General features: G+C 62.1%; 3 protein-coding genes across 7 annotated transcripts; 1 reads left to right on the top strand and 2 right to left on the bottom strand.

The window, feature by feature from the left end:
• Positions 1 to 3700: 3700 nt before the first annotated feature.
• Positions 3701 to 68003, bottom strand: EBF4 (EBF family member 4). 5 transcript variants are annotated; one of them, XM_067533488.1, is made up of 18 exons: positions 67750 to 67986; positions 67097 to 67215; positions 51345 to 51501; positions 50409 to 50472; positions 49960 to 50015; positions 49175 to 49248; positions 47910 to 47978; positions 22390 to 22471; positions 20254 to 20371; positions 19377 to 19510; positions 18798 to 18924; positions 17742 to 17830; positions 7946 to 8011; positions 6635 to 6812; positions 5959 to 6144; positions 5249 to 5452; positions 4471 to 4541; positions 3701 to 3926 (listed from the first exon to the last, which is right to left on the bottom strand). In XM_067533488.1, exons 1-18 carry the CDS (start codon positions 67750 to 67752, stop codon positions 3831 to 3833), a joined length of 1893 nt encoding a protein of 630 aa, XP_067389589.1. In that variant the 5' UTR covers positions 67753 to 67986; the 3' UTR covers positions 3701 to 3830. The 5 variants fall into 5 exon arrangements, with proteins under 5 accessions (XP_067389589.1, XP_067389586.1, XP_067389588.1 ...); XM_067533490.1 differs by having other exon boundaries at positions 3797 to 3926; positions 4471 to 4546; positions 67750 to 68003; XM_067533485.1 differs by lacking the exon at positions 67750 to 67986 and having other exon boundaries at positions 67097 to 67230.
• Positions 68004 to 81139: 13136 nt separating this feature from the next.
• Positions 81140 to 95679, bottom strand: LOC137143649 (RING finger protein 145-like). The gene is made up of 10 exons (XM_067533551.1): positions 95008 to 95679; positions 92632 to 92740; positions 92095 to 92186; positions 90682 to 90917; positions 89479 to 89654; positions 89093 to 89233; positions 88484 to 88666; positions 87661 to 87808; positions 86379 to 86735; positions 81140 to 84996 (listed from the first exon to the last, which is right to left on the bottom strand). The coding sequence occupies exons 1-10, from the start codon at positions 95171 to 95173 to the stop codon at positions 84538 to 84540; spliced, it is 2067 nt and encodes a 688-aa protein (XP_067389652.1). The 5' UTR covers positions 95174 to 95679; the 3' UTR covers positions 81140 to 84537.
• A 417-nt stretch (positions 95680 to 96096) lies between these two features.
• Positions 96097 to 98209, top strand: CENPB (centromere protein B). Its single transcript, XM_067533552.1, has one exon. The coding sequence runs from the start codon at positions 96221 to 96223 to the stop codon at positions 97787 to 97789; it is 1569 nt and encodes a 522-aa protein (XP_067389653.1). The 5' UTR covers positions 96097 to 96220; the 3' UTR covers positions 97790 to 98209.
• The last annotated feature ends 23687 nt before the right edge of the window (positions 98210 to 121896 follow it).

Here is a 121896-nt window from a genome sequence, read left to right as displayed (position 1 = left end):
AGTCAGTCAGTTGGGGTGCACTGCACTGCACTGCGCCCTGGGGGGGTGCCCGTCTCCCCCCGGGGTGCAGTCGAGCTTGACGTGCTGCCAGGGCTCAGGACGCAGGGGTGGAGAGGCACCGTGGGGCAGGCCCAGCAGGCTGACGCACTGAATGGGCCCCCCAGGACTGGTCCAGAGCCGCACGAGAGCCGGACCTCGGGTTCCATGACAGGTGGGGGGAGATTGTGGCGGGGGGCTGGTGTGGATGCCATGTAGAACCAGGGGCCCCAGCCCTGCCCTGTGGTGGGCCAAGCACGTCCAGTGGCCTCTGCCCAGCCCGTGGGAATTACCTGCCCCTGGTCCCCCCTTCCTGTCCCCCAAGCCGGGCTCCAACTCCGACCACCCCCCCCCACGCTGCTCCGACTCCCTGGAGCCTGGCCTGGCCTGGCGCCCCACAGCGGCTGTGGTGGGGGGGCATGAGACCAGCCCGGGCTGCCTGAGCCCCCGCCACTGGGCCGGGCGCCAGGGCTGAGGTGGGAAGGGGGGGGGGGGCGCTGCACCCAGACTCTCCTGCCGGCTCCGCCTGTCTCCTGTGCTGCCGGGGGGGGGGGGGGGGTCTCCGGCCGGGAGGCGTCACAGGCGGCCCCCCTGGGGTCCCTGCTCACGGCTGCGCCAGCTGCTGACCACAGGGCGAGGCTGTGCGCCAGGTGTGGATGGGGGAACAGGGCGTTAATTGACACAGTGTGAACCGGGGGCACGGCCCTGGCCTGGCCGGGGGGGGGGGGGGGGGGGTCCCTCACTCCACCTGCTCTCATGGCACCGCTTGGGGGTCAGCCCCTATAAACCAACCCAGGGCAGCCACTGCTGTTCCGCTGGCACCGCCCCCGGCACGTGCTGAGCCTGGCTTGCGAGCCAAGGCGGCTGGGTGACCAGATGGCCCCGGGGCACAGGGGCTGTCATAGACGGGTGCCTGTCACCCGCAGCCCCCCTCCCGGTCCCTCACACTGGCTAAACCCTGCCCCAGCCCGAGACAGGGAGCCCACCCCCCTGGGTGCACAGCCGGGCGGGGAAGCACCTTTCTGGCTCTCCGCCTCCCTCCTGCTTGTCCCGAGCTGGGCCCAGGGGTTCCTCGCAGCCAGGCGTCGGCCGGGCCAGGCTGCGCAGCCCGGGGGGGAGGCTCCTGCTCTGCCAGCTGCTGCCTGCCAGCCTGTGCCAACCCCTCCTGGGCTGGGTGAGACTCACCTTCCCGGGCCAGGCAACTCAGCCACGCCTGGCACCAGAGACGCCCAGGACCGTGGTCTCCTCAGCGTGGGCAGCTCCCTGCCGCCCGAACGATGCCTGCGGCCGGGGTCCTGCGGGGGGGGCCGGGCCCAGCCCTGTCCCGTGGCCTGATCTCCACGGCCAGGAGGACACGGGGTCCCTGCCAGTGGGGCAGGAGGCCGGAGAGGGGTGGGGCGGGCCACAGGCTGCGTGCTGGGAAATGGGGCCCGACCAGCAGCTGGGCCTGGGCGCGGCCGAGTCTCCGAGGGCAGGGATGGGAGCCCATCGCGTGGGGCTGCTGGGACTGGCCTGGGGGGGGGCCCATTCTGCATTGGCCAGGGGAGAAATTACCAAAGGGGCTTCCCCCCGCGCTCGGCTCTTCCCCGCTGACCCGCGGCTGCCGTGCTCCGGCCTCTCAGCGGCGTAACCAGGAGCAGAGGCGGGCCGGAGGTTTGGGGAAGGCAGCGGGGCAGTGGCACGGCGTGGGGCAGAAACGGACACAGGGCCGCCCTCGGCAGGCAGGGTCAGGCAGTATATTCTAGGCCCCCGCGCTCCGGGGAGGGCCCGAGGCTAACAGCTGCTTTACAGGTGCTTACATTGACAGGGTGCGTGCCGGGCACGCCATGGCTACTGTACAGTCTCCACAGAACACACGACAGACAGGAGGGAAAGGAGGCGCCTGCCCGGCCAGGAGATAAATACCCGGAGCCGGGCTGGGGACCGCGCCCCGCCGCAGACGGGTCTCTTTCTCCGGCCGTTTGCGGCGCCCTCGCGGCCGTCGGGGAAGAACAAGTGGAAAAAATAAAGGCCCGAGGGGAGGAAGCGAGACGGCTCTAACAGCGGCCCTGCCCCGTTTATTCTGTCGCTAAAAAGCAGGGGGTGGGGGGGGCTGGTGTAGTTATTAACTCGCAAAAGCAGGCGGCTCCGACTGGAGTCTGCATGCCCCGGGGCCGCGGCTCGGGCCGGCGACGGGTGTGGCCCCCCAGGCTTACGCCGGAGTCGAAGGCAAAGGGCGGCGTTGGGGGTTATAAATAACGGGCCACGCAGCGGCCTCGGCGCTTCGCTGGGGCCGGCCCGAGCCTCGAGGGGCTTTCTCACGTCCTGCCCCGGGCGGGGGGGGGGGGAAGGGCAGCAGCCCCCCCCAGCTCACTGGCGAAAAGGGGACGATGCCCAGTGGCCACCAGCTGTCCTGGGCTCCGGTGCCTCCTTTGCTCGCTGGGCTGGGCCCCGCGGCCTGGCCACCCACGCGCCCCCCGCCCGGCGCAGAGGACGGGGCTCCCGAGGCAATTCCACACTGGGACCCTGTGTCCGGTGCCAGCTGGCGTGGTCCCAGCAAGCGGCACGAGGGGAAGCGGCCTGGGGGGGATCTGCGGGGGGGCAGCTCCACAGCTGGCTGGGAACATCTGGGAACAGCCCCGTGCTAAGCGTCCAGCCCCCAAGCGCCAGGGGCTGGGAGGTCAGCTGCCAACGCCAGCAGCTGCGTTTCCAGGGCCGGGCTCTGACCCCCGGCCCCACTGGCTCCGCGATGCTGCAGGCTCTGGGCTGTGGAGGGGCGGGGGGGGGAGGGGGGCGGGTTCTCCATGGCGGGGGCCCCTGCGCCCCGGCAGGCCGCCTGGCTCTGTGCCCCTCGCTCAGGGTGACCCTTCCGCAGACACGTGGCCGGGACATGCCGGGAGCGACTCTCGCCAGGGTTTGCCCGTCACCCGGGGAGCTGAGCGCACAGGAGCCAGGTCACAGCCAGGGAGGGTGGGGGGTGGAAAAGGCACGAATTGCCCTGAGCCTCTGCCCCCAAACTCCAGCCCGGCCCCTAAGCTGGGGTTTGGGATTTTCATCGTTCTACTAACGCAGTTTGGTTCATGTGGGAAGGGGCAGGCCCCGGCCCCAGCCTGCGCGGCTGGCCCAGACACTGGGCAGCCAGAGCTGACGCTGTGGGGCGCGGGACACGTCACCGGTGGGATGCTGTGGCCAGCCCCGGGGGGCCTGTGGGTCTCACACTGAGCTGGGCCAGGCTCCGGTCAGCCTCTGCAACAGCCCCAGGTGGTGCCAGAATCCAGCCCAGCCACGAAGTCGTCCTCACCCTTTCCCGAGGGGCCCAGAGCGGGGCAGCGGGCACCAAGGCTATGGGGCAGTCAGTGGCAGAGTCGGGATTAGAGCCCAAGCATCCTGGCCCCCAGAAGCTGTGCTTCGGCTGCTGTCTTCTTTCCGCTGCAGGGGCCCCTTCCCCCCACGGCACTGCCCCCCGTCAGCCCCACTGGGTGGGGGTTACCCAGAGCTCTCCCCCTGGGGCGGCTGGGTCTGGCATCCCTGCGCTGGGCTGGGGCAGCCGAGGGGAGCCCCCCCGAAGGAAGGACGGCAGGGGTGCAGAGTGAGAGACCCCCTACCCGCCCCCCAGGGCCCAGCCAGGCCCCACCCCTTTGCACCACCCCGTGGCAGGACCCAGCCTGCGGGCCGTGCAGCCGGACCCTGGGAGGCGCTTGGCCGGAGAACTGCCCCGCAGCCTGGCGTCCCGCCGAGGAGATACACGCAACAGCGTCCTTCGGAGCGAGGGGCTCTGTGGGCATGAGCCCCCCGCAGCCCCGGGGGGGCCAGAGTCAGTGGTGAGGGTCGGTCTCAGTGCGTGGCTGGCTCTCGCTGGGGTCCTCGTCCAGTCCCAGCTCACACGGGCGGCACGACGAGATCCGCCACGGCTGCAAGAGAAGGAGACGGCGCTGGACAGCGGCCTGGCGGGGGGGCCGCCGGCGGGGAGCCCTTGGGCACCGCGGGCAGCCGAGGAGGGAGGGGTGGGCCAGCGGGGCATCGTGCCGGGGGGAGCAGAATGGAGCGAGGAGGGGCTGGGGGCGCTGCCTGGGGACGTCCCGCCACCTTCCCCGTCCCCACAGCAAAGTCACAGGTCTGGCCTGCCCTGATTTACAGAGCTCCCAGGATCTGGGGAAGCCGTGACGTCCACAGGGGCTGACCCCGGTTACAGGCAGGGCCACGGCGCCCCAGAGCCAGCCCATGGCAGGGTCTCCCCGGGCCATGCCTTGCTCACCGGGCCGTGCCTGCTCCTGACCGGGAAGGCGAGAGGCCGGTGGGCGATCCTGGGTCCCACCCAGCCTGGCTTGCAAGGTGAAAGCTTCCCATCCCCCCCATCGGGCAGGGGCCCTGTGTGGGGCTCTGGGGGGTCGGCCCCCCTCGTCACAGGGGGGCAGGGGAGCCAGAGCGAGCGGGCCGGAGGGGAGACAGACCTACCGTGTCTAGGAATAGGCCAGTCCCTGGAGCGACCGAGCAGGGGGGTGAAACTTGTCGGAGTCCTCGAAAGACTGGTCTGGGCAGCCCACGACGCGCAGCGGGGACAGGAGGAACGAGGCAAGCGTGAGCGCCGGAGGGCGGGAGAACCAAGGGGAGAGATGGCGCCTGCGCGGCCACTTTACCCCCCATCCCACCGTCCATTCCCAGTCCCGGGGCCCCCCAGGAATTACACAGATCCCCTCCCAACCCTGGCAGGATCCGCTCTGCCCAGTCTCTGACAGGGATCCGCTCCCAGCCCCGGCGGGAGCCGCGCACTGTTCACCTGTGGAACTGGCTGCCGCAGGGCAGGAGGACGGGGGAATGGCTTAGACCCCTGCTGCCCAAACGTCTCGCTGAGGTTCAGGTGCACTCATGGGTATTTTCAGCAAAAGCCACGGGCAGGTCAGGGGCAATAAACAAAAATTCACGGACGCTGCGACCTGCTGCTGACTGTGACTGAGAACAGCCTGGGGGGCTGACGGGCAGGGGGCCGAGAGCAGAGCGGGGAGGCTGGCAGGGGCTGGCAGGGGCAGGCCAAGGCCAGGCGAGGGTCTGAGGCTGCTGTGGAGAAGGGGCTGTGCCCTCGAGCAGCAGCCGGCTGAATCCCCAGCTGCGCCCATCCCGCTCTGGCTGCGCATTAACATCCCAGCCCCCTGTGGGAACCGGCTGCCCACGGACCCAGAGGGGCACGCGGCGGCTCCCGGGGGGCCCTGGCGTCCCCTGGGCCCGGCTGACTCACCCTGCAGGCTGTTCCCGCTGGTGCTGGTGCAGGTGGGGGTGGGGGAGGTGGGCGGCCGCACCACGGGGGCGAAGGCGCTCTTCTGCTTGACGGCGGAGATCATGTGGACCGGGGAGAAGGAGAAGATGCCGGCGGGGGCGGAGGAGCTGGCGCCGGACGGGAGGGTGATGGAGGACGCGCCGAGCGGGGGGCTGGAGGGCATGACTGCGGCAGGCGGAGAGAGAGAGGGACAGTCAGACGGGCTGGCAGAACGAGGCAGCAATTGGGTTCAGATTGTGGTTGGGGGGCGGGCGGGGCTGGGCAGGGGCTGGCAGGGACTCTGGAGGGCACACCCTGCCCTGCCCAGCATGGGGGGCTCCGGGAACTGCACCCCGCCCCGCCCCGCCCCAGGCAGCCGTCAGAGATTGGTTGTGAGGAGGTGGCATGGAAGGAAGAACCGGAGCAGTGCAGCGGGGCACGGCTGAGCAGGGGGGCCGGGCCGTTGTGGGGCAGGGCTGTGGCAGGCAACGGGGCACTGGAGCGGGCTGTCCCGCTTAGCAGGCTGTGGGGTCCCAGCCCCCCAGAAGAGAGCCTGTCCAATGGGGGTACGGGGCAACCCGCGGGCAGCCCCAGGTGTGGTGCCCATCTGCACTCTCGAGGCGCAGCGGGGGGCAGGGGTCATTCTACAGCCGCCCGGCAGGGGGCAGGGCCCCTCCCCCCCCCCGACTCACTGGCGTAGGGGGAGTTGGCGGTGGAGCCGTTGAGGAAGCTGGGGGAGCCGGGCACCCCGAGGCCGGCCGTGGCCGCGGCGCCGTAGCTGTTCAGGCTGGAGGTGATGCTGCTGTAGCTGCTCTGCTGCGGGGTGGAGCAGGGCACGTAGCTCCGCGGGGAGACGCTGCTCGTGCTGCGGGCGTAGCCTGCAGGTGAGGGGGGGCCAGTGTTAGCGGGATTGGGGGGGGTCTCCTCCTGGGATCATTCCCCCCCCCCCAGCCAGGTGGCTCAAGGGAGTGGGCTCCCTGGGCAGGACTTGGCAAGGACACCCCGGCCCATCCAAAGCCAGCCCCAGCCCTCTCCCCGCCCCGCAGTGCCCAGGCCGGGCGGCTCGGCGCAGGACCCCCGGGAGCAGCTGGCGGGGCCGAGGGCTGGGCTCACCCGAATGGGCTCCGAGCCACAGCAGAACCAGCCCTTCCGTGCCCGAAGAGGCGCGTGGTCCTCTGCCAACCCACCCGCAGCCCCTGCCCCTTCACAGCCCGGTCTGCCAGACCCAGGCCGTGATCCTCAGGGCCCCCCAGGAAACTGACTCGCCCACGCCGCGTCTCCATTGGAGGGCCCTGGCCCCTGGCGCTCTGGGCAGCCCGGCGCCAGCGGTGCGGGGCTCTGTTGCGGGGCGAGCGCGCCATCACCCACCTTGCTCGGAGCCCGGGGCCGCGTCGCTGATGTTGACGGCCAGCTGGCTGCCGAAGGAGGAGACGCCCATCATGCCGGCGTGGGCATGGCTGCCGGCCAGGGACGCCAGCTGGCCGGGGTTGCGGGGCACACTGTACAAGGCCTCGGCGATGTCGGCCGCTCGCTTCAGGATGACGTCCTGCAGAGACAGGAGCTGCCCGCTACCCCCGGCACGCGCCTGACAAGGGGACCCCGCCCTGCCGGAGGGGTGCCGGGGAGGCCCAGTTCCCACACCCCATTCAGGCCCCTCCCGGCTGCCGAGGGCGATGGGGGACCCTGACTGCCTGGTCAAGGGGGACCCTGTGCGCTGGGAGGGGGGCTAAGACCACCCCAACTCGTGTCACTCAGGCTGGGAGCCAGGAAGGCATTGGAACCAAAAGGGGCTTAACAGAGCCAGAGCCCCGGGCCCAGGGAGCTGAGAGGGGCTGGGCCTGACCTGGGGGGCTCTGATCGGCTGGGGGGAGCAACATCCGCTTGGGGGACTGGGGGCAGGGGGGAGGCTGGCAGCAGAGGCCATGCTGGTGGCTTCTGGGGGCGTGGGGCAGGGGGACGTGGCAGCCCCTGGAATTCCTGATGCGAAGCAGATGTGGGGCTGGGCCTAGCAACTCCACCCGCCCTCGGCCTGCCTAAGCCACAGGCCGCCCAGCAGTGGGGCTCCAGGGGAATGGGGGGCAGGAGGGCTGGGGGGCAGCGGAGATGGGGGGCCGGGAGTGGAGGGAGGATGAACGGGGCAGTGAAGGGGTGGGGAAGAGAGGAAGGGGCAGGGGGGACCGGGGTAGGGAGTGAAGGGGGCTGGATGGGGCCATGAAGGGGGCTGGATGGGGCCGTGAAGGCATGGGGGGGGGTTGAAGGACATGCAGGGGGGTGGGGCTGTGTGTGGGGTGTTATCTGACCCAGCCACGCCCAGCCCCACTCCTGGGCTCTCGGAGGCCAGCGCTGATGCCAGATGGGCCCTCGGGGGTCCCGGCTCCCGCGGCAGGAGCCAGTCACAGAGTGAGGGGCACTGGGGGGGACACATTCTGCTGGGCAGGAGACGCTGCCCACAGCCTCCCCGGGCGCTGGGCTCTGGCTGGGCGGTGGCAGGACCCATGTCCCGTCCCCTGCGCGGGTGCCAGCCTCCGTGACAGGCTTTGGCCACGAATCTGCAACAGGCAGCACCGGCTGGGCCAGTGCCCAGGAAGGGGGGTCAGATGCCACGGTGACGGGCGGGCAGACGGGCCGTTCTCCCACCCCCATCGTCCCAGCCGGAGCCGGGCGCCGGTTCTGCTGTACCTGGTTGTTGTGCGGCATCCCGTACAGGGCCTCCACCAGGTCTGCCGCCCTCTTCAGCAGGACTTCCTGGGGGGAAGAGAGGGGCCTCAGCGGGGGCCGGTGGGGGCTCCGGACTGGCCTCCCCAGCCTGGTACTGCGCAGTGGAAGGCTGGCCCCACGGAGAGCTCCTGGCTGCCTCTCATGGGCTCTGCCCCCCGCCTGGCGCGGTACTCCATGGCCCCGGCACGATGCCGCTCCCGAAGCCAGACGCTTGGCAGGCCCTCGGCCCCCGCCCTCCTGCCCCCGCCTCTGCAGGGCTGCATGTGGCCCATCACCACTGGGATGCGATGGCCCGGCCATGCCCTGCCTCGGCCCAGATCCACGCTCCTGCCCATGCCCACCTAGACAGCTCCACTTGTCTCCGGGCATCACCCCATGGTGACGCTGGCAGAGCAGGCGCCAGCACACGCCAAGGTTCCCACGCCTGGCTGGGAACAGCCTGGCTCCCCTGGGCGTCAAAGAAGTGTCGGGTGTGTAAAAATGCGTTTGGTGTTTAGACTTAACTGAACCCTGGTGAGCTGCTGCCGGCACGAATCTCCCTAGCAGCTTCTGTATCCCACATTGTACGGTCACGTCGGAGCGGCTGTTCTCAGAGCCCCTGCGCCCGTGTAACTCACCAGCCAGGAGAGAGGCAGTCACTGGCGTGACGTGCTGCTCTCCAGCAGAAGGGACTACACTCTGGTCAACACATCGACTCCAGACGGACTATTGTGGGATGTGAAAGTGGCCAAAGGACTTTGTTGCTCTGCTGTTGCCCTGACAAGAAGGAACTGGATCTCTGTGCAGCTTGGCCTGGAGGGGCCAGGTTTTCTAAGGGATAAGCAGAGTTCCCCAGGGCTTAGCCTGGGTTAGCACATTCAGTGCTTGCTGATTATAGAAGCTTCTCTTACCTTTTGAAACTTAAGACAGTAACTCGTGTGTCTCTATGGATACCTGCTTTCTCCTTGTAAATAACACTCTGGTTCCTTTCCCTAGAAATAAATCTGTAGACGGTTTATTGGAAGATGGGCTACAAGCGCCCTCTTTGGTGCGCAAGCGACCTGGGGTAAGTGACGGGCCTTTGGGGCTGGGCGTGACCTGACTGTTGCCGTGATTCTGGCTGTGGGGGACCGTCTGTCACTCAGCGGGGTGACAAGACAGATCGGCGTACCCCAGGGGTGTCTGGGACTCCACGTTCAGGCTGTCCTGGCGCCTGAGGAGTTCACACTTGATGATTGGTTGGTGAAACCGAAGCTCAGAACTCACCGCCGCTGTGGGGTTTGTGCCCTGCTCCCTAGCAGTGCCAGGGGCTGGTTCTCACACTCTTGGGCCCCGGCAGGGCAGCCTGACACTGCCCCCGACACAAAACCGGCGTAGGATGCGGTCGCCAACCCTCCTGAACACGCCTCCGGGTTCCCCTATTCTCGATAAAGCACCTGCCACGACATCAACTTCCCCCTTGTTCTGAGCTATTTCCACGCCCTCCTCCCGCCGGTCCAGGCTCCAGTGTGACGGTCTCCAGTGGGTCCTGTGGCCCGGTGCCCCGTATTAGCAGCAGGGGTCATTCGAACCTTACATCTTCCATTATACAGATCAGGCTTCAGCTGCCTTCCGGCCCCAGCGATGGCCCCGCAGTCCCGCTCCTAGTTCTGCTCAGCGGGGTGCAGTTGGCTGGTCCCCTGCAGCCTGCGTCAGTCCTGCGCCAAGCCCCGTGTTAGAAGCACCAGGGCCCGGCACAAAGGGTTTGCTGAAATCGGGACTGGCTAACACCGGCTCTTCGGACAAAGCCTCTTCTCTGTCCTTGGAACCTGTCTTCCTGGCCTGGCTCCAGACTGCCCGCTCCGGCTCGCCTTGTAGGGTCTGTTCGGGGCCCACATGGCCCCTGAGTCCCTTTACAAGCCTCTGGTAACAGCTGGCCAGACCGATAAAGCGTTGGACCTGCAGCTTGGTTTGTGGGGCAGGCCAGCTCCAAATGGCTTCTACCTTTAAAGGGTCGAAGCCACCCAACCCGTGCCCCTCTCTTCCCTCCCCCCCGGCATCCTAGGCCACCTCTGCGGCCCCCAGCTTGCATTTGGACTCCTTGACGGTGAGGTTGGCTTCTCTGCACTCTGCCATACAATTCCCACAGGGCTCAGGTGGTCTGGGCAGGATTTGGTACAGACAGCCAAGCCGCCTGCACTGGCCCGGAGACAACCTGTAACCCCGGCAGCACCTCTGAGGGGCAACCCCTGCATCCATTAACCCAAAAAGCACCACCTTCAACTCCCAGCCGCCATATCCCACCATGAAACCTGATCTTTCCTGGGCACCAGCATTTACGGCAATTTGCCAATGGCCACGAGTCCAATCCAGACTACTCAGGATCTTCACCCGCCCTCTCTCCGGGGCACGGGGTAAGGGGCAGGTTGGGTGATGGTGTTTACCCTTCTAAAATCCATCTCATGGGTTTATCCCACGACAGGAGACGCCCGGGGGCTTTTCAGTTAGCGACACCACCAATCCAGCATGCTGTCCTCTCCCTGAATCTGGCTTTGCATCTCTGCTCCGGCACGGTTTGCTCCGCCACGCAGGCCAGGCCCTGGCGTTCCACTGGCCGTTCTGTTAGTTAAACCTGGCCGGTTGGAAAATACCCGCCTGTATTTCATGAGAGCCAGCCTCTCCTGGTTTGGGTTGGGCTCAAACCTGTCCAAATCTCAGTGCTCCCCACGGGAGTCTCTTCCTGACTCGCCCTGACCAAGTCAATTCAAGGGGCCGTAAATGTTCCCTCAGCAGCACAACAAACCATCTTCCCCCGGCTCCCTTCCGTGGTAAGCTTTCAATCTGCGGACGCGCCCTGTGGGCACAGCTCCCCAGCCCCCGGGCGCCCCTACATCACGTGCCCTCAGTCACGCTCTCCTGCACCTCCAAAGGTCCCTCCCAACCATCTCGCAGCTATCTGATTCTTCCGCCCTGCAATCAGCGTTGACCCAAGTCACCTCCGTCAGAAGACCTCTCTCCAGCCCACGCTGCCGAGACACCTGGCGCCTTCCCAGGCTCTGACGCACTGAGGCCATCACAGCCTTTACATTCTCTGTCATACTCCCCGACTGGCTGCCCCATCTCCCCATCCCCAGAGCCCCAGATTAAATCTAGGGGTCCCCTCATCTGTCTCCCCGAAAGGAGATCAAAGGGAGCAAAGCCTGTCGACTCTTGGGGTACCCAAAGAAGGGAGCAGCGCACCCCAGCCATCCTCTCATCAGATAACCTGCACCCTCAGCACAGACGTCATTGTCCCCCTGGATCTTCCCACCAGGTCTCTTCCCACTGGTCTCTGGCTGAGGGCACGGCCTCTTTGTGCTTCACTCCACACAACGAGCCCAGCTCTGTGAGAACTATAGATGGGACATCTGCGCCCCGCTCGGACCTGATTTCCCTGGGGAACCCACTCGGCTAGAAGTGCTGAACAGGGCACCAGCCGCAGCTTTGTAGCGTCTGCATTAGACAGAGCCGTGGCTGCAGGGTACAAGGCGGCAGAACCCACCACAACCAGTAGCTGTGCCTTCCCCTTCCTGGACGGTTGGGGTGCGGGCCCCACAATACTCACAGACGCAAACCAACCCTCAATGATGGGCAACGGCTGCCAAGGTGCCTTGCAGGGTCCCGTTAGCCCCGGACGCCTCTGACCCAAGACACAACCCTGCAGCCGTTCTAACGTGGGAGAACAACAGAGAATCGGTCTCAGCCTCTCACGGGTTTCCTCCACTCCTAACTGTGCAGCAAAAGGACTTCTCAGGCACAAGCCGCTGCGTGCAAACCTCACCAGGGCGCCTCTTTTTCCCTCTGGGAGCCTCCCTGTGCGACAAACCTCCCGCTAGGGAAACCTCCCCGTCCCGTCCCTTCCCCTCCCCACCCGGGTCTCACTGCAGAGCAGGCTCTGGCACAGCGCTGGACTCTCCACCGCCTCCTCTGGGGACAACCTGTTACTCTCCGCTAACAAAGGACTGAGAGCGGCTCCCTGCCCCTGGCAATGCCCCCCCTGCCCTCCCTCCACAGACAAGCTGCGGTTCTTCTGGCTGCGGGTTACGGTATTAACCATGGCTCCAATATCCTTACCCACTAGCACATCAGCAGGAAGCAGATTGCTAATGCCCACCCCAATGTCTCCTGTCAAACCCTCGTGCTCGCAGTGACCCTTGGCCAGTGGCCCAGTTACAGGCAATTCAGGCAATATAAACTCCTGCCCAGAAGTCTGTCTTCCTCCCGCCCCAAGCTTCCCTTGACCAGCATGACGTGGGACGCGGTGTCCCTCCAGCCCTTGCAATCCAGGCCATTTCCCTTAGTACCCGTAATAAATTCTTCACTGGCCGCCAGGATTTTCTCCTGCTCTATCTCTGCCTCTGGAGCAGTGGGCATGGCATTCGCTGGGGCGGGCGGGGGTGTTGGTCATGGTTTGAGTTGGCCGGGAGCCCCACAGTGATGACAGATTACCTGCCTTCCCTTTTGCAGGGCTTTACACGCTGGGCTCCCTTGTCAAAGGTGGGGTTAGGATTTTTTCCAATCCCCTCTTGACCTGGGTGAGATGGTGATTTCCATTCCCCGGGGATTCATCAGCAACTTCTGCAGCCTCTGAAACTGGGGATGGTTTTTAGTCCCAGACGGCTGCCTTCACCTCCCCTGTAACCGCCCATAACAACTGGTCCTGGGAGTTTTCCTGACCACCCATCGTCTGGTCAAATGACACGTTTCACGCAGGCATTCAGCAGGCGTGCCACTGCCAAACACTCGGAGGTTTCCATGTGTCCGTTGATAGGGCTCAGGGCTGCTCTTCAATCTTTCCAACACCTTGTCTTTAAATGTCTTGTCCACCCCAGCATCGCCCTCCTCCGTATCATTACAAACTTGTCTGGCTTTCCCAGCTGATCTGGGACCCGGTGCCCCCCACACCGTCTCTCCAAGGCGGACCGGCGCTCTTCTGTACGTCAGTTTATGGACCGGGCAGATCTTCTCCCACTCTCTGGTGCTGGCGGGTGGGAGGGGGGAGGAGTGCTCATTAGCTGGAGAAATGCCGTTAGCTGCTCCAGTACGTTGGGCTGCATTGCTCGAGCTCTCATCAGCCTCTGGTTGGCTCTCTTCCCCTGCCTGAGCTGCTTCAGTCTCGGACCTGCAGTCCCCCCATCAGTCTCTGGTCTTCGTCTTGGGCGTTCAGGGCTTCAGTCAGGCCGGTTCCCCTGCAGGACAGTTCCCACTGTTTCCTCTGTGGCATCGTCAGGGACAGGAGAGTCCTCGGGCTCTGCCACCTCTTCTTCACTGGTCAAAGCTTACGAGCAAAGCTCTCAGCTCCTGATCTGGGGTTTGCCTTTTACGGGATATTCCCCTCTGCAAACGTAACCGTTCAAGGTCTTTCCTCCCACGACTATCACAGGCCCCGGGTCACTCACTCATTGTGTCTATTCTTTAACTTGCAAAGTTCTCAGTGCCAGGTTTACATTTTTAACAGTGCAGGGATTCTGATCGCTAAACATCGCCGACCCATGGGATGTGACTCCTGACACAGCTACGCCGGTGCCAAGCTGCCCTGCCGGGGTCCAAGAGTGTGAGAGCCAACCTCCGGCACTGCCAGGGAGCAGGGCACAAACCCCACAGGGGCGGTGAGTTCTGGGCTTAGGTTTCACCGAACCCATTATCAAGTGTAAACTCCTCAAGCACCACAACAGCATGAACACGGAGTCCCAGGCAGTTCCCCCAGGTACCCGATCGGTCCCACCGCCTAGGCAAGTCTGCCTTTGTGACAGATGGTCTCTTACACCAAGAATCACAGCAATATTCAGGTTACTCCCAGTCACTTACCCCAGGTCCGGGGCACCTCAGATCTCACACCAAAGACAGCGCTTGTAGCCAGTCCTATAATAAACTATCGCCAGATTTATGAGCTGGGAAAAGGAAAAGCGAGTTATTGGTATGGTTAAAGCCGGTAAACACACACACACACACACACACACACGAGTTCTGATCTTAAGCTTCCAAAGGGAAGAGAAGCTGCTATACTAAGCAAGCTGTGTGTGACTTTCAGCGCTAAACCAGTCTGAGCAGCTGGGGATCCCTTGCTTATGCCTAGAAACTTTGCCCCCAGAGTCCAAGCAGCACAGAGATCCCAGTTCCTTCTTGTTAGGGGATTTTATTCCCTTCCCCGCAGGTGCTCGGAGTTGCAAACTCATCTGATGGAGGAATCCACTTGCATGACTCATCTTCAAGGGGGCAGGGCAGAACCACGTCTTTTGTCCTTTTCAATGTCCCACAATAGCCTGTCTGGCGTCGATGGCCCTTCCCTGTCGGCCAGAGTGTAACACCTTCTGGTGGAGACCAGTGACCGCCTCTCGCCTGGCTGGCGAGTTACATGGTCACAGGGGCTCGGAGAACAGCCACTCAGACATGACCGTACAACATGGGAGACAAAGGCCGTAGGGAGATTCACGCTGGCGGCAGCTCACCAGGGTTCAGTAAAGTCTAAACACCAAACGCATTCTTAGAACCCGAATACCTATTTTAACAACCCTAACAGGGGAGCCAGGCTGATCCCAGCTACACACTTGTCTGTGTTCAACTGAGGATAAACTGGCGCCTGGTCCGCCAGTGTCACGCCCACCCCATGCACCTCCCGGACCGGAGCGTCAGCGCATTCTCCTGCAGGGACAGATCAACAACCCTGCCCCAACAACCTACACTAGCTTCGTGTCACCCCCCCTACCTCCCTCTGGCTGGGGAAACCCTCCTTGGATCCAAAACGTCCTGTTTGCCTCAGTCGCTGGCTTGTGGGTGGGCTCAGAGATGGGGGTGTGGGCTGGACGTGGGGGGTAGTGGCTGGTTGTTGCTCTTGGAGGGGAGTCTCGCTCCCTGAGGCTGCGTTAGTCTGGCGAAGTTGAAGAAGGGGCTGTTGCCCCATGTTCTCCCAGCTAGGGAGAGTCTGGGGGTGCGAGGTTGGTGAAGCTGCTGGGAGCCGCTGGCGTACCCCGGATTGCAGCTGGCACTGCGCAGGGGGGGCCTGTGACCCAGGGATCCATAGGTTCATGGATCCCGGGGTCAGAAGGGACCACTGTGATCGCCTGGTCTGACCCCCCTGCATAACACAGGCCAGAGACCTGCCCCACAACAATTCCTTTGGTCCTAGGGCAGATCTTCTAGGAAACCACCCAAAACTGTTCTTGGTCCTGGGGCAAGATGGGCAGCCCCCTGCCTGGGATGTTTAAAGCACTGAGGAAATAAGGAGTGATCCCGCCTGAGGAGCGTGGCCTGGCTACCCCCCGCAGTTAAACCGGTTTAATTTAAACCAGGTTCAAACCAGTTTAGTGAGAGCAGTGCAGAGCCAGTGTGGATGCTCTGACTGCGGGGTCGATTCCTTCCCTGCGTAGGGAAATTGCTACAGGTCACACCCCCTCTGGAGTCCGACTGTCCACACAGCAGTTGGGGCCCTGCACCACGTCCAGATCAGCCCCGTCTGCACTTAGCAGGCGTGCGGCGTGCGGCCAGGGTGAGCTGACAGCGCCGCAGCTCCCGGCGCGGACACTTGTAACAAGCCCCGTGTCGGGTGCAGCACAGACTGTGGGTCCCGCCGGCCCCGAGCGGCAGCCAGACGCAGCAGGGCTGCCCCCTGCCGGGGCAACAGAGGGGCAGGAGGGGTGAAGCGAGGGATGGGGGGCGGGGAGCTGGGGGGCGCTCTCTGGAGCCGGGGGGTGGGGGTGGCGCTCAGGAGGGGCCACATCCAGCGAGATTTAACCCCCCGAGGTCAACCGCCAAGACACAGGCGGCGGAACGGGGGGGGGGGGCCTTTTCCCCCTTTCCAGTCCCCGCACACCCCCGCCCCAGCACCCCTCGCCCCTGCCCAGCCCCACAGGCCTCTGCCAACAGACACAGACACAACCCGACGCTGGGGGGCAGGCGGGGCCATGTCCTAACTGGGGTCAGCCACTAGGGGGTGACATACGCAAGCCTGTGCACCCTCCCTTGGATACACAACACACACACAACCCGTGCACACCTGATACACAACACGCCCCCACTCCCATATGCACCCCAGTACACAACACACACACAGATACACACCACGTGCACGCCCTGATACACAACACACGCCCCCACTCCCATAACACCCCAGTACACAACACACAACACATACACAACAGGCTCACACCCTGATACACAACACCCCTGATACACAACACACATCTCACACTCCCATACACACCCCAGTACACAACACTCCCCCACAGATACACAACACACACACCCTGATACACAACACACACCCCCACACACTCTGATACACAACACCCCCCCACTCCCATACACACCCCAGTACACAACAAATGCACACCCACAGATACACAAGCTCACACCTTGATACACAACACCCCCCCAAATGCGCAGCACCCCCAATACAACACACACTCACCCACACTGACACACGCCTGGCCCCTCCGTGGGAAGGTGGTCTGCGGGGGGATGGGCACGGAGAGGGTGGCTGCCAGGCCCTGCCCCCCGCCTGGTTCCCGGCCGCGCTGGGGGTGGGAGGGGCAGAGCCCCCCGTCTATCCAGCCTCTGTCCCCAGACCCGGCTCCGGGGCATTGACCTGCTGCCGCGCTCGCCTGGCGCCTGCAACCCCTCCCCGCCCACGCCCGCCCACGCCCGCCGGCCCAGCTCGATCTCCAGCGCCCACGGCACCGGCCCCTGGGATCACTGGGCGTGGGAAGGCGACAGCAGCTACGGACGTGGGCCGGGGACACGAAGCCGCCTAGCCATGTGGGGGGGGGGGGGGCATGGCAGTGGGGGCCCCTCCTCCGGGCCGCAGGACGGACACAGCACCCCTCTCATCCCAGGAACCGGACGGCAGCCCAGCCCGTGCCGAGCGGGGAACCCCGCAGGGTGGGTGGGCCTGGCACACTCATGGACGCCCGGGTGCCCATCAGCGCCTCCCCCACGCCTCGCGCACCCCCGCCCGTCACAGCCGGTGGGGGACGGGGTGCAGTGCGGGCTGGGGGGGAAGTCCTGGCTCTCAGCTCCCACTGCTCTAACCCGCTAGCCCCCACTCCACTCCCAGAGCCAGGAATGGGACCCAGGAGTCCTGACGCCACCTCCCCCCTCCGCTCTACCCACTAGGCCCCCCTGTCTGACAGGGCAATGCAGATGTGCTGTTCCCCCCACCCCGGGCAGAGGGGCAGGGGTGCGGTGCCACGTATGGCCGGAGCCCAGGACTCGGGTTCGAATCCAGCGACTGACTCCCACGGCCTCTGGGCCTGGTCGCCCCCCCTCACAGCCCCCATGTGTACGCCGGGGGGGCCATGCCCGTCTCCTCCCCCCCAGGGCCAGCAGCGAGGGCGGCTGGTCTGTCACCACATGATGAATGGCACCAATGTGTCAGGCGCGTCGCCCCGAACACGCAGCCCTGGCCCAGCCGGGAGCCGGCGCTGTCACCGCACGGGCGGGTGGGCAGGGCTGGGAGCCGGTCCCAGCCCCCCTCCCTGCGGCACCTGGCTGCATGGACGTCCGCCGGCCCCCAGCCCAGCACTGGCTGTGCCCCCCCCCGGCTGCCTGGCATGGAGCCAGCTGCACAGGGCACCCGGTGCCCTGGGGCGGATGGGAGGGGTCTGAGGTCCACGCTGCGTTTAGCTTTGCGTTTGCCCGCGCCCAGGGGCGCGTTGCCGTGGGGCCGTTCTCCAGTGGTGCTGTGGTGCCCGTCATGGCGGCATGCCACCCGCTCGGAACCGGACCCCCAACCCCGCGCCGCCTCTGCGCCCCGCGGCCCTACCTTGGGCAAGCGCTCGGGGTCTCCGGGGTGCCGGGGGATCACCTTCTGCAGCCGCTGGAAGCCGTAGTCGATGGTCGGCTCGTTCAGCGCTGGGGAGGGAGGGAGGGTCAGGCTCCATGGGCCGGGCGGGGGCTGTCTCTAAAACCCACCCGCCGGAGGGGAGGGGCTGGCACTGTCCCGGTGGGGGAAACCAAGGGCGCAGGGGGCTGACTTGCCCGTGGGCACACAGCCAGGCCGCAGAACCCAGGCGTCCCGGGGTGACAAGGGGGGAAGCTTTTGTTACGAGTCCACGACACCTGCGCCTCAGTTTCCCTCCAGACCTTGCGCCTGGCTCCACCCCCGCGAGGGGCGGTCAGGACGCTGTGTGCTCTCAGGGCAGGCCGGGAAACGCGGGCGGGCGTCTCACCGACCCGTCGGTGCGAAAGAGCGGCCGAGTCCAACCAAAGCCATGGAGAACCCGAGACGAGGAGGGACAGAGCGCCCACCCGCCGGCCCCGGGAGCAGCCTGCCTGGCTGGGAGTGGACCAAGGGGGGGAAGGGGACCAAGGCTGGCTGCCCTCTCCGGGGGCCGATGAAGGCCAGAGAGAGACAGAGCCGGCGGTGAACCGGCTGCGCCCGGCTGGTGCTTTGCCGGGGGCCGGCCAGACGGACGGGGCTTTAACCCCAGGCCTGCGCCCAGGTGCCCGACACGCCCGGCTCTGTCTGGAAACGCAGCCGGGCGTCACTGCAGACCTGGCCAGTGCGCTGCTCCGGCAGGGGCACAAGGCTGGGCCGAGCTCCCGGGGCGAAGCTGGGGGGCTGGAGCCCAGAGGCTCCATCTAGGAAGCAGGGCCCAGTGGAGGAAGGGTGGGGCCCAGGGGGGTCCTCCCAGGGACCCTTTAAAAGCTGGGGCGTGGCCCCGATCCCACGGACCCAGGACACCTGGACCCAGCCACGTGCTCTGCCCCGCTAGGGATGGACGTTGGGGAACTGGAGTGAATCCCGGGGCGGGCGGCTGTGACGTCCTTGCCCCCCGCAGGCGAGGGCAGATCCGCCCGGCCCGGCCGCGCCCCTCACCTGTGTAGACGAAGCGGCCGGGCGCGCCCTTGCAGAACTGCTTCGATTTGTAGGAGAGCGTCACCTCCACCACGCCGGGGATGTGGCGGGGCGGCGTCTGCACGCGGATGGCGTGAGGGGTGATCAGCTGGAAGGGGCGGAGAGAGGGGGGCTGAACCCATGCGCGGTGGGGAGGGGGAGATGCCCCCCCAGTCATCCCCAGGGCCAGGCGGGGCTGGGCCCCCCAGGGGAAGGGTCTGACGGGCGGAGCCGCAGCGGGACCCAGGAGTGTCCTGGTGCTGGAGACGGGCCGGGGGGAGGGACCCGCCGGGGGGAGGCGAGGCTGGATCTGGTGGGGCCGGAGCTCTGAAGGGAGCGGCTGCAACCCATGGCAAGGCAGGGGTGGGGCAGGGTGGGGGGCAGCGGCCCCCGGTTCCACGGGAAGGGGGTAGGGGCCCCCTCCTCCCTTCCCAGCTGGAGGGCAGGTGCCAGGGAGGAGGGGTGCAGGGGGTATGTGTGGGGGGGTGCAGGGGGCGTGGGGGGATGCAGGGGGTGTGTGTGTGTGTGGGGGGGGGGGGTTCCAGGGACACACTCGCCCACCTCGCTCCACACCAGCATGGTGCCGAAGACGACCTGCAGCCCGTCGAAGAAGTTGTCCCCGATGACGATGACGGTGGCTCCCCCGGTCGTCCACCCCTCGCTGGGGCTGATGGCCTTGATGCAGGGGGTGGCTGCTGCGGGCGGGGGGCAGGAGACGGAAGCAGGGTCAGCGCCCGCCCGCGGGGGGCACAGAGCGGGGGGGGGGCGGGGGGCAGAGGAGGGGAGAAAGACGCACACAGACACGGCAGGGCTGGGACGGTGGGATGTCAGACAGACAGACAGAGAGGAGGGGTGTGGACGGACGGATGGAAGGAGGGGTGTGGATGGACAGACGGCTGGATGGGGATGGAAGGACGGAGGGAGGGCAAGAACCTCTGGCCGGCCCAGCCCCTCTGGCCAGCCCAGCCCCGGGTGGGGGGCGGGAGGGATGGGGAGCCGCCCGGGGGGGGGGGGGGGGCTGGCATCGGTTTCTGGCTCAGGCCTCGAGAGCGGAGCTGGTGGGTCGGGGCCGGGGCAGTCACCAGGGGATGGTGATCCCGGCTGTGCAATGCTGGTCTCTGCTGGGGGGCGCGGGGGAGGGCATGGGGCTGCGGGTGGGGGGGTTGTGTCTCTCTCTTCCACGGGCCCTGCAGAGTTCCAGCAGCTGGGGCCCCCCTGCCCCTCGGGGAACGCGCTGGCCAGGGCGGGACCCACCTGCTCTGGCCCGGCTGCTCCATTGCTCAGTGCGGCTCTCGGAGGCCGTTTCTCAGGCCCCGGCACCCCGTGCCTGGAGACCCCCCCCATGTAGCTGGGGCCTGCCCACTGCTGGCTCTGAGCCCCCCCGCCCGCCCGCCCCCGACCCCGGGCTGGGTGCTGCGGCAGAGCCGGGGACGCTCACCTTCGGAGGGGTCCAGGCGTCGCGCCCGGCGCCCGTGCTTGGAGTTGTTGTGCACGAACATGTTGTCGGAGACGGCCAGGACGTGGCCATCCACGTTCACCGTCGTCGACACCACCACCTGGCCAAGAGCGAGCCGGCGTTACGCCCACCGCGCCGCAGGGGAGCCAGGCCAGCAGGGGCCCAGCATCCCGCTGCCCCGGGCCGGCTCTCAGGGACGCATCCCCCGTGGGGTACAGTGCCCCGAGCTCTCCCCGGGCGTGCGAGCCACCGGGCACAGGCGGCTCAGGTCCCGGGTACAGTCCGTAGCATCCTGCCCCGCAGTCGGGGCAGCCCATCGCACCGCAGAGTCCTTGGACCCCCCCAACGGGGCAGCCCATCGCACCACAAAGCCCCTAAGCGCCAGCGGTGGCCCAGCCCCCTCGGAGCCGGTCCAGGGGGCTGAGCACCAGGGTCTGAGGGCACGTAGGCACGGACCCGTGCAGGCACCAGCGCACTGTGGGAAAGCTGGGGCGGGCAGGCTCTGGAGCACGGGAGCAGCTCGGTCCCGATCCCTGGGCCGCGACAATCCCCTGCTGCCCTGTGGAGCCAGGGCCGGTTCCAGGGGGACAACGGGGCCAGGTCAGGCCCAGCCTCCGGCCCGGCTGCCAGGTCTCCTCCCTGCCCCCACCCGCCGGCAGGCTCCTCGGGGTGGCGGCTTGGCTGGTCTCCCAGGAGCCGCGGCGCTATGCAAATTGGATGGGTTGTTAATCATGTAAAAATGTCACAATTATCATATCTTTCTGAGAGAGCCTAATGAAGGCGCCTGCCGTGGGTGTGAGCCGGGGAGACGGGCCAGAGCCGTCTGCCGAGCGGCCCCCGGCCCAATGGGGGTGCTGGGCATGGCAGGGCAAGAGGGGGCCGGCGGGGCAGGGCCAGCCCTGCTGGGGGTGGCCGGTTTGCTGTGAGCCCTCGCCGTGGGATACAACGGGGGGCGCTGTGCCCGGGGCAGGTTCTCCTCCGGCTGTGAGAGCCAGTGGGAGCGGGGACGCTAGACGCAGTGCGCCCTGGGTCCGCCAGGTGAGTGTGACCGACTGTGCCTCGGTTTCCCCATCTGTAAAAGGACGAGACTCTGCTCTTGTTGTAAAACTCTGCGGGGGCTGCCTGAGAGCTGCGGACGACCGAGATCAGACCGCCCCTTGGGGTTACTGACCCCTGGCCGCCTGACGTGGTGGGGGCGGGACGGTGGGAACCGATGCCCCCGGGGGTCTGATACCAGCCCACCTCCGCCCTGCCGAACGAACCACGTCACGCCTTGGCCAAAGCCCTGGTCCCTGATGATCCCAGCTTCCCGGCCTGGCTGGAAGGAAAAGCCCCAGTTCCCGTGGGCTGGGCTGCAGTCCCCCAGCGCTGGTGAGTCTGGGAGCGCAGACGGGGTCTCGGACACATGGCTCCCCACTCCCACGGACGCAGCGGTGGCCGGCAGTCGGACAGGCCCGCCTATGCCCCGGGAACTGGCCGTGGTGCCAGGCTGGGTCTTCACCTGGGTCTTCCCCAGCACGAGGCCAGCACTCAGACAGGACAGACCGACAGACACACCCTCCTCTGGCCCCCGCCCAGGTGCTATTGAAAGGGAGAAGGCGCCACTTTTCAGCGGCCTTCCTCTCTGACTGGGCAGACAAGCGGCTCTGAGAGGAGCCACGGTGCCAGAATCCAGTGAGATTGGGGGGCATCGCTCCTAACTCCCTTAGGTCCCTTGGAAAATCCTACCGCTTTCAGGCGCCACGGACAGCAACACCCCCCACCCCGAGAGTGGGGAGAGCTGAATCCCTGGCCTGAGCCGCCCGGTGGGGCTCTTGTCCTGGCAGCACGTTCCCCCGCCAGCAGTGGGGCGTCTGCCCCGTTCCATGGGGAGCCCCATCGTTCGGTCCCTCCTCGGCGACGGGGAATTAACGAGCCTGGTTCGAGTCAGAGCTTCCCGCCCGAGTCCCCACGAATCCCCCCTTGGCCCGGCTCCAACAATCCCCGCCGGGGTAACGGGGCCTGAACTCAGCTGCTCCCTGCCCCAGCCGGACACCGGGGCCTGGCTGGAGGGCTGACCCGACCCCACACACTGAGCCGGGGCCCCTGTCCTGGGGGGAGGCTGGGTGGGGGGTTCACCTGGAAGCGGCGCATGTCCCGGGGGTTCCCCGCGTTCTTCAGGCAGTTCTGGTTGCACTTGAGGAAAAACTTGAGGAAAAACCTGAGAGAAAAGGGGGAGAAATCCAGATATTTAATTGGGGGGGCATGGCTGTCCATCCTACTGGGCCTCCATCCTATGGCTCCACTGCCCCACCCTACATGTCCCGGGGAGAGTCCTCCCCCCCCCCGGTGAATGACCGGGGCCGGGCCAGCACCCTCGGGGTGTCGTGGGAACCAGCAACGTTCCCAGGCCCTGGCTGCCTGGTGGGGGCCGTGCCGGCCGGTGGGCACGGAGCCATGCCCTGGGACGGGGGTTGACTCCCAGGCCTCGCCTCCGTGCCCGTGGGGGGTGGGGGTGCAGGGTCGGTGGGTGGGCGGGTGGCGAGGGCTGGCAGATCCGGGGCCAGCGGCACCCACGGCCCGCACGTGCACAGGGACACCCCACCACGCGTGGCTGCCCCATCCTCGCAGCACACGGGCAGGGGCCCCCCGCCCCGGCGAGCCGACGCCCCGCCCGCCCCTCCCCACGAACACGCTGCCGGCCCCCGCCGCCGAGCGAGCGCCAGGCTGGCCCTTTAAGCAGCTTCTCCCCAGCCTCTCTCGGGTATCGATCGCCCCCCCCCCCCCCCCCCCCCCCCCCCGGCGGCAGGCAGCTAATGGGTTTCATTGCCCTGCAGCCCGATCAATCAGGGAATCTGAGCCTGGGGATCCGGGCCCCCGGGGAGGGGGAGGAACAGCTGGGATCGATGCGGAGGAGACCAGACCTGCCTCTCCGGGCCCACGGCCCTTGGCTGCAGACAGCACACGGGGGCCCAGCCATTCCCCCCGGGCTGCTCTGGGGCGCCCCCCTGAAGTGCAGCATGGAGGGAAGAGGGAGGAGCCCAGGGGAGAGAGGGCCTGGGGGGCATGCAGAGCCCCATTCGTGTGTGGGGGGTGCATGAGCCAGGCAGGAGAAGGGGAGGAGTCTGGACCGGGGGCAGCCAGCCTGGGAGGAGTGGAGCGACGGATGGGGAGCGAGCCCAGGCCGTTCCCAGCAGCGTCTCCGCCTGATGAAATATTCAGGATGCTCCTACAGGCCCTGTAATGGCCATCGCGCCCTCCATAATTAATGGGCCGCGGCAGCGCGCACGGGGGCTGGCCCAGGAGGAGAACACCCGGGGACGTAGCAACGCGCACACCCTGATAGCCAACACCCGGACACCCGGGGACTTAGCAACGCACACACCCAGATACCCAACACCCGGACACCCGGGGACTTAGCAACGCGCACATCCTGATAGCCAACACCCGGACACCCGGGGACTTAGCAACGCACACACCCAGATACCCAACACCCGGACACCCGGGGACCTAGCGACGCGCACACCCTGATAGCCAACACCCGGACACCCCGGGACCTAGCGACACGCACACCCTGATAGCCAACACCCGGACACCCGGGGACTTAGCAACTCACACACCCTGATACCCAACACCCGGACACCCAGCGACGCGCACATCCTGATACCCAACACCCGGACACCCGGGGACCTAGGAACGCGCACACCCTGATACCCAACACCCGGACACCCGGGGACTTAGCAACGCGCACACCCAGATACCCAACACCCGGACACCCGGGGACCTAGCAACGCGCACACCCTGATACCCAACACCCGGACACCCGGGGACCTAGCAACGCGCACACCCTGATACCCAACACCCGGACACCCGGGGACCTAGCGACACGCACACCCTGATAGCCAACACCCGGACACCCAGCGACACGCACACCCTGATACCCAACACCCAGACACTCGGGGACCTAGCGACGCACACACCCTGATACCCAACACCCGGACACCCCGGGACCTAGCGACACGCACACCCTGATAGCCAACACCCGGACACCCGGGGACTTAGCAACTCACACACCCAGATACCCAACACCCGGACACCCAGCGACGCGCACATCCTGATACCCAACACCCGGACACCCGGGGACCTAGCGACGCGCACACCCTGATACCCCCGAACCTAGCAACACCCAGACACCTAGCAACGCACACCCTGATAGCCAACACCCGGACATCCGGGGACCTAGCAACGCACACCCTGATACCCCAGGACCTAGCGACGCCCAGACACCCAGACACCCCAACAAAGACAGGGATCTAGTGACACACCTACACACACACAGACACCTAAACACACATGCACACCCAGCCACACGGGGATCTACAGACCCCCATACGTCTGGACAGACACCCTTGGGCACACCCAGGGACGCAGCAGCACACACCTACATACGCAGCTCTACCAACGCAGACGACACCTCTACACAGCCAGCCACCCAGGACTGCACAAACCCACACACACCCGGACAGACTAACACAGTGTGTCCAGCCTCGTTGGGCCCCCCACCCCAGCACCGAGCTCCCCCTCCGCCCCCATGGCGAGATCCTCCCGTCTCCGGCTAACGTGCCCGTCCAGAGCTACAGGGGCCAGTGCCAGGCCCGGGACATGGCCCATGCCGGGACAAAGCTGGCAGCTGCTGCTCCTCAGTCCCTAGACGGGAAAAGGCCCCCGGCCCGAACATCACCCAGCCCACGCGGCGAGAGCAGGGTCCTGGGGGAGGAGCAGCCACCGTCCGGGGCAGATTCCCTGAAGCTCGTAGCGACTGGCCTGGCCCGCTGCCGCCCACTGGGCACTGTGGGCACGCCTGGGGCCCCGCCACGGCGCTGAGCGCTTGCAAAGCCAGTTCTCTGCAGGACCAGCTGGCGCCCTTTGGGAGCAGGCAGAGCCCAGCGCAGCCTCGTCACACGTGCCAGGCGAGACCCCCCTCCGGACCAGGCAGGCCTGCTCGGCCCCAGAGCCAGCCGCAAGAGGCAGCCCCACGTGCAACGCATCGCGGGAGCCCTCGCTGGGAGGGGGCCAATACGTGGACCACGGTTCATTGAGACGCTGGCTGCCTCGGGGCCGGGGACTCGGTGCGGAGGCCCCAGGAAAAGGGCTGCCTGAGAGAGCTGGGGCAGGTCACCCTGGCCAAGTCCTAGGGCTGGGCCCAAGGTCCCAACTCCTGGAGTCACGTGAAGAAGTCAGAACCTCAGAGGTCACGTAACGAGATGCCTGAGTGTGCAGAGAGCCTGAAACAGCTGCCGGGAAAAGGCAGAACTGCCCCATGGGGCATTATCTCCCAGACCCACCGCTCCAGGGGCGCTGCCTACACCAGCCCAGCAGAGGATTGTGCGTGTGGCAGGAGGGGAACTCAGCACCCTCCGTAAAGGCGATGCACCAGGCCGCTAGCCGGGGTCAGTCTTTGGGAGCCTCCTGCTGCCCCGGGTCTCCTGGGACACTCGCTTTGGATGAACCCAGTTTATTCTGCCTCCATCTCGGGCTTTCTTCACCCTGGATGATAAAGTCTCAGGGGACAAATCAGGCCAAGGACTAAATTCACCCTCCAGCCCTGCACGGGAGCAGCCCCCACCGTGGATGTGGTGGCTGGAGAAGGGCTGCCCCGCGCTGCCCCCATTCGTGACACGCGCCCGGGTCGGCCCGGCCCACGGGGAGCTCAGGCCAGGGACCGACCCCCAGGCGCCCTCCTCACGCGCAGGGCAGGCGAGCAGAGGCGAGCGCTGCGGAAGCCCTGCCACGGTCGTGGGGCCCAGGGCGGGAGGCAGCAGGGGCTGCAGGCCAGAGAGAACCACCGGGCCCAGGCCGCGTCCAGCAGAGACCCCCGGCCCGGCCTGTCTCCACGCCGCCCCGAGGGGCTCTGACACCTCTCCCCACTCACATCATGGCCCCGGGCCTGCGCCCTCCTCTCCGCCCCCCACTCCTGCCCCGGCCAGGGCAGGATCCCCTGCGGCCCCACAGCCTGATCCCGATGGGGGCAGGGGACGCGGGGCTATTCTTAGCGCCTCTTCGTTAGCGGCTGGGCTAGGGGTGGCCAGGTGTCTAAGTGACAGGTCATCCCTGCTCCCTGCTCTCAGAGCTGGCACCCTCCAGCCCCCCACCCGACCCCGCAGGGCAGGGGCAGGCCTGGGGGGGGGGCGGGGGGGACCTGCCTGGCTGGCTGCAGGCATTGGGAGGGAGGCGGAAGGGTCCTGCAGGAGGAACACACCCTACGTGGGGGCCCCCTACGGCACCCCTTGGAGTGTCACAGCCACAGCGGGGCTAGAACTCAAGCCCCCTGACCCACAGCCCCCCCATCCCAGTCCTGGGCCCCCCAGCTCTGCCCATTCCCCTCATCCCGACCCACAGCCCCCCCCATCCCAGCCCTGGGCCCCCCATCTCCGCTGATCGCCCGCATCTTGACCCACAGCCCCTCCGCCCCAGCTCTGGGCCCCCCCATCCCAGCCCTGGGCTCCCCAGCTCTGCCCATTCCCCCCCATCCCAGCCCTTCTGCTCCTGCCCCACTGCTGGAAGGGGCAGAGCCGGGAAGGGGAGGGGAGCAGAGCAGGCGACTGGGCACTGTGGGGGCAGGAGGCGAGGAGGGGCAGGGATGGGGCATAGCGGGCAGGGGGGCGAGGGGAAGCAGCTGACGGGGGGGCTGGCTCTGCGGAGAGAAGCCCAGCGGGGAGGCGCCCACTTAGCGGCTGATTGAGCGGCAGTGAGTGTGGTGTGCAGGGAGGGGCTGAGAGGCGCGGGGGGGGGGGGAGCCCGGGGGAGGGAGAATCGGGGCCTCGCCATGTGCTCAGCTACACCTGGGGGAGCCAAGCAGCGGCAGTGGGGCAGGGGGACCCCGGATCACAGCCACGCCCTGTGCCCCAGCCCCCCGGCTCCCTCAGGTGCAGGGACCCCAGCCCTCGCACGCGCCCCGGGCATGGGTCAGCAGGGGCTGTGGGGGGGGTCGCTGTCCGGGCAGCCCAGCACACGTCCCCAGGGCTGGGCAGAGGGAAAAGCTCTAAGGAAAGTCACGGCGTCTCCCCCCGCAGGTAACTGCCCCCCGTGCGCTGACTCCCCCTATCCCGCGTCCTGCCCACACTCCTCAGCGGCCCCCGCGACCTCCTCCACGCGGCTCAGCCCTTCCTGGCGGGCCTGGGCACGCGGCAAGTAGCCGGGAGCCATGCCATCAGCTCCATGCGGGCTCAAGCGGACCGACTGCACGCCCGGGGCCCAGCCGGCGCGGAGCAGGGGGGTCTGTGAGGGGAGGGGAGGCCGAGGGATCAGCCGGGGGGAGGGAGAATGAACAAAGGAAAGCGGAGGCCGGAGAGCAGGGGCGGATCTCTCGGCTTGCCAAGGAGACGCGGCCCGGGCGGATGAACAGACCTGCAGCGGGTCCAGGCGCCGAAGGAGATGGGGCCACATAGGCCTTTCCCGTCACGCTACCAGCTCCTGCCCCGTGATTTCACCCGCTCCCACCTGGCCCCGAAGCACACGCAGGCGGTTCCCCAGGGCCTCGCCACCCCCATTCTTCTCCTCTCCCCAGGCCTGTGCCACAGCCCCGCACCCCCTGGGGCTGCCACACTGCCGAAGGATCGCAGGGCGGGGCGGGTGCGAGGGACACTCCCAGGTATGCCCAGCCCCGCCTCCGTCTTTCCCCACTCTTCACTGGTGGGGCCAAGGACTCAGCCAGATCCAAAGAGGGGCTGGACTGTTCTGCGGGTAACAAGAATATTCGGAGCAATCCTAACTAACCACCCACGTGCTGGCAGGGATGTTAAACCTCCGGCTTCGGAGCCCAGCCGATCTCTGAACCACACGAGCTCTCTCAGCCGGAGATGGCGTGTGCTCATCTCAGATGTCTGCCGGTCGGCCGGGACTGACGAAATTCATTCGAGGTGCTGCAGGAACGGTCTGCAGCAATGGCGGCAGCCCAGCAATTGTCTTCAAGAACTCAGGGGGGACAAGAGAGGTCCCAGAGAACTGGAGGAGGGGCTGGGGAATTACAGCCTAGCTTAGATACTTGGAAAGAGACGGGGACACGTCGTTCAACGCCCGGTCTGTGAGCACCCGCAGGACAATGGGGTTAGAGGGAGCAGCCAGCATGGATTAGTCACCAACAAATCATGCCAAACCACGCTACTTTCCTTCCCGGGCGGGTCACTGGATCGGGGAGCAGTAGACAGGCGGGGCTGGATTTGAGTCCTTTTGACACAGCCCCACAGGACATTCTCATGAGCAAATGAGGGAACCGGGGCTTCAATTAAATTACTCCGAAGTGTGCGCACAGCGGGAGGGAAGAGAAGCTCTCGATGGCTCACTGTCAATCCGGGAGGGTGCATCTAGTGGGGTCTGGCAGGGGTCAGCCTGGGGTCTGGCACTATTCAGTATCCTCATTAACGACGTGGGTCCTGCAGCGGCGAGGACGCTAACAGTATCTGCAGGTGCCCCCAGGCGGGGCGGGGCTGCAGCACATTGGAGGGCAGGAGCAGAATTAGACAAATGGGAGAGTTGGTCTGAAATCAACCAGATGACATTTGATAAAGGCAAGTGCAAAGTCCTGCAGTTAGGAAGGGAAAATCAAACGCACCCCAACAAATCGGGGCCTCGCTGGCTAGGCGACAGCCCTGCGGGAAAGGGTCTGGGGGCGCAGTGGATCACACACGGACTGTGAGGCAGCAATAGGATGCGGGCCCAAAAAGGCTGGCGAGCTGCCGGGCGTGTAACAGGAGTATGGTGGGTGATCGCTGCACCCACTCCGCACTGATGGATAAGGCCCAGCTGGGGGGCTGGGTCCAATTCTGTGTCGCCCACGTAGGGAAGATGAGGAGGAACTGGAGAGTCCAGAGGCGAGAAACAAGGGAAGCAGACGGGAGAGGACAGGAAACAGAAGGCCGCCCGGAGCAGAACTTGGCTAACAACACTTGATTACTGTCCCCATCTCTGCACCCTGCGCCCCCACGGACACCTCTCCCCACCAGCACAGCACACCGGGCCCCCATGGCGCGCACATTGTCCCGGCCACACCCACGGCTGGGCTGTGTGCACGGCCCTGACCACGGCCTTGCCTCTTTCCCCTGGCTGGCTCAACGCTAGGCCCTAAGACCGGCCGGGCTGGGTCAGCCCAATGGTCCATCCAGCCCCGCAGCCTGTCGTCCCCCAGCGGCAGTGGCAGGAGCCTGAGAGGCCAGGAGCAGAGCAGGGGGTGACGCCGCTGACGCCGTCACTTTCCGGCAGCCGCAGCTGTGAATGTTATTTGTGGAGCGTGCTCAGCGCTGGACAAGAGAGACAATCTCTGCCCTGAGCAGCGTCCCACCAATGGCCAGAGGCGCCCACCCACGGGAAGGCTCAGGAGCGGCTGTTCTCTGTGGGGCCACCACACCAGAGATGCTCCTGTCCCATACCTGGGGTACCTGGTGCCCCTGGACACCGGGGTTCGGGTCTGTAGAAGGTAACAGGCAGCCCCGCTTCGCCCCCGCCCCCATTCCACATGCTTCAGTCCATCTTGAGGGCCCACGGCTCTGACCCTCTCGCTTCCCTCTCCTCTTCCGCACCTCTCCCGAAGGCCGGGCCGGGTCTCCCTTTCCCACGCTGTGGCCCCTTTCTCAACACCGGGGTGACCCCTCCCGGCTAACCAGGATCTAAGCCGCCCCCCATTTAGCCAGACGGGAAGGGCTGGGTGGCCAGGGCCTCTGACAGCAGCTCTCAACCTCCCTCCGCGTCGGGTCCCTGGGCTAAGACCCACGACTGCTGAGATTCCTAAGGCCAGCCAGCAGCTGACCACGGCGGGCGGAGTAGCTGTGGGGATCCTGGCACTCGGGGGCTGCTGGGCTCTGTCTGGCTCTTTAAAACCCCCACATCCCCACTCTGAGATGCTCTGGAGCCACCACGCTGGGCCCGTGACTGCAGCCCACGCTGACCGGCACGGTCTCCTTGCATTGCCCCGTCGAGCCGAATCCCCCTCTTGGTTCCTGGTGAGCTCTGTGGGCAGGGACGCGCTCTGCGTGCTGCTCGTCCAGCGCCTAGCGCAGCAGGGTCCTGCCACAGGACTAGCCATAATGAATCAGCAGCGGCTAGACCCGTGCGCTCATCCCCCGTCTGCCCACACCCCTTTATGGTTTGTGACACGCAGCCACGGGGCCGACCGGGAACCCTCTCCTCAGACAGGGCAGACGACTGGTCATCGCTCAGCCGAGCGAGCCCTAACATCCCCGTGCCGCTCAGCCCCTCCAGCCCCTGAGCCGGTTCACGGCTCTTCCCCCAACGCCCCAGCAGTCATTGGTGTCTTTACAGGGCCCAGACGGGGCCATGGCAGAGCTGTGCAGAGAGGGAATGCCCAGCCCCGGCCCCAGCCTAGGACCCTGTGCCAACAACACCCCATTGCAGGCTGGGCCGGATGAAGCTGGTGAAAGGGCGTGCATCCTGCACCGCAGAGAACCCCAGAGAGCAGAAATCCGCCTCCTGGAGAGAATGGGGGGAGTGCTCTAGAACCCTACACGCCGCTGCTCTAGAACCCCTCGGGCCCTCTCCAGAGCCTGTAGGACCCACAGAAACACACGTGCTGGCCCCTCTCCGTGCCCACACCAGAACCCCTTTTGCAGCTGCTGGCTCTGCTCTGCCCCGCTCCCGGGCAGCATCAGCCTTACACACACGGCATCTCCCAGAGCTGCAACCACCCTCCCATGTTGGGTTAGGACCATCTCGCCCTGCGTGTGCTGCTCTCCCCCGCCTCAGCGCGAGGCAGGGCCCGGGCCAGCCGGCAATTCCTCCCCGGGAAAAGTCCATCAGGCCAACGCACCGCATGAAAAATCCAAACCCGGCTCGGGGAATGCAAAGGAGGAAAGAAAAATCCCCCTCTGCCAGTGAAGTGAAACCCACCCTGGGAGGATAACCCTGCGCAGGAATAACCTGAGTGAGCGAGCAGGGGAGAGCCAGAGAAGGGACACGGGCACTAGGTAAGGGCCCTGGCCCAGCCATCGCACCAGGTGGTAATCACAGAAAGGAAGGAATGTGGAGGGGGGGGGGGGGGAGGACCAGGATTCCTCCTCCCTGTCCCGGGAAGGATCCAAGATTGACAGCAAGCAAGTGAGCTCAGATCCTCCAGTGACCCCCCACCCGGCTGCTCCCACCCCCCTCCGGCACCGCCGACTTTGACTGAGAGCAGAGGGGGGGAAAATAATAATAAAAACACGTCGGACTTCTTCACCCCCTCAAGCGGCAGCCGCGCATATGGGCCCGGGAGTTAAAAATAAAGACAATGTGCATACATTAGCATCTATAATGCACCACGCTCCCCATTTAATATGCAAATTCCCCGCAACGCTGCCGAACACCTTCTGTTCCGAGTGCATAAATTTGAATTTGCAATTAGAATAATCTTGTATAATTAATGAAAAGCGTCAATTTTAGCTCCTAAGTAATTTGATTAACATGTTGATAGGGCACTTATCGGGCTCTCTAAAGCAGTGGGGCTGGGCGTCAGGGAGCGCAGGAGCCTGGCGGTGAGGGGAGGGGGTCGGGGAGGGAGACGGCTGTCCCCCAGCTGACCTGAGCAAGGCCGGGGTTGCTCGTGATGGATGCAGCGGGGCAGAGAGAGCGATGGGGTGAGAGGAGGACGGAGCGAAGGGAAAAGCATGTGGAAAATCAGGGGCGACGCTTTATTTTAAGGGGCCTTTTAGGAAAACACCCTTTCCCTCGGCACCCTCAAGGTGCGTTTCCGCTGCCCGTCATCTATGGGGCAAGGACCGCCCGCTGCAGGCTCATTTTAAATGCTCCCTCTCAGCAGGTGTCACACACTTCAGGACATCGCCAAACGAGGGGCGGGCGGTCCGCCCAGCGGCGATGTCGGCAGGGAGACGGCTGGGGAGATCCCTGCCCCACAGGGCCCGGTGGGGGGCGAGGGCCGAGAGGGGGAATGAGAGAGGAAGGAGGGTGGGCGGTGGAGAGATTCCCCAGCCTCCCAGGGGCAGCGAGTTGGAAACCCTGAAGGGTCCAGTGGCCATAGCCCTGGAGAACTGCCCTGCAGGGGATGTGGCAGCATCCTGGGGAAGCCCTGGTGCAATGCTGAGGGCTGCAACCATGGCTGGGGCTGTGCTGGCCCCATAGCCACGGAGGGTCCTGCACTCCGGGCCAGATGGGCTGGAGCCAGGCAGAGAGGGGAGGTGGGCACAGGCAGAACCACGAGAGCTTCTTCCAGCCTGGATATTTCCCCCCTGGTTCTCCTGGGAACCACCGCAGATCTGGGCCCCTCGCTCGATGGGGGAACCATTGCTGAGCTGGGCCCCTCGCTCGACGGGGGAACCACTGCTGAGCTGGGCCTCATGGCTGACGGGGGAACCGCCACTGGGCCGGGGCCCTCGCCTACGGGTCCCTCTGCGCACAGACTTGGAAACCCAGAGCAGAAATGAACCTGGCCATCGTGCTGGAAGCTGCCCGTCAAACCAGCCCTCGCCCCTTCTGGCCTCCACAGCTGCCCCCAGCTCTGCCGCCCACGAGCAGGGCGCTAGGCAGAGCGGCTGGGGGGCAGCGAATGGCCCTGGTGAGGGCGGAGGAAAGGCCCCGCAGGAGACGTTCCCGGGTGCGCAGCAGGCGTAGAAGAGGGACCGGCTGGGCACAGATGGCTTTGCTGTTGGGACTTTCTAGAGGTCAGAGGAAAACCTGAGCCCCGAGAGACCTGCCAGCGGCTCCCACCTCCCCAGGAAACCCTGCTCCAATCCAGCAGCTCAGGCCCATCTCTGCCGGGAGCGGGGAGGATAAAGAGCATGGTGCAGCGCTGAGGGGAGGCGAGCGCCAGAGCCGCATGCTGCCCTCCCATCGGGAGAGAGACACCAGAAGCGGGGGACGCCGCGGGAGCGTGGCTAGGGGGAAGGATTGTACCCCACAGGAGATCACGTGCCCCAGGTCACCCAGGGTCCCCAAGTGCTGCATAGACTCGGGGGGTGACCCCCACCACATCAGGGTGGGGCCGTCCCCATCCACGAATCACGTCACCCTCCCCTCCCCCAAATGCAGCCAGCTCTGGGGTGGCACATGGCTGCTGTTTTAAGACCACCCAACTGGAAGGCAGAGTCCGCCCGGGGGGGGTTTATTGCAGCGCTCTCCGGCTGGCCCCAAGCGCACGTGGCCAGGCCACTGGGGTGAATAGCCCCGTTCGTCTAAGCCGGGCCCTAGAGGGATCTGTCGGGCCCCACGGGAGCAGAACCGCAGCCGTCCGGCTCATCTGCACCCCCGCGGCTCGGCATCCCAACGCTGTGGTGGGGTGCCGGCTGGCTGGAACCGAATCAAAGGAAGAGCCCCCGTGCCTCAACCGCCGAAAGCCCGGCATGCAGCACGGGGGACTTTCTGGGGAGGTGCCCCCGTCCCAGCATCGCCCTGCTCAGCTGACGAGAGAACTGCCAGCCCACGACCGCAGAAACGTGCTGGGCAGGAGAAAGAGCCGAGGCTAGCCCAGAGAGCGACAAGCGGGCGGGGAAGGGGGAGACGCCGAAGAGCTGGACGGCGACGGCGGGGGAGGAACTAGCCTGAGATGCTGGAAGGATGCCGGGAAATTGCAGCTGATTCTGCAACCTGGTAGAGGAAGTTCTGAGAGAGGCTGGTGCAAAACAGGAGATGGGCCAGGTGGCCCCCCCTGCCCCCCTGCCCCACCCCCTTGGGAGACAGAGGACGACACGAAGCCTCGTCTGGCAGAAGAAACCAAAATGTCCACGGTGAGCAGCGGCTTGGGAGCCGTGTCACCGGGAGAGAGGATGTGGTGACAGGGCGAGATGGCGGAAGAAGGCGGGGGGGAGCTTGGTGTTTTCCAGGGAGAGTGAAGGGTTTTGTCTCTTCTCCAGTGGAAAGGAGAAAGGCCAACAGAAGAAGTCAGGGATCCCAGAGTCCAGCCCCTGGGCCCACCAGTGGGACCCAGCCGCAGAGATTTCCAGGAAGGCTGGCAGGGTTTGGTGTCTGTGGATGTTGAGCTGGAAATATGCCCCCGGAGTGTCTGTGTGTCATTCCAAGAGCAGGATATCAGCCCATGTCTGGGCCAAAATCCACCTCCTGTCTCCTTGGGATCCTTCACTTCCTGTTCGAGGCCGTTTCCTAGCGCGTTCCAGCCCAGAGGTGGCTGCATTTCACTGCTGGCTGTGAGGCGTGCTGCCTGGGGATCCTGTGGTCCTGTCACACTGACAGGCAGGCTGCAATTCCCTCTCCTTTAGTCCTCATCAGTCACATCTTCTTGACATTTTTTATCCGCTCCAAGGACTCACGTGGGCGCTTCGTTTTCAAGACTGGCTGGAGTCGCATCGGCTCTTTGTGGCCGGTCAGACAAAGCACCTGGTCTGGTCTCTGCTCTCCGGTGGGTTGTAGCGTCCAAGCCCTTCCGGTGTGATCAGGCATGCCGGCAGCGTTGCCGTCTTTGCCCAGGAACGCTGGAGCGGTTCCAGTGCCACCCCTGCAGGTCCGTGGGCAGAGAACGCAGCCAGCGGGCATCGCGTGGCCGTCTGCGGGATACTCACAGCCACCCCCAACCTCCTCCGGGACGCAGGTGCTGCCCTGTCTGTCTCCAAAACTCGTCACAGACATTCAAGCTTTTATCCCCACGCGCCCCTGGGCGACAGGGCGGCTTTCGCCCTGGCCGCTGGGAGCTGACGCACCGAGATTAAGCGACTCGTTCAAGGTCATGCCATTCCTCCGGTGCCACGCCGGTCCTCCACCGCCACGCCGGTCCTCCGATGCCACGCCGGTCCTCCCTCTGCCACCGCTCCAGAGCGTCCGCCGCGGCGCCCTTCCCACAGCACCAGCACCGTGCCCCGACCCTGGGCATCAGGCGTACGTCAGATCTTCAGCGACTCTCCTCCCTGGTGCCAGCCCGCCGGGGGCTCGGCGGTCTCGCTGCTCCCTGGGGTCTGGCCCCCACCGCCTGGCCCTGTCACTGATGGGGCTGATGAGCCAGGGCAGGAGGAAACACCAGCCAGAGGCTGGCCAGATCACTCCACAGGGATGTCCCGCTGCCTCCCACGGGCCCAACCCAGCCACACAGCGGGGGCAAGCCGGGCTCCACTGACGTCACTGGCAGAACTCCCGGTGCCCCTGCGAGCCCGTCCTCTGGCCTCAGTCCCAGCCAACTCACTGCACCCAACACGCTGCTGTCACGGCCATTACCCACGGGCTGCGCGAGGATCCTGGGCAAGCTAACGACAGGCTGGCTATTAATGTCACGGTACCGTGCTGGTGTAACGGTGTGTGGGACATCGTGAAGGCCCCGTGTGCTGTCACAGAACAGCTGTAAGGCCAGACAGCCCAGCCTAGGTACAGGTGATAACGCGGCTGTACCCCAGCCTCCATACGAGCTGTAAACAAAGCCATCAGCTAACCCGGGGCGGGTCGCCTAAGCCTGAACTCAGGAGACAGAGAATTGCCAGGACACCTGCCCCCAGGGAGACGCAGGAGATGGGGGGCCCAGGAGGCCTCCCTGACTGTGGGACAGAGACACGAGCAGACAAAGGAACCAAGCGACTTGTTCTCCGTGATGGGGGAGGAAGGGAGGGTGAGAGAAACGGTCTGGGACAAAGGCTGGATCTTGCTAGATGGAGTTTTTGATGCATGTTTCCCCTTGGATTTGCTGGTAGCCATCTCTGCCTTTCTCGTTACCTGGCCTCATTTTGTCGCTGCTCTTCCGTTAATAAGCGTCTCAGGCCTTCGTTAGAGCACTTCGGTGCCGGGTAACGCAGGGGAGGCTGGGCTGAGGCGGTTTTCCTGTCGCTGTGCAGGTGGCTAACGTCACACGTCCTCTGGGGGATCCAGCGAGAGGGCCTGGTCCCTGCAGGGGGGCGATTTGGGGCGAATGCGGGGCTGGCGGGTACTGAGGTCGGCCCGCCAGGAGTAACCTGGCTGGGCAGAGCCGGGGTAAAGCTGGGGGGCTGCTGGGGTCAGTGCTGTGGATGAAAGCTACAGAGCCACCCCGGGCCCTTACAGGCCTGGCTGAGCCCCAGACATCCCTCCCCCTCTGACTTCCCGGGGCCAGCCCTGGACTCCAGCTTCCTGCTGATCCATGCAAGATCTGCAGCCAATGCATTCTTCCTCGCCCCCGCTCGGACGCAGTGCGGACAGCTTGCCTGCCCTGGGCTGCCTCACAGCCAGACTGACGGACCCCCAGACCCACTGCCAGCCCCCGACCCCCATCCAGCACACTCCGGTCCCCCCAGACCCGGGGAGGTGCTGTCCCCATTCTAGCCCCCAAGGGCGTCTGGCGAGTCCAGGGCGCAGAGACAAGACTAACCCGGCTTCGTGCTGCGTCCCAGGCCCCAGGTGACAACGGCTCCCACAACAGCTGATGGAGACGCCACCATCCACACGCAACCCCTCCGACACGGCAGCCGGGAGCGCCTCCTTTAACTCTCCCCCTAGGGCTCTCACACTCCCCCCCACCTCCCTCCCCACACACACACACAGGCGCCTGCCCTTCGAACCAATAGAAGAACAAGAGGGACGTCTACACTGGGGCTGGCAGGGCCGTGAGCGTGGCGGGGCTAGCTCTGATCAAAGCCGAAGAGCGGGCGCGGCGGTGCAGGCGGGGAGACGGATGAGCTGGCCGAGCGTGTGCCGCGGGTCCCGGGTGAGATCGTGCCCCAGGTGGCCAGCCCCAGAGACCCAGGAATCCCCCTGTGGGACTGGCCCCAGCGCCCCCCTTCCACGACCTGCACTGCCCACGGCAGACACGGGAATGGAGCCATATTGGATGCCAAGGCCAGAGGGACCCTCAGATCATCTGCTCTGACCCCCCGCAGAGCCGGGCCCTGCAGTTCAGCCAGCTGCCCTGCCTCGAGCCCGACCGCGCGCCTTCGGCTAACGCCTCGCCCAGGAGAGCCGCCGGTCTGAAAAGCTGCTTTTCAAGGATGTCCGGAGACGGCGAATCTCCCGGTTCCCTCGGCAGCTCGTTCCGATCGGCCGCGCCATGGGAAACGTCTGCCTCGTTCTAACTGGAGTGTGTCTGCGCCGGCTGCCAGCCCCCGGGCCTCGGCCTGCCTCGCACCGCAGAGCACAGAGCCCGCCCGAGCAACGCAGGGGGACGCGCAGGGGCCAGCCCTGGACTGCGGCCTGCACGGCCACTGGAGAGCCGGGCCACGACCTCCCCATGTAAGGACCCAGGCAGCTCATTCATTTCTCCAGTAAGTTCTTCACACATACACACACCCCTACACCCCCCCCCCCCCCTAGTCCCCCTCCCACACACAAACGAACCCCAAAAGCCCCTAGGAACTAAGCACGCGGTTTCATTTCCACACTGGGGAGGGAGGGTGGGGCAGCGGGACTGTTCTACGAGGTGATTTCCAACCCCTGCCCTCGCCAGCTCCCGGTCCAAACAAGGGGCCTCAGTCTCCGACACAGCCGGCCATGGCCAGCCGATCAGCGACGGCCCTTCAGCCCCCAGCACGAGTGGCAGCGAGCGGCGGCTGGGCTCACCCTCAGCTGGGCCCGGCTCATCCCAGGGGCAGGTGGCTGGTGCCTCGGGTCGTTTCTTTTGCTTGAACGACACGCCACAAACCTGCGAAGGCGCCGGGACGGTGCCGGGGCCAAGGCAAACCTGGGGCTGAGCCCCAATCTCTGATACCCCAGCCGCTTCCATGGAGCAGCACTGCATATACACGAGGGCAAGGGAGAGCAGGGATTGGACGGCTGGCTGGAGGCAATTAGGGAGACAGACAGACCGCTGGACATGTGCACAGGGACGGGCAGACAGAGCGCCCTCCCCTGGTCACTGCAATCTCCCCATGCAAACCAGCCTCCCCACTGCTCTGTGGGGTCTGCGTGTGCGCCCCGCACCGGCGCTCAAGGGGTTAAGGTGTCCATGTGTGTGTCCGTGTGGGTGGGGGGGACAGGGGGAATGCATGAAAGGCCTGCGTGCACAATGGGTGTGTGACTGGCTGTAATGGGTTTGATTCTTCTCCTTCTAATCTCCTCTGCTGCCCTGTCAGCCCCTTTTCTCTCGCCCCCTCCCTGAGTGACAGGCAGTGTCCCGCTGCTCCGGCCTCCCCAGGACACAGCAGATCCTATCGCAGCAGACAAAACCCAGAGAAATGTCAGCGCGCTATCAGCCCTGCCCATCAGCGCCGGCAAGCGCCTTTCTTCCCAGCCCTGCCTCCAGCCCTCAGCGGGGAGAAAACAGCACCGGCATTGCTATTGCACACACGGACACACACGGACACACAGAGACGCATACGCTAGCGCGCACCCACTGACACGGATGCACACAATGACCCGGCTGCACAACACACAGACACACACTCACAGCAGGTGAACTGGTCTGAAATCAACAGGGTGAAACTCACTGACGCCAAGCGCCAAGCACTGCCCGTGGGAAGGAAAGACTCAAATGCACCACTGGCAGATGGGGGCTAGCCGGCAAGGCGGCGGTACCGCTGGAAAAGGTCTGGGCTCGCTGGTACATCACACACTGAACAGGAGCCAGCAGTGAGGCAGCTCCAAAAACGGCCAGTGTCATTCTGGGGTGTGTTAACAGGCGTGTCCGATGTAGGACCTGGGAGGTCACTGTCCCGCTCTGGTCCGGGGCTGGTGAGACCCCAGCTGGAGAACTGTGTCCAGTCCTGGGCCCCCCGCTTTGGGAAAGAGGTGGATAAATTGGATAGAGTCCAGAGGAGAGCAACAGAAAGGATCAAGGTTTAGAAAACCCGACCTCTGCCTGCCAGGAGCTGGGAGTGGGCTCGGGCATTGCCCTGTTCTGTTCTGTTCTGATCGTGAAGCAGCTGGCACAAAGCAGCGCCGGAGGACAGGACGCGGGGCTAGCCGGGCCATTGCTCTGACCCAGCCTGGCTGTTGGAAAACTGGGCAGGATTAGTCTTGAGAAAAGACTGAGGGGGACTTGGCACCAGTCTGCAAATCTGCGCAGGGCTGTTACACAGAGCCAGGATCCATTGTTCTCCGCGCCCAGCGAGGGCAGGACGAGACGTAGCAGCTCCCCCTGCAGCAAGGAAGGTTGCGGGGAGACGTGAGGAACAACGACCCGAGCTCTGGACCCGGCCTCCAGGGAGCTTGAGGAGCCGCAGCGCTGGGGGGTTTTAAGAAGCGGTCTGTTGGACGGACGGACGCCTGTCAGGGAGGGGCTGGCTGCCTCGGTCCTGCCCCAGCACCTTGTGACTTCTCGGGGTCCCTTCCAGCCCTACACGTCTATGATCCTAGGGGTGCACTCAACACACGCTAACACACGCACTCGCTAACATGTGTACATGCACACATTCACACGCTAACACACGCTAACACACGCACTCGCTAACACGTGTACATGCACACATTCACACACTAACACGTGTGTACATGCACACATTCACACACTAACACTCGCTAACACGTGTACATGCACACATTCACACGCTAACACACGCACTTGCTAACACATATACACACACATTAACACGCTACCACACGCTAACACACACACTTGCTAACATGTATACACGCACACATTAACATGCTAACACACACACTCGCTAACACGTGTACATGCACACATTCACACGCTAACACACGCACTTGCTAACACGTGTACATGCACACATTCACACGCTAACACACGCTAACACGCGCACTCGCTAACACGTGTACACGCACACATTCACACACAAACACACGCTAACTCATCCACCCGCACACACACACTGATCTCACCTACACACTGACACCGGCAGACACACAGTGACACAGCCACACCGATTCTCACATGCCCCGACAATGGACCCCCGCTGACCCAGCAACGTCCCAGGCTCCCAGGAACACGCGAGACCCTTCCTCAAACTGGGACAAATCATCCAAGGGGCCCGACCCTGAGGGAGGGGCAGAGGCAGCCCCATGCTGCAGAGTAACCCGCTGCCCCGACCGGACCCTGCCCAGCCTGGCCACGTCACCTCTGCCTCTGGCAGAGACGCCGGAGGCTGGCGCACCGCCTGAGTCTGGCTCCTCCTGCTGACAGAACCTCCTTGAACCCCAGCGCCCCCCTGCCCTCTGCAGTGGAGACAGCGTGGGCTGCTGGGGGGCAAGGGGGCGGTGAGCCACCGTCCACACGGAGGTCCACATCTGCATGGGGGGGGGGGTCTATTGCACCCAGTCGGTGGGCGAGGGCTGGCATCTGAACACTGACACCATCCCCAGCCCGCCCGGTAACCGTGCTGGGGGCACTGACACACAGCGGTGCCCACCCGGCGCCCGGACCGCCGTGGGCAGCAGGGGATTTCTGCACCCACCGTCCCCAGCTCCTGGCGGGAGGGTTCCTCGGAAATTCCCACTGCTGGCCGGGCCGGGGAGGGGGTTACCAGACCACACGGGCCCCTGGTCTGTCCGCGGGAGACGGGCCAATGGCCTGGCCCAGCCTGGCCCTGCCGCGTTCCTGAAGTGCTAGGGACCGGAAGCGAAGGCAGATTCTCCCTCGCATCCAGGGCAGGAAAGGCAGCGGCGTGTCCCAGTGGCTCTGGGGTGCCCCCCAGAGAAGGGGCTCAGCGTCTGACCCAACGAGCGGCCAGGACGGCTCAGAGCAAGGGCAGCTGGCCGCAATGGGTCCCCCCCTGCCCCACAGGAGAGGGAACTGACACACCTGGGAGCAGGACATGCAAAGCACGGCCCAGGCAGGCCTCGGTGGGGGGCGCACTCTCCCCCTTCCCCTCCCCTGGCTGCCACGCTCCCAGCTGGGACAGGGAGCAGAGATTTGCATGTGCAATTAGCTAACGAGCTCCCTTCCCCTCGTCAGCACATCTGGCTCCCCGCATCACACCTCATTTCTCAAACTGACAGCTGGGCGCCTAGCGCTGTCCCACAATGCACTCGGGCGCCGCAGTGAATCATCAGCCTGCCCTTTTCTGCTCCCCCCCGCAAACCCTCCTCACCTTGAGATCCTCCCTGCGCGGAGCCAAAGGGGGCCATTGGGGGGCCCCTGGAATGTTCCTTCCAGAGCTGGGGCGTCAGCCCCGGTTCCCGGCCACATCCCGGCTCCGGCACTCACAGCCTGCCCCCCTCAGACGGCCCCTGCGTCTCCATTGGACACGGGTCCTAAACTGCTGCACAGCACGGCTGGCCGGTGGCTGCGTGCCACCCCAGAGGCGGTCGCACTGCCGCGGCTGGTGCAGATGCCTGTGTCTCGCTCTGGCTCCCAGGTCAGCTCGCTGGGTCCTGCGGGGTGGCAGGCGCTGTGCTCACAGAACAGGATGGTTTTAGGAAACCACAGGCTACAGGGTCCAGCCCAGTGGCCCAGCCATGGCTCTGGTCCCACCGCCTGTTCCCTGGCTACCGCGGAGGGGCGGGACCAGAGAGGCAGGGGGAGCAGGGGGTCACAAAGGGAGCCCCGGCCCTCTGCCCATCCCAAAGCGCGTTCCCTAGCTCACAGTGACGGAACTGCGGGAGCCGAAGCACACAGCTGCATTGCCTGCAGAGCGCACCACCTCCTCACCCCCGCGGAGACGCAATAGCACCCCTGTCTGGGGCAGCCGTGGGGAGCGAATGCACGAGGGCGGCTTTCCCACCCACATGGCGGGACCAGGGGCGGGACCCGCAGCCGGGTCAGAGACCTCTTCCGGGGCCCAGCGCATCTCACGCGCACCCGGGCTGGGAAAGCTCTGCTGGAGCCTCAGTTTCCCCTACGGCCCAGCCCATGTAACGACGGGACGGCCAAATGGTCTGTGGGGATCTGCGAGCACGCGGCTTTCCCACCTGCGCTTCAGGGCCAGCCTCTCTGCACACGCCCCCCCCGAGGGGGACGGAGACCCCCAGGTTGTTAGCCTGGGCCGCCGGTGCACAGGAACCGCCCAGACCCGGGTCAGACCAGAGGCCAGACCCGTGAGTCAGAGCAAGGCAGAAGAAATGCCACCGGTGACAGTTATGGAAGCACCTGCCCAGAGAACATAAGAACGGCCAGACGGGGTCACACCACGGCTCCCGCTAGCCCGGCGTCCTGTCTTCTGATGGCAGGAAGCGCCAGGGCTGCCGAGGGAATGAACAGACCAGGACAATCGGCAAGTGACCCGTCCCCGGTCGCCCAGTCCCAGTGTCTGGCTGTCAGAGTCCAGGGACACTCAGGGCGCGGGGCTGCCTCCCTGCCCAGCTTGGGTAAATCCCTGCTCAGCGGGGAGACGCTCTCTGCTTGCGGCTGGGGCTGGTGACGCATGCGCCAGAGGAGGGAGATTTCTAGCCCTTATCAAATAGGCACCTAGCACCGGGGATGTTCTCACACTCCAGGTCACGCTTCGTCTCTCCATAAAGCCGCCTGAGCTCTCAGCCTCAACGCCCTCGCCTGGCAGGGTCCTGCCAGCAAAGGATTGCCGGGGAGACGAGCATTTCCCGGGCACTAGTTTAGAGTTACCGCCTCACAGCTGGATTGAACGGGCTCACGTGCTGAGCGAGGGTGAAGAGGGGCTGCCCGGTTCCTGCCCCGGCCCGCATTCTGCACAGCACTCTCGCATTCGGGTTTCTTCATAGCACAGCCTGCCCCCCCAAAGAGCTCCCATTGCGCTAGGCGCTGCACGCACAGGGGAGAGACAGTCTCTGCCCTGAGCAGCGTCCAATGTACATCGACAGGACAGAGAAGGAACGGGAGGGGAAAGGGGCCCAGCGTCACACAGCAGAGCCAGGAACAGACCCCAGCGCTTCTGAGTGCTAGCCTCCCGCTCTACCCACTGGGCAGTGCTGCCTATCACGTCCCCTCTTCGTCTTCTCCTTCCTAAACTCCACAGGCAAAACGTGCTGGTGCTTGAAAAGAAAGGGCATCGTACCAGGGGCTGAGCAAACAACCCAGGTGTGAACCATGCAGATACTGTGCCCCCTGGAAAATGCAAATCGAAAAGCAGGTCAGACCACGGCAAGAGAAGGAGAAAAGGACGGGGGAAAACCACTGCATGTGATTAGGTGCAGCTCCCCCGGCAGCGTCTTGTGTGAGCGGGTGCCTGCAGACAGCTCTGTTCTGCTCACACCCACCGGTGCAGAGCGAAGAGGAAAGGAAGCAAGTTTAACCTGGCACCCATCCTCATGCTCCACGAGCAGCCTCCCGTTCCAGTGGGCGACGCTCAGAGCACAGGGTTATTGTAGCCACGTGAGAACCCAGCCCAGCACTTCGGCTTTTCCTGACTTCTGAGTGCTGAACCGGAAAATTCCCTTAACGAAGTGTTTGTTTGGGTGGAATTTCCTAGGATTTTTAAAGGGAACAATCTGTCCTGTGGAGCTGTTGGCTAGGCACTCTCAGAACCCCCCTGCAGCTTAGAAAGTCAGCAGGGACAATCCCTTTCCCATGGCTCTCTTCGGAGCCAGTCACATTTTATCTTCCAAGATAGACAGTCAATGCCGCGGTCCCAGTCCCGACACACCACACTGCGTCAGCTGAACTGGCCACACGCACCGGAACCACACAACCGCGTGGAGCACGGTGCACGTCACCAGCTTGGCCAAAAAAACAGTCAGCGCAAGAGGTCACTGCAGGGATCATAACGGCACCAAATCAAACCCTGTTTTCACCAAGACGTTCACAGAGACGCCCCCCCACCACCGCCCGGAGCCAATTTTTAACTTTCACCCTTTGGTTTTAAAGGTGGCCAAAAAAAAAAAAAAAAATGCTGCAGGAGTGTTTGGACCATGGGGAAGTGTGTGCGTGTTTTGGTTCTGTTCGTTGGGGGGGGGGTTGGTCATTTTACTCTTACTCAAAACCAGCTAAACGGCTTTTACCCAACTTCCCCCAAAATATTCACCCGTGGGCAGAACCCAACCCCGGGGAATTGCAGCCTGAAAGGGCAACTCCTGACAAGGCTGCGTGTGACTGAAGACAGGCGAGCCGGCCGGCAGCGGCCAGGCAGCCTCAGTAATTCCTGGTGGGCTCGGATCAGGGCAGCTGGGGCAGCGGTGCCTCCTTGGGGGCATCCGTATTCGAGTCTCTCTGATCCCTTGAAGTCATTTCATCTGGGTCACCTGGGAGTTCCAAGGACCCTCCTTACATGCAGCTGGGAGAGTCCAGGTCCAGGGAGCATCTGTCTCTAAAACGCCGGAGTCAGAGAGCTGGGTGGCTCTGCGGCTTGCTACCCGGTGTCAATCCTTCCCACAGGGGCAGGGGCTGAAAGTCACAGAATCCTAGCAGATGAGGGTTGGACGGGACCTCAGGAGGTATCTAGTCCAACCCCCGGCTCAAAGCAGGGCCAACCTCAGCTATATCATCCCAGCCAGGGCTTTGTCAAGCCGCAGCTTAAAAACCTCTAAGGATGGAGATTCCACCACCTCCCTAGGTAACCCATTCCAGTGCTTCACCACCCGCCCAGTGACAAAGTTCTTCCTAATACCCTCTCCTTGCCGTCTCACACGCAGTGTGGCAGTTCATGTGCAATGAGTCCAGCCAGTCTCGGCTTCCTCCTGGACAAGTCTCTGCACTGCAAAACCCGCCATGACAACTGGCGTCTTGGCAGGAAAGCAAGGACTGGGCTGGGCGTCTCAGCACGTCTGTGTGTTCAAGGCATGTGCCCTGAGTGGGTACTGGTGCCTGGCCCGGCTGGACTTGCACGGGGTGTACGACTGGCACGCTGCATGAGCAGGGCGTGTGTGTGCGGGGGGGTGTCACCTGCATGGCATGAACAAACGGGTGTCTGTGTGGCCGACTGCGGTGCACGCCTGGTCTATCTGCACACCTCCGGGTTGTGCACACGTCCTGTGCATCCGTCTGAGGCATGTCTGCATCTGGGTGGGGTGTGTGCATGGCATGTGTGTGTGACGGTTGCGTGGGCACCGCCTGGCTGTGTCAGCGGGGTTTGCACGTTTGTAATGCACGGATGCCGGGTCTGTGTCCGCGCAGATCCCGCGTGTGGCGTGTCTGGGTCTGTGCGGGGCGCGTCTCCCGCACACGTGGCATGTGCACGGTGAGTCTGTGGGCGTGGCGTGAGCGTCTCACCAGTCCCCGGGCAGCGTGAACCGCGCAGACACACATTCCCCGTGCGGCTAATTGAAGCGTTTCCGTGCTGTTTGTGTTATTTATCTGTTTTATTTGCAGTGAAAGTGGTGTGCTGACGGCAAATGTCACTTCCACCATCTGCCGCGTCTGGCTGCCTGCACAGCGAGCAGGAGGCTGGGTGGAAGCAGGAGGGAGGCGGGAGGGGAGCAGAATGGCTGGTAAATCTGCTTTCGAGTACGCGGTTCACGACAGCGCAGAAGGGGCTCAGAGCAGCAGCCAGACCTTCCCCCGGGAATCCCCCCTGGGGAGAAGGAAGGACGCAAACAGACGAGGGACCCACCACCAATGCAGGTACGGAGTGACCTCGCTGCCCTCGACCAGGATCTGACCCAATGCAGGTGCTGAGCACCCGCCCCCGACCCAGTCAGCCAGCACCAGGATCCAGTCCGGCAGAGAGACTGAGTGACTCCAGCCCAGGTCCGTTGTGACCCCAGCGGTGCCCACCGGAGAGCTGTTCACTGGCCCCCGTGTGCAGCGAGTTGGTTAGGTCTCAGTCTGGCCACCCCATCACAGCTGCACTGGTCGGTCCCCTTTGCTGGCTGTCTCAGCGAGGGGCTGTAGACCTCAGCTGGCCTCTGAGCGGGGAAAGGTGGGCGGGAGCCGGTCCCACCCCTGCAGCCATGTGGGGACGTGGCTGGACCGGCTTGGGCATCCTGCAGCTCCCTCCAGCAAAACACCCCAGCCACCCCCAGCCGGTCAGTTTCACTCCTTGCCCTGGTCAGTTTCACGCACCCTGGGCCCAGGCACAGCCTGTGGCTGCCTCTGGGGGCAACCCTGGGGGGCTGGGGCAGAGCCGGACCAGGGCAGCGGGGAATAAAGGAAATAATTCATGACCTGACAGCCGGAAAAGAGAGATTTGCTTTAAAAGCCAACCCTATTGGCGTCTAATACGATTCTATACCCCCTCCCCCCGCCAGCTCTCCCCAGCTCTCTGCACCGGCCGTCCTGCAACGTCCTCCCCACACGTCCCACACGCTGGAACCCAGTCCGCAGCACACAGCAATAACCGGGACACGACGCCAAGGGCACCTAGGACTCAGCCCCGGAGCTGGCAAAAGCAGGGACACAACTCAGCTTCTCCTGCCTCGGCAACTCCAGGAGAATCGCCGCTCTGGGCAGTACAGAGCCTATGACACAGAGCGGAACAGTTCTGATTCCATCCAACAGAGGGCAGTCCCACACACAGAGTCCAGCTAGTCCAATCCAGTGCCCTGTCTGACAGCAGCCAGCACCCGACGCCACAAGCAATCGCACAATGACCAATGACGGAAGAACCGGCCCTGGAGGTCTCATCCCAGGGAGTGCAGCTCATGCGCTGCGGCCGCAGGAGTTACACAGGGGGGACGCGGGGGGGAGAACGGGACAAGGGGAGGGGAGGTAGCGGCGTGCTCTCCTTATCAGTGTCCATGCCCCATCCGCCGGAGCCCTGCAAAGCGCCTGGCCTCGGTGCTCTCCAGTGGCGGTGAGTTCCGCAGGCCGGCCGCCAGCTGGGTGGCAACGGAGGCGCTCTCCTCACAGCTTCTCCTGCCCCAGGGCCATTGCCCAGCTTTACGGCGTTTCACTGCGCAGCCCCCGCGCAACAGGGCTGTGCCTACACCCCCAAAATTACAGCTGGGGAGACCCCGGCACGGAGTGGGGCGGTGACGCCAAGGCCCCGGAGGGCAAAGCTGGAACCCAGGACCCCGATTCCCCCAGCCTGGGGTCACCCTTCCTGCACCCTGTCAGCCACGAGGCCGGCAGGGGCAGGGGCCGAGGGGGGCTGAACGGAGCCGGGCAACGTGGTGCCCGGCCCGGGGACCAGGGAGAGGAGAGGGCAGAAGAGGGGTACAGAGGTAGCCGGGGAGGGGGAGGACAGGACGCAGGCCAGGCACCCTCCCCACCAGCTCATCCGAGCCAGGTGCCCACCAGCCTCTCGGGGCCTGCGCCCGCGCTCAGCTCCCCCGGCAGTCCTGGGGGTGGGGGGGTCCTCAGCCTCTGGGCTGGGCCCAGGACACCGAGTGGGGCAGTTCTGGCCCCACCCAGCAGAGGGCAGCGACACGCAGGGGCAAAAGGCTGCCTCCTTCGGCTGGCTGTTGCTCAGCTTTTGGTCTCAACGTTCCCCTGCGGCAGCAAGTTCCACAGGTTAACCGCCAGCCGCAAACCCCTTGGTTTGGCTTCTCGGGGGTGACCCCTGAGGGTGCCCCTGCTACTGCAGCTGATGGTTCCCACAGCAACGAACGGGTCAGACGTCACAGCGCGGGGCTGGCGCACGGGGCATGGGGCCTGTGTCGGGGGGGAAGGGCCCGCCCCGGACACCGGCGGGATGGCCCCGCAGGTCCTGTCGGAAAACCCCCACCTCAGAGCGCCTGCCCACCCCATCACTGGTGGGGTCCGGACCTCCAGCCCCAGAGCACAGGCCCCTAGCGCTCCAGATACAGGAACGGCTCCATCAGTGGGCGGCAGCAGTAGACTGTTATCCTCCCGCCTGCAGCAGGTGACGTCTCTCCCTGCAGACGCGCACGCCCTGACTGGGGGACGCACCCCGAAGTGGAAACTCTTTGGCAGCGGAGGTTTCCCTCAGCCCGTCCCAGTGTCCCTGGACCCCCCCCCCCCCGAGAGCCCCAGAGCCCGGGAAATGGGGGGCGTGGGGGGACAAACGTGGGGGGGGACAGGCGTGGAGGGGGGCGGGGGCCCCGCTCACCTGTCGATGATGACGGGGTCGGAGGGCGTCTCGTTGCGGTTCCCGCAGCTCTTCTTGTCGCAGCAGCGGCTGGGCCGGGGCGAGGGGGGAGAGGAGAATTGGGGTGAGCGGTGGGGGAGGATCCAGAGCCCTCCCCCCCCCCCCACTGCCACGCACCCCAAGGGGGCCGGCGTGAACACTGCGGATCCCCTCCCCCAGCCAGGCCACTGCCTGTGGGGGGCTGGTGGGGGCAGTGGGGGAGACCTGCCCAGGCCAGGGGCAGAGAGAGATGGGGACAGTCCCTCTTGCCCCCCCACCCCCCTCCATTCTCCCCTCCTCCCCCTCCCCCACGTTGTCCCCTCCTGAGCCCTGGGGGTTGGGAGCGGCTGCCATGGCCCCCACACACAGGTCTGGGGTGCTCTGGGGGGGGTTGATGGCACGGGGGGAGCCAGGCCCGGCTCTCCGCCATCATGTTCCACGGGCCATGCGGCAGGTGAGTCCGGTGCCCTGCGCCCCATCCCGGCTGGGGGCAGAGCCCCTCGCTCGGGGCTGGCCCGGCCCGAGGCCCCCGGCTCCGAAGGCAGGGCTGGGGCCGGAGCCGATAAACAACCGGGCCCCTGGGGCAGCCGGCAGAGCCCCCGGGCGGCTCCGAGTGACACAAACAAAGCCTGGCTGGGTAAGCAGAGCCCCCCCCGGGACCCCCGTCCCCGAGCTCGTTAGTGAGGTTCCTGGAGATGAATTCGCTGGGGAAGCCGGCGCTGGCCCAGCCGCTCATTGCCCCCCCCACGCCGAGCAGGACTGTCACAAACAAGGCAGCGCTAATGGGGCACCAGGGACCCAGCAGAGACGCTCCCGCCCCCCCGGGCTCCCCCCAGCTCCGGGCTGGCCACTCCGGCTCTGCCAGCGCCCCCCAACCACCCCCTTCCTCCTGCCACCGCGCCCAGCAACCCAGCCACGGCTCGGCCTCGGCCCCAGCCAAGGGCCCCTCCTCCCTGCTGGCCTTGCCGCAGAGAGCACGGGGGGGCCCCCCGAGACCAGCGGGGGCCCCGAGCCGCAGAGAGGAGGGCGGCTGCGCCAGCAGAAATGCAGCCGCCGGAGCAGAGGGCAGGGCCCTGATGCCAGGGTGATGGGCGCGGCGTGGGAGCAGGGCAGAATGGACTGCAGACGCAGCAGCTGGTCCGAGAGCCAGGAGGGTGGGTGGGGGGCCAGGAGCCAGCCGGGGCAGGGACATGCCCCCGGTGCCCCACGCCCCCCCGGGGGCAGCGCCCGGCTGAGCGCGCACCTACCTGCACATGATCTCGTGGGTCAGCAGCACGCGGCACATCTCGGGGTTCTTGTCCTGCCCCTCGTAGATGATGGCCTGGCGGGAGAGGGCGCCGGTTGAGGTGGGCCGCGGGCCCTGGTCTCAGCCACCGGGCCTGGACCAGGCACCCCCGAGAGCCCCCCGCCCGCGCGGGAAGGGAGCAAAACCAGGAGCTGCCCAGCCCGGGGCCCGCGCCCCCTTCCTACCCTGAGCCAGCCCCACTGCCCGGCACGGCCTTCGCGTCCCCGCCCCCACCCCTGGTCCTTGCTGCCCTCCCCACCCCTGGGGCGGCACCGGGCCGGCCTGGCCCAGGGCAGCGCTGGCTCCGGCCCCAGAGGGGAGTCCAGCCGGTCCCCCCCTCGGCCCGTTTTTGCTCGCTCGCCACAGCCCGCCAGCACCCAGACTCCCCTGAGCGGCCGCGCTCGGTGCTGTACGAGGCACAGACAGGCCCAGCCCAGGGAGGGGGACGGGCTGACGGCCGGGGCAGGCCCAGGCTCTGGGATGGATCTGCTCTGGGGGTGCGAGGGTAGGGGTCCCCTTTGGGAGGTCTGGGCAGGGGCAGGGCCAAGGGCTGGGGTCACAAGGCTACTCACGCTGGGGGGAGGGGAAGGGGCAGGAGGAGGCTGGAGACACTGGCCAGGCCAGGCCTGGGGGCACCCGGGAGGCAAAGGACTTACTGGGGGTGGCGGAGGGGCAACCAGGTCTGAGCCCCCATCCCCCAGCTCGGGCCAACCACCCCCCCGCGCTGGCCCCAGCTGGCAGCGTTACCTGCTTGGACATGGAGTCGATGAGCCGCACGTAGACGTCCTGCTCCGTGCGCAGGCCTGCCAAGGGCGAGAGGAGACGTTCCCACGCGGCCCGGACAACTCCGCCTGTGCCCCTCACCCTCGGCCCGCAGCCCCCTGCCACCCCTCCCCCACCCTGGGCTCCCCCCACATCCAGCCCCACCCGTCCCCCTCACCCCCGGCCCGCAGGACCCGCCCTGGCGATGCTGTGTCCCCGCTAATTCCAGGCTGAGAACGTGCTGCTCGGCCCGTGGATGGGGAGGCAGGAGACCCGTCCAGACCGTGCCGGACGCACGACATGCGTGAAAGGGTCACGGGGGCGCGGAGCGGGGGCACTGAGTCAGCCCTGGGGGCCATACCTGGCACTGAGGCTCCGGCCCCCCTGCCCCTGCCCCCCGGCCCCTGCCCCCAGCCCCTGCCCCCCGGCCCTACCGTTGCTGTACAGCAGCTGCAGCCGGTAGTGGATCCCGTTGTTGGTTTTCTCGCCGTTCTGCTCCTGGGGAAGGGACCGGAGGTCGGACGTCAGCGAGTCGCTGGGAGCCGAGCACCCCCACCCCCCGGGTACCCCCCCTCCGGATACCTTCCCCCCGCTGGGGCGGCCTCTTTGGGCGCTTGGTGCCGCCAGATTGAGTGTCCGCTGGCTGCTCAGGGACCCCCACCCGTGAGGTGAGTTTGTGAGATCTCAGCCCTGCTCTGATGGGGGGCAGCCCCCCGGGGGGGGGGAGGGTCAGTCTCAGCAGGAGGCTGGGGTGCAGTCCCCGCTCGGCCCTAGGCCGGGCTGAGACACCCTGGCCAGCTGGTGCCTCCCCACCCTGGGATCTGCCCGCGCCCCTCAGTCCCGACCCATAGCCCCCCTCCCCCATTGCTGCCCCGAGGTGCCACGTCTGGGGCCACGGGAAAGGGGAGGGGCCACGTGGGTCATCTGATCATGGGGTGGGGGGAGGGCCACAGAAAGGGCATGAGTGAGGGGGTGGGGCATATGGGGGTGGGGCATCCAGAGGGGTGGGGCCAGGCTGCAGGGGTGGGGCAGGGAGGTAGGGAGGGGATGGGGTGGCAGGTCACAGGGAACAGGTGGGGAAGGGGAGGGGTGGGCCATAGGGAGGGGCAGGGCACGGGGGGAGGGGCTGTGGAACAGGGAGTGGGCAGGGCCGGTCCATGGGGCAGGGCATGGAGAGTGGGCGGGGCCAGGCCATGGGGTGGGGCCTGTGGAGGGGGCAGGGCCAGGCCACAGACTGGGCACAGGTAGTGGGCTGGGGCTGGTCCATGGGGCGGGGCCCAGGGAGTGGGCGGGGCCGGGCGATGGGGCGGGGCGATGGAGTGGGCGGGGCCAGGCCATGGGGCGGGGCTCGGGGCGGGGCGGGCTCTCACCCTGTCCTTCTCCACGAAGTCGACGAAGGCGGTGCGCTCGATCTCCACGGGCTGGCCCTGCCGGTCGTACATGGCCAGCACGAAGTGGAAGAAGTTGGATTTGCGCAGGTTGGAGGGCGGCTGCTTCTCAAAGTGGGCGCGGGCCAGGCCCACCCCGCTGCAAGGCAGAACGGAGGGTGCTGAGTGCCGGGCAGGGCCTGCCCCTTGCGCCCGCACCGCCGGCTCCCCCCCGGGACCCCTGGGCTCCCCCTCGCTGCCCCCGGCTCCAGGCACCACCTGGAACACGCCCGCCCAACACCAGCTGCAGAGACGCCCCGGCTTGCCTTTCTCGGGGGGCCCGTGACAGCCGGTGCGGCCCGATTGCCGGACGGGGCCAGGGAGGGTCAGACTCGCCCACGGCCCCACCGAGCGGGGCTCCAGCCCTCCTCTCCCGAGCACAGCACAGGCTCCCTCGTCAGCCTCGGCCCCTGCCCACCTGTGGGGGCCAGGCGGAGACCGGCTGGCAAGGAGGAGGTGCAGGGGCCAGCTCTGTACAGCACCTAGCGCGGCCAAGGCCCGACCAGCCCTGCCCGGGTGGTGAGTGCAACGCGGCGGGGGGCTGAGACCCTGGTGGCGACAGAAGGGGCCTCGCTCAGAGACAACCCAGCCCCCGCCCCAGGCCTGTGTCCGCAGCCAGGGTGAGCCACCAGCCATGAGGCTGGACTGGGCCCGGCTGATGCTTCCCCGTCCCCATTTCCACCCAGCTTTGCACTCCAGGGACCCCCAGGGTGGAAACACGGCAAGAGACGCTTGTCTGAGATCTGCAGCAGCCGGCGCCAGGGGACTAGGGACAGGAACAGCTCCGTGCACTAGGGGATTCACCCACACGCCCCCGTGCACAGCAGGGCAGGGCTGGGAGCCCCTTCAACAGACAGGAAACTGAGGCACGGGGCAGTGCAGGGACTTGCCCAAGGTCCCCCAGGGGAATCAGTGGCAGAGCCAGGATGTGACCTGGGGCCTGAACCTGGCCCAGCCCTGGAGGTTTGCGAGCGGGCGCAAAGCGTCGCGTTGCCCCAGCTGGGCAGGGCTGCCCCACATGGGCACAGATGCCGCCGCGCCAGCCCTGCCTCTCGGCTCTCAGCCGTCCAGGCCAAAGGACCGTCCTGAGCATCTCTCGTGCCCTCCCCGGAGATTTCTGTGCTGCACCCCGGCCTTCACGGCCCAGCCACCCCCATCCCCAGCCCCCCGCCAGGCTCCTGATGTGTGGGTCGCCCAGCCTCCTGCTCTCCAGCCCTGCCTCCCAGCTCTCCGGGTCCCCAGGGGCCTTGGTTCTGCCAGGCCGGCTTGCTTTCTCTGAAGGGCAATCGGGGCCCCCCACCCCTGCCCCTCACTCCCGACCCACAACCCCCTCCTATCCCAGCCCTGGGCCCCGCCCCCAGCCCTGCCAGTGCCCCTCACTCCCCACCTGCAGCCTCTCGCCCCCCATCTGCGGCACGGCTGGAGCAGACCGTCGATCAGACGAAGCGGTTTGCTGTTGCAGGGCTACGGCCGGTGGGGACCCCGTGTTCCTTTGCTCCTGGAAGCGAGGGAAGGGCTTGGGGCTGGGCCCCTTGGCGTGAGCTGCAGACCTGGCATTTCACACAAACCAGCCCTTGGTCACTGGGAGCCACTGAAACCACCGGTGACGAGTACCGAGGGATTGGTTCATGCCTAAATGGAGACCCACAGCGACTGGGAACGACGAACTGATTTCACGCCAGGTTCCAAGCTCCTGCCGGCACCGCACCGCTTTCAGACCCTGCTTAGCCAGAACCAGGTAACGCCTTTCACACCCTGACAGATCCCAAAATGCTTTGCAGGCTTTGCACACACAAGAATCACTTCACCTATCACCACCAGGCAGCCACCTCTGAAACAGCCTGGGGCAGCTGTTTAAAAGCACACTGCAACGCTCTGCCCCAGCTTAGCGCAGGAAGGGGAGAAGATTCGTCCAGCCAGCAGATTGCAGACGGGCTGTTCTCTGGCTTCCCGCTGGCGTGCGCAGGGTAGGAGCAGCACACGGGCACTCCTGGGGGGACACGCAGCACTGCCAAGCCCAAGCGTTCAAAACTCCTGAGTTGACCACCAAAAAACCAGGCCATTTTATTCACTTTCCGGTTTCTGGGGCTTCAGTTCACGCCGGGGCCACACGCGGGACAGCCAGAGACTCGCTTCTCGAAACCTAGCGCTCAGGGTCTCTCCTGACCCCGCCTCCAGGAGCAAAACCCCAAACGGTGCAAGATCCGCGACAAAAGCCCGAAGGCTGCACCCGCCCCCTGCCCTCGTACCCACGGGGCTGCCCCTGACCCGGCCGAGCCAGCCCTGCCAAGCCTCCAGAATCCTCCTGGAGAGATGAACCCTGAACGAAAGACGACGTCATGTGATGAAACCTCCGGGGACGCGTCCACCCGCCTCCCGCCGCCCCACGGTGACCCCACGTGGACACTTTGCACCACTGGGACAGACTCTGCTCTCCGGTGCCCGGCATGACACACAGCAGGCTCTGGCCCCGATCCAGGCCAGCCGCACCGCACCCAGCGGGTGACGGGGTTGACGCCGTAGCAAATAAACACTTATCAGAAATAATTCCTCCTGGCAAGTGACCAACGAGCAGCCGCCCACGGGGCTGCGGGACAGGCGCTGGCTGGGACGGGGCCCGGCCGGGGGGGGGCTGTCTGGGGAGAGGGTGAAACAGCTGGAGTTACTCGGTTTGTTTCTCTGGCCCCATCTCCCACTGGGGGCTGGGCTGGCCGGGGCCGGAGCAGAGCCAAACGATGGAGCTTTGCCCCACGCGGCAGCGACTCCCCTGCCCCACACTGCCGGGGCTAGCCCCGTGTGTGCAGAACCGAGATGCCCACGCCAGCCCGGGGAACCTGTGGGGACACGCCCCCAGCCCCAGCTGAGCCCCTCTGCCGACATCAGGGAGTCCCCGGGGCCCGGCGGGTGGCTCCCGGGCCAGCGGCGTCTGCTTTCCTCCTTGTGGGACCAACATCTGCCTCGCTGGCACCAGCCGGGCCCCGCCCTTAACGCCCCTGCCCACGCAGTGAGGTCTCCTGCAGGGGGGGGCCGTGGGGACTGCCGTTGCCCAGGCTGGCAGGGAACAAAGAAGGGGTGCAAGGCTCCGGGGACATCTGCCCAGCCGCCGGTGCCAGCCGGGGCACTCAGCTGGCCCCATGCGGCGCCGGGCCCAGCCGATAAACATCACCAGCTGTGGGCCCCGGGGGACGTGCACCAGGAATTTGCTCCTGCCCGGGTCCCAGCTGGCCCAGGCCAGGCGAGCGGCTGCAGCCTCCCCCCACCCTGGCATGCACTGGCCCCTGGGCAACCCCCCAGGCAGAGGGGCCAGGATGAGGCTATTCCGGGTAGGGGCATCGGGCAGACCCACTGTCCATGGAGCCTCGATGCTGCGGTAACAGGACAGACGGACGGACAGGGTGTGAGACCCCCTCAGGGCCCTGGGTGCGAGGGAGCCCAGCTCCCTGCAGGGTGGGGCCGCGACCCCTCTCTCCATCTCTGGGGCTCTGAGCTCGTCCCTGAGAAGCCAGTGAGGGTTTCACCACGGACGTCAACGGGGCAGCCCCAGCCAGGGTCTCCCTCTGCCGTCAGACCCTGCCCTGCCCAAGGAGAAGGCGCCCGCCCCGCTCCAGGTCACCGCGTGGACACAATCAATCAGCTGCCTTAGACCGATCAGCAAATCACTGCACACGTCGTAGAAATCCAGGGGGGCTGCAGGTCGGGAGTGAGGGGCACCGGCAGGGCTGGGGGGACTCAGGGCTGGGATAGCAGGGGGCTGTGGGTCAGGAGTGAGGGGCACCGGCCAGACGGCTTGTGCGAAGCTTGCCCCACTCACGCTGGACTTGTGACAGCGAGGGGCTGGGTAACGCTGGCTAAACGTTACCTTCCCGACCGATTCCCAGCCCAGGTCTCCCCGTCCTCCCACGATTCCTGGCCCTGCCTCCACATGCACAGGGCAGGGTAGAAACCAGCTCTGGCCCTTCGCAGCGGGGCGGTGGCTGTCCTGGCCCATGTGGAGGGGAGAAGGGGGACCCCAGGAGACTGGACCAGATGCAGGAACCCCTAAATGTCCATGTTGGGGATCTCTCCCCAGGCGGCACAGCCATTCCAGTCAGAACCCCAGTGTGGGGAACTACGAGGCAAAGGGATCCATCAACCCCCTGTTTATCTGGGAGAGCCCCGTCTCCACACAGTCAGTCAGGCCCCAGCTCCCCCTGCCGCACCTCGGCTCGGCCCCTGACCAGGGTCCGGGCGCTTCCTGGCCCACCCGCAGCGCTGCCAGGGCGTAAGATAGCAGCAGACACTGCAACGATGCACGCGCCGCTATTCGTGAGCTGGCTGGCGTGTGCCCGCCCCCTGACCTCCGCCAGACAGGATCAGAACTGCTGGTTATGTGTCATGGGCCCTATACTGCTGAGGGAGATTATCCTTCAGCTCAGGAGGAGCCCAGCCCTAATCCAGCAGGTCCCAGGCAGCCTCGGCAAGCAGCGAAGTCAGAGCCGCGGAGAGCTGCACGGCCACAGGCTGTCACGAGGGCAGAGCCCCCCACCTCAGCCTGGCCGCCTGTACCTAGGTTACCCCGAGCCGAGACAGGGCGCCGCTGCGGCCTGGCAACCGTCTCCCTGCGCACCAGATGTGCATACGAAAGTTGGGTGTGAGATACTGTGTGTGATTTTAAACACCACACGCCCCCTTTCATGCCGGAAACAGCTGTTTGGGGTTTGCTCCTGGGGGTGGTGGGATGGGGGGGGCCAATCCTAGTCTTCAAAAATCATGAGATCGGCTTAAAACTCAGCAGGCTTCACAAATGCCACACGTGGGGCCTCCCCCTCTGCCGGCCTGGGGTCGCGTTTCCAAGTGTCCCACCACCAGGCGGGCCAGAAACGGACTTTGCATGTGAATCTGAGCTTGTCTCTGCACCGCTCCCTTGACTCCAGGAGCTGGGGCTTTCAGAGCAACACCACATGCCATGAGACGCACGAGCCGGCTCTCCCCCTAATTACACACACACACACACACACACACACACACACACACACACAGAGCTACACAACCTGACCTGCGCGCCGTGCACACCTCCACCCCCCAGCTCTCCCGGCCAGCCTACTCCGGCGATGCCCAGGCTCTCCTGCCCGTCCAGGTGCCACCAGACTGTGACCCTGTCATGTCTGTCTGTCCAGCCCTGTCGGTCAGTCCTAGGATCTCTCAGGAGCTCTGCACTCCAGTCCCAGGCCAAGGGCCGGGCCAGGCAGGACCCATGGGTGCCGTCCTCTCCCCCCCAACCCTGCTCCCTTCCCACTACACAGCGCTGCCCTGCAGCTGGGTGGGCTATGGAGCCAAGATAGCCACAGGCCAGGGAGGGGACAGATGCTGTGAGCACCTTCCCCACACTGTCCCTCCAGTGCCGTGCCTCGCCCCTCAACCGGGGGGCCGGGGGATACTCTCCAAGGGCCAGCTCCCGCCCCCCCCCTCCCCGCTGTGGCTCTGCTGACAAAGCAGCCTGCTGTGCTGGTGGCACTAGGAACTGGACAGAGACCCCCCAAACTCAGCTCACCCGGGGCCACCGAGCAGCAGTGCCAGGCGGTGCCAACCGGGGCGTCCCCACTGCCTTCCTGCAGCTCCCAGAGGATGCTGGGCCCCTGGAGGGGCACAACGCCCCCTGCCAGTCTCTGGGGCCCCACTGCCCTGCCTCAGGCACACGCGGGCAGCGCGTCTCCGCCTTTGCCCTCAGGCCGCTCGGCTGCTTTTTCACCCCCCGATGGACCCGCTCTTGTCCAAGGCAGCAGTTTAGGCCCAGTTCCCCACTAGGGGCGCCCCAGAAACCTGGCGGTTGCCACCGGGCTCAGACAGAGACCTAGAGGTCCCCTCTGTGTGACCCCCCCCGCCCCCACCAGGTGATGCCGGCAGAGCCGTCCCAAGGCCCTTCCTGGCCACGCTCCGGCAGTGCCGGCCCAGCCGAGGACCCCGAGCCCGTTTCTCAGCGCAAGCAGGAGTGGGTCAGAAATCAAGGGGGCCTGGCAGGGAGAGCAGCCGGGCAGAGAAACGGCCCCGCTGCCCCCTGGGTGGGTCCGGTTCCCGCCTGCAGCTCACGCTGGGGCGGAGAGGAGAACCCACGGCAGCTGGCCCTGCTCGCGTTCAAGTCAACAGCAAAACTCCCACTGATTTCAGCGGCGCCGGTTTGTCCCGGATCCCGGGCCGGATCCCCGGCCGGTGCCTCTGGGCCGACTTCCGTTGACTTGAACGGAGCCGCGCCAGCTGTGACTCTGGGCTGGCGTCGGCAGAACCAGCTCGACCCGCCTTTCGTTGCTGCTCATCCTCTGGCTCTGCCTTCCAGAGCCAGGGCTGGGCGACCCGCTTCCCACGACCGCCCCCCTCCGCCCCGGGCCGTGCAGGGAACACGCGGGTCTCCCTGGCTCTTGCCAGGCCCCTGCCGGCAGCTTCTCCACAGGCCGCCTGTCGGCCAACAATCTCCCACATGCCCAGCGCTAGCCCCGTGGGCCACGTGACAGCCTCCATCTCCCCCCATTGGCTGAGAACACGGCGACGTGCAAACGCTCCCGCGCGAATGCTCCTGGCGCACGTCTGCACGCAGCGTCAGCGTTGTCACAAGGGCTGGCTTGAGTGGGGAGGGCATTTAGTAATTGTGTGAGATCAGCATGGCAGAGTCATGATAATGCGTGTGAGGTACGTCATGCCAGGTACTGTTAGGCGGGATGTATCGTGCTGAGTAAGATGCTAAAGCTCATGTTCATGTGTTATATGTGAAATGGAAGTTATGGAGGTCTTTGATATTGTTGTATGTCAGTTTTGTCTATATTCCTGTCCAGCTGCAGACACACACCGACCTCTGGATCAATTCATGCTGCAGCTGAACCGAAGGACTTAAACCCATCCAGGTACTGGATGTACCAGGAGAACTGAACAAGCTGCAACTCCACATCTCTTCTAGAAACCTGATGTATCTGGACTTTCAATCATTTGTATGTATCGGATTTGGTTTGACCTTTTAACATTTCTCTCATGGTTTCTTTCTTTCTTTTTACAATAAACTTTTAGTGTTAGCTACTAAAGGATTGGCTGGCAGCGTGGGATTTTAGGTAAGATCCAGACTTATATTGACCTGGTGCTGTGGCTGACCCCTTGGGGTCAGAGGGAACCTTTTTAGCAAAGAGCAGAGAGTTCTAGTAACTGGTCTCTTTACTGGACCTAGTGCTGATTTAGGAGCCAGGAACTGCAATGCAGTGAAGGGGGCTGTGGGCATTTGTGTACTGGTTTCTGTGGGGATTCAGAAGCGCAGTTTGTGGCTGGTTGGGAAGTCTGACTTCAGTGTCACACACCAGTGCTGGGAGAATCTGCTCTCCATTTACAGCCTGCCCTGCCCTTGGCATTTTCAGTCGACTATGCCACTGTGACCCGTCCGTGCCTAGGGTAGCCAAACTGGAGTCCAGAGTCACATGGGCCAATCCTGATGTCTCTTCAGGTGTGCTTGGGCCCCTCCCATCTGTGAGTGTCTTGATGGGCCATTAAGCAGGCTATTGTCTTGCCGCCTCTCTGTCTGAGGTATGTCCCAGCCAGCCCAAATTGACATACAGAAATAGCAATACATCCATAACTTCCACTTCACATATACTACATGAAGACAAGTATTATTATCTTACTCAGCACGATACATCCCCCCTAACAGTACCTGACATGACGTACCTCACACGCATTATCATGATTCTGCCATGCTGATCTCACACAATACACTAAATGCTCCCCCACTCAAGCCAGCCCGCGTGACACAAGACTGGTGTAGAAAGGAGCAATCGGAGCTCCTGAATACACCTCAGGGGCCCCCCCATCCAGACAGCGTGACAAGCGTCTCCTGTGTGCATGCCTCAGGAAGGGGGAGGAGGGCGCCCACGAGGAGAGGGCTGTGGATGGGGACTCAGGAGACCTACGTTCAATTCCCTGCTCTGCCACAGATGCCTTGTGTGACCTTGGGCCTGTCGCTCCGTGCCTCAGTTTCCCCTCTGTATGATGGGGACAATAGCGCTGCCCTGCCTCCTAGGGGTGCCTGAGGATAAACCCAGGAAAGCGTGTGATACTGTGACGAGGGGCCAGCCAGCCCCTTAGCTAGAGCACCTCAGGGCTCCAACATCCACAGAGAGGGAACACAAGAGGATCGGTCGGAAATTCAGCAAACCTTCCCGGGAGAAGCCATTCTGCTATTCGCTCAGTCCCGATGTTGGACAGACGAGGAGCTGCCCAGACACCCACTGTCAAACCTCCACCAGCCAAACCCTGCTGAGAAAAATCTCACGGTCTGAGCCACAGGAGGATCCTTTCACCTCCAGTGCCCCGGGCCAGGGTGTGGCCGGACTCCACCATCATAGCAGGATGGGGGCATCCGGCCCAGCTCTCCTAACTCGGAGCTCGGCTGGGGGAGCCCTGGGTGCGGAGGTCCATGTCTTCTGGCCAGCCCCCTGGTTAGCCAGATCTTCACATGGGGACCCCTGGAACCATCCGGCTTGTCAGAGCCTTGCTGGAGTTTCTTGGTTTATAAGCTGGGCACGGGGTGGGGGAAGGTGTAGGCTTAAAAAGATCCACGTTGGAAGAAGAAAATAAACGAACGATCCCCTTGGTTGGCAGAAAGCGAGCGAGCGAGCGAGCTGACCTCTGTTCATTTGTGGCACCCTACCTGCCCGATCTCCTCGAAGGAGAACCTGCCAGCGCTCCAAGGCGGCTGGGGCCGGTCCAGGCTGAGGTTCGAGGACATTTGCGCGAGGGATGGAAAATTGTTGCCAGACATCTCTGGGAAACTGCAGCCGCCCGCAGGGGTCAGAGGGGCTGAAGCGAGGTGGGTGCAAGAGGAAAGTGCCGCAGGTCTCCAGCCCCAACAGCGCACCGGCTTCAGCCTCCTGTCCTGCCCCCGACGCCTGCACCGTCTGCGGCAAGCGTGGTCGCTCAAGGATTGGACTCGGACGCTCGCACTGCTGCGGCATGACGCCCGGTAACTGAACCGCACCGGCCCTTCCACCAGCGCCTGCCCCGGCGCGCGGCAGCCTCCCCTTTGCTTTCTGGTCCCTTGCAGAGTCCCCGCCGGAAAGGCAGCGGGCCCGTCTCTCACAGTTCAGCGGCTGAGGGGAACGGGGCCCAGCTCCATCGCTCCCTCTGTGATCTTCGCAGCAGGTAAAAGGCCTGTTTAGCCGCCGTGTTTCTCATGAATAAATAAGACGGAAAACAGGTAGGCTGCTCGTCAAAAGCCCTCGCCGCCCTCCCTCTGCCGGGCGCCGCGTTCCCAGCCGCTTGCAGGGATTCGTCTCTGGCCATTGCACTCAGATGCTCCTGGGCGGGTTTGGAAGTTTCAGGCAAAACAACAAGGCTGCTAGTTGTGGGGGGTGATTTGACTCCAACCTCGCCTCTCGTTTTCCACCGGAAATAAAGCAGCCATGACGGGAGGGGCCGGGGGAACTGGAGAAAAGGGGCCAGCCTAGCCCCGCACTCGGTGCTCTGTTCTGCCCTGCCCTGGGGTTGATGGTCATTTATACAGAGCCCCTTCCCACAGGCTGACGGGCGCTAAGGTGGGTGTGAGCCGGTAATCTCCTGCCCAGAGCACTGCAAAGGGGCCAGGCGCCCAGGGCCTCGACGTCTGAGCAGAGCCAGGACTGCAGGCTTTGCTCCTCGGACGGGGCCGTCAGCCTGGCCGCGCCTCGCTCCAGGCCTGCAAACGCACGCCCACGTGTGACACAACCGTGGGAGCAGCCCTGCTCTCCCCGTGCCCCACGACTCGTGTGAGTCAGCCTGGCAGCCCGGGCCCTTTGCCGTCAGCTCTGGGGCTGGCCTCGCATGGCCGCGTAGCCCGAAACCGGCGTCGGGAATAATCCAGCCCGGGCCCTTTTCAAAATCCAGCCCCAACCACTGGGTGCGACCACGTGCTAGTCGATGACCACGGGCGCGCGTCCTGCAGCTCCCAGCCACGTCCCAGCTGCTCCCGCCGCAGTCTTGCCGCCCCTCTCCCCCGGCTAACCCAGCAGAGACTGAAGTTAAACCAGGAGCTGAACCGCACACATGGGGACTTTACTAGGGAAGAGGCGTCTGGACGCGCACATCCACACACTGCACGGGGATGGCCCCAGACGATCACCCTGTGTTTTACAGCCGGAGCTTATTCTGCCCCACCCTGCTTGGTGCTGATCTGGTTCCTTGCAGGCGCTTCCCTGCTGCTCTGCCCTGTCTAATGTGAAGCGCTGCAATCCCCCGGCAGAAGCGCCCGTGTCTCCCAGCTCCCGGGAGCTGGCATCCAGGCACGCAACCTTTCCTGCCGGCCTTGAATCCCATGCCATCCCCCCAGCCTCGGCAGCTCGAGCAGAGAGGGAAGGAGGGAAAACAAACAAACAAACAAACTCCAAGCGACTGGGCCGCTGTCACGCGGCTAATCGCTGCCTCCCTGTTCTCAGCATCACCAGGCCCGGTGCTCTGAGTGCTGAGCCTGCCTGCCATTAATTATTAAAGGAAATCAGAGCATTTCCTAGCAGACGAGACCAGCGAATGTCTGTTACAGGAAAGCACCAGCCTCCATTCACGGATCCTCCAGGATGCAATTACGCTGCCGAGCGTCTTCCTTCATTAATTCCAGAGCGGGGAGGGTGGGGGGAGGGGACAGATCCCCAGCTAGCGTAAGCCAGCAGCAACTGATGGAGCCACTGATTTACACCAGCTGGGACCCGGCCCTTCGGATCTTCACAGGCCACCCGGACGCGACACTGGTTTTATTTACCGAGCGCCCACTGGAGAGCAGGGATGCTGCATTCGCCAGGGGTGGATGGGAGCTGACAGGTCGTCGTAGCTGGCGACTCGCGTGATTTCACTCCTGCCAACTGGTCCCCGAGCAGAGCCGAGCCGAGCCGCCCCAGGAGCATGTAACAAAGAGCCTGACAGTCAGACAGAGAAAATCCCAGACGCAAGCCCCAACTGCTGCTGATTTCAGAGTGCGAACGTGGGCGTGCGGTCCATGTCCACACGCGGGTCCGCCTGCGTGCCACGCCTGTCACACGCATGTCATGTGCGCTGGCTGGACCTGTTCATGAAAGACATTGTGAGACGTGCCGGTGCAAATGGGCAAAGCCGGCCAACTTCAGGAACCTCCCGCGGCATCTCCACCATCAGCCACGGCTCCCACAGCGGCCACCCAGCTGGGCCTGGGCTGGAAACCCCTGGCTCTTGTGTGGTGGGGCTAGAAACGGTGGGGCTGGGATATTCGCTGCCGAGCCAGAGATGCACACGCTGCCAGGCTGTCATTCGGGTTTCCGGCCTGACTCTTTCCTCGGCTGGTCCAGGTCTAACCCCCCCGGAAATGGGGCGCTGGGATTCTCTTCTCTCAGGGGAGCCCGGCTTTCACCATGCACAGCACCTTGCGTGCACACACGGCCTCCTGGGGTGCCCGGCGCCGTTTCACTGTCGTGGCTCCACGAAGGGGGATCGGACAAAGCGAGCATGGGAGGGGAACTCCGGCGACACCAGGGCAGGGCATGTTCTCCAGCACTCACTCAGTGGACTGGCTGCGGGAAGCGTGTGACCCCTCTCCAAGGGCCGATCCGGGGTCCCACTCGAGCGGAAGGGAACTCGAGGCATGCCAGGAAGGCAGGGGCAGGCCTCTGGCGTGTGGTTCCGAGGCAGAGCAGAACGGAGGCAGTTGGGGGGGGGGTGAGAGCCACCCCCCAGCTCTCCGACGATTTGCTCAGCAGAGCTGCCCCCTGCTGCCTGTGCACGCGCGGGGCCAGGTCCTCGGCGGGCGTAAATCAGCAGCGGGTCTGGCGCCATCAGTTTGAACATGGGAGTCATGCTGCTCTTTTCCGTCGCAACAGATTCTGGTTTCTCGTCCTCCCCTCCACGGCCCCGTGCTGCTCTGCTACCGGCTGGTCTCACAGCACGCTCCCGGCCAGGGGTGCCAGCCTCTGCTTGTCCACTTCGCCCCCGCCCCACAGTGCCCCTGTGACACAGAACGTCCCCTCTGCCGTTCTCTGCAACACCCCCGGCCGTGGTCCCCCCGGCCCCCCCGACCCTGCACGAGAACCCCACCCAGCTAGAGAACGCGCCATGGAGGACAATCCAGCCTGCCGGATCCTGACCCACGCTGATGTACACTAGCAGAGGGCTTGGCCCAGCGCATTCATCTCCCCCCCGCAACCCTTCCTGTGCGGCTTATTGTCTTTGCCTGTGATCCCCTCGGTGTGTTTGGAAATGCCTGGCCGGCTGGCAATGCTGCTGTCCTCCAAGTACTAAATAAGGGTTCAGTGGCCCCTCTTGCCAAAACCTGGGCTGGAAACCCGGCTCCGGGGAACTGTGATTTTGCCTGGTAAAAATTCTCTGAAGTCAGGGAGAGGGACTCGCCCAGCACTGGGAGTTAAGGGGGGAAAACAAACTTGGGGAAGGATGCTGAAAGATTTAAAGGGGGGAAAAACCTCCCAGGCAGGTGCAATGAGCCAGAAGCGCCAATGGTTCCTGTGTTTGATCTGTTCCCGCAGCTGAGGTTGACAAAGGGGAGATATGGGCCAGAACGCCCACCCGGGATTAGGATGAGGAAGCACAGTTAAGGACGGCCTCACACCTGCAGGAAGGGGCTCGGTGCCTTTCTAACAACGGCAGTTCGAAGAACTCCCGCGTGTTTCTGCACCCGTCGTCCCAGCCCCCCAAACACGGCCAGCCACCAGTATTAGCCACGGGCACTAATTTGCACACCAGAGTTAATCCGTGGAACAAAAGCCAACACACATTCTGCACTGCAGGAAATCTGTCTAAGTGCAAACCTTCTCCCCCCGCTGACCTCAGAAGTCAACCCAGCCCCTTGCGGAGCAGCGGGAGGATTCGGTTACAAGGGAGGGCTGGAAATCTTTTATTAAGAGTAATTTTTGTTGGGCGAGGTAATATGGGGGGGAGGTTGGAATTCATCAGGTTCCCTGTGAACAGCTGTCTGGTTGTGCCTGTTATTGCAACCAGCGGGAGGCGGGGGGGAGATCTACTACTCCCCCCTTCCATCCTACACCATTCTGCCCTGCTTCACGCATTCATTTTTAAATCCGAGTTTTCCAGAACTAGGTCCCTGCCCTCCCTCCCCGGGGACTGATGGGGAGGATTAATTGCTCCGTCTCTGCAAAGTGCTAAAAGGGTCAGAACCCACCCTCGGACACGGACATACGCACACGCACCTCCCTGCTGATCCGGCCTGGCCCCCCGGGCATGCGAACCCAAGAGCAGCCCTTGGCTAAACCTGGCTATGATGTCTGAGGTTCCGCCGGCCACCCAGGGTGCCTGGCGTGAATGATGCTGCTGGGGATAGGCCCTACCAAGGCCAGGAGTGGAATAAGGGGACGCCGATCATCACGGGGATTAGCCCTGAGGAAAGGCAGGGCAGGTCTCTAAGTACAGAAACCTAGCACAGGTCAGCTCCTCCTGTGGGCTACCATCTCCCACACAGCCATAGAGTGACCTGATTTTATAAGGACAGTCCCTATATTCAGGCCTTTTCCTTACATAGGCGCCTATCACCTCCCATCCCAGCCTGATTTTTCACACTTGCTATCCAGTCACCTTCCACGGCCGGCCTGACTGGGTTCATCCCTGGGTCAGGCACCATTTGGGGGGATGTGTCAGAGAGGGGGCAGCGTTCCTGCTAATCTACCCGGCTCTGCCTGGCGTCATCTGGCCCAGAAAAGGTGCCTCGATGTAACCTTTGGGGACGCAGCGCAATAGATGGAGCCGAGAGAACGGATTCGGTTCAGCTGCTAGCTAGACCGATCGCGTCGGCAGATATGACTTTCGGATGGTTCCGATCATCGGGCTTTCAAAGAAGCCTGTCTAATTTTTCCACCTAAACACCAGACCCAAATGCAGGGAGCAGATCCAGTCCCGCTCAGCCTGTTCGCTTCTGATGTTTAAAACTAGACTCGACTCGGAATTAGGAAAGAGAGAAAATGGAACAACCTTATTCTTCCCACTCGGGGACAGACCAGACAGGACCTAGGTCTGTACCGTCTCCTCGGCATTTCTACCCTGGAGAGTTCAGTTTGGTTTGACAGTTTGAGGTGAGTTTCCAAGTCCAGAATAGCAAGAGCGAGGGGAATGATACATTACACCCCAGGAGCTGCTGTGCAGCACGCCACAGGGAAGGAGGGCTGCAGCGAGATCAGGGCTGAGACCAAGGTTTGGTCAAGTTCACTGCCTCCCCTTTCACACAGAAGGTCAGGAAAATACCCAGCGAGGGAATTCTGCCTACAGCCAAATACTCTGGCACCTTTCCTCTCCTGTGACAATCCAGCCCCACAGTGAGTTGGAAAGACAACGAAGACGCTAAATGTTATACACACACACACACACACTTTGCATATTATCTACCGCACATTATTTTCATCATCTCAATTTCCCCTCTGTGTAACTGCACTGACACAAATGTTCAAGGAGCGCAGAAATCAAAGCATTGAGAACAGTCAAGATCAATAAAAAAAAACCAATTTAAATCAAAAGAAGCAAAAATCTATGTGCTCCAAGCCCAGAGACAGGATTGGCACATTCCTATTTACCAACACAGAGAAACAATCGAACCGGGATGAAAGTCAGGTCCACTGTAGACGGATGTAACCGTCCACACAACAAAGAGAGGTGTGTGTTTGCGCATTACAGACCAGAAAAGTAATGCCGGCCACCCTTCTACATTAAAATCTGTGCGCCGGGTATGGAACTTTAATACAGTCACAGATTCAAAAGAAACCCAACCAAACGGAAAGCCCCCCCCACACACACACACCAGTGCTGAGAACTTTCCCTGACCATGAGAGTCATGGATATGAAGTTTCAAAACTGGATGCTAGGCAAAGGAGGAGGAAAAAAGAACACATTTGCCTGCCTCTTGGAGATCCCCGCTGTCTGCGCACGGCAGTTCTGCCATTTCAGCCAGAAGTGTTAATTTCAAAACACTTTCCAACTGCCTCGGGAAAGGAAACACAACCTCGGTTTTTTAATAACGTTAACTGATCTCCCTTGTCACTTCCAATCTAAACTGGGCTTGATTCTGCTGGGAGATACATCTGAAAGCATTTATATTTCTGCAAGTTCTGAGGGTTTACCCGGCTTTGAGAACAGCCCCCAAAAAGTGCATTTTTCTCCTTGGTGTCAGACTGGTTTTAAATGGTTTATCATCACCAGGCAGAAGGCGCTTAGACAAACCGATGGCCATTTTCAACCTCCCAAACTTGAGGGGGGAGGGAAAAGAGAAAGATAAAATGTACTAACAGCCAAAAGAATTGGGCTCTGAAATGCCTCCCAGTTCATTCTGCTTCCAGGCAGCCCCGGGATTTACTTCTCTGGAGGTGCCCTGGACGACCAGCTCACAGAATAAAGAAGCCAGGCAGAATAAAACGAACAATTCCCTTACACAGACACACTCCCCCCTGCGCCAAAAGCCAGGGGGCAGGTCTGGCGAGCACCATGGGGCAGGTTTGGAGAGGTCGCACCATGGGGCAGGTTTGGCGAGGTCTGGCGAGCACCATGGGGCAGGTTTGGAGAGGTCGCACCATGGGGCAGGCAGGTTTGGAGAGGTCCGGCAAGCACCGTGCCGCCCAGCACTCTGGGCTATCCCAGCAGGACGGACCTGCGGAGGTCGAGACCCGGGCGGGTGAGGGCGCAGGGAGCCGTGCAGCGACAGACCGAGCGCGTCGGGGCCGGGCAGGCTGGTCCCTTACCTCTGGGCTGCGGTGCTGGCATCCAGGATCCCCGCGCTTTGCATCCAGGAGCGGACGGAGGTCAGCCCGGTGGGCAAGGGCTCCTCTTTCATGGCCAGCCCTCCTCGGGGGAAACCCTCCTGGATGGAGAACATCAACACAGCCTTTTACAGGGGAAGGGGCGGGCGGGGAATCCGCGGGCACCACCGCACCCCAGACCCGCTCCGGGCGGCGGGGGGACGGGACGGGACGGGGGACTCCAGGCTCCGCTGAAGCGGTGGACGGAAAAAGTTTGTTTCCCCCCAAACTTATGGCAAGCGCCGCCGGAACAAAAACAAGCACCCGGGGGACGAGTCCCCCCCGCGGCCGGGCAGAGGGAGCCCAGCGCCCAGCCGGCTCCGCCCGTCAGGTGCCGGGGGCGACTGTCCCGGCCGCCGGGCAGGGCAGCGGCATCTGGGCGGGTTTGCTGCCGAGCCGAGGGAAGGGGCGGGCGGCTCCGCTGGTGCGGGGAGGTCCAGGGAAGTTGGAGTAGCGGGAGCCAAGTGCAGAGCCGCGGCGGGGGAGGAGGAGGAGGAGGGATGGGGGGGAGGCAAGGAAAGAAAGGAGAAACCCCGGCGGGGGAAGGGGAGGGACGGGGCGGCGGGGGGCGCGGAGCGGGGCCGGGGGCCGGTTACCATCCGGGGGGGGGCAGGCGGCTCGGCGCCCGGCGGGACCAGCTGCAGCCGCGGCGCCCGCGGGCCCGGGTGACCGGGCCGCCCGCCTCCCCTCCGCCGCCCGCCGCCGCCGCCGCGGCTCCTCCGCCCCTCGCCGGGCACCAGCACCAGCAGCAGCAGCAGCCGCCCCGCCGCCGCCGGCCCGGCTCCCGGGGCGCCGCCGCCGCCGCTCCGCGCCCCCCCCGGGCGGCCCCGTCCCCTGCCGGCCTGGCCGAGCCGGGCCCGGGCCATGCCCGCGCCGCCGCCTCCTCCCCGGGGAGGGCGGGCGGGCGGCGGGGCCGGAGCCGGAGCCGGGCAGGCTGACATCATGGCGGGGAGGAGCCGCGGCGGGGGGCGAGGGGCAGCGCCGGGGCGGGGGGGGGGGCTGCGGCCCCCCCCCCCCCCCGGAGTGCGCCATCGCCTCCTCCCGGGGACCCCCCCCTCCAACGCTGCCCCCTCCCCACTCCACCCGCTGGAAGGTCCCCCCAAATCTACCCCGCCGGAGGGATTCCCCCCACCGCTGCCCCCCACATCCAGAGCTCAATACTGCCCCCCCCCGCGGACAGGGACCCCCCCCAAGCACCACTGGCTAGGGACCGCCCCAGTATGGCTCCTCTAAGCCCACCCCAGGCAAAGGGTCCCCCATAATCCATTTTATGCCAAGGGACCCCCCTACAGCTCCCCAGCACCCACCCAGCTGGAGACCCCCCCCCATTCTCCACCTAGGCGCCCCCTCCTAGGGCTCCCTGCCATGGATCCAGGCGAGGCACCCGACCCTCCTCCAGCACTGTACCCTAAAGGCGTCTGGCGAAAGGGGCTCCTCTGGACCGGGCCCCCACATCCTCGGTGTCGCAGGCCGACACCTCTCCCGCGGCTGGGACATCGGCACCAGCCCAGCTAAGCCAGCTTCGCCCACTGCACCACAGCCAGCAATCACCCTCCAGAGAGACCTCCCCGCCTGCCTCCCAGCCTCCAGCCCAGCTCTGACAACCAGTCGGTCCCTGGAGAGAAGCTAGACACCGGGACCACACCTGAAAGAAGAAGGAGAAGGATAAACAGCAACACGCTGGCTCTGGGGAGGTGTCCAGTGGGTGGACGGGAATGCAGTGGCTGCTGGGGCTGCTGTCATTTAACAGCCCTGGGATTGTTCGCGGGGGACGCTGAAGTCGGAAGAGCTGCAAGGACGGGGAAATAACGAAGGGGGCCAGGAGACACGGGTAAAAAATAAAGCAGGAGTCCCCTTGGAAACACGCAGCCAACACATCTGGGGGGGAATAACCTGAACCCTACCTGGGTGCAAAGCAGGAGGGTGGATGAGGAACGGCTGAGGCAGCAGGGGTAGGAGCAGACAGCCAGTTACGCCTTGGGGACGTCTACACTAGAAATGCGACAGCCACGCCGCGCCGGGAGGGGCTCTTCCAGGGCCGTCGCGAATCTTCCTCCGAGGCAGCTAGGTCGATGGAAGAATTCTCCCGTCCACAGAGCAACGCCCACCCCGCCTGACTTCTCTCCGTCACCCAGAGCGTCACGTTCTTCCCAGCCCGGAGCAAGGGCACGCAGCCACCCTCGCTTTGCCGTGCAGAGCAGCCGTGGTTTGATGCGGAGAGGTGGCTCCCACGGAGGGCCAGTGCAGTTCTGGGCTGCACGTGGCGGAGAAGAGCGTCGTGTCGCGTCCAAGCTGCGTCTGCAGCCCAGAACCGAGCACCATTCCAAGGTCTGTGCTGCAAACCTGGGTCGGCCCAATGACATTGCTCAGGGCTGGCGAAAAGGTCACAGTACGCGGGACGTGATGGTTCCACCAACCTAGGCCCCTGGGCAGGCACTGCTACGCCCCCCGAAGAATTCTCCCGTTGGTCCAGCTACCGCCTCTCAGAGCTACCGTCCCTTTGTTACAGTTGATGGAAGAACCCGTCCGGCCACTGTTGGACGTATCTACACTGCAGCACTCCAGCCGTGCCGTTCTAGCGTTTCTAGTGTAGACACGGAGGGCCGGGCATTTAGATGGACAATCAGAACATAGAATCATAGAAGATGAGGGGTGGACGGGACCTCAGGAGGTATCTAGTCCCACCCCCTGCTCAAAGCAGGACCAACCCCAACAAATCATCCCAGCCAGGGCTTGGTCAAGCGGGGCCTTAAAAACCTCTAAGGATGGAGATTCCACCACCTCCCTAGGTAACCCATTCCAGTGCTTCACCACCCTCCTAGGGAAAAACTTTTTCCTAATATCCAACCTAGACCTCCCCCACTGCAACTTGAGACCGTTGCTCCTTGTTCTGTCATCTGCCACCACCGAGAACAGCCTAGCTCCATCCTCCCTGGAACCCCCTTTCAGGTAGTTAAAGGCTGCTATCAAATCCCCCTCATTCTTCTCTTCTGTAGACTGAACAAGCTTAGTTCCTTCAGCCTCTCCTCATACGTCTTGTGCTCCAGCCCCTCATCATTTTTGTTGCCCTCCGCTGCACTCTCTCCAACTTCTCCACATCCTTTCTGTAATGGGGGGCCCAAAACTGGACACAATACTGCAAATGCGGCCTCACCAATGCCGAATAGAGGGGAATGATCACTTCCCGCGACCTGCTGGCAATGCTGCTACTAATGCAGCCCAATATGCCATTAGCCTTCTTGACAACCAGGGCACACTGCTGACTCATATCCAGCTTCTTATCCACTGTTACCCCCAGGTCCTTTTCTGCAGAACTGCTGCCTAGCTCGTCGGTCCCCAGTCTGTAGCTGTACATGGGATTCTTCCGTCCTAAGTGCAGGACTCTGCACTTGTCCTTGTTGAACCTCATCAGATTTCTTTTGGCCCAATCCTCCAGTTTGTTTAGGTCACTCTGTATCCTATCCCTACCTTCCAGGGTATCTACCACTCCCCCCAGCTTAGTGTCATCTGTAAACTTGCTGAGGGTGCAATCTACCCCATCCTCCAGATCATTGATGAAGCTGTGGAACACCCAGAGCTGTCACAGGCAGTGACAGTGTTGGAAGGGAGAGGGTGTGTCATGCACCAGTTTAAGCCAAAGTAGTAGGATGAGACCTTCCTGGTGACAGACTGTCCCCGTTCGACAGCGGGGTGCTCGCACCTTCTTCTGCAGCTGCCAGGGCTGGCCCACCAGAGACAGGAGACCGGCTCTCGGGGCTGAGCCAGTCTGGCCATGCCTCTGTCCCTCTCTGGGAAGCGTCTGCTTGGACAAGTCTCTCGCTTTGGGCTGGGGCGTTCCCAGGTAGATTGTGACACACGAGTCGGGGGCTGCTGGTTTGGGGGGGAGGTTGAAAGAGCTGCATCGCTCTGGAGTAGCCGAAGAGGGGCATGGTCCCAGTCTGGGGGCGTGGCTCCGGCGCTCACCCCACGGAGGGCGGGGGGCAGGAACATGGGGTTACGGTGAGGAAGGAACGCGCTGTTCAGGAAGGGGAACGGGTGGGCTGGCGTCAGGGAAGGTTCCTGGCTTTGGGCTTGGTTCTGTCCAGAGCCCCGGGGAATGTGGTGCAGGATCCATCCTGCACAAGCTGCTGGTCGACAAGGCACCATCAATACACCAGGGCTCTCTTCCCTTGCTAGCTGTGCCCCAGCCCCACTGAAAGGGCCACAGCCTGACCCCACCATCCAGCCAGGCCCCAGGGAGCCAGCCTCAGCTGCCAAGCACTTTACAAACGCCAGTCCCCCGCCGGGGGAGAGCGGTGCCATCTTAAAAACACAACAACAACTGCAACAGCATGAACCCACACTACTGCTACACACACACCTGTGCGGCACCTGCACGCTGCCGCGTGGGCCGGACCGCAGCCCACCACCAGGCACAGGGGCTGGAGAAGGAGGAGAGTCTGGGGCTGGGGTGCACAGGACCTGGGTGAAGTTTCTGGCCGGGCTGCAGGCGCCGTGTGTGAGCTGGGTGTGGGCCTCAGTTTCCCCATCTGTAAGCTGCAGATAGACTCCCGTTCTCGCACTCTGGGCTGCTTAGATCGTCAGCTCTTTGGGGCAGGGGCTGTCCCTCGCTGGGTGTCTCTGCAGCGGCCCTGCTCAGTGGGGCCAACCCAAATACTCCCCAGCGCCCCACACGACCACGCTAACACGACCCACATACGTCAAACATGTGGCCAAGGGAACGGGAGCTAGTTGCTGCACCTTGACAGAAAGGGACCTTGGACACCAGGCCTTCAATGCAACCGAGGGTGGACAGGCTTCAAGGAATCGCTACGGTGCGAGCTCCTCCATCACGCAGGCCGGCAAACTCCAGCCAGCGACTCCTGCGGCCAGGCCAGGCCTTCCAGCTGAGCCGGAGCAGATCTTTCAGAAGGACACCGCGTCCGTTTAAAGCTTCAGGTGATGGAGAAACCGGTCGGTCCCGTGGGCAGTGACACTCGCGGTTAAAAATCGGTGCATTATCCAAGCAATCCTTGGGTGACCTTCCTGGGGCTTGCTAATGGATGTGGTCACAGACAAGGAAATGAGGAATCATTCACCCAGCTGCTAAGAGCCGCCAGCCATTGGTTGCCTCCCTGGGGAAAAAGAAAAAATTGTCCAAACTTAGAGGAATGGTTAAAAAAACCATGGGAGGTTGATCTGGACATGCTGGGTGGGTTTAGCTGGGGTTGGTCCTGCTGTGAGCAGGGGGTGGGACTAGATGATCTGCTGAGGTCCCGTCCAACCCTCATCTGCTAGGAGTCTATGGAAAAACGAGCACAGCACAGTCGGAAGACAGAGATACGCCGTTACTTTTTACTGAATACTCGGACAAAGTAGATTCACCTGCACAAACCACACCAAAGCCCAGCACACCTGACACAGCACACCTGACAGCCATGCCTGGGCTGAGGAACGTGTGTAACCAGAGATCTCCCTCCCTCACTGGCTGGAATAAAATCACTCGGTCGGTGTTGTAATGATGTGCACTATTTAACGGCATCACCACGTAACACAGCGAGATCTGGCACTCTAGTCCTGGAGAGTGTCTCCTCAAACCAAAGCTCACTGCTGTACTGACTGTTGTAAGGTCTCTGCATTCACCTAGACTGGTAGCCCTGTTACCACTCCCGAAAACCGTCGTCTTTCAGAAGTGCCTTGTTTCTGGTCTGCATCGTCCACTCTCAGCTGCCAGCCTTGGCATCTGGGGCTGGCTTTGCTAGATCAAAAAGCCCCCGTCAGACGTCATCATCTCCTTAGGTAGCTACTTATAGACTGCGACCAAGTCACCTCTGGACCGTCTCAGCCACAGCAGACGGGGGCTCTTCAGGCTGTCGCTAGCAGGCAGGTTTTCCAGCCCCCCAGTCATTCTGGTCGCTCTTTTCTGACCCCTCTCCCCTTCGCCAACATGCTTCTGAAAGCCTGGCTCCCGGGACCGGCTGTTGCTCCTGCCGTGGTCTCACTGGTGCTGTCTGTAGTGGTAACATCCCCTCACTTCTCCCACTCGATATTCGCCCGGTTGTACGATGCCCAGGCCTTTGTGCCCGGGGCAGACGCCCGTCGGCTGCAAGGAGTTTATGGTTACAGCTTCTCTACTCCCATGCAGAAGAAAGGAGATTTGGGAGGAACTTACTGCACCAAGCACAAGTCACTGAGGTTTAGTTCGGTTCCGTGCGGTGCTGGCCCAGTTCCCAGCTCTCTCCCCTGAGGGGCCAGAAGGCCACGGATCTGAAGCCCCCCACCAAAGCTTTGGGCTCAGCCCCCGCGCTGACACTGCCGCGCATCACAACGCACCCCCCCAGCCCTGGGTTCTGGCCTGCCAGACCCGTCTCCACGTGGGGCAGCGGCACCAGGTCAGAGAAGGAGGCAGGCAGAGGCTCAGGAGCGAGGGGAAGGTCTCAGGCGACGCTGGGAGGGAGGCGGGCGAGCTGGGCAGTGCCAGGGGAAGGGGGCTGCCATGCTGGGGGAGCCGGGCAGAGGGACAAGAACCAGGAGTGCTGCTCGAGGCTGAAGCAGCGCCAAGAAGGCAGCAAGGGGGCCCAGGACAGACGCTTGCTCCTCTGCCCCAGGCATGGAGGAGAAGGGGGGAAGCACCCGTGGGAATGGGACGGGCACGGAGCCCACAGGGCGATCGATCAGTGTTCTCCTCAGGAACTGAAATTGGGGGAGGGGGGCGGTTGGAAAACAACTAAATTGGCAAGACGGCCCAGGCTGTAACTAGTTGGCCACTGGGGGGGGGGTGCAGGGAAATCCGAGGCCGCAAAGTGAATCCACAGCTGGCCGGGCGATGGGATGGTGGGAGGAGGACCCGGAGCAGAGCAGTGGCTGCCAGAGGCCAGGCTCGGAGGAACAGGCATGGCCCCGAGGAGCAGAGGGCCATGGAGGAACCTGGCAGGACGCGGCTCACGGCACGGCAGAGCTGTCAGGGGTACAGGGGTGTTGCAGATACCGGGATTGGTCTGTTTGTACGTGATTTTTTTCCCAGCCGTGGGGAGGCCAGGAAGGGGGGGGCTGGAGAGTGGGCTGACCCCGTGCTCACCCCCCAGCAGTGGCTCCTGTCCCGAGGGGCTGGGCCCGGCTTCCCGCTTTGAGACCAGGCGCACCGGGTTGCAGCCCCGCACTGGTTTGGCTCCCCGACGGGGGGCAGGCAGGCCACACTTCAGCGAGGGACATTGTGCCATGCCCTGGCATCATGACGCAGGGGTGGGCCAGACCAGCGCGGCCCAGGGAGCCCGCACGCCAGGGGTGGACAGGAGCGTCACTGGGGGGGGGGGGGGAGGGGGGGGACGAGCACAGGGCATCAGGCCCAGCCCCAGGGAACAGGAGCTGCCTGGGATGAGTGCAAGTTGGTTTTGCTCCCCTGCCTCCCGCAGCTTCCCCTCTTGGCTGCCGGGCACAGGGGCCGTGGGCCGTGCCCACTGGGCAGGGCGAGGAGGCGGGCGTTAATGAATCCAGCTGCAGGGAGCCGGCAGGGCAGGTTTAACGACCCGTTTCCCGTGGCTGCCCCCTGGTCTGCAGCCGGCGGTCGAGGTGCCTCGCGGGGGGCCAGGTGCCTGCGGAGGGGGGCTTTCCTGCCGGACCCCGGGCAGCCACGGCAGGGCTCGCCCCCCCGTGAAGTTCTGTCCCTGCCTGAGGCGCCCCTGCTCCCCCTGCGAGAAGCCAGGCGTGGGTGGCGCAGGAAGGAGGCGGGTGGGGAGAGCACCGAGACCCTCGGCCCCTGGCGGACCAGGCGCTGGAGACGGGGCGGCTGGAGATGCCCGGGGAGCGAAGGATGGAGGGGAGCGCAGGAGGCCGGCAGAGGCCCCACAGAGCTGCCAGCCAGGAGCACCCACTCCAGGCCCGGGGAGGGAGGCGGGCAGGTGAGCAGCAGCTGTCTCAGGGCCCCAGCGGACGGGCCGTGGGACTGAGGGTTCACGCGTCAACACCCAGCACGGGGCAGGTGTCAAAAAACTGCCCAGCAAGCACTAAGCTTCCCCAGAGGCCCAGCCTCCGTGCCAAGGGGCCAGCTGGCAGCCTCACCCGAGGGCAGCTGTGGCAGGGGAGGAGCGGGAGTGGGGGGGCCCTGCCCGTGAGGAACAGCATCCCTGCTGCAGAGCACACCGCTCTGCCACCAAGTCCGCCACCAGCAGGGGAAGGAACTGCGTCCCAGGAGCTCAGATCTCGGCTTGCCAGCCCCAGCCGGTGAGACAGATGACCCACCCAGCCGGTCCCCCAGGGCAAGACGGACAGACAGACCCCCAGCCGGTCCTCCAGGGCGAGACGGACAGACAGACCCCCAGCCGGTCCCCCAGGGCGAGACGGGCAGACAGACCCCCAGCCGGTCCCCCAGGGCGAGACGGGCAGACAGACCCCCAGCCGGTCCCCCAGGGCGAGACGGGCAGACAGACCCCCAGCCGGTCCCCCAGGGCGAGACGGGCAGACAGACCCCCAGCCTGTCCCCCCGGGCGAGACGGGCAGACAGACCCCCAGCCGGTCCCCCAGGGCGAGACGGGCAGACAGACCCCCAGCTGGAGGCTGGCCCACAACTCAGGAGATTTAAAAAAAAAAAAAGAAACGATTCCACCTTGTCTTTGGGCTGCCTCCTGGTTGCTGTACTCCCCCCACCCTGCAATGGGTGTGTCAGTTACACGGTGACCCACTCAGGAACCTCTAGGGAAGCAGGAGATAGTGTGACCCCTGCTCAGAACTCTTGCTAGAAGCTCCCGGTGAGATCAGGGCCCCATCGTGCTAGGTGCTGTACAAACACAGCTAGTCCCTGTCCTGAAGACCTCACAGTGCAATGGGGGGGAGTGTGGGGGGAGTTTGTGACCTGGGGCTGGAGCTGGGACCCCACAAATTCACCTCATAGACGGGCTGCTGAACTTCCGTGACATGGGAACAACTTCCACGCTCTGCTGACTCGGGCTGGATTCAGGCGGTGGGTGACCTGTCAGGAATGGCTCCATCGCTCATGAGCAGCTGCCAGTCCCCAGAAGTGCAGGCCTGGCAGACTGTGGCTGGGGTCTGGGGAGATCACTTGTTTAAACCCAGGTCTGACTGGTACGCGTCTGCTGCAGGCCGGGTCTCTCACACACTGCCCTCTCTCTCAAACACACTCAGCCTGCCCCGCCCACTTCTTAAAGGCACAGCCCCCAACAACCAGAGACAGACAATCATAGTGCGGCGCTTAGCACAGCACCCAGAGAAAACGTTCTGCAGTATCCGATCCCACCAAGAGCTGGTCTGGGGGGTCCCACGCTCACATTTAGACAGTCATGTGTTTATTCACCCACATGCGGAGGGTCTGAACCCTCAACATCCAGACCTACCCTGCCGATCTCACTACATTATCTGTGTTACCAGCGCGCCTAGCACAGCCAGCGTCCCCATTGCGCTAGGTGCTGTACAAAGACAGGACAAAGACAGTTCCTGCACCGAAATGCTCACAGTCTAAGTATGAGACCAGAGATGGAGACAGGCAGGCGGGGAAGCCCCAGGGAATAAGGAGACGATACCGGTCAGCACAACAGGCCTCAGAGGGGTAGGAAGGGCATGCTGCTGTCTGCTGGGTGGCCCAGACCGCCCGGGGGAAGCGTCACAGCTTGTCATCCAGCTGTGGGACACGGGCACCGGGATTCTTGCTTTCTATGCCTGGCCCCAGGAGCGGAGCGCAGGCTAGTGGTTACAGCTGCCTGTGTTTGGGCCAGGAGCCCTTCCCCGCCAGAGCTGAAGAACCAACCCCCGTAGCATGGCCGGGGACCAGCTCCGCAGAGGGGTTGAAATCAGTGTGCATCAGACGCCGAAATGCCACTGAGGGTCTGGGCTGCCGGCCCCCAAAGAGCCCCACCTGTGGCCTACTTCGCAGAGCCTGACCCACAGTCACGCTGGTTAGTGTGGGTCACGTGAGCACCTGCCCCGGCCCATTGCCCGGGAAATGTGAGCTGTGCTATCTTAGCGATGCAGGCTCTGTGCCCAGCTCTGCCCAGCGAGGCCTGGCACAAACTCTCCACGGGGTCATCGCAGAAGGGGGTGAACCAGCGCGACCCCCTTCTCACGGCAGCGCCACGAGAGCTGGGCGCCGAGCGAGGGCTACGGCACGCACAGGAACGTCGTCAGCCACCAGCGGCGGAGCCAGGACTGGCACGCACAGGGTGCGGCTCAGTGCATCTTCCCCCGGCCACGGCCCTGTGGGGGGCCCTTGCTGCCTGCCCCCAAACCACGTGCAGGCTGCAGCCCGTGGGGCGGTGCCTGGGCCTCCTGCGCCCTGGCGCATGCGGAGAGACCCACGGGGCGCTCTGGGTGGTGCAGCGCCCCCTTTCCAGCAGCCGCCCACACCAGCGCCCTGCCCGGGGCATGTCCTGAGGCACCCGACCGCCGGCAGCAGCAGTGCCGCCTCCCCGGGCACTGACGCTCGCAGCCTCCTCTGGGACCTCGATGCCCCCCCAGCAGCTCCCCGGGTGCTCATCTGAGCAGGAGCCAGAGCTTCCGTGGGGCTGGTCCCAGACCCCCCTATGGAGGAGCCCAGCCCCCCCAGTCCTAGCACGGAGCTTGCAGCGTAGCCCGGCCGTCTCTGGTTGCAGCCATCACTAGCCCTCCCCTCCATGCCAGTGCCCCCGGGGGGACGGGTGCAGGGGGCAAATGCTAGTCCTGGGTCTCACTGCCCTGATGCCACAGCGGCGAAGGATCTGGACAGAACCACATGAGCCGGTGCTGGTTCCGTCCCCTCAGAGGGGCCCAGCTCAAAGGCAATGGGAAGATTCACGCCAACGTCGATGGACTTCGGGCCCTGTATCCTGGGTTCCTGCCTGTGCCCGCTGGGGGAAGCTGGCTGCCAGGGGCGGCAGCGTGAGAAGGGGAGCGTCTGCCAGGCCCCCCCAATAAGGGCTTCCCTTGTATTGCAAGAGGGGCCGGGGCTCACGCAGCTTTTTACATTCACAAGGGATGCGGCCGGTGCGGAGGGGCCGGGGTGAGGAGCTGCTGAGCCTGGAGGCGCCCTGGCAAGCCCTGGCCCAGAGGAAGCCCTGCTCCGGCCCATCCCCTGCCCTTTCCGGGGGGCTCCCCCGCCCCAGGGTGGGGCCTGGCCTAGGAGCCGAGATCTGCCTGCCGGAGAGATCCCCCCTGCTGCACTGCGGGGACCCTCGAGAGCCGCTGGGGGCACCAGCTCCAGCCGTCAGGGGCCAGGTGACCCACGGGGGCCCTGGTGTTTGCCCAGGCTGGGGCGGGTCGTGTGTGGGGCGACCCAATGGCTTGCACTGGGGGATCGTCCTTTAAACAGGCTGCGTTAGCCACGGGCGGCTGCAGTCCATGCCCAGGGCGCCTGGAGCAGGGATGGGGGGGAGGGGCGTCTTGGCCCAAGCCGGGGATGGAAAATGCAGCTGCAGGCTGGCAGGGATCGGGGCCCCTTCCCCCAGCCATCGCTGCCTTCGCCGCCCTCTTCCAGGCAGCATCAGCCGGCTCAGCCTCCCCCCCCGGGACAGCGTGTTACTAAGCCGGCGCTGCGGCCCCTGGGGGAGCTTTGTTTTCCAGCCCGCTTCTCCACGGCGCTGATGTAATCCACCCCCCCCCATGGAAGGCAGCCAAGCCGGCTCGTAGCCTGGGGCAGGGGGAGATTCTGCTGGCCCTGGCACTGCTGGAGGGCAGGAGACGCCCCGGGGGGCCAGCGACAGCGCAGGGGCGCGGGCTGGGCGCCGGGGTGGCCGTCACCCCTTCCCTAGCTCGGGTCACACCTCCCACGCTCGGCCCCTGGCACGCGCCCCCGGCAGGCTGCCGTGCACTGCAATGCGGGTGCAGGGCAGAGCTCACCGCCAGGGGGGGGGCCCTTCGCCTGTCCCTCGCAAAGCCAGGTGCCCAGGGGGCTGCGTGGGCCCCACCCCAAAGGGTCCTGCAGCTGTCCAGCCAGCAGGGCGGGGGGAGTGGTTGAATCAAGGGGAGGGGGACCCCTCAATCCAGATTCTCAAAGCCTGACCCCGAGTTAGGGACGCCCTCGTCATTGCTGGCCAATACACAGAGGCCATCAGGGACCCGGGGCAGGCAATATCGCCGCCGTAGAGCCCAGCGCTGGGTGCTGGGGTGCACTCCAGCCGGAGAGGGCCCTGCAGGTCCAGGGCGGGTCACCGCCGGCCCTGCTCTGGCTCCAAGATGGCAGCAAGGGGCGGGGGGACGGGGCAAGGGGATGGCGATTTGGTCGATGGCGACAGGACGGGGCGGGGAAGGGTGCGGGAGAGCTGGGGGGCTGGCAGGCCCCGCCGCAGGGAGGGTTGGGGGGCTGGGCCAGGATCTCTAGGGGCTAGATCCCCTCAGCCAGCCCGGCGGCAGCCTGCCGGAGGCGGAGGGAGAGGCGGCTGGAGGCCTGGATTCCAGGGTTTCCCTGCGGCTGGGGTGGGGTGGGGGGTGCGCTGGGCCGGGCCAGGTGGGGGGGGCTGGCGCTGGGTGGAAGTGGGGGCTGGGGCCTGGGCCCAGGGAAGGAGCTGGAAGCCGGAGAGGAAAACGTCAGGCTCCCGGGGGATTCGCGCCTCTCCCCAAATGGGTTTTATCGACGGGCTGCTCGCTCCCGCTCGCTAATGGCCTTGTGCAATTCCCTGCTGGGCGGCTGCCCGGCCGGCCGACGGATAAGTGCGCGGGCGGGGCAGCGCCGGAAAGCAGAGGGACTTCATCTGCTGAATCTCTCGGGGCGGCCCCGGCCCTCCCTGGGTGCAATCGTTCCCCCTCCAGCTGCCTGATGGGCAGGGAAGGCGTCTCCCGAACGGCCGAGGTTCAGAGAGCCCCTTCCCCTGCTGCGGCCCTGAGCTGCCTCCAGGGGGGCGGCTCACCCAGCGTGGAGGTGCAGCAACCTCTGGGGTGGTGCCCCCACGCCCTCCCCTGCTGCACGGCACAGGTCATGTAGCCAGCGCGTAACCCAAGGGCAGGCCGGGGAGACGCTGCAGGGGTCAGACGGGAGCCACGAGGCCGGCCGTGGGGCTAGAAAACATGCCAGACGGCGAGACCTTCCCCCCCCCGACCGGGCTGAACGCAGAGAAGCGACACGATCCCAGGCCGCACACGTCCCTGCCTGGGGAACAAGCACTTCGTCGGGGCTCTTCAGCCCAGCAGGAGAGGTGGACCCGAACCAACGGCCGGACGCGGAGGCTAGACACGCTCAGCCTGGAAAGAAGACCTGCATCTTCCACGGGGAGAGCAATTAACGGAAGAACCGCACAACGGCCGCCCAGGGTCGGCTTCCCCCGCGCCCACTGCCAGGCGCGCCAGAGGCAACGCGCAGAGCAGGCTCCATCCCGCAGCTGCCCCCAGGCGCTGCCAAGCCGCTATCCCGGCCCGGCCCGGCCCGGCCAACAGCCTTGTTGGACCCTGGAGCGATTTCCCGCACGGCCTGCTGGAGTCTGCCTCGCTGGCCCTGTGAAATCCAGCCGGGCTGTTCCTCTAATCCGGACGCTCGGGGGGTTATCACGGGGCAGGTCTCTGGCCCAGGTTGCATCGGGGGGGGTGAGGGGGGGGACAGGCTGGATGGTCACAACAGGCCCTGCTGGACTTGGATTCCAGGAGATACCGGGCAGCCACGCTCCGCGTCAGCCCTGCTGGGGAACGAGCCTGGGGAGACGGATCCAGCGTTTAACTTCCCTCCTGAGAGGCCGTATTACCTCATCAGCCGGAGCCGCGGGGCTAGGGCTGTGGGCACGTCCACGGCACGGTCAGACACTCACGCTCAGACTCTGCCTAGGGGCAGGTGCCCTCAGGCGCACGGCCTGACCGCCAGGGGCTGTAACCCAGAGAAGTGGGGCCCAGCCTTCCCCCTGCTTAGGGGACCCCCCGTGCTCCTGGGGTGCAGAGTGCCCTCCTGCCTTCTCCCCCGGCCTGGGCGCTCGCCCCCGAGCCGTGGGGACCCAGCTGCTGACGAAAGCTGCCCCCTCTGTCACGCGGCCTCTGCCCCATCTAGTGGTTGGAGCCCAGACAACACCGGGGCGTCATTTCTCTGCCCAGCCCTTCGAGGGGCCCTTGGGTGCAGCACCCCACTCCCAGCCACGGCCTGTTATAGCTGGGGGGTGCCCAACCGCTGCCCGGCGCCTGCTGGGAGCTGCCACGCGGCCGGCAGAGGAGCAGACCCCAGGAACGGTGGGGGAAGGGGGCTCGGACGCCAGGGTTCTCTCTCGTCCTGGGGGGCCAGGCTCCGCCGGGGCTCGCAGGACCTGGGCAGGCTCCCAATCCCCCCCAGTGCCAGCCCCACTGGAGCAGGGCCACGCTGGGGAACGCCAGCCCGGGGAGCTGAGCCTGTCCCCCCTCTGCCTCTTCCGGATGGGATCCCGCAGCTTCTGGCCTTAGCCCCAGCTGCCAGGCCTGGCCAGGAACCGGGCCCACCCGAGGACAATGGGGCAGAGGCAGCAATGCCGGGGGGCAGAGGGGGTTACAAGTAGGAGGCAGCAGAGACTTGGGAGTCAAGGTGTGGCCTGGGGCCAGCTGCACCCTCGCTAGCCAAGCAAGGGAAAGTGCCAGCACCATGGCCGCGGCGGCAGGGCAGGGACCCAGCCTAGGTGTGCAGTCACCTCTGGGGTGGAGGGGGCAGCTGGAACAAGGGCCTGACGGGGGAGGGGATCTGGGCAGGGGCTCCAGAGCAAACCTCACACCTGAGTGGGCCCTTGAATGTCTGGGGAGCTGAGTCCATGGGGTTTGTTTCCTCTGAAAGGGTCACCCTAGGGTCGAACCAGTCAGATACCCCGCCGAGGGCCAGATCCGGGGATCCCCCTTTGCCCTCCCAGTGACTCAGGCTTCACCTGCCATGTCGAGAGAGCCGAGGGGCCGCTGCCTGCCCAGTCCCTGCAGCGAGGAGCCAGATGCGGCCCGGTTGGCCTTAAAAATCCTCACCTGGAACCAAATGAAGAGTGGAAACTCCTGACCCCCCCCTTTCTTTCCCCCCCAGCAGCTGCAGTACAGCCCTGCGGCCGGAGCAGGGGTTTAGCCCAGGCCAGCAGCCAACGCCGGTTTGGCAGGGCCAAGGGAGGGGTGAGAGATTTGGGGGGCGTGTGTCAGATTTGCCCCAAGAAACAAGCAGAAACGTGGCTGCAGCCGGTTCACCCCCTGGCTCCCTTGGCTCGAGGGAGACCTCCTCCCTGGATCTCCTGCCCCCCAGCACGGGGTGGAGTGAGCAAACTGCCAGCCACAGGGTGCGCAGGGGAAGGGGCCTGCTGGACCCCTCCAGCCATCTCGGGAATGCAGCCGGCCAGGGGGATCCTGGGAGGGGCAGGAGGGCGAAGGCCCCGGGGCCCGGCCATGGCCCCTCCCTGGAGAAGGGTGATTACTCTGGGACTCTCCCCTCCCACATCCCTGCGCCCCAGCAGCTGGGCCCCGCTGTCGCCCCTCCACGTCCCGCCCGGGCTGAGCCTGCCGCCTCTGCTCTCCGGCTAAGGGGCGGCAGCCGCACCCAGCAGCCTTGGGGAGAACTTGGCATTGAACTGGAGGGGCGGCGCCCGCCCCAGGTCCCTGCCCTGCCATGCACAGGGGCCTGCGGGGGGCTGAGCCCGTCAGCACAAGGGGCAGCAGCGCAGATGCAGGGGAGTGACAGGAGCAGAGACTGGGGCCTGAGGAAAAACTGAGCAAGGGCCGGGAACTGGCAGGGGCAGCGCTGGCGGAGGAGTTTCCCAGCGCCAGCCTGTCCTGCCCCGGGTTATCCCCCGGGGAGGGAAGGAGGCTGTGTAGGCCATGCCCTTCTGCTCAGGGTTACCCCCGCAGCGGAAGGCCTGCCTGGCCACCTCCCCCAGTCACAGGCGAGTGAGGATCAACCCAAACTTTGCATGGCTTTTAATTGCACTTTCGTTACCAGCGCTGCCCTGGCTGCCGCAGCCACCGCGCGGGAGGCGGCTGGTCCGAGCGAAAACCGTCCAAGCGGGCGCCAGCACTAACGGGAATCTGCCGACTGCAGCTGCTGGGATCCCCCGGCAGTCACAGACTCTAGGCCTCGCGTGCAGCTGGTGCCCCTTCCACATGGGAGAGCGAGCGCTGACGCTGACAGTGGACCCCATGCGCTTTGCAGAGGTGCGCAGCCCAGCCAGTTTCCTTGAATTACTAATCCCTGAGGCTTTAGAAATGAAGTTCCTATTCAAATGTCACCTCATTCCCTCGAGGTCTTGCATGGTAAAGGTGCATCTGCTCAACGAAGACCCCGTGGCAGATAAATACTTGGCGCAGGGGAGAGGAGAGAAGAGGAGAGATCACGGCCTGTAATGATAGGGATTGCTTTGGCCACCCCGGAGATGCAGCTACCTCTGGGGTGAGATGTGGCAGCAGTTTAACGGTGCACAGCTACACTCCATCCTGTCCTAATAGCAGCTGGGCGGATACCCCCCGAGCCTCCCCGGCCAGGATGAACTCAGCCCAAAGCAGAATTTGCTGTTGCAGGGCAAAGATTCGCTGCGGGGGAGGGCGCAGCGGGAAAGCGATACTTTGCCCTGCCCAGGGCCCATCCCGGGAGGTGCTGAGGTTCCCCCGTGAGCCTTGTAATACCAGTGCTGCGGTAGGCCACCGCCCCCCGGCCGAGCAGACAGGCCCGCACGGAAAGCTTCCTTCCCCTACTGCACATGGTTCCAAGCAGCTGCAGGACGCTTCTGTCACCCCAGAGCCAGCAGGCCAGTGCTTCTCCACCTCTCCCACTGCCCAAGGGGGAAGGGCAGGTCTGCCCCGCTGTCTTCTGGCTGAGAACCCCTGCGCTGGGGCTACCTGAGACAGGCACCGAGGCAGAAACCAGACAGGTCTGGGTCACTCTCCCCCATTCTGTAACCCTCCGTCTACTGCTCAGACTCCTCCCCAGGGCCTGGGGGAGACATGGCCCTGCGTCTCAGGCCCCTGCCCGTTTGTAAGGGAGCACAAGCCACCCAAGCGTCTCCCGCTTGTTTCCACGCAGCCGGTGCAGAGATGGGCTCGGCCCTGGTGGCTTTCTAATACCATGCTTGCTTCTTCCCAGTGGGGCGTGCCGGCACGGGCACACTGCAGCGCTGACTCACGCCGGGCGTTTCGGAGCTGCAGCACGTCTGCGGAGGGGTGACGAAGGGCGACTTGGCCCTGTCCTCTGGGGGCCCAGTGGGCTTCCAGCATCTTCCGGGGCAGGGCACAGACACGTCCCAGCCCAGCCGTGGCCGTCGCGCCCTCCTCTGCTGCTCCGTGCCCTGGCCCCTGACTCGCTGAGTTCGCGGCTTGGAAGGCGGCGCCAGCCCCTGGCTCTGGGGGGAGAGGGCTGGGTGGTGGGCCGGCCCTGCAGGCTGAGCACCCGTTGGAGCCCGTGCTGGCCCCAGCTTCATGGCCAGGAGCGGGGCTGCCTGTTTGCCACGTGCCCCACCCCACTCCGTGCCGCCTGAGAGCCAAAGCAGCCTGCTCCTCTTCCCTGCGTGCCCCGGATCAGCGCCCGGCTATGGGGAGCGGCCTTCTTGGGACGCTTGCTCACGAGTCCTGCTCCCAGCCAGGTGCATGGGCTCACCGTCCCCGCTGGGCACTGCCTCCAGGAGCAGCCTGTCCCTGCCGGGCTCTGCCAGGGCTGGGTCCTCGCCTTCCCCGCTGGGCACCGCCTCTGGGAGCAGCCTGTCCCTGCCGGGCTCTGCCAGGGCTGGGTCCTCGCCCTCTGCAGTCCTGCTGGCGCCCGGGACCGGGGCCCTCGCCCTTCCCGCAGCCCCGGCGTCTCCATGCCCAGGTGGCTCCTCCTCTGGCATGGGCTCTGCCTGCTCTCCCCTGGCTGGCTGCGGTCCCCCGGCGGCTGAGGGCTTCACCAGCTGGTGGCACATGGGGCAGGTGTCCTGCACGTAGAGCCACTTGCGGAGGCAGCCGGCGTGGAAGAAGTGGCCACAGTGGGTGATCACGGCCACGCTCATCTCCTGCGCGGCAGAGGGAGAAGGGGTTAGTGGGGAGATGGCCCGCACAGCCAGCCCCGCGACAGACACCAGTGCCCCGGGGTACAAGACAGACACAGTCTCCAATTACCTGGGGCAGAGCCTGGCCTCAAGCGGCCGTCCCAGGCTCGCTGACGCCATCAAGGGCGAAGGGAGTTACAGGGGCACTGCCAACCCCCTACCAACCTCTCCAGCATGGCTGGCACCCCAAGGCGAGGATCCAATACATGCCCCATTACTCAGCCCCCCGCTGGCCCTTGCACTCAGGGCCCCGCAGTAACTGCTGGCAGTTCACCAGGAGGCGCGAGCCACCCACCCTCCTGGGTGAGCGCACCCATCACGGGCGGGCAGAGGATGCCATTTCACACACGACAGCGCTGGCGTCCTCCCGGTCAGCGGCTCTCAGCCTTCCCAGACGACTGTGGCCCTTTCAAGAGTCTGATTTGTCTTGCATGGCCCAGGTTTCGCCTCGCTTAAAAACGACTTGCTTGCAACAAAATCAAACACGAAAATCCCCAGCACGCTACTGCTGAAGAATGGCTGGCTCTCTCATTTGCACCAGATAATTATAAAACAAAGCGACTGGAATATCAATATTGTACCTGCCCTTCAGCGTATCATATAGAGATGGAGCAGTTCAAACAAGTCGCTGTCCGTGTGAGCTGGAGTTCGTACAGACCTCGCTTGTGCTTTTTATGTAGCGTGTTGTAACACCAGGCAAGTGTCTGACGTGCCCCCGGCACAGCTCTGCAGGGGTACGTATGCCCTGGCTGAGAACCACTGCTCCGGGCTGTCCGGGGTGGTGGGAAGCAAGACGTCGGACACTGGGGCCATGCAGGCGACACGGTTGGGAACCGCTGGCTCAGTACCACACAGAGGCTTTGCTCTCCCCTTGACCTCGGTGTGAACCCCCCAGGGACACCGGGTGCGCTCCCCTGGAGAGCGAGGGCCACATGGAGCCCTGAAATACACACCCCGGCTCTCGCAGCCTGGTTAGAAGTGGAAACCAACCTGACCCCCTGGGCACATGAGGAATGGGGGATGTACAAGGCTCCTTGAACCGCTAGAAACCACCCCCTTACGGAAGGCAGGGTGACGGCAGGGGAGGGGGACCCCCCAGATACACACAGTGCACTCGAGGAGAGGGATTTCTGCTCTACACAAGAGAACCCGCCCCGTCCCCCACACAGGCCCATCGAAGGGGCCCTCTCCTCTGGGAGCCCTAGCCGTGATCTACTCCGCGTGGAAGTGAAGGGCGGGCGTTGGAGACCCCCTCTGCCCCCGGGAGGGAGCTGCCATCCTCGCTAGTGAACCCGGAGGCGGAGGGGGGGCAGCTGGGTGGCAGGGACCGGGCTATCGGTGCTCACCTGGAAGCAGATGGCGCACACGTCGTTGTGGTGGCGCAGCTGTCCCCGGGTGGCCCTGGGCAGCGAGTTGATCTTCTTGGCGGCCTCCCTGCGGAGCAAGAAGCTCCTCCAGCCCGACTGGGCCCTGAGCCAGACGTTGAAGTAGGAGTGGATGATGATGACGGAGGCGCCCATCCAGCTCCACTCACCGAAGATGGACTCCCAGGTGCCGTAGCCCACCACGCAGACGGCCACCAGGAACTCCAGCACCCGGCTCACCGCGTTGACATAGTAGATGATCTCGTCCGTCTTCTCCAGGGGCGCCTCCTGGAACAGCTCGATCATGAAGAGCGCGTAGACGAAGAGGGTGCCCATCACCTGGCACAGAGGGTCAGTGTGGGGGTGGCGCTCCGTCGCCAACGGCAACCAGGCCGGTCGGCCCCATGCCCGCTCCCACGTTAGTTATCTGGACTGTCACATGCCCCTGGGCAAGGTCCCACCCAAAGGAAACAAAGGGGCCGAGGGCAAAGGGCCGCTGCAGGCCAGGGACTGGCCGAAGGACGCTGAGCGGTCGGGTTTCAGGTTGGTGAAAGGTTTCCAGCGAGCACACACGGCTCCGTGCTGGAGCTGAACCGAGCCAGTAATGCTCTGCAAAGCGGCTGCAGAGTGGCAGGGACCTCGCGAGGTCTTCCAGGCCAGTCCCCTGCACTTCCGGCAGGAGTGCGTCATCTAGCCCACCCCTGCCAGGCGTCGGTCTAACCTGCTCTTAGACACCTCCAGTGCCGGGGACTCCACAGCCTCCCCAGGCAACTTATTCCAGCGCTTAACCACCCTGACAGCTAGGAAGTTTTTCCTAACGTCCAACCTAAACCGCCCATGCTGCAATCTAAGCCCGATGCGGCTTGTCCTGTCCTCAGAGGTTAGCAGAACAATATTCCTCCCTCCTCCGTGTAACGACCTTCTAATGTGCTTGCAAAGGGTTTTCATGTCCCCCCCGTCTCCTCTTCTCCAGGCTAAACCACCTCCCCGCAGCCTGTGGATGCTGCTGCCGCACACAGGCCGTTCCCTGCGGAGCAGCGAGCTGCGGGTGTGAAGATGGAAGCGGGGTGACATGACGGGGCTGAGTGCGATGGCCGGGGCTGGACTCGATGACCCGAGAAGTCCCTTCCGGTCCCGTGTGGCCATGGGAGCATGCAGCTGGGCACTCAGGTTTGGGGGGAGGAGACCCCCTCCAGATGCGGAAGGAGGGCCGCATGCAGCTGTGGACCCAGGTGTGTGGGGGTGGGGGAGCCCCCGTTCGTACCTGCAGGGAGGTGAGCATGCAGCTGGAGACCAGGATCAGCAGCCAGAAGTCCATGTGGAAGAAGCGAGCGATCTTGTATGCCATGAAGCAGGGGAAAACCAGCAGGAAGAGGCACATGCTGACGCTGCGGAAGTGCTTCCAAGGGCTCCTGGGAGGAAGAACATGTCAGGGGCCCTGCCAGCCCACAGCTCAGCCTGCAGGCCTCCGGTGCTCCCCCAGCACCCCCAGGGCCCCCCAAGAAACCCTCCCACATGGAGGAGAGAGCTACAGAGCCTGCGAGATGCCTGCAGGCCCGGCTGGGAGATGGGGAGATGCACAGCTCTCAACCCCCATCCCCGCCTGGGCAGGTGAATGTGAGGGTGGCTTGTGGGCCCAGCCGGTTCTGACCTCACTGCTCTGCGTCCCATCAGCCACGGGCGGCCAGCTCCTTGTGGCCGCGGGGACACTCCCTGGAGCCATGGCTCGGCCCTGACCCAGTCTCCCAGCGAGGTGTGGGCAGCCCTACAAACGGAAGGCAGTGGCACTGCTACGCTCAGCAAGAGCCTGTCCGAGGGCCTGATCCAGAGCCCCGGGAAGTCAACAGGACCTTTTCTGGGTTGGGCCCCGAGAGAAGGGGGTGCTGCTGTGATGTCGGGGTTACCCTCGCCCCTGCAGGCAGCCAGGCAGCCCCGAGGGGTGGCCAAGTTAACATGAGCCCCAGCCACGAGGAGGGCCCGGGACTCTGGTTAATCAGCAAGCTGTACCACACCACTGCAGTGGGGCAGGCTGCGGGGTATCAGACATGGCCAGGTCCTGCTGCCCCCCTACGGCATCAGGGGACTACCTGTTCTGCGACGCCCCCAGCGCCAGCACGATGGGGTCGGTTATCTCGATCATGGACTGCAGGGTGGATGTCACCACGATGAAGAGGATGATGCTGAGGAGGAAGGTTCTCTGCAGAAGCTGCAGGTCCAGCAGCCCCGTCTGGAGAGCCAGCAGCAGCAGCGTCACTCCCTCCGTCACGCCTCTGCAAGGCGAGCAGGGGAACAAGGCATGGGGCTTCGCCCAACAAGCGTGTGCCCGCCGTAGAGGTGACCACGCGTGCAGCCAGCACCACGCGCGTTACTGCAGGCCTGGAACCAGGTCCTGCCCAAATCAGTCACAGCCAAGCGGTGCTGATCCACCGGGGAAGTGGTGCTCACAGACCAGATCACCAGGGAAGGCAGGTGAGGTGGCCCAAACATGGGGTCAGTGGCTGGCCCATGCTGCGCAGTTTTACTGCTCTGGTTACGGGACTAGCTAGATCCGAGCAGCTCCTCTACCCTGGTGCCATCACACCCCCAACCTTGGCTGGCTCCGGGCAGACACCCATCCGGGGCCCTCCTCCAGCCCTGCAAGACAGCAGTGTGCGCACCTGCAGGGGCCCTAGGCTGGGCTGCGCGCGGCCCCTCACCTGTGCGTGATGTTGCCATTCTGGAAGGCCTCGTAGCCCAGCAGGTAGAACTTGCCCAGGCTGAGCACGGCCAGGGCGAGGTAGGAGACGGTGAAAGTCAGGCCCAGGAGGGAGTAGGGTGTACCACAACACTCTGCCACGCTGCAACAGACACACAACAGGCGAAGCACTGAAGCCCACGGGAGCGAGACAGTTGCCCCTTCTGGAGGCCCTGAGTCCATCCCCTGCCGCTGTGGACAGGTCCCAGGCAATGGGCTAGGACAGCGGGCAATTAACGCCTCCCCCACACACACAGCCTGAGCCATGCGGCTCCCAGCCATGGCCTTCCCCTGGGTCGGCCCCCAGGCCATTCTGCCCTGGCCCCAGCGCAGGTCTGCCCCGCCTACCTGCTGAGCAAGATGAAGAGCAGGCCCTGCTGGGCGAGGAGGTTGCTGGAAGAGGCCAGGGAAGAGTAGATCTGGAGAGTGAAGAGCACCAGCCAGAAGACAAGGAAGAGCACGGGGATGGCCAGCTTGCTCCAGAGGGACGTGGCCAGCCCCACCAGCCTGAACATCTCCAGTCCCTGGGGAGGAGGCGCCTGTTAGCCAGGGCAGTCCCGCAGCCTGGGCCAGAGGCCGCAGCAGGGAACTGCCGCGGAGCAGGCCCTGGGTGCAGGTTTCGCTCCTCCTTTTGGGCGGCCCAGCCCCGTGCGACAGACAGACAGACAGACAGCCCCAGCCCAGCTCAGGCATGGGTGTGTCTGATCGCGCCCATCTCCAGACCCTGGCCAGTGCCTCCACCCCGCTCTGTACGAGTGATGGAGTCAGAGCGCCCGGCCGCTGGCGTGGAGAGCCCCCGGGGCCTGTGACCAGTCAGAGCCCCAAGCCCACGCACACGGCAGGTCGCAGGGCACCCGGCAGCAGTGTCAGTCCTGGGCTCACAGCCCTGGAGACGGAAGCCAGGCTCCCCCCAAAGTGTGCCCCGTCCTCAGCAGCGAGCCACAGCCCTGCCCGCCCGCCGGGGGGGGGAAGGGGGGAGGGGGAGATGTCCAGCTTCCACGGCCCCTCCCCAGGGACTGTCCATAGGGCGAGGGGCCCAGTTCTGATGGTGGTTTGTGTGACAGGGCTCAGACTAAAACGGACTTGGATTCCTCTGCTTGTTTCACCCAGGGCACCTTGGAGCCGCCCTGCGCTACTCTGCAGCTGGGCCCCGGAGCCGAAAGGCCCCATGGCCCATCCCCCAGCCCGAGCTAGCCAGCCCCCTCCCGGGCTGGATGGGAGCCACTGCTCTCTAGAGGGGAAAAGCCCTGTATCCACTCCCCCCCACCAGCCAGTCCCCCCAGTCTGGACACCCCCGAGAGTAGCAAGGCCCCGTGTTTCATTGCCCCCCCAGCCAGGCAGTCCACCACGCTGGGGCCAGATCAGAGCTGGTGCCTCCTAGAGGGGCAAGGCCCAGGGCCCGCTCCCCAGCCCCCGCCCTAGCCGGTCCCCCGACTTCACAAACGAGTCCGGCTTCGCTGCGTGCAGTGGCCCAGGCTGCCCGTCTGAGGGCACTGCCAGCCCAACTCGGCTCCCCCCCGCCCGCTCCCCCCCTGCACGCCAGCCGCTCACCTGAGCCATCTCCCTGCACGCCGCGGCGGCCAGCTGGAAGGGCACCGGCAGGTGGGAGGCGGCCACGTACAGCACCTCCAGGACAGTGAGGGTGGTGGCAAAGGTGTTGACCACAGGAAGCGCTTGGAGGGGGAGGCCGCAGAGCCGGGCCAGCAGCGGGAGCAGCGGGGCACAGAACAACCACACCCGCCTGGTCTTCATCAGAAGGGCGCAGAGCGTGCTCACCAAGACCTGGCCTGGCGGGGAGGCGAGAGCAGACCCGTGTCTCGCAGCTGGCCCACGCCACGTTCCCAACAGCCAGCTGTGCCCGCACGCATGCGCCCCGCTAGCACCACAGCTGCAGCCCAGAGCCTAGGGCCAGGCCGTGTGGCCTAGTGCTCCGAACACGGGGCTGGGAGTCAGGACTCCTGGGTTCTAGTCCCAGACCTGCCACTGTCTCCTGCCGGGCTGTGGGTGAGCCACGTCCCGACCCAGACCAGGGATCAGTGGAAAGTCTGCGATTCAGTTATCATGGACAGTGCTGAGAGATCCTCAGACAACAGGTGCTGCGCGAAGGGCGACGCGCTCTCCCAGCCACCGCTGCCAGCAGGCCTGGGGCTCACCCCCCACCAGCTGCACATAGGCTGTAGGGAAGGGGCTCAATCGATGGGCATCCCATCTGCAGCGAAGAGTTCCCCGGCCAGCGTTTTAGGTCTACTCTACACACAACCTCGCCCCGGTTTCGTTAAACAGGCACAAAGCCCTGTGCAGAGACTCTCCTTCCACGTCAGCTGCTAACCGAGCAACGCAGCTGCAACACAGCTGATTCCAAGCCCAGCCAGGGCTGCGTGTGTAACGGGACGGGCGTAACGCCCACACGGCCAGCTAACCTGGCGCCGTGCCGGGAGCAGACCAGCCCTTACGACCAAACCAACTCCTCTTTGGAGCCCAGAGTGGGGCAGTGAATTGCCAAGCTCCAGGGCGGGCAGAGCCATGGCCAGGGCTCAGCTTCAAACTCGCTCCAGGTGTTCCTAACAGCCCGTCACCGTGGCAGCCGGTCGCTCAGCAGTGCTGCTAAGCCAGCGATCCAACTGGGCTGCCCCCACTACGCTGTGTGAGGGGGTGTGTAGAGTGCCCTCGGAGGTCCATTAAAGGGCCACCCTGACCTTTACAGGGGCCAGCTGTTGGCTAGCAATTCTGGGGGGGTCTCCCCGCTCCCCTCCTTGGGAATTGTTCCCTGAGCAGTTGCTGTGGGTGGGCAACACTCGTGCTGCACGCTCTGCAGCCGTTCCTGACACTGGGACATGCCCATGTGGACACTCCCCTCCCGCCAGCTGGGGGCTTTCCATGTGATCCCCACGTCGAAGGGGGAGCCGAGGCGGCCGCACAGGGAGAGGCACCTCAGGAAGGGGGGTGTCCCCGATGCAGCCTCACCTGTCAGGGCGGTAACGAAGCGGTTGAGTGCGACAGGGTCCTTGTACACAGCCCACTGGAACTCATGTTCGATCTCACGGCGAATGTAGTCCCTGGAAGCAGAGGGGTGGGGGTCTTAGCAGCAGATCCCTGCTCCTTGCCCACCATCCTCCATCCGCCTGTCAGCCTCAGAGTGCCCCAGACTTACTCTGCTTAGCCCGAGATCCAGGTGTGCACCTGCCATCTTGTATGGACTCCCTGCTCCAGCCTGACCCAACCCGCCTTCCGCTCCTGGCCATGCCCCAGGGCCAGGAGCCGTGAAGTCGTGGCTTGATAGCACACATCGCCAGTCCAGGGAGAGCTTCCCTGGAGCCAGCTCTCCCTCGGGGTTCTCGTGCCAGGCTACCAAGCAGCAGCTGGGACGGCGAGGGCACAGCTAGCCTGTCAGAGCCACGTAGGCTGCGGGGCCCCTGACGACAGGGCCGTGGCGTGCTCCCCACCCAGAGCGCAGAGCCCCAGGGCAAGGCAGGTGGCACGCAGCCGGGGCGCCGGGCTCACCTGGCCGTCTGGTGCCCCACGTAGAGCAGCAGCAGCGTCAGGCCATAGAGGTAGAGCCGCACCAGGGATCTGACGGACAGCAGCAGCACCACCACGCACAGCACGTGGCCTGGGAAAGGGAGAGACAGACAGGTTAGCCTGCCACGCCTGGGGTCTCCCATCACTGGGGTGCCCACCCACCCCAGCACCACCAGGGGAGCCGAGCGTGAAGGCACAGCCAGAAAGCCCGACAGGCGCTCCGATCTCGCCTCCTCAGGTCTTGCCTTTGCGGTCTCCTTGACCCGTCCCCCATCTGCTTACCTTGACGAGGAAAGCAGAAACCGGGGCAAACTCAGCCAGGTGTGTTAAGATGCTGCGCTTTCCCAAACAAACCCATCTACACGCAGAGGACGCTTTGCCCACCACTGAAATGCAGCCACCTCTGCAGCAGGGTGAGGCAGCGTTTAACAGAGACACTGAACAACGGGGAAGTGGCTCTGACATGGCGCAGGGGGCGCATGAGGCAGAACAAGCTACTGTCGCCAAGGAAAGGGACCCACTCGATGAATCCCTAATGCCAGGCAGGGTTTGCTTGGAAGCCTCCCACCCAGGTCCTGACCAGCTGCAAGGCTGCTTCACTTGAGAATGAAAACACAGCGCGGCTGCTTGCCGGAGAATCCAATCCCTGCTCAAGTGGCGCTGCCTATCCCGTCACGTGTTCTGTACGGGACATAGGGGGACACGCTACCTCACAAGCAGGGTAGGCGAGCGGCAGCCCACTACTGGCTCTGGGGTATTTTTTCTACAGCGTCACAGCTTGCCCGGAGCTTTAGACAAGTCTAGCCCTGGCTGACTGACAGTTTTTGTACCGATTTACCTATTTCTGATCAAACGCCACCCCCTCCAAACGAAAGAGTTACACCAGGATAAAGGTGCCTTTTACTGGTACAGCTTATACCCCTGCCTGTCGGAGCCCAGTTACACCAGTGTATGCCTCTTTATAATGGTGTAGCTGGGTCCGCTTATTTTGGGGTGGACCGTAGGCATGCTGGCATGGTTTAAGTAGTACCTGTGTTTAGACCAGCCCTTCACAAGGCCCAGTCTCTGCCCAAGGGGCTCGCAATCGAATACACAGGCATAGAAGAGCACGATGAGGATACAAGCAGAGAGAGTCACAGAGACATCCAGTTTCCCAGGAGCACGTCCCATTGAGAAAGGGCGACAGCTCGGGCCCAGGATGGCTCAGGAAGCTGTGTTCACTGTCTCTCGGGGATGCCTGAGCCAATGGGCTTGGATTGCAGGGGAACGGATTTTAACGAAACCTGCCAGCCTTGCAAACTGCCCAGGGACCTGACCATCAAGCCAGGTCCACCCTCCTCACACGTCACCACCAAGAAAGCTTCTGCATTCCGAACGCAGTCACCGAGTCACACCCATAGGAACGGCCTGGCTGGGTCAGACCAAGGGTCCGTCTAGCCCAGCATCTGGTCTTCTGACAGTGACCAGTGCCAGGGAATGAACAGAGCGTGGCAATTATTCAGTGACCATCCCCTCTCGTCCACTCCCAGTTTCTGGCACCCAGAGCAGGGGTTGTGTCCTTGCCCGTCCTGGGTAATGGCCATTGATGGACCTATCCTCCATGAACTTATCTAGCTCTTTTCTGAACCCAAACCCAGCTCCCGGGCCCAAAGCGGCATCTGCCCTGCAGCTCCCGCTGGTCCGGGAAGGACCCGGACAGAGCTAGTTACTTGGCGGGCGCAGACCCGAGGAGCAAAGGGCAATTCCGCAGCAGCGCGTTTCACAGCAGAGCCGGGCTCTCAGCTAACACTCCCGGGACAGCCGGCACAGCAAAGAGCTGAGACTGCAGCACCAGGACATGGAGACAGCCGGGCTGCCAGTCACATCCCAGCTCCGGAGAGGTGCTGCCCAGATAGATGCCTGAGGGCAGGGGAAGCCGGGCTGACCCTGGGGTCGTCCGTCCGTCTGAGCCCACGGTTAGCTGTTGTAATTCGGCAGCGAACGAAGCAGGCTCCCGTCGCGCGGGGATCGATCCACTATTGGCGTGAGAATCTCCAATCCCCAGACGGACAGCGCCTCGCTCCTGCACCCCCAGCCGGGCCCCAGACAGACAGAGCCCTGCCGCCGCGCCCTCGTACAGACGGCGCTCTCCCCCACCAGGGCCTGCCGCCCCCACGCACGAGGGCCGGCGAGCCATGTGGCCTGCAGCTCCGAGCACACGGCGCGCCGCCGGGGATGGGCGCGAAGGAGCGATGCCGGCTGGGACGAAGCCGGCGCCGGTGGGCAGCTGGAGGGCAGCACGGGCCCCTCCGCTCCGGTGGCTTGACCCCTTCTCCCGCACCCAGCCCCGGGGCCGCCCGCCCGCCCGCCCGGGCTCACCCAGGTAGTAGGCGTGCCACAGGGCGCGGCGCGGGAAGCCGGCCTCCTCCGGCCGGGGCGGCAGCAGCTCGGCGAAGGCCCGCACGTCCCAGCGGTAGAGCAGGTCCAGCAGGACGATGCTGGGCACCCGCAGCGCCACGTTGGCCACCTCCTCCAGCCCGGGCATGGCGGGGGGATCGGGGCCGGCCGGGGGGAGGGGCACCGGTGGGGGGGAGGGGCACTGGCGGCTCGGGGGGTCTCCTTCTCCTGGGGGGCAGGGGTCAAACGGGGGGGGTCTCCCTCCCCCAGGTGTGGTCCCAGCAGGGGGGTGCGCGGGTGGGTCTCTCTCTCCGGGGGGGGCCTGTTCACCGGGGGGGGACCTGTCCACCGGGGGGGGGCCTCCCTCGGGGGGCGCTCAGCGGAAAGGGGGCCCCGTCCCCCGGGGGGGTTCAGGGGGCAGGTCAGCCAGGAGTGGGGGGACAGTCCCGCGTGGGGGGGCTCAGCGGGGGTCTCCCCTTATTCCCCCCCCCCAGGCCTCTCACGTGACGGGTCACTCCCGGGGGGGGGGGGTCTCGCTCCCGGCCCGCGGCGGCTCCTCCGTCACTTTCACTTTCTCCCGGCGTGGCCCGCCACGGGCGCACCATAGAGACGCCGCCGCGCCGGAAAGCCTAGAGCGGGCTGCCAGTGACGCCTCGTCCGCCATCTCGGGTAAGGGCAGCCGGTAGCGGCCGGCGAGGCTGAGCCGAGAAGGAAGCCGCCGCCATTTTCCTGGGCGCGGCCATCTTGGATGAGGGCGGCGAAGCCAGGCCAATGCCGCGGGCAGCTGCGGCCATCTTGAATGAGGGCGGCGTACCTAGGCCAACGCCGGGGACGGCCATCTTGGATGAAGGCGGCGTAGCCGGGCCAGCGCTGGGGCGGCCATCTTGGATGAGGGCGGCGTAGCCAGGCCAACGCTGGGGCGGCCATCTTGGATGAGGGCGGCGTAGCCGGGCCAGCGCTGGGGCGGCCATCTTGGATGAGGGCGGCGTAGCCGGGCCAGCGCTGGGGCGGCCATCTTGGATGAGGGCGGCGTCGCCAGGCCCGCGCTGGGGGCAGTGAGGCCCGGTGAAGCTCCAGGCGCTGCTTGCTGGCAGGAAGGCCCTGTGGGAGCGGCCCTGTCACTGGCCCCAGCGCCTGGCGGGCGGCCCTTCCCCTGGCGCCCAGTGGGCCTCGGCGGGTGGCGGAGCCGGGCGCCATGCCCCGCAGCCTGTCGCTGAGGGACAAAGCCCAGATCATCCGGGCGTGCCAGGCGCCGGGGGCCAGGCAGAGCCGGGTGGCAGCCGCCTGGGCGCTGCACCGCTCGGTGGTCTGCCGCATCTGGAAGCAGAAGGAGAAGCTGCTGGCGCAGTACGGCGAGGGCGGGGCCTACACCGGCTGCCGCAAGCGCGGGCGGGAAGGACGGACCCCCGGCCTCGACCAGGCCCTGGCCGCCTGGCTCCAGGAGAGGCAGGCCGGGGGAGCGCGGCTCGCCGGGCCCGCCCTCAAGGAGAAAGCCCGGCAACTGGCCGCCGAGCTGGGCGTGAGCGGCTTTAAGGCGAGCGACGGGTGGTTGAGCCGCTGGAAGAAGCGGTTCGCCGGCGCGCTGGGGCAGGAGCGTGGCGCCCAGCGGCCAGCCGACAAAGCAGCCGCGGAGCGGTGGCGGTGCGAAAACCTGCCCCGCCTTCTCGAACAGTTTGCCCCGGCTGACATCTACAATGCCGCCGAAACGGGACTGTGTCTGAAAGGGCTCTGGGAGAGACGACACGCAGAGAAAAATGACAAGCGCGGAGGAGGGCCAGCTTCAAAGGACAGGGTAACGGTGCTCGTCTGTGCCAACCTGGATGGAAGTGACAAACGGCCGCTGCTCATGATCGGGAAGTCAAAACGACCCCGCTGCTTTCCGAAGGATTTCAGTAAACTTCCCCTCAGTTATGTCAGTGCAGCAAATGCCTGGATGACCCGGGAGATTTTCAGCTACTGGCTAAAAAAGTGGGATCGTCAGCTTCGCTTGCAGAGCCGTAAGATATGCCTCTTACTGGCTAATTGCTCCGCTCACCCCCAAGGAGTGGTTCTCACTAACATTCAGCTTGAGTTCTTACCTCCTAACGCTACATCTTCGCTGCAACCTATGAATCAAGGTGTGATTAAGAACATGAAGGGGCATTACCAAGCAAAGATGGCAAACCGGATTATTGTCGCTCTTGCTGCGGACCCCAGCACCGATATTCCGTCAGTCCTGAAAACTGTAAATTTGCTAGCTTGCGTTCATCTTCTTGCTGAGGCATGGCAAGATGTAAAGCCGACAACCATTTCCAAAAGTTTCAGGAAAGGCAAATTTGTCGTGCCAGTGGAAGGCGTGCAAGACGAGGATATTGAAGAGTTTGACGACCCCCTGAACGATGTTCCACTTCCAGTCAACATGGAAACAGAGCACTTAGTAGCTGCTGTGGTGGCGGATGAGGATTTGCTCACGTTCGGAGAGCTAACCAATGAGGAATTACTGAGCGCTGCTGCTGCTGCAAGACCAGAGAAACAAGCTTGTCTTGATGAAATGTATCATCATCAAGAGGATAATCAAGAGAGCGAGGATGATTTTGATGAAGTTCCACCTCCGACAAACTCTGAGTTGTTGAAAGCTTTGAACATGCTTCGGCGCTTTTCACAGCTAGAGGGACTTGGTGACAGGGTTTACAGGTCGCTTTGGGACATTGAATCACATCTTCAAAACAAAATTGTGACTGAGAAGAAGCAGAGCAAATTAACAGGGCTCTTTCGCCCAAAATGACTGAGTTTATCCATTCTTAATTAATGTAGAAGTCGATACTCACTGCATAAATAGAATACACCGATGTGGAGTAATACTTTAATTTAGGTTATTACTGTATTATTATTATTATTTATTTGCTTAGCCGACACCCTCAGCCAGGGCAACTTACAATACGTACAAAGTATTACAGTTAAGTGCGAGTACAAACAATGTTTATAAGTAAGAGCAAGAAGTGGTGGTTGTTGTCATGGCTGATGTGTGATCGTTCTTAAAACATAAAAATAAAATTTGATACTTTTAGAACGTTAACTCAGTTAATGCCGCCTTCTTGATACAATATGGTGGTAGTCTACAAATGCAGAACACAGCCCGTGTTTAAAATGTACAGTATGTATATGAATGTAATACTGTAACAACAATAATAAACATACAGCGTATTGTTACAGTTGGAGATTATTAGCGTGTACTGTAGCTGTTTTACATATCAGCAAAAGCAGGCTGCCTAGGTCAGAAGACGCTCCCCCTAACAGCAACAGCGACTTAAGAGCAACATAGCGAAAGGACACGGATCAGGCTAGCTCTACTGCTCCGAAGGCAGCCATCTTGGAGGAGAGTGGTTCACACAAACGGTGGCCATTTTTGATGAGAGTAGCCTGAGTAAGACTGACCTTTGATGAGGGCAAACCAAGTGGGGCTTCCAGGGGTGGCCATCTTGGATGAGGGCAGATTCCCTAAGACTGAAGGAGTGGCCATTTTGCATGAGGACAGATCACCTAAGCCCTGAAGGCCCAGCCATCTTGGATAAGGGCATCTAGCCATCTTTGATGAAGGCAGCCTAGAGCCTCAAGAGGCTGCCATCTTGGATGAGGGCATCCATGTCCCCATCCCACCATCATGGTTGTGCCCCAGCTTTGGCTGGCCCACTCTGCCCAGGTGCCTACAGGCTGTCAGGGAGGCTGGGTAGGCAACTCAAGGCCTGTGCCCAAGTGTCAGGGAACTGAGTTGGAGCCTGAGCCACAAGTGGAGGCCAATCCCAGTAGGGGTCAGCCCCACAGAATGTGTGCAGTGCTGCGGGCCCCAGGACAAGACTGAGTTCATAGGTTGGACACAGGCCCGTGGGACCAGATAATGGCCCAGCAGGGCCTCACTGCTCCCTCCGACTCCCTTATCAGCCTAGATGCAGCCACCTGGTACCCCTTTGTCTCACATCTTATTTGTCAGCTCCTCAGGGCCAGAGCTGTGCCTGTGCTGTGTCTGTACAGCGCCTAGCGCAGCTGGGCCCTTGTGTGACTAGGGCTACCAGGCTCTGCCGCAGCACTGATAATACGTAACAATAGTGACATGGCGAGAGCAGGGGAGGGTGAAGCGGGAGTGAGGGAGCTTCTTTGCAGGAGGAGACGGGGAAGGGTAGATGGAAGAGGACAGAGGAGGGGGCGCAGGGTGAGTATGTGCGTAGGTGCTATAGTACTGGACAATACAGTTGTATCGGGATTGTCGCTCCGCTCAACTCACAGTGCTTAGATTAGTTTATAATGAAAACACGGATAAGGCTTTTAACAAAGAAGAGAGATTCCCACAATAGCAAGTAGGGGACAGTATTGGAAACCCTTGGTTACATCTAATACAAACTCCTATTTCACCTAGAATCTCGACTTACCTACCACGATACCGTCTTATCTAATGACGGTTAGCTCCTCCAAAGTCTTCGCCGCTTCTTCCAGCCAAGTAGGCTGTGACCCCTTTTGCATGAAACAAGCAACACTCGCACCTGGTGCCCTAGGTGTGTCTCTTTGCCGTCTCCTGCTGTGCCAGACGAAGGTTTTGATCTGTCATACACAGGACACCCGCCCGTTGGGCATTCCTTCCTACCGATTTTGTGATCCCTTGTCAGCTTTGCAATCTTGAGTAGCTGGTGGCTCCATATGCAAATAGACTTATGCTGAAAGATGCACAATACCCAAGGAGATAAGAGTCTTTGACCCCCCCCCCCCCCCACCGGAACAGAATCCGTTTATCATCTTCTGGTGACCTGTCTTAGCTTATACACCTTAAGAGCATAGTTTTCAGTATAGATACGTCACTTTTTAAATAACATCCTTACATACATTTTGCAATGATTGGGATGACCAGTGAACTATGGGCTGTCAATAGATACCTTATATGCCCCCTTTGGCTAACTATTATGTAGATACCAGACCCATGGGATCCCTATACACCCCTTATTCCCTCTGTCAGTTGGCATCCAGGAGTCCTTGGGTTACAACAGCCTTATGAGAGACAGATAGAAACAGAAGGGTAGAGGAGAAGTTGCTTGAGGTAGAGGAGCATTCGTGGTCTGGGAGAGAGGGCTAAATGGGCAGGTTAGCAATGCTTACAAGTGATATTAAGTTGGAAAAAGAGAAGGGAGAAAAGTAATGGGGCGATACATCCATGCAGGCGGCCGCAAACACTGAGGGTGAGATGAGGAGAGAGATCGCAAGGGTGAATGGAAAGCAGAACCAACGGGGAGTGTCTCGCTCCGGGGATCTAACATCAGGATGCGGAGGCAGCTGTTCAAATCTGGCACGGATCAGCGGGAACCAAAAGACAGCACCTTCTGGTGACTCTCAGTGGCCTTTGCGGAATGAGCTGCTAGGTCTCAGTCCAGTTCCGAACGGGCCAAGTGAAGTCCCAGCTGTTTTGATGCACTAGTGCCGCACAGAGCCGGGGGTGGAAAGGGCATGGCGGATGAATTTTTATTTTAGGGATAGTCTGCACAAGGAGCAGGGGTGGGGCGGTGTTGCATAGCTGCTACCAATGCCACATCTGCTCCCTGCTGCAGAGCTAATCCTCTTTGGGGATAAACTGAGGCACTTCAATATGAAAACTTTTAAAAACAGCGTAATAGAGGCTGAGAGGAAATGTATACTCCACATAAAAACAACAGCAAGAAGCCCCCAAAATGCCACCATCACTAAACAACAGAGTGAAAGAGGAGTGCAGGAGGTCAGCGCTCTCCCTCCCTGTCTGTCTGGGAGGGAGGCCATGCACCTTCCAAAGCTAAAGGGGAATTAGCACGCATAGCCCTGGCCCTCAGGCAAGGGGGGCTGTATATGGTCTCGGGGCTCTGGCCTCCAGGCCGGGCAGAGATATAGAGCAGTTTGGGGGGCTCTGGCCTTCTGGCAGGGCAGAGCCAGCAAGCAGGCCTCCTGGTTTATGGTGGGATGGCTGCCACCCCAGGGCAGCAGGGGATGCGGGACACAGGCCTACCCTACTTCACCGGGTCCCAACCTAGGGCCCTAACAGGGGCAGATGGTTCCATCACTGGGACAGCAGAGATCCAGCCGAAACTCGCTGACCTAGCAACCAGGCCACAACACAACCGAACTATCATCTGGTTTCCCTGGGCTACTTCCTACACTCCCTCCCTGGGATACCTGGGTCTCAGGGTTGTTGTCCATCTCCTGGGGGTAAACAGCTAATGGCAGTCCCAGCAGTTTCTTAGCGTCCCAGGCAGCTCCAGCAGCTGCTCTGGGTCCACGGTATAGTAGCAGTCAGGCTCGAGCTCCAGCAGTGGGGGAGAGACATCCCTCTCCTCTGTCGGCTCCAGCCCAACTAAACTAGACGGCCTGCCTTTTATACTTCCTCCTCCTGTCCCGCCCTTCTGCTTCTGGTGGGGTGGGCGCCAATATCCTGCTTCTGTCCACCAGTGGGTGGGTGAGGGTTTCTCCCTGTCTGTCTCTGAGGGTGGCCATGTCCCCTCAGAACAAGGAGGTTAGAGGCATAAACTCTGGCATGTCAAATATAATTAGGCAGCCCAAAGAAGAATTTAAAGAGCAACTAGCAAAACACACAAAAGCGAACAGTAAAAATATTTGTAAGTACATCAGAAGCAGGAAGCTGCCAAACAATTAGTGGGGCCAATGGATGCTAAAGCAGCACTCAAGGAAGGCAAGATGTTGCGGAGAAACTAAATGAATTCTTTACATCAATCTTCACTGCAGAGGATGTGAGGGAGATTCCCACACCTGAGCCATTCTTTTTAGATGACAAATCTGAGGAACTGTCCCAGATTGAGGTGTCGATAGAAGTGGTTTTGGAACAAATTGATAAATTAAACAGTAGTAAGTCACCAGGACCAGATGGTGTCACCCCAGAGTTCTGCAGGAACTCAGATATGAAATTGCAGAACTACTAACTGTGGTTTGTAATCTATCGTTTCAGTCAGCCTCTGACTGGAGGATAGCTAATGTGATGCCAATTTTTAGAAAAGGCTCCAGAGACGATCCTGGCAATTACAGGCTGGGAAGCCGAACTTCAGTACTTGGAACATTGGCTGAAACTCTAGCAAAGAACAGAATTATGAGACACACAGCTGAACACGACATGTTGGGGTAGAGTCAACGCAGCTTTTGTAAAAGAGAAATCATGCCGCACCAATCTACTAGAATTCTTTGAAGGGTCGACAAGCCTGTGGACAAGGGTGATCCCATGGATATAGTGTACTTAGACTTTCAGAAAGCCTTTGACAAGGTCCCTCACCAAAGGCTCTTAAGGAAAGTATATAGTCATGGGAGAAGAGACGGATCAGTAATTGGTTAAAAGATAGGAAACAGAGGGTAGGAATAAATGGTCAGTTTTCACAGTGGAGAGAGTTAAATAGCAGGGTCTTTCAAGGAACTAACTGGGACCAGTGCTGTTCAACATAGTCATAAATGGTCTGGAAAAGGGGGTAAACAGTGAGGTGACAAAGTTTGCAGACAGTACAAAATTACTCCAGCTAGTTAAGTGCAAAGAGTTACAAAGGAATCTCAGAAAACTGGGTGACTAAGCAACAAAATGGCAGATGAAATCAGTGTTGATAAATGCAAAGTAATGCACACTGGAAAACAATCCCAGTACATACAAAACGATGGGGTCTAAAATAGCTGTTCCCACTCAAGAAAGAGACCTTGGAGTCTCCATGGACAGTTCTCTGAGAACATCAGCTCACTGCAGCCGCAGTCCAAAAAGCTACCAGAATGTTGGGAATCATTCGGAAAGGGATAGATAGTGAGAGAAAATATCCTATTGCCTCTTTATACATCCATGGTATGTCCACACCTGGAATGCTGCCTGCAGATCCCATCAGCCTTTCTCAAAAAGAGATAGATTAGAACTGGAAAAAGGACACAGAAGGGGAATAAAAATGATTAGATGTATGGAACAGGTTCCATGTGAGGAGAGATTAAAAAGACTGGAGTGTTCATCTTAGAAAAGAGATGATGAAGGGGGGATGTGATGGAGGTCTATAAAATCATGGAGAAAGTGACTAAGGAAGTGTTATTTACCCATTCACATAACACAAAAACCAGGGGTCACCCAATGAAATTAATAGGCAGCAGGTTTAAGACAAACACAAGGATGTAATTCTTCACACAAGACACAATCAACCTGTGGAAATGACTGCCTGGGGATCTTGTGAAGGCCAAAAGTGTAACTGGGTTCCAGCAAGAATTAGATACATTCCCGGAGGAAGGTCCATCAGTGGCTATTAGCCAAGGTGGTCAGGGATGCAACTCCTTGCTCTGGGTGTCCCCAAGCCTCTGACTGCCAGGAGCTGGGATTGGATGACCGGGGATGGATCACTCGTTAATTGCCCCGGTCTGCTCATTCCCTTTGAAACATCTGGCACGGCTACCGTCGGAAGACAGGACACTGGGCTAGATGGACCATTGGTCTGACCCAGTCTGGCCGTTCGTAGGCTCTTAATAAGGCTATTTTCATGAGGATTAAATTCCATTACAAATGGAATCTGCTGAAAATCCCAGAGGTTAGGCTGGGCGCCGTGACGGGAGGAGTCGACATGGCTCAGACCATCCAGCAGGTGGCACTGGGTGCCCAGAGAATTGTTCTTGATGGAGACAGAAATGCCAAGAATCCCATATTCCTTGTGCATCTCACCCCCCCTTTGCACCGGTGTCAGCGACAACAGTCCGTCCCCGAGTTTCTCCGCCCCGGCCTTCAGCGCAGCAGCAGCAAGCCTCCGGACACAGCCATCTAGATCACAAACAGCACCCTGGGTCCCGAATCTCCATTCACTTCAGTCGAGTTACGCCAGCGGAGGATCTGGCCTGGGACTGTTACGGCTGAGCCAGTCTGTCTAACAGGGCATGCTGGCGAGAAGGCAGGTGATCACGCTGTGCGGCAGTGGTTCACTCGCAAACAAACAGCTCAGGGAGGAGTGCAGCCGGCTAGGCTGGGGTTCTGCCCCATCCAGAGTACACAAGGTGCCAGCCAGACACAAACACCCTTGAGAACCTGCACATTACAGCAGGCAAGGACACGGTGAGTTAAATAATGCCTCCCACCCCAGCACCCCACACAGCTTTACATCAGCCCCCTGGGATCATCACCATCACAGGAGAACCTGGGGGAGAACTCAGTGCCAGGCTGTGACACCCACAAGTCTGAATTATCCCTGAGCCAGACAGCTGCAGCCTGAGCTCTGGGACCCTCCCACCCCGCAGTCCAGACAGCTACGCAGCCACGAAAGCCCCACAGCGCGAGTCAGCTGGCCCGGGCCAGCCGCGGGTGTCTAGTGGCTGTGTAGACACACCCTGTGGGTTCCCAGGCTAGCCAGCCCCTCCTGCTGCCTGCATCTGCTCCGGCCTTAGCTGGCTGCCCAGTGATTCGGACCTGGCCCCATCCCTGTGATGTGCAGAGGCCGGCGAGGAAGAGCGCAGGAGGGCGCTGTGGTGGCTGGCCAGGTGACTCCTGTTTGTACCTGCCCATTAAAACTAGAGGGAGTCAGCAATTTGTCATTGAAACGTTTCATCAGCGAAAAATGCGCTTGGACGCCTTTTTTGTTTAAATCCCGAGACGAAGCGTCTCGCTAACGGCAACGTCTTGTTCTGATGTTTTTTGGACTGGCAGGTTTCGATTGTTCATATTGAACTGAATTTTCAGACATGCCCCAGGAACACAGTCGTGCTGTGTCCCTGGCTCTGCCTTGTTGTCTGTGGTGAGGTCTGCTCTGGATGTATGGTGCTGCACAGAGGGTGTTCACGGTCTCTGCGGAGGTACAAGCGCTGGGGCCGATAGGGAACTGTTGTGGGTTCTCAGCGCCTGTCGCCAGGGAGCTGGCCCCTGTGAGTAGAGGTGAGCCCAGTTCCCCTGGATCAGAGCAGGTGAGCCCAATCCAGCTAATCAAAGGGGACTGGGCTATGCCTGGGCCTAAAAAGAGGGCTGCCAGAGGGCAGGAAATGGGAGGTGGAAGGGAAGCCATGGTGGAGTGGAGCTAGCTCCCATGGTGGGTCCCTGGAGCAAGGGGCCAGGTGCTCCAGGAAGCTAGATTAGACGTCAGGAGCACCAGAGACCCCTGGGTGGGGTGGCCCTGAAGCCTGAGAAAAAGGAGAGTTCAGAGACCATTTGAGGTCTGCTTGCTTGCCTGATTGAAGAGAGTAACCTTCTTAAAGGAGACTGGCAGCGAGTGCTTGGAAGCTGGGGAGAAACCCTGCCTGGTGACAGCGCTCTAGCACCATGCTGTGGCATGTGTGCGTGACAGGCACGCAGCATTTGCCTGACACACCCCACCCTTCTAGCAGGGACTGGCCCTGCTGGGGAAGGGACAGGTGGACTCACTGATGTAAGGGCAGTGGATGTGGCTGTCTACAGAGAAGACCTAGGGTGTGGGCAGAGCAGTGCTGAGTGAAGATCTCCAGGAACAGCCAACCCTAGGGAGGTCTGCAGCATTGCCGTATTGTTGTGTGTTTGATTACTAAATAAAGGAAGGGTGAGAGTTTGAGCCCTCTAGTGAGTGTGTTTGTGGAGCAGAGCACGAAAGGCATGCTTCTGGGCCAACACAGGCTCAAAGGGAAAAGCCACCTCTATTGAAGCATTAGCACCACTTCCAACCATACCTGGATTTTCCTTCCCATGTGTTCCCTCCTGTCAGTGTTCAAAGAGAGAAGCGTTGCCATCTCGCTTTGCAGGAGGAGAAGATGATGTTCTGTGTCTTCTTTTAATTTTCTCCTGTCAGCCGTAAAGAAGCTGCTGATCTGTGGGTGGCAAACCCCGTCCGTCGTGAATGAGCATTACCAGCCCAATCCATCAGCGCAGTCAGCCCCTGAAAAGAGAGGCCAGCACAATTAACACACTGAGAAACAGTCTGACCCTGTGTGAGGGGCGGGGGAAGCTGGGGGAGCACATCTTTGAGCTCACGCCAGGCGGTGCTGTTACCCTGAAGGCCGCGTGCTGGACCATCCGCCAGGTGTGTGACTCTGGGCCGCGGCAGAGGAAGGCAGAAGTCACAGCAGAGCATGGTGCTTCTCAACCTGTCGTGGCCGCAGCAGGCGGGACGCTCAACACGCTGGGTGAGAGGGAACGCTGGCTGCCCCCTCAGAGTCCCAGCGCGCCCCGGCCAGCCGAGAGCAGCATCTCAGCGGAGGCCAAGGGTGGAATGGAGGCCGAGCTCCCCTCTTGCAGGGCAGGCAGAGGCTCAGCGGCGGGGCGAGGTCTGGAGGAAGCTGGCCCGGAGGCTGCGCTGGCGGAGGGCTGGCAGTGCGCCAGCTCCCACTGGGGCCGGCGTTGCTGAAAAAAAAAAGGAAAAATAAGCCACCTGGAAGGCCATCGAAAGAGTCGTTCACAGCCTCTGGCTTCGTACGGCACGCAAGCGCTGCCTGCCCGTGCTCTGCATTTTCCCCACTCTGGCCATCTGTCTGTCTGCCCGCCCACCATGCCAGGACTCCTCGGTGCTGCCACTACGGCCTGTCCAGCCCAGAGACCAGCCCCACCTGGACAGGCCCCATTGGAGCACAGCAGGTTCGGCGTGGCAGGGCCCGTTTACATTTTGCCCCACTGCTCACGCTGGCCTCGACCGCTCCGTTCGCGATCCCACACGGCCTGGCTCAGCTCTCCAGAAGCGGCGGCTTCTGGGCCATTTTGCAAAGCCGCCATGCATGGGAGGAACAGTCGAACCCTTTCAGTCTGTAAGTCCCTAGGCTGTGCATCCTGCCCTCCGCTGCCACCATGCCTCTGTCCCTTTAGGGCAGTTTCCTGCCGGTGCCATTAGAACCAGTTCCTCTTTGCAACAGTGAGACAGACAGACCGACGCTACGGAGAACCAGCCTCTGTGCTGAGAATTCCCTGGGGTCCCCATAGCTCCCTGGACTGGAACATGCATGTGTCACGGATGCTGACCAGGGGCCTCGCCCCCCCATGCACTGCAGGCACAGGGGTTAGGTCTTTAGCCAGAGACACCATCCTCCTCCAGCAGCGTACGGCAGCAACCTGGCTCGTGCTGCCAGGCTCCCTGCATTTGCACAGTGTCACTGCCTGCGGGCCCGGGTCTTTGGGGGATCGTAACAATTTACACAAGCCCTACTCAGCCTCCAGCAGCAGCAGCAGGTTTTCCACACAGGCAGGCTAGGTACAGAGGAGCACAGGTCTCTGGCTAAAGACCTGACCAGGGCACCACCTTCCCTCTCCACTGCCCTCCATCCTCTTTCTTGTGCCCCTTCCTTCCTTTTCCCTCTTCTCTTGCTCCTATTTACTGTCCCCCTCCTAAAATTCCCGCTTGCCCCCGTATGCCCCCTGCATTTGCACAGTGTCCACCGCCTGTAGCTCAGGTGGGAGAGTGTTGGTGCAGAAGGCTCCTACCCACACAGTGGGCGGCTGTGGAGGGCAGTTGTTCCCCCAAAGGGACAGCATTTTTATTCTGATGCCGGTAATGGGGTAACTGAAGCCACCTGGTTTAGGGAAAGCAACAGGCGAAACAGCACCAACGAACGTGGCAAACATTCTCAAACACCTTGTCTCCAGAACGCCCGGCGTACGCCACGTCCATCACGCCTGAGGGCATTCAGTGTCTGTCAGTCCATGGCCCGGCCCCACGGGGCTCTGAGCTCAGCTGGCACCTTGACGCATTACCATAATTCACCTAATAAATAACCTCAATTATTGATGTCCGTTTGGGACAGCCACGTCGCTCACGAACTGGGAGCAAAATTGGGCACATCAATCGTATCCCTTCAGTTGGGAGGTGAGTTCACCTGAATTTCCCCAGCAACACCCTCACTTACATCCAGACCTGACTGGACCAATGACCTACCGGTGAAAGGCCAACATTTTCCAAAAGGATCCGGATTCTGGGTGCCCACTTTGACACCCCCAGGCCTGATTTTCCGGGGACTGATGGGCCCACAGCCCCCATTTGCTTCACCTGGCGCGGTGAGCGCTCTGAAATTGGAGATGGGCATCCCTAAAGGGAGGTGCCCAAAATCAAAGCATCCCAGTGCAATTTACAGGCCTCTGACTCATCCAAGCCACTGGCCCCTGGGCTTTTCTAGAACTCGATTTCTGCAGAAGTGGGCACCGTTTGTTTAACTTAGCAGCAGGAAGCCAGACAGGAGGGAGGGAAGGTTCTGCAGCAAAGCAGAGAGAGGCAGACGGAGCAGACTTAGGCTTAACACCTTATTCTAATAAAGTCCCTTGTTCAGTGTTGGAAGAAAGATCCCTACCACACGATCTTTTTTATGGTTCCATGTCTGATGAAAATCCATGCTTCAAAGTGCACCGGTATGCTCCAGCTGGAGCAAATAGCTCCTGGTGAAGGGCAGTGAAATACTAGTACAAATTGTCACACTCAGACTGGAACCTCTTTTGGGCACAGACAGGGTCTTCTGTTTGTCTGGAAAGCTAGGACATGCCAGATTTATGGCTATCTGTGCAATCTTCGCTCTGCCCCCGCATGGTATGCCGCAGTCTGTACGGGAGCTGAGTCCCACTTGCCTCGTGCGATCAGCCCCACCAAAAGCCGTGGGATTGCTGCCAGGAGTAAGCACTGCTCAGCATGAGTAAAGACCCCCGAGTGGGGCCCTGCGTTAGTACAGTCAGGCGCATTGCCAGCAGATGCAGGGAAGTGATCATTCCTCTCTATTCGGCATTGATAAGGCCACATTTGGAGTATCGTGTCCAGTTTTGGGCCCCCCATTACAGGAAGGATGTGGACAAGTTGGAGAGAGTCCAGCGGAGGGCAACAAAAATGATGAGGGGGCTGGAGCACAAGACTTATGAGGAGAGGCTGAGGGAACTAGGCTTGTTTAGTCTGCAGAAGAGAATGAGGGGGGATTTGTTAGCAGCCTTTAACTACCTGAAAGGGGGTTCCAGGGAGGATGGAGCTAGGCTGTTCTCAGTGGTGGCAGGTGACAGAACAAGGAGCAACGGTCTCAAGTTGCAGTGGGGGGGGGTCTAGGTTGGACATTAGGAAAAGCTTTTTCCCTAGGGGGGTGGTGAAGCACTGGAATGGGTTACCTGGGGAGGTGGTGGAATCTCCATCTTTAGAGGTTTTTAAGGCCTGGCTTGACAAAGCCCTGGCTGGGATGGTTTAGCCGAGGTTGGTCCTGCTTTTTGCAGGGGGTTGGACTAGATACCTCCTGAGGTCCTTTCCAACCCTAATATTCTATTCTACTGGAAACAAAGGCAGCTGAGATGCAGGGATCTCCCCTCCCACCTGTCTTAGCCTCCAGTTACTGGAGTAAGGGCCTGGCAGCTAAGAGTCCCAGGACCTTTGTCTGCACAAGCAGGCCTGGGTTAATCCTCCCCCAGGCAGATGAGCTCTGGCGCAGGAGAGCTCACGCAGGGGCAGGGATGCTGAGTGAATAGCATCTCGGCAACTCAGCGGCTCGTTTTGCACAAACCGGCGATGCCTCCGCTTAGAGCAGGCTCCGCACGTAGCACAGAGAGCGCGTGTATGTAATGAAGCCCTTTGACCAAGGGGACTGTCCAAGAGGAAGCTCCCCCGGAGCCATTCCCCAGCCTCGGAGAGTTCAGAGCGGAGATTTTCCAATATGCCTGAACCCCCCCGTCTAGCCCCAGACTTCTGCCTTAGAGAACAAGAAACGCTCCTGCAAATCACCACCGTTACTCGTCAGATGACAGCAAAGACCCCACCCGAGATCAGTGCCCTATTGTGCTAGGCGCTGCACAAACACAAAGAAGAGACAGTCCCTGTCCCAAAGAGCTGTCCGTCTAACCTGACAAGACATGAGAAGGAAAGCAAAGGCGCTGAGACAGGAAGAGTTTGCCCCAGGTCACACGTCAAGAAGAGACCCAGCCCACCCCCTACTGGGCTACACTTCTTCCCCAGAGGGAGAAACTCTCCCGGCTGCAGCCTGTGTGGTTCTGCTGTGACGTTCTAAAAAGGGAGGGGTTCAAACGTCTGGCTCGTGAATGAATCCTGCTTATTATAGCAATTACAGCATGAACAAGTGACGTGAAGAGGAAGTTATTCAGGTTACAGAGTCAAGCACTTGACAACTAGGAAATGCCAAATTTACAGCAGCCTTAATTCTGCCTTCATGGGCATCCATCCTGTCCTGAAAGAGGCAGGCGTCCTGTGTTTGCCTGGCCCTTGATGGGGGGTGAGAACAGCATCCAGGCTCCACCACTGCACTGTCTGTGAAACCCCCGTGGGCTGAATTCCTGGGTTGGAAGCTGCTCTCTTCACGAAGCTCCCCCACCCGCCACTCACACCTCTTCGCCCTTTCTCCCGAGAGGCACGAGCAGTTGGGGGGAGAAGGGGGTGAAGAGATGTGAGTGGCAGGCAGGGGAGTGGGCCGAGCGAGAGTGGAGCCTGCCTGGACCCCCTGAGCCAGCTGGGCTCCATGCCAGCAGCCAGGGAGGGCGGGCACCCTTTGCTTTCCAGGGGTGCGGCCCATGCCCTGCCTGCACCGGGCCGCACACTGCATTCCCTGTGGCGCTGGAGGGCAGTGCAGCCGTTAGGACGAGCCTGCTTGCTAGCACAGATCTCGTTTCTTATGAATTCAATTGCTTGTTTTATTAGAAGAGGTTTATAGATTTGTATGCGAGCACTTTGGCTGTAATGCAGGAAACCTACAGGCCACATCCGGTATGAAGAGCTCAGGCAAGTGTTCGGGACCGTTAGCCGGGATACACAATGATGAGCTAAAGCACAAAGTCTAGACATGTTTGTGACGTACCCTAGAGAAGTCAGGATGTGCTAAAACAGGGGGGCTACCTTAGTTCATGCCCTCAGCAGAGCTAACAGGTGCTCCACAAAGAACAGAACCGAGGTGAGCAGGAGTCATTGTCTGTGAAAGGTCTAGGGATAGGTCATTAATACGCACCGACATGCCAGTCTATCGAGTAAGCACACCCTGCTCGTTGGTGGGTGAGGAAGGTACGTTCGGCCGTGGAAGGAGGGCAGGGTACATGGGGCTCAGGATATAAGAAGGACAACCTTCCATGTTCAGTGAGTCCTGTCCACAGAGTTCCTTTGATCTACGGTTAGTGTCTGCTACGGTTTCATAGCGCCTAGAGTCTCAGTCTTCATTTAAATCGATATCTCAGGCTGAGTCGATAGTTCTCAGTTCTTTGAGTCAAACTCTAGGTTGGATCTTAGAGTCTTTCTATAGCTATTAGCCCTCTTGCATTTCCTAAGCTTCCCGTCTCCCACTCAAGAACTGAGGAACCTGGATATCAGCATAGGAGAGGCAAGGCTGGGCCTTTGTCTCTTACCACCAGCTTCTCGAGGCAGGGGGCGAGTCTATTCACCTAAGCAGCTTTGTAGTCGATAATTCCACAGCTGTCTAGAACAATGTTATTGCCTTTGTAATGCTGGTTATCATCCATGGAGGATTATTCTATTTTGTCTCAGGAAAGGTATTTAAGGCTCTGTTTTGTTCTTGGTGGGAGTGTCCTTGTCATGCATCCCGAGGGTTCTTGCAAAACTCTGTGTATCCTGATTCTGGGACCAGAACCGTATGATCTTCTGACCAGATGAACTGGCGAGCCTCTAACCCCTCGTCTAGAAACAATCGTATTAAGCACCTAAAATCAGGCAACAGCAGTAACTGCAATGCCGGGCCAATCCTAGGCTGCATCGGACACACGCAGAAGCAGCCACCGGGGGGCGGGCCGAGCTGCCTCCTCCCATGGCGGCATGTGGAGGCCAGGGGCGGAGCAGGGATGGAGTGTGAGCAGGGCCTCGGGGGAGAGGGTGGGGTCACGGGGGAGGGCTGCTGCCCCCCCTCTACCCAACCTCCCCGAAGGCGGGTGTCATATGCCAGCTGTGCAAGGAGGAGGGAGAAAAATTGTTCTTGTTAAACTCTGAGGATGTGACAAGCGGCAATGGGCTTAAACTGAGCCAGGGCGGCTTAGTCTGGACGTTAGGAACAACTTCGTAACTGTCAGCGCAGGTTAGCACTGGAATACATTGCCCAGGGAGGTTGTGAAATCTCCATCTTTGGAGATTTTTTAAGAGCAGGTTAGACAAACCCCTGTCAGGGGTGGTCTAGTTAATACTTAGTCATAAGAACGGCCAGGCTGGGTCAGACCAACGGTCCAGTGTCCTGTCTTCTGACAGTGGCAAATGCCAGGGAGCTCAAAGGGAATGAATAGAACAGGTCATCATCCAGTGATCCATCCTGTCAGCCATTCCCAGACTCTGGCAAACAAACAGAGGCTAGGGAGACTTCAGAGCATGGTTTTGCATCCCTGCCACTCCTGACTAATAGCCATTGATGGACCTATCCTCCTGCAACTCATCTAGTTCTCTTTTGAACCCCGTTATAGTCTCGGCCTTCACAACACCCTCTGGCAAGGAGTTCCACAGGTTGACTGTATGTTGTGTGAAGAAACACTTCCTTTTGTTTGTTTTAAACCTGCTGCCTATTGATTTCATTGGGTGACCCCTAGTTTGTGTGTTCTGAGAAGGAATAAATAACACTTTCTTATTCACTTTCTCCACACCAGGCATGATTTTACAGACCTCTATCATATCCCCCCTTAGTCATCTCTCTTCCAAGCTGAAAAGTCCCAGTCTTATTAATCTCTCCTCATATGGAAGCTTTTCCATCCCCTAATCATTTTAGTTGTGCTTTTCTGTAACTTTTCCAAGTCCAATGTATCTTTTTTGAGACAGGGCAACCAGGTCTGCACACAGTATTCAAGATGTAGGCATGCCGTGGATTTATAAAGAGGCAATATAATATTTTCTGTCTTATTATCTATCCGTTTCTTAATGATTCCCAATGTTCTGGTAGCTTTTTTGACTACCACTGCACATCAAGTGGACGTTATCAGAGAACTATCCACAATGACTCCAAAAATCCCTTCTTGAATGGAAAGAGTTAAATTAGATTACATCATTTGATATGTAGAGCTGGGATTATGTTTCCCAACGTGCAGTACTTTGCATTTATCAACATTGAATTTCATCTGCCATTTTGTTGCCCAGTCACCCAGTGTTAGGGGATCCCTTTGTAACTTTTCGCAGTCTGCTTTGGACTTAACTATCTTGAGTAGTTTTATATCACCTGCAAATTTTGCCACCTCACTGTTTACCCCTTTTTCCAGATAATTTATGAATATTTTGAACAGCACTGGTCCAGTACAGACCCCTGGGGGACACCACGATTTACCTCTCTCCATTCTGAGAACTGACCGTTTACTCCTACCCTTTGTTTCCTATCTTTTAACCACTCTCTGATCCTGGAGAGGACCTTCCCTTTTATCCCATGACCGCTTACTTTGCCTAAAAGCTTTGGGTGAGGGACCTTGTCAAAGGCTTTCTGAAAATCTAAGTACACTATATCCACTGGCTCACCCTTGTCCACATACTTGTTGACTCCCTCAAAGAATTCTAGTAGATTGGTGAGGCATGATTTCCCTTTACAAAAACCTTGTTGGCTCTTCCCCAGCAAATCATGTTCATCTATGTGTCTGATAATTCTGTTCTTTCTTACTATAGTTTCAACCAATTTGCCTGTTACTGAAGTTAGATTTACTGGCCTGTAATTGCCAGGATCACCTCTAGAGCCTTTTTTAAAAATTGGCATCACATTAGCTATCCTCCATCATCTGGTACAGAAGCTGATTGAAATGATGGTTACATCCCACAGTGCAGGGGACTCGACTGGATGACCTCTTGAAGTTCCTTCCAGTCCTATGATTCTATGATTCAGATGTCTGTTAAATACATGGGCAACATAAAGCAGTTCATTCCAGTTTCCCTTTCTGCTCTGTTCCCCCGCCTGTTCCAGCTGCAGCTTTTTCTGCCAGGCAGCCAACAAAAGCCTTTGCCAACCGCAGTTATTAGATAATTGCCATCCCCCGGCTAAGGATCTCAATTAAACTTCCTTTCAAAGCACTAATCTGAGGCTAGAGCCGCCACCGCTGCTGGCAGTGGCTCCATTGTTCTTCAGCGCCTGTCAAAAGCTTGAAAGACTTCTGATACAGATGCATCTCATATTCATTCCTGGCCCCCTGAAGCTCCATGCAGACAAAGGGATGAGGGGGAAAGAACAACTGTTGGAAGCTAGAGCCTTGTGTAGCTTTCCATTACAGGGGCACGCATGCACATGCAGATTGGTAGGATGGAAATAGGAATGGATTTTATTCCATGCCGTCCAGCACAGCATGGACCATGGGGTCCAGATCTGACATGGTTGATGTGAGTCTTCACTCCAATCTCAAATAGAGCTCACAGGATTTATCACGTTGGATCAGACTTGCCACCCACCTAGCTCAGTAACCTGTCTCCAACACTGACCAGATGCTTCAGAGGAAGGAGCAAGAAACCTTACAGTAGGCAGATCTGGGGTAACCTGCCCCAGGGAAGTTTTCCTCCTGACCCCTGATAACTGGAGGTTAGCTCATGACCTGGAGCATGAGGGTTTGTATCAATCCCTGACAAAATATCTGATAGTTCATAACCCTTGCTTGGATAATGAGAACATCCAGACCTGGACTAGCATGTCCCTGATGAGTTCCTGGCCCCAGTGAAATTGTGTGACAAAGTCAGTCCTTTTATCAGGTTTAAATTTGCCACCTTTCAATCTTACGGAGCGTTCCTCTGTTTCTGTGTTGTGAGGCAGGGTAAACAGAAGATCAGGTGACATGTTCAAAGGGAGATTGACTGCACAGTTAACCCAAGCTCTGACCCATCTTTTAGTCTTAATCCCGCATCACAGACTCACCATCCCAGAGTGCCTCCTCATGGCAACATCTGATGTTGCAGCCCTTCTGCCTCAGCCTCTCCTCTGGTGGTCTGTGTGGTGACTCAGCCCCCCAGCCTGGTCACAGTAGAGCTCCACTCCTTCCCCATGTCTCAGGCCTGGTACACCCCCTCCCCCTCTGGGATGATGCAGGGACATTATCACCCCACAGCTGAGTCCAAGTGCCCCCCCTAAGCCTCAGGGCAGTATGGCCTAGTGGCCAGAGTCAGTAGATCAGCCCCTCTTTGCAGGGCCTAATGACTAAGGTCAATAAGACTGCCCTTCCTTACAGGGCTGCGCGGCCTAGTGGACAGAGTCGCTAACGCAGCCCTTCTCTGGGGGGTGGGGGGGAATGTGGGCCACCACCCAAGTGGGCTGGCAGCCAGGGTTGGGGAACCTGGGTCTTCCCTGCTCCATCAGGTCCCAACCCAGGGCCCCGATAGTGGTGAATATGTTCACCCTAGGTCAGCGGGGATCCAGCCCAAACACGCTGCCTTCGCCCCGCTTCCACAACTGGACCGACGTCTGATTCCCCTGGGTTACTTCCTACCCTGCTCTCCAGCACTGCTGTCCCTACGTCTCCTGGGCCTCTGGGGTCATCAGCTTGCGAAGCTCCCAGCGACACAGTTCCCTCTTGGGCTTCCACAGACAGCTGGGTGTCCGTCTGGGTTTCGGTGCCTTTGGCCTCTGCGATCCAGGGCTCCGGCAGCTCCTGGGCAGGCACCTGCAAGGTGCATCCTCTCTCCTCAGCCACTGGCTGCATCTGAGCTGGGCTGCTCCCTTTTATACTGTGGCTCCAGTTGGAGCATGCCCAGCCAAGCCAAAGGGGCGTGGCCACAGCCCACCTAGTAGGATTAACCCCTGCTGTACCAGCGTGGGGCTGGTCCAGCCCATCACACGGGATAACGGTATTCACACAGAAACTCTTCCCCGACTCATACCTCTACAGGCTCTTCTCCGCCCCTCCCGGGCTCTGCAGGGCTCTCCCTCACTCCGTCGTACAGCGCCACCTCCCAGGGCTTCCTCCCTGGCCACCCAGCTGCTCTTGAGTGGCTGACCCAGGGCTCCTTTTCTGCAGTCTCACTCCTCCCTGGCTGCCCTCTCCCTTCAAGGACAGTCCCAGGGTACCGGCTCCGTCCTGCAGCCCCTCTGTGGTTCCTTTCCCAGAGAGAGGAAACTGAACTACCCTTCTCCTGGGTCTCCCCTTCCCAGTGCCCTGCAGCCCCTTCCTCTACAGAAACTGCCCCACCATCTTCTCCCCAGCTGGCTCTGGCCCTTCAGTACCTGTCGCCCTTCCAGCTGTCACTGAATGGGCTAAGTGGGCTCTCTGGCTCCCTTTAGCACTGTCACTGCCAGGGTGAGGTTTATATTACATCCATCGCATCCCCCCCACTCTCCACAGGGAGCAGGCTTGGGGGGTGGTGAGAGCCTGGACTCCACTTGAACCCGGGCTGGAACCCCTCTGTAATGGAACGTGAGAGCCAGGGACGTGAGGCCTCGCGTAACAGGCCGGGAATGAGGCCTGAGCAAAAGCAGTCGCTGGGCCCTGCTGTTCTCGAGCGGAGTTAGCAGAAGGCAGGCTGTGAACCCCGCCGGCAAAGTCACAGAATCTGGCCAACACACAAACACTCGTAAAGGAGCACGAGGGCATAGGATGCTCACGCACCTGCATTGCAGAAAGGCGGGACCAGAACCCCCCCAGGATGAAGCATGGTACAAGTACATGGCCCAGAGCTAACAAGATGCTGACCCCCCCTTTAAGACAGCAGGGTGGCGGATAGCGATATTTTGATCAAACCAACGTGTGCAAGGTAAAGGGTGGTCCCTGACCACGTCATGGCAGCGGGGCGATGCATAACGTGTTGGTATCGGTGTATCAAAGAGGCAGGCCCTGCAGTGGGTAGCAGCTGAAAAGCGTCACCAGCAGCCAACAGGAAATCCTCCTCTCCTGCTGACATAATAACCCCCCCCCCAAACGAGCCGCGGTAGCTATGTCTGCGGGAGATGCTCTCCTGTTGACATAGCGCTGGCCGCACAAGTGCATATGCCTCCAAAATGTATGTCACTCAGGGGGGTGTTTTTTTACACCCCTGAGCGACCACAGTTTTGCTGGCATAAGTGCTAGTGTAGACAAGGCTATAAGAGGGAACATCCAGGAACCATTTGCAATGGACAAGACACCGATGGAAGAGCCGTTGGGGGCAGAGAGATGAGGTAAAGAATAAAGTCGAAGGTGGCCAGCGCCTGGCCAGAGCCTGCCGTCCAGGGACTGGTTCCTACAAAGTGACCAAGGCAATCCCAACACGCCCACGATGCAAGTGTGATGTGTAGATGGATATAAAGACAGGGGGTTTCTGCGGCGTCTGAGCAGCACAGCCTACCTTTGCTGTATGCCAGATAAAGAAACCTGAGTGATGAGACCGGAGTCAGAGTGAGTTCTTGGGGAACCGAGTGGAAGAGGTCGTGGAGGCTACCCCAACACAGTGGTGCCAGGACTTGGGTTGGATCCATTCGCCTGCACAGCGCATGGATAGTTTATTATACGTGCAGCTGTCCTGTCCGGGATCACAACCCAACAGTTTAGCAGTGACACTGGAAGGGTTTATATCTGAGGTTTCCAGGCAGTGGCGGAGTAGATGAAATCTAAGGATGGACCCTGTGGACTCCCCAGAGAGGTACTGGTGGAGACTGGAGTCAGGTGGAAAAGGAACTCCAATGAATAGTGCTGGATAGAAAATGCACAAAAGAGAAGCAAAACACTTGTTACTGCAGGGACTAATCCTGGCACCTGGAGGCCTGTGTCCAGAAATAAGAGAGTTAACTCTTTTGAGAGAGAAAAGAATGGACTGGAAGATCAAAGAGAGATTCTAAGGTACATGTTGCTCAGTCTAATTGTGAGGAAATGAGAGAGATACTTTGAATATCTATGTCAAGGAATGAATGGCAGAGCACAGCAGAGTCTGTTGAATGCCACTGAAATGTTAAAAAACAGCATCTATTGGTAGCCAGGGGAAAAATAATATTATGGGGGGTTTTAGTTCTAAAGCAAAGAAACCCCAAATCAAGGCAGCAGTTTCTCAAGAGTTATTTCTGGTAGCTAAAACTTTACAAACAAAATGTGCTGCCTTGAGAAATGGATGCGAAAAGCATAAAGAGCAAATCAAAGTTGTAGAAGAGAAAACAAACTAACTGGAAAAGATTCCTGCGAGGTCAGGGAGAACGCAATGCCTGTTACCTAACATACATTTGATTTGCATAAAGCCAGAGCAAAAAGCAGCCGTCCTTCAAGGACTGGATGTAGGGAGCAGAGCTCTGCAGGCAAAGTGTACTGAGCTAAGAAATGAGTGCAAAAAATGCTTAGAGAAAACGTCAGCTGAGAGATGTCTCACTCGGAGATAAGAGAACCAGGTTAGCGGGTTAGTGAGGACAGAGCCTGGGTCCCTTTTTCAGTAATAAAGCAACAGTTAAAAGAGCTGCAGAAGGAAAATAAAGAATACTAATAAATATAATATAATTGAATGGATATGGCTAATACAATGTTACAGCAAATAAAGAGTGGAAGTTAAATAATGGAAGGAGTGTGCATTCCTGGGAACCAGGCAGTGTACACAGTAAAAGGGGTAAAAGAAAACGTACATGAGACACGTTACTCAATGAAAATCCTATCAGGGCTCCAAAGAAGAGTCACAATGGGTTGTGTTTTCCTTTGTAGATGTAAAGCTTTAAACCCACCAGCCAGTGGCAGGGTGGGATTTGAACCATTATAACCTAGAGGGGAATGCCTACACAGCTCCCCCAAGTCACCCCGCCCTGGAATTACCTGCACCGCCATGCCCGTAGCTCAGTTTCCCTGCTGAGACGCTGTAGAAAACTGCTTGAGCTCATTCCATATTTTCCCTCGGAAACCAAAGGTCATTTGCCCTGTGAAAAGACAGTGAACTCCCACCCAGGGACTAACTGGGAAAATGCACCCTCACGCCAGGGGTTAGCAGAACTAGTGGACATCAACATTTTGCAAATTTTGAAATTATGAAGAAATTTGAAATTAAAAAAAAGGGGGGGGAGAAATGTGATGTTTTTGCTAAACAACTCCACTTCTAGATCAGTGTTGGATAGGGCCAAATTATTCAGCGCTCTTGTTTGAAGGAGCCCCACCGGCACCCCGCTCTGCCAAGCACGGCTTGGTTCCCAACCCACCCTAGAATTCCCCTCCTGGCTCGGCCCACCCCCCTCCTCTCAGAGCACCCAGCTCCTGGGAGGAGGAGGGGAGCTGCCAGCGCCCCGGCCTCGCACCAGGGCTGCAGGCCCTCGGGAGGATCTCCCACCCACTTGCCCCTCTACCTGGAGCAGCAAGAGCCACAGGGGAATGCCAGTGCCCTGCCCTCCCTCCTCCATCCTGGAGCAAGGGGAGCTGCCAGGCGCCTGACCTCTGGGTTCCACATCCTAACCCCCCGCCGGCCATGCACCCTCCTCCCTCAGCCCCAAGGTGGGGGCGGGGGCAAGTAGCATGCAGCAAATCTCCCATGGCGGCTGGAGCCCAGACGTCACCCTGTGGAGCCTCAGCCCCAGTCCCCTCGCCCTGCTGCGTGTCTGCAGGGAGAGCAGGACGGAGTCTAGGGGGAAGCCTGGTTCCATGAGCCGCAGCGAGCGGGGACCAAGCGACCCAGAAAGCCAGGGCCCGGAGGGCTGCGCCTGAGGAATCACTGAGGCCTGAGCATTGTGGAGAGAGATCCCCACCGACCTTCCCCCCGGCCTCTCCGCCCAGAATCGCAGCTGGCCCCGCTGCAGGGCAGCAGGGTGGAGTCACGGCAGGACGAGCCTGCAGCGAAGTCCCTGGCTGCACACAGCGGAGGGGGCTCCCGGGGGGACCGTCTGTCTCAGCTGGAGCTACCAGGCTGGAGCTAATTCTAATGTGTGAGGCCAGTGTCAGCAATTCACCCTGGCTCAGCCCTGGCGGCGGTGACGAGGGACCTGAGAGAGGCAGCAGGGCTCTGGGGAGGAGGGCCCGGAGCCGGGGAGCTTGCAAAGCGGGGACTAGCCTGAAACGGGAGAGGTTCCGTCCCTGCAGAGCTGCACAAAGGGGCTGGAAGGGAGCCGGGCAGGAGGCCCCAGCCCAAAGCTCACCCCAGCCTCTCGGGCCCGGTGGGGACGGCCGCAAGTCCGTAGTCCCCTGGCATGTTCCAGCGGGCAGGAGGCAGCCTGGCCAGTGTGGGGCTCAGATCCTCCTGCCCCACAGCCCAGGTCCCCGCCACTGGAGCTATACCAGAGCATCTGGCGTGTCCTTGCACTGGGGTGAAGCACAACTCTCCTGCTTCAGGGCATGAGCCGGCCGCTTGCAGGGGTCAGGAAGGGATGTTCCTTCTGGGCAAGTGGTTCCATCATTGCCCTCTCGAAGGCGCTTGTCCCGTGGCTCGGTTTATTGGACCCTGAGGGGACGTGCCTTTCTCTAAGGGGCTGGGCCTGGCAGGGATGCTGGATGGGCACGGGGCTGCCCTGGCCTGGCAGTTCCCATGTGGGGCAGGGGCTCTCCTCTCTGGGAGATAGTTCCAAACTCCCGCCCCTTGCTGTGAGGAGGGGAATGCTCCTCCAGCCGGGGGAGGCAGGAATTCACCCGGAAATCACTCCGTCAACACTGTCCCTCCAGTCCCGCTACCCAGTCACCAACCAGAGGCCCCCTTCCCTCCGGGCTCCGCTGTTTCACCCCGGGGCCTCACAGACAGGCTGTTCCCTCAGCCTGTCCCCCAGCCCCAAGCTCAGCCTCTCAGCCTGCTGTGTCCCTGCAGCAGCGGCAGCCCCATCCCGCAGGCAGCAGTGATCCTAGCCATTTTACAGACCAGAGGGGAAAACTTGTTCAGTGCCCCGCCCCCACGCCCAGCAGCCAAGCCATGCCAAAAAAAAAAAAAAAATTCCCAACCAACCAACCAACAGAGCAAACATGGCTGGTCAGAGCACCGAGCAAACAACCAAAAACCAACCCCACTGGTATAATTGAGAAAAATCTGAGCCCACAGCACGGCCTGCAATGCTGCCAGTTACAAAGAAAAATGGAAAAACTCAAAGCTGTGTGGATCTTAAAAGACTGAATGAAGCAGTTGTGAGAGACAAATACATCCTCCCCGCCCTGGATGACTTCCTCCCCAGAGTGAAAAGGCGCCATGGTAGTCTCCAAGCTGGATGGTTAGAGCTGATATTGGCAAATTCTTTTAGCCAAAGAGTGTTCTAAACTGACTACATTTATTACACCCTTTGAGAGGTTTTGCTTTCAGAGATTTCCTTTTGGGATTGCCAGTGCTCCTGAGATTGCCCCAAGAAAGATGGCTGAACTGTTGACAAACAAACAGAATTTGAGTTTTCATAGACGATATTCTGGTAGATGGCTCCTCGGTGGAAAAGCCCAACAAAACCTCAGCCTAATCCGTCAGTCCGGACTAAAGCTGAACAAGGGAAAGTGCGTTTTCCACCTACACTGGGACAGACTATAACCAAAGACGGAATCAGCCCTCGCACTGAAAAAGTAAAAGCAATTCAAGAATTGAATGCACCAACCAATCTACCAGAACGGAGATGCGTACTGGAGCTGGTAAATTATCTTGGTAGATACCTACAAGATCTTTATACAGTGATGAAAACACTGAATGAACTGTTAAAGGCCAACACACCTTGGCAATGGAGGTCAAATCAAGACATTGTCTTCAAAAAGGTAAAAGCAGTGATCTCAACAGCTCCAGTTCTCGGGTACTACGATGTGAACAAACCCACAGTCGTCAGAGGGATGGAAGCAGCTCTGGCCTAGGTGGTGTATTGTTGCAACAACATGACTCTCAGTGGAAGCTGGGTGCATTTTGCTATCGCACACTCACAGAAGCAGAAAAACGACATGCACAGATTGGCAGGGAGTGCCTGGCAAGCAGATGGGCATGGGGGAACTTTTACAGCTCTCTGTGTGGACTGGATTCGTTTACATTGATGATAAACCATAAACCGCTTGGAGCACTCATCCACGGAAAAGAGCTGGATCAAGCATGGCTGAGATGCCAACGTCTATTGCTAAGGTTAATGCGATTTAATCCAATTGCTAAATGTGTTCCTGGGGGAAAATCTGGCAGTAGCAGACACACCGGCATGGAGCCCAGCATCTCACTCAGCTAC

Source organism: Emydura macquarii, unplaced genomic scaffold (genome assembly GCF_026122565.2).
Source record: "Emydura macquarii macquarii isolate MOO-44397 ecotype Brisbane River unplaced genomic scaffold, CSIRO-AGI_Emac_v2 contig_3345, whole genome shotgun sequence".
Classification (NCBI taxonomy): Eukaryota; Metazoa; Chordata; order Testudines; family Chelidae; genus Emydura; species Emydura macquarii.
The sequence above is the reverse complement of the archived record's forward strand: the minus strand, read 5'-3'. Positions and strand labels throughout refer to the sequence as shown.

Coding starts and splice junctions, on each gene's coding strand:
- EBF4 (XM_067533485.1), bottom strand. CDS start 67,230: ATGTTCTCCATCCAGGAGGGTTTCCCCCGAGGAGGGCTGGCCATGAAA. Junction 50,016..50,408: donor GCAGCTGCTGTACAGCAACG/GTAGGGCCGGGG, acceptor CGCCCTTGGCAG/GCCTGCGCACGGAGCAGGAC. Junction 5,453..5,958: donor CGCCAACTCCCCCTACGCCA/GTGAGTCGGGGG, acceptor CGCCTGCCGCAG/TCATGCCCTCCAGCCCCCCG.
- LOC137143649 (XM_067533551.1), bottom strand. CDS start 95,173: ATGCCCGGGCTGGAGGAGGTGGCCAACGTGGCGCTGCGGGTGCCCAGC. Junction 92,741..95,007: donor GTGGCACGCCTACTACCTGG/GTGAGCCCGGGC, acceptor TCCCTTTCCCAG/GCCACGTGCTGTGCGTGGTG. Junction 87,809..88,483: donor CTGGGGGCGTCGCAGAACAG/GTAGTCCCCTGA, acceptor TCTTCCTCCCAG/GAGCCCTTGGAAGCACTTCC.
- CENPB (XM_067533552.1), top strand. CDS start 96,221: ATGCCCCGCAGCCTGTCGCTGAGGGACAAAGCCCAGATCATCCGGGCG.